The 142949-nt window shown below is 48.6% G+C and overlaps 3 protein-coding genes, 1 long non-coding RNA gene and 1 pseudogene across 7 annotated transcripts in view; 2 read left to right on the top strand and 3 right to left on the bottom strand.

The window, feature by feature from the left end:
- The window catches only part of RGS9 (regulator of G protein signaling 9), a 66309-nt gene extending 25303 nt beyond the window's left edge, over positions 1-41006 (bottom strand). The window contains exons 1-11 of one of the 2 annotated variants that reach the window (XM_060133798.1): positions 40950-41006; positions 29460-29556; positions 25921-25971; positions 24472-24578; positions 24224-24275; positions 23911-23969; positions 22543-22619; positions 16618-16699; positions 9812-9883; positions 1304-1333; positions 513-574 (exon numbers count right to left, since the gene is read on the bottom strand). In XM_060133798.1, the coding sequence (XP_059989781.1) occupies positions 513-574; positions 1304-1333; positions 9812-9883; positions 16618-16699; positions 22543-22619; positions 23911-23969; positions 24224-24275; positions 24472-24578; positions 25921-25971; positions 29460-29556; positions 40950-41006 (746 nt within the window). The remainder of the gene's footprint in view (positions 1-512; positions 575-1303; positions 1334-9811; positions 9884-16617; positions 16700-22542; positions 22620-23910; positions 23970-24223; positions 24276-24471; positions 24579-25920; positions 25972-29459; positions 29557-40949) is intronic. The other variant, XM_060133799.1, reaches the window with a different exon arrangement.
- Positions 41007-46447: 5441 nt separating this feature from the next.
- LOC132512392 (small nucleolar RNA U3) lies at positions 46448-46533 on the top strand (annotated as a pseudogene).
- A 25232-nt stretch (positions 46534-71765) lies between these two features.
- Positions 71766-72611, bottom strand: LOC132510808 (large ribosomal subunit protein uL16-like). The gene has a single exon (XM_060133204.1). The coding sequence runs from the start codon at positions 72480-72482 to the stop codon at positions 71838-71840; it is 645 nt and encodes a 214-aa protein (XP_059989187.1). The 5' UTR covers positions 72483-72611; the 3' UTR covers positions 71766-71837.
- A 6246-nt stretch (positions 72612-78857) lies between these two features.
- On the bottom strand, positions 78858-92344 carry LOC132511174 (uncharacterized). The gene is made up of 3 exons (XR_009537541.1): positions 90358-92344; positions 86183-86296; positions 78858-79104 (listed from the first exon to the last, which is right to left on the bottom strand). It is a non-coding gene; the product is annotated as an uncharacterized LOC132511174 (long non-coding RNA).
- A 328-nt stretch (positions 92345-92672) lies between these two features.
- Positions 92673-132402, top strand: GNA13 (G protein subunit alpha 13). Of its 3 annotated transcripts, none has more exons than XM_060133445.1 (4): positions 92673-93045; positions 95333-95559; positions 123145-123195; positions 128288-132402. In XM_060133445.1, the coding sequence occupies exons 1-4, from the start codon at positions 92763-92765 to the stop codon at positions 128858-128860; spliced, it is 1134 nt and encodes a 377-aa protein (XP_059989428.1). In that variant the 5' UTR covers positions 92673-92762; the 3' UTR covers positions 128861-132402. The 3 variants fall into 3 exon arrangements, with proteins under 3 accessions (XP_059989428.1, XP_059989429.1, XP_059989430.1); XM_060133446.1 differs by lacking the exon at positions 92673-93045 and adding an exon at positions 94412-94476; XM_060133447.1 differs by lacking the exon at positions 92673-93045 and adding an exon at positions 94543-94664.
- The last annotated feature ends 10547 nt before the right edge of the window (positions 132403-142949 follow it).

Here is a 142949-nt window from a genome sequence, read left to right as displayed (position 1 = left end):
AGTGTGCAGAAAAATTGCAGAGCTAGAAAGGTGAGCCTCCAAGGGATTCCACATTTTGAAAGGGTAATTGCTTACATTTGGGGGGCACTAAACCTTTTCATGTCTTCCAGACAATGCCCTCTGGGAGACTGGATCCAAGTAGCCTGGACGTTCAAGAATCCAACATAAACTTCCAGTTTCTCCCAACGGGATTTTAACTCAAACATTAACAACAGATACTTCTCAGTACATTGAACACAGAATCCAGCCGGTGAACTTCTGACTCTTCCCACTTTCCCATCCACACAGACAGGCTGGTCTAGGGCCTCAGCCAGCCCTGATTTTGCCTAGCCCGAGACCTGAAGACTGGCGCTGAGCGAGGAACCAGGAGCTAAACCCCCAAGAGACTGCTTGTGTCCCCGTGAGTCCTTCAGGCTCTTACGTCAACCTATGACTCGCCAAGTTCGCCTTGAAGCAGTCCCCCTCCTAACTATTGTGCAAACCCCACCAAGACCAGCAAAGCAGGGACATACCCGCCAAGGGACACGGAAGACTTCACCGTGGACCTCAGTAAGGCCTGTCGGTAATACATGATCTGGAAGAGAAACAGTTGTTAGATGTCCAACTGCCCCACGGGGGTGTCGCCAACGCCGACACGTACGTATGGCTCCAGACCAGGAGCCATGTCCCCATCAAAGCACCCCATTCCGTTCCCTCAAGCCGGCCACCCCAGGACCAGCAGGGCTCAGGTCTGCAGCAGACGGGCGGCCCCCAACTCCAAATGAGGAGCCTCCTTCACTCATCTCATCGTGTGTTAGTCTCGGAAAAGGCACCAACTGGGAAAAAAAAAAGTTCTAAGGTGCGTTAAAGTGAGACATGGGATAGACACAGAAGCTTAGCTTTTCCCCCAAATGCCTCTGACTCACAGAAGCAGATCTAACTAACCTCACGGCCAACCCTTCCCAGGACTCTCTGTCTTGCACCCCGGATACAAGATTTGCCAACACAGGTCGCTTGTCACCCTGGACACATGCTGAGCGGCCCTGTCACTGTAGCAGCAGGGACCAGGGTGGAGGCATCCGCTCCACGCCCCCCAGTTCTGTGCCGTCGGAGGGCATCTCGCACCCTGACCCTCAGCGTCAGCCCCAGCCAGATCTTACATGAGATGCTTTGGCTTCTGTGCCGTCCGTTAATTGGGAAACAGCTGTTTGAACGTTACACATGGTTTTCATTTCATCACTGAGTGCAGAGCATGAAGCCAAAGTACATATGATTTGTAAGAGGATTAAAAATCAGATTCCCTTGAAACTGGGAGACTAATTACCTCTTTTCTGACAGAAACCACTGTTTGTTTCTGTAAAAGAAAGAAGCAAAAACCATTAAACAGATGTCATGAAATCATTACAGTCCAATTACCCATTTGAAAAACAAAAACCCTTCCCCAAGAGGAAACTGCCCGTCTCTTTTGACTTCAAGGATAGAATTTCCCCATCACCAGCCCTTCCACCCTATTCTACACAACTTCTAGAGAATAAGACCGGCCAAGAGGTTTGCTGAGGGAAGGGGATGCTTTACCACTGTAACTTTATCCTACTCTCCTAAAAGCCAAGATGAGTTCAAGACTGAGCTCGGGATCGCTCCCAACCCAGCGTAGCGCCTACAGAACGTCTGGAATGGAACAGGGGGCGGGGGGGAGAAACTAGCCACTTGACCAATACCATATATTGCGGGGGGAAAGCCACGCTGTCAAAAACAAAGCACACAATTAAAAGACTCAAGAGAAGCCTCCGCTGCAAGCTGAGTCCAAGAGCTGAGCTGTGACATGGAAGAGCTCACACCGGGCCCTATCCTCTCTGAAGCCGCTGAAGCACGTTTGCGTCCCCTCTCTGGACTTTTCGAGTCATACCCGAGGAAGGATGGCTCCAAGAGGGGCGCCACGTTTAGGGTCTTGGAAGCGCCTGGAAACCATTCAGACCTGTCTCCTACTAAACTCTCCTACCATCTGACATGCTTCCCCGGTACCACTTGTCTGCCCCATGCAAATCTTGGAGGCTGGGCACAGTGGGTGATGCCAATTCAGTCTTCCTAGGTCTGGTCCAGGGGCTGCCTGGAGCTGACTCTTACACTTCAAGCTGAGCATCTAATGGCTGGCTGCTAAAACCCGTGCTGCTGAGTGCAGCCAGGTTTGTGCTTGAAATAGAGTCAGAAGTCCAAGGAGGACACGATCTCCCTTAGCCAGTTAGTAAAGTAAGTACTGGCCCAGAGCCCATTAACGAGGAATGAAGGAAGGTCTGAGCTGGAACGTCATGCGCAAGTCTCTCCTTTCTAATCCACGCTGGGTTTCATTTTGCATCGTTAGATTGTTTTTATGGGCTTGCTTTTCGCAGGAAATCCTTCTTCCTGGGTGGGGTAGGGAGAGTTAACTCAGAAAGGTAATGCTCAGGTAGGCCTCTCTAATCTGCCACCCCTTCCCAAACTTCCTTCTTCATAGCACTGATCACAAGTATAATTAGATATTTGTTTGTGTGACTCTTTGTTTAATCTATGTATCACCCATTAAGCACCATTAAGAGCAGGAAGACCATGTTTATCTTCCTGAGCATAATGTATGGCACAGAGTAGATGCTCATTAAATGTCACACAAATGATGACTGCAGTGTGCTTGGAGGCCTAGAAAAATGGAGATGTATTTTAAGGTTAACAGAATATTTTTCCACTTAAAAAATTGAGAACCCTCCCCAAATATTTTGGCTATCACACTGATTATCTGTTCCAATTCTCTAACAGCCCTAACATAGGGCTGTTTTAGAAGACACATGTTTCAGGTAGAAAAGAACCCTGGGGTCAGAGTAGGGGAGCTGGACTTTTGTGTAACAATAACCACCAAGCAATAGTACAAAGCAATTTACACCTCTCTGAGCCCTTACAGAGTTTGAGGGAGAAAGGTTTTATTTTTCTGATTTTCAGCTGAGGAAACCAAGGCCCTGAGATCTCCTGGCCAGTAACCGGCTGAGGCAGGATTCAAACCCAGATCTGCCCTTTGCAAAGCCAAGGAGTGATCCAGGAAAGACAGAAAATGGTCTGCTCTCTTCACCAATGCCTTCCTCCTTGCCCTGAAGCTGAGGATACGCCGAAGGAAATGTCTTCTCTGTCCGGCCATTTAGTTTAAAATTAAAACAAAACAGAGTGCCCCGGCCCCAATCACAAGAGGAAGCACACACACAGGAGACACTCTGCAATTAACACTAGTGATGGTAAAACACACTCCCAGCTAGAAGGGAAATAAGATCTGGGGACCTAAAGCACAGCACGGTGACTACAATTAACGATACTTGTGAGTTGGTCAGAAAGTAGAGCTTAACCGTTATCACCACAAAAATCGCAATTACGTCAGGGGGTGGAGGTGTTACCTCACCTTATTGGCGGTAACCATCCTGCAATATCTACATGCATCCAGTCACACACTGTACACCTGAAACCTACATGTGTTTTGTGCCAATGATACTTCCGTGAAGCTGGAGTCCGGAAACACGAGCGCTGGTATAAAGACGGCGACTGTACTATAAAGCAGGTACCACCATAAACACCCTCCTTTGAAGCGCCCAGGCCCCAGGATGAGCCGTCCCGTGGGCCACTGGCCTCTGGCCTCGGGGACCCTGCGTGGACGAACACAGACAAGACGGGCAGACTCTCGGCCTGTCCGATGGGCTCTGGGCTCCCCGGGGAGCTGTCCTTGCAAACCGGTCGCCAGCACACCCATTTCTAGTCTACTTAGCGTGGTCTGACTTCAGCTTAATACCTTTATTTCTGGGGTCATTATCTCAGGCTTCAGGGTTTTAAAATCTTTATATTTTAATTCCCTTCTGGACTTTGCTGTCCCTTTAGGGCTCTGTGTCGAAGGTGTGGTTTGCGTGGGTTTTCTTGAGTCCCCAAATTACCAGCTATCTCCTGGGAATCAGACTGCAGTGGATTTGATTGAGTCTAAGAGTTTGCCCACCTCCACCCTGGATTGTCCGTGTGGATTTCAGCATTTCTAAAAACAGCCGTCCAGGGACTTCCCTGGTAGTGTGGTGGTTAAGACTCCGCACTCCCAATGAAGGGGGCCTGGGTTCGATCCCTGGTCAGGGAACTAGATCCCACATGCATGCCTCAACTAAGAGTTCGCATGCTACAACTAAGGAGCCCGCGAGCCATGACTAAGGAGCCCACCTGCCACAACTAAAGACCCAATGCAACCAAATAAATACTAAAAAAAAAAAAAAAGCTGTACATAGGATCTGCCTCCTGTGGATTGACATATAGGGTATCTCTGTGCTTTTAGGAGTGCACGTGTATCCGGGAAGTGAGGGAGAGGGTTCCGGACTTTTCTGAAAGACGGAGAGAGAATTTGATGGGGTGGGAGTTGTTATAAGAAAGAGTATCGACTTTGGGGTCAGAGAGGTCAAAATCCCTGTTCTGTCACTAATTGGTGACCTGACTTTGGATGACATATTTGGCATCTCAAAGCCTCTGTTTTCTCATTCGTAAAAGGGAAGAGAAAAGGGGGGATCAAATGACAGAATCCTTAAGTGACTGGCATAAGGCGGGGACTCAATGTACCCTGGCTACTGATCAGGGTTCAGATACTGCTGCTGAGAAGATTCAGGGTATGGCATTAGCCCCAATTACGAGATAAAATACAGGATGCCCAGGCAATACTGGGGACATATTCACGCCAACAAAAGTTATTCGCTGCTTATGTGAAATTTAAATTTAACTGGGCATCCTGTATCTTACTTGCTAAACCTCACAACCTACTTTCAATATGATTATCACCTAGCCAAAGGCCATAAGAAACATTAACGTGCAGTTATTAAAAAATACACGGGCTTCCCTGGTGGCGCAGTGGTTGGGAGTCCGCCTGCCGATGCAGGGGACGCGGGTTCGTGCCCCGGTCCGGGAAGATCCCACATGCCGCGGAGGGGCTGGGCCCGTGAGCCATGGCCGCTGAGCCTGCGCGTCCGGAGCCTGTGCTCCGCAACGGGAGAGGTCACAGCAGTGGGAGGTCCACGTACCGCAAAAAAAAAAAAAAAAATACACACACACACACACACACACACATTGGTCGCGCCGTGGAAGGACGCACAACCCTGGCCTTCTCGGCAGCTGGTCCACCTGGGATGAACTCACTTCTTTATCCTTCATCCCAGTGACAGGTGTCGCTACAGCAGGAACACTCGCCTAAGGGACTGTCAAATACTCTGCAGTCTTGGGGTTCTGACTTCGGACTTTTCACTCGCAGAGCTGCCCTCATAGGGACGCATCCAGATCTTGTTTACACAGCTCTGCAGCCAGCTTGCCGGCCCTGAAACCCAGATGCAGGCTGCAGACGACTGTCACAGGGCAGGAGGGCTCAAGGCCGTGCCCTGGAAGACCCTGGGGTGACAGTGGACAGTGGCGCGGGAGCCCCAGACAGGGCTGGGCAGGGACCCTGGGGTCAGGCAGCCAGGCGGGAATCTGTGCAAACAGGGCTGAGAGCCCAGCAAGCCATGGAGTGAAACACAAGGCGGGGAGAACTACAGGGAACCGGGGAACACAGGCCTGGAGAGCAGAGAATGGGTCAAAGGCCAGAAACCAGGAAATCCGGGAACGGAGGCCGTTAACGCAAAGCAGACACAGGAAAGAGATGGGGGCAGCCGGCCGGCCAAGGAGCCGAGAATCCGAGGCTGTGAGCCTCCGAACGAGGTCTGTCCTGCCATGTCCTTCCCGATCAGGCTGGGGCGGGAGGGTGACCACACAGCTTCCAGGGCCCAAGGCAAGATGAAAGCGCCCGGCCCCTGGTCCGAAAAAGTAGTAAGAATTCTAAGACAGCAGAACATCAAGGCAGGTGCGGGGCTGCTGAGCGTGGAGCTGGGGGCCTGAGCACAGGCCGTCTGCTCCTGAAAGGGGCCCTGGGTGCAGGACCGAAGGGTGCGGTCGGGGAGCAGAGGTGGTACCCGGAGGACCTAAATGTCCCCGGGGCTGGCCCAGCCTGGGCAAACGGCTCAATCTGTCTGTTTCCGTTTTGTCCTCTGAAAAAGGGAACTTATATAAGCCTCACTTCCCAAGCTGCTGGGAGAAGGTAATAAAATCCAGCAAAGCTTCTAGAAGGCGCGTGACGGACATCAGGGCCCGTCAGCAGGACACGGAGTGGGCTCAGGGGCCCGTCCGCTGGGGCGCAAACCCCAGCCTCACCGTCTCCGAGACGTGTGACTCGGGTACGTTGCCGGGTCCCTCGGCCTGTCTCAACTGTGGAGCAGAGATGCTAAAGCTTCTACCTCGTGAGCTGCTGAACCTGCACAGAGCCCCGACCAGGGGTGAAGCGGCCGGCCCCGCGGCCGGCACACAGGGAGCTGTGGGCAAGCCTCAGCCCTGCCCCTGCCACCACCGGTCAGGCAGGAGCCCCAGGAAGACAGCCGTGTGTCCCCAGCTGGGGGAATACATGGCGGGAGGGGTTATTGCTCACGGAGGGCTCCAGGCGGGGGCTCTGCAGAGCACAGTACTTAATACTGGACGCACCAGGCAGGGGTGTGGACACTGGTGTGTGCCTGCCTCCCCCCACCCCCAGCCAGGGCAGCAGGATGAGAAGAGACAAGGACAAGAAGGAAACTGGCGAGGGACAGTCCCCCAAGCGGGGTCGAGGGCCTCCAGACCCCATAAACGCTCTCTGGCAGCAGGGAGACAGTTGTAATGACAGTGAAAGCTGCAGTGTACACGTCGGATCCCGTTCTAGACACTTCACATAAATGACCTCGCTGAGGCCCCTGAGGAAGGAACTACTCTTATTCCCATTTTATAGATGAGGAAACTGAGACCTTGAGCTCAAGAGCTTGTCCAAGGTCACAGCTCCAGGGGGTGGCGGAGCTGTAGTCACTCTGGTGTCAGAGCTCCCTCGAGCACACGGCACTGGCCCTCGTCACAAAACGACCCTGGTGACCCTGTCGGGGTCGGGGAGGGAGGGCCGGCCCCGGGCACTGCTGCCCACAGCAGGCTGGGGCCCGGCCACCACTCAGCCCCTCCCTGCAGGGCCAAATCCTCTGATAACGGGAAGGTGGCCCCCCACCTCCAGGCATCAGGACTGAGAGAGGACACGCTCCCTGTGTGTCACCCTGACTCTGGCTGGCTCCTCCCAGCGGCCAGTGGCCCTCAGCTTGAGGAAGCGGGTCACCCAGGGTCGTGGACACCTGCCAACCCCACAGCCTCCTTCCTGTGCTTGATGGTGTTTGTGGCTCTTGGATCATTTTCCCCTGTTTAAGGAAAAAGAGATCTTTTCAAGGATTTACGAATTCTCGGAAATGGGTCATCTCTTCAAAGCGGCACCGAGATCTTCTCTGAACGAGGCAGCATCCGACGCCTCTGCACCCCCAAGGCCTCCTGGACACACGCCCCGTCCTCTGGACCCTCTCCTCTCAGGCCAGATAAACAGGGGACACTGGGTCCCACTGTGGGGAGGGTCACACAGGTAAAGCCCAGCCCCTAACAGCTGGCTGTGACCCGCGCTGGCCGAGGGGAGGACGGAGGGGCCCCGTGCGCACGAGGATTACGGTTCTTCGTTCTTCTTCATGCACCAGAGCAGCCAGAGTGCAGACAGGAGAGAGAGAGCTGGTGGGAGAGAGACACAGAAGGCAGAGAGTAAACAGCAGTGACAGCGCCCCGGACACACAGTGCCGCGGCCGCAGCCTCACCCCCCGCCCCTGCGCAGACTCCGGGCTGAGAGCATCTCGGCCCCGAGCCTGCCCACCAGGGAGCCTGGATACACTTCCTCAGCGGCGGGGCCTGGCGCCCTCCTGCGAAGGCACCCCAGATAGTGCCCGAGAGGAAGCAGCTCACTCAGCATCTGCGCTGTCCTGCCAGGGCTGAAGCTAGAGATCCCGCCCCATGCACACATGCGTGCACACACGTGCACAGGCGCACACACAGACACATGCACACAACGCACAGACACACACAGACGCGCACACAACACATGCACACACGTACACAGACGCATACACATACATACATACACACACAGACGTGCACACACAGACACACATACACAGACACACAGACATACACACACAGACGCGCACAGACACATACACACATACACACACGTACACAGACACATACATACACACAGACACACACACAGACACACACATATACACACAGACACATACATACACACACATATACACACATACAAATACGTACACAGACACATACATATACACACATACGCATGCAGACACACAGACACATACAGAGACACAGACACACACATATACACACAGATACACATACACACACATATACACAGACACACACACACACACACACAGCAGCGCCTGGTCCGAGCGAGCGATGGGCCTTCCCCCTCCACCCTCCCCTCCACCACACCACAGAGGTTTCCACAGCTGCCTGATTCCTAATAACTGCAAATCTCCCAGCCGGGTTCAGTATTTTCCTTGATGACTCTGTTTCCTTGGTAACCAAGCCTGACAAGGCCCTGGCAATGATCTGTTATCTGACGAGAGGAACGTAGGAAAGGCCGCTGAAGGCTAACAGTGCCAAGCGTGCATCAAAGGAAGGGTGACTCTGAATTACGGATGAGGGTCCCAGCAACGGCCCCGGGGGATGCCCTCTGGGGACGCGACGTCCCCTCCAGGGGGACTCCAGCCGAAGCCTCCAGCCCACACACTGGGGGGGTCCCCAAAGCCATCCTGAGTTCCAGGTCCCGGTGGGCAGCACACACGAGTCAGAGCCTCCGGGCCAGCTTTGGCCTGCGCCCTCCTCTTGCCCCTCGACGTCCTTCCTCCTCCTTTCCGGGCTCACCCCCCCGGCTCCCGCCCAGGGCTTCAGGCAATGGCTCACGGATGACACACTAGGCTAACAAGGCCCCTGACCCCTCGCTGCCCAAAGACAACGGTAGACAGAAAGCAAGGAAACCACCTACCGCCAGTTTACGTGGGCTGAGGCTGGTTTACTGGCATCTGTGGTTCTCAGCCCCGCCGGGGGGCACCGGACAAAGTCTGGAGACAGTTTTGGTAGTTGGGACTGAGGGGCAGGCAGGGAAAGGCTCGGAGCTACTGGCATCCAGGGGGTTCAGGCCAGAGATGCTGCTGAACACTCCACAATGCACAGCACAGCCCCCAGAGCACGGTCTGGCCCCGAGTAACAGTGCTATGGGCGGGAAACCCTAACCGGGATGCCCACTCTTTCAGCAGCTTCTGCACCAGCTTTCTTTAAATAAAAACCCATCTTAGGAAATCTGCCATCCATCATCAATGGTGGCCTACTGGGGGGAAAGGGTCCTTTTAAAATAAAAAGCACAGGAGAATCTTTGCAAAGATCCCACCCAACGAGATGCAAAAAGAAGTGGGACAGTCCAGGTCCTGTCACGCGGATTAAGGTTTAAACCCAAAGTTGATTCAAGGGTTGTGAGCCTGGGGCCTATAGACTTCGGGGCGGGGGAGGGGGGACTGGCAGAAATTGTGTTTGAAATGCCTATCTGCACACCCCTGGGTGAAATGGGTTCATAACTTTCATCGGGTTTTCAAAGGGGGAAGTGACTCAGAAAAGTCTGAAAGCCAGCCATCTAGATCCCATTGGCTCTGACCTGCACACTGCCGACTCCAGTCTCTCTTGACCAGAACCCCTGCCATGGCCTCCCTGCTCTGACACCACACAGCCCATAGGCCTCCCCTCTCTGGCAGTCTCAAAGGGGAGGTACCAGTGCCCCACAGACACAAACAGACAACAGACATGTGGACACCCTCCCAGCCTGAGACCCTGACCTAGGCCCCGCCCAGCGTACGCAGCAGAGACCTACCTGTTTTACCTGAACTTCACTTGGATCGGTCACTCGGTCCAGGCCATAGTCCAGCACGTCGTTCATTCCCGGCTGAGTGGGGAAACAAAAAGAAAAACGACATAAGAACCGCTGCTGGGAGAGTCTCCGGTTTCTGATTAACTCTGGACCTTGGTCAAGCCGCCGATCGTGAGGCCAAGCTGAGGGGCGTGGCCCAGCCTGTGGGGAGCTACAGGGGTGTGCACGATTCTCCAGGTGAGCTGGTGAGTTTCATGGGGCTGTTCCACCACCACAGCATCCCCAGAACCTAAAACAGAGGGATGGAGAGAGGGATGGAGGGAGGGAGGATGGATGGATGGAGGGAGGGTGGGTAGGTGACGGATGGATGGATGGATGGATGGATGGAGGGAGGGAGGGTGGGTAGGTGGATGGATGGATGGATGGAGGGAGGGTGGGTAGGTGGACGGATGGATGGATGGATAAGTGATGGATGGATGGATGGATGGATGGATGGAGGGAGGAAGGGTGGGTAGGTGGACGGATGGATAGATGGATAAGTGATGGATGGATGGATGGAGGGTGGGTAGGTGGACGGATGGATAGATGGATAAGTGATGGATGGATGGAGGGTGGGTAGGTGGACGGATGGATAGATGGATAAGTGATGGATGGATGGATGGATGGAGGGAGGGAGGGAGGGAGGGAGGAAGGGTGGGTAGGTGGACGGATGGATAGATGGATAAGTGATGGATGGATGGAGGGTGGGTAGGTGGACGGATGGATGGATGGATGGAGGGAGGGAGGGAGGGTGGGTAGGTGGACGGATGGATGGATGGATAAGTGATGGATGGATGGATGGATGGATGGGTGGATGAGGGGTGGGTAGGTGATGGATGGATGGAGGGAGGGAGGGAGGAAGAGTGGGTAGGTGGACGGATGGATGGACGGATAAGTGATGGATGGATGGATGGATGGATGGGTGGATGGATGGATGGATGGAGGGTGGGTAGGTGGACGGATGGATGGATGGATAAGTGATGGATGGATGGATGGATGGAGAGTGGGTAGGTGATGGATGGATGGATGGATGGAGGGAGGGAGGGAGGGTGGGTAGGTGGACGGATGGATGGATGGATGGATGGATAAGTGATGGATGGATAGATGGGTGGATGAGGGGTGGGTAGGTGGATGGATGGATGGAGGGTGGGTGCACAGATGGATAAACAACCTGCAAACTCAATCAGAGTTCACTGGGATTGGCACGTGGGACTCCCGACTCCCTTCTCGCTCTACAGTTCATTGTGTTGGAGAGTCCAGGCTTCCGTCAGGCACCCAGAGGTTCCAATCCCGGTTCTGCCACTTCCCAGCTGTGAGGAAGATCTTGGAAACTATTCTCCTCTCTGCCCTTCCCACCCTGGGAACCGCAGACGACCCCTCCTGCCTGTCGGGTTCTTGTGAGGGTTTAGCGCACGATGGAGTACGAAGCTGTCAGCAGGGCGTCACCGTTACCAAGCAACGGCTGTGTGCATCGTAAGGGCGCGTGTGTGAACACCTGGCCCAAAGCTGGCCTCAGCGTGCCTGTCTCCATCAGGCCTCCCCAGCCAGCCCCGCTCGGTCTCTCAGCCCCTCGAGGCCAGCGATTCGGGTCTTCCACCTCCTCTGTTTGGTGCGGACACCCGTCTGGTACAAAGAAATCCCCCCAGGGTGACGGAAGACAGACATCACACACACACACTCGCATACTCCCACACTCCTCACATGTACACACTCACTCTCACACTCAAGGACTCGCTCACGTGCACACACGCCCTCCCACTCACAGCTCACATCATCGCTCTTTCGCACTCTCACAGGTATGCACTCACACCCGAACGCAGCCACATGTGCTCACATCTGCAGCTCACACACATACGTACCGGCACAGCCACACGCGCACACGCACACGCACACGCACACGCTGCCCCCCTCGGGGCCCCTGCCCCCCAGCAGGCCCTCCAGCCTCAGGGGCTTCCGTGCAGTCGTCTGCTCGCGTCTTGGACCCCTTCTCCAACTCTTGGCTCTGAACTTGATCCACACTGATGTGAATTCCGCTGCTCCACGGTGCACCTGTGTAACCGGCGCAGGACCCTGAGCTGGAGCCGCCCGCGGGCCTTGTCCTGCGGCCGGTCCCCGCCGGCCCTCCCCACCCCTCAGCTGCTCCCATCGAGCTGCGGTCCCACCCCGGGGCCCTGCCTTCAGAACTCTCCACAGGGCTGCCTTTCTCCTGCTGCTGTTTGGGGAGACTCCCAGGCTGCATTTGCTCACGCACTCATTCATTCATTCACTCCTTCCCTTATACACTCATTCATTCACTCACGCACTCATTCATTCATTCACTCATTCCCTTATCCACTCATTCATTCACTCATGTACTCACTCATTCATCATTCACTCATTCATTCATGCATGCATTCATTCACCCACTCACGCACTCATTCACTCACGCACTCATTCATTCATCCACTCATTCACCAGGTAGCATGGGGGTCTCTGTTCTCCACAACAGTCACCAGAGCCACCGCTGACACAGTTTCTGGGATGCAAGAGGCAGCTGGAACGCAGATACCGCAGAGCTGACCGTCGGCGCACAGGACACAAGGGCCACGGTGGCCTGGCGGTGGGCTGTCAGCAGACAGGGAGCCGCGCAGCCGCGTGCAGCCCGGGCCAAGTGCAGGAAGCCCCGCCTGCCCAGAGACGCCAAGCCCACCACCACCCCCTCCAGCTGGAGGAAGTGTGAATGCCAAGGCGTGGTGCCCGAGAACATCCCTGACGCAAAAGCCGGAGACAATTTGCTAACGGCTCCTTAACTCAGGTTAGGAAAGGACCCTCGTACCCCCAAGGGCTGCCCACGAGGAGGGGACAGTCCCAGAGCCGGCATCCGGAGCAGGGCCGGGGTGGGCGCCGGTGCCGCGTCCCGGTGCCACGTGGCTGTGCCGCATCCCTCCCGTCCCTTGTCTTGTTCTCTCCTCTTCTCACCATTACTCTCTCCCCTGACGTACAGTTTGGACCTTTTTGGTGCGCGGCACAGAAAACAAAGAATGAATAAAACACCAGATAGTTTTAAAAACAAAACAAAACAGGGGACAGAGAGAGAGACGAGGTTGACGCAGGGAGACACAGAATTCGAGGGAAGGGTTGGAGGAGCCTGATGTTGGCGTGAACGTTACTTCCGCGGACAGCTGGCCCCAGACCCCTGGCCTGAAGCAGGACCCCGGCCCTCACAGCTGTCCCCGCACCCATGCAGGGCACATTCATCTGTGTGTTCCAGTCTCAGCCCCTCCACCAGACTGTAAGCTCCCTGAGGGCCATGTCTGTCTCGGCTCCCAGTGGAAAGACCCCCATTGCCTCCTAGGCCCCTGGCACAGGGTGGAAATTCACAAAACGGATGTTTGGGGCTTTTTTTCTTAATCTGGATCAGAGTCGATGGACTCTCCCATCCTGTTTTAATGGTAAAACGTTGTATGTCAGACCCCTTTCCTAGGTTCATAAATGGCCTTCGAAAATATTATTTTCATAGTGTCACAGTGTTCAGTCACGGAGCTGTAACTTAATTTACTTTGCCCCTCTCTGGACATTCAGTCCACCCTCAGCAGGAAGTGGAGGACAGACAGCCTCTCGGGTGAGAGTTTGCACTTGTGGTTGAAACAAAGGCCGTTTAGCTCGACGCTCAGACCAGCAACCGCCTGACTTAGAGCGCACGTGCCACAGGCCGCCTCTGTCCCCGGACCACATCCTCCTTGTACCCATGGTCCACGTGTCAGCGGCCTGTATCCTGGGGAGACACGGATGCCACAGATGGCACAGCAACAATGCACGGGGGGCCCCGAGATGACTTTTCTAAAGGAACCGTTTCTCCTTCTGTCCGTTTACACAATGAACCTTCGTTTGCATCGTGCCCAGATCTGTACCCTGTTCCGCTGGGGAAAAGTGTGAGAGGAACATGGCTCTCCAGTGTCAGCAGTTTGCACTTGGAGCTGCCTGAGCTGAGAGAGGGGCCCGCCCGTGGGCGCACCTTCCATGGCAGCAGCATGCCAGACAGAGGTGTGTTCACGTCCCAGCGCTGCCCAGGCCGCTGCGGCTTCCTGAGGCTCGATCTCCCCACCTGAACGACAGGGCAATGACACCCCTATGTCACAGCATTTCCGTCAGGTCCCTGGGATCAGCCAGGCTCAGGGCTTAACCCGGGCGCGTGGCAGGTGCTCAGCGGCCTTCGGCTGTTACATCACGCCCGGCGCCCGGCTCCCCGGCTGGTGCAGACTCAGGGCCCCGGGAAGGTTTTGCGGATCCAGGGCCAGACAAACGAGCAGGGGATGAATGTGCTCGGTAAGTACGGCAGCTGGCTACAGTCACCCCACCCAGCCAAATGCTTTGTCTGCCCGGCTGGCTCCTTCCCACCCAGCTGACAGTGTGTCTGGGGCCCCTGGAGACGGTCTGACGGCCCCCAAGCGCCTGGGCTGCTGCGTTGTCGGTCAGATTGCTCAGTTTCCAGCCGAGACAGACTTCAAACCGGACGCTCTTCAAACGGGACGCATCCGTCATCCTGACGCCCTTGGGCCACCGAGAGGCTGAAGGCTTTACGAAAGTCAGGGAGAGAAGGAGCCAGGGCCACCCGGCCCGGCCCCGACTCCTGGTCCGGTTTTGGGCGAGGGGATCGGCAGTGAGGGGGCGGGGCGGGGAGAGAGGTGTTGTGTCCGGGGAGCTTCATGTCTGCTCCAAGCACAGCAGGCTTCCTCCTGCACGGGGCCCCCCAGTGCCGCCAGTGAGGGACAGGCACCTCTGAACCCGGCACCATGTGCGTGAGAGTGGCAGCAACCACGTGATGCTCTAGTGACCAAGGAGGTGACAAAAGGCCTTAAACGCACAACATCACGTGACACTGTCACCAGAGGCAAAGGAGCATGGAGACCAGGAGGGAAGGCTCTGCAGTCTGTGGGTCCAGGTGGCCCGGTGCTCACTCACTGGCTGTCACTGGCAAGTCAGCAGCAGCCCTGGGCCTCTGCTTCCTCATCAGCAAAACGGGACTCATCACGTAGCCTCTCAGGTAGGGCCGCAGAGGTGGAACGAGAAAGCGCGTGCAGGACGATGCTTGGCGCACAGCCCGGGGCACCGCAAGTTCTCCACTCAGGTCTGCAGTGACGGTGACCGTGACAACGCAGGCGATGGAGGTGGAGGAAGTGGGGACCGTGCGGGAGGTGGTGGTAGAAGCCACTGTCAGGGACACACTGTTGAACGTCTGTGCTTCTGTATCACGCAGGGAAGAGCCACTCGGCCACCTGCCCGGCGTCGGGGCCGAGAGCTGCCCCGGGAGGCCTGGGAACGACGCGGATAATCTGCTTCTCGTCGTGTCCCTGCAGACCTCCTGGCTGCAGGGACAGAGGCGAGGAGAGGGTCCCAGGGCAGCTCGCGTGCACAGACTCTGTCGCCCGGCAAGAGATGCAGGCGCACGGGCGTCCCACAGCGCGGAGGCTCCACACGTGATACAGAGGCCGTTTCCCACCCTACAAGGAGCAGGACCGCCTCGGTCACGGGTGCCACGGGGCACCAGCGCCTCTTACCACCTGAGAGGCTTATCCACCATTCGCCATTCTCCTCACCAAGGGTCCCCCCCGGCTTCAGGATCTGATGACAATACGGGCTGAGCACGGCCTGCCTCCCTCGCACACAAAGATCTCACTCCTGCGCTACCCGCGGGACGGCGGGTGTGGGCTCTGACCTCCAGGACCCTGTGCTCGGCCAAGCAGCCTTCCGCTCAGGCCCCCGGGGACCTGCGTCGGGCGTCGGCCACGTGGTCTAACTGGAGGAGGTGCCCTGAACCAAGCAAAAGCAAACACGCCTCAACCCCAGGGCCTTCACCTCGGCAACAAGGCATCGGAACCAACGTCCTCGCAGCTGGAACACCTTACGGCTGCCTGTCTTGGATGCAGAAAGAAAAGTAGCAAAACGGCCCAAGTCTGATGGGCTCCAAGTTCAAAACTCCAGAAGCTTTGGCCCCGTGAGGGACGCAGTTCGCTCTCCGGTTCTGAGAACTTGGTTCCCGGTCAGGCAAGAAAACTAAAGGAGGAAGACGAGGAACGTGTGTTCCGAATGCTCCACTTCGCAGAATTCCTTCCGCTTCTCCCACCTCCAGTGCCCGGCAGGCAGCACACGGGTCTGACGCGGGAGGGAACCGAGGCGGCAGAGGCGCCCGCGGTGGGTGGCGGTTACAGCCTGCTTCTCCGCGCTGGGGACGCGGCTTCCCTCCCAAGTAAGGAGCCGCTACAAGTCGCATCTCGCATGTCCAGCTTGTGCCTCTAGGCCACCTAACGTCCCAAAGCCAGAGACGCCATGTGTTCTAAGCCATGAGGCTGAGCACACATTTATCCCCGCCCCCATCTCTGCCGGGGACCGGATCCGGAGAGGAAAAGGACAGCAGCAAGAGACGCACGGCATGGCCGCGGCGAGGCGGCTTCCGGTTCCCTACACGTGTCCTACCTTTTCCTTCTTACACTCCTCTTCTAAGGCATCGAGTCCTAGCCCTCACGCGAGGCAGACTCATTCAGGTCCCTCCGCTACGGAAATGCGCTCAGTCCTAACAGCAACGGATGGGCCACGGGCGGACTCCATCCAGACGGTGAATTTCCTCTTGCAGCCAGAGGCCCATGGATGTTACTCCACAGCGAGCAACAGCTCCTGCAGATTCAATTCTAGCTCCAGGCAGAGATGAGCCACAAAAGGGGGATGGGGAGCAAGGTTGGGAGTGGTCGGGCGCAGGAAGAGACGGGTGAAACCAGGGGGGAGGTGGCACTCACGGGGCATCGGTGCACCAGCCAGTACGCCTTCTCCTGGCGATCCAGCGCGTACCTGTCCGCTTTATTCCTTTCCTTTCCAGCCCTGAAAAGCCAAAACCCACGTTAAAGGCCAGTAAGGTTTTGCATCTGTTGCTCACGGATGGACGCCCTTCCTGCTGAGCCCCATTCCGGACCACTCTCCCAATCTGCCCAAGTAATCTGTGCTTTTGCCATAATGAGAATAATGAAAATAGCGAACATTAATATTATCCTTATGTGCTAAGTACCCTGCAACATACTTTTATACGTATTAACTCGAACCCTCCCAGTGAGCAATTCTCAATTTGCAGTTCAGGGGCTGAAGCAAAGAGAGGTTGAATGTCCCACTGTGGGTCGTGCTGTCACCAGGGGGCAGAGGTGGGACCCGAACCAGGGATCTGGTCCCCGAGTCCAGCTCCCCCCGAGAGCACCAGCGTGTGATGCGATCGTGCCACCATGACCAGCCCGAGGATCAGACCGTCTCCCCCAGCGTCTCCACTGGAGTGAGCGTGGATGACATTCTCGGCCCACCTGGCTTCCGGATGTTTCCCTGCTCTGATAAACAACATAATCAACACCGGAGTCAGGAGGCAACAGCAATGCCAGAGTCTGGGATGGGGAAAACGCGGGCCCTGGGGAGTTCTGGTTTCTCTCTAGCCGTCAGTGCCACTCTGTCACTTCAAAGAGTTCACAGCAAGGCAGGGTTTCTCTGAGCCCAGCTGATTTCTGTGAAGGGCTATTCATGCTCCCTCTCATCTCTCAGTCTCCCTCTTTCCCATTACAGGTAGGAAATGACAGGGGTGAGGGCGTGTTCATTATCATACCCCATCCAGCGCCATTGCCACGGCGACGTGCGCTCCGCTAGGCGATGCTCGTTTGCCCAGGCAACGCAGGATGACGCACATGCCCTCCTCAAGACAGAGTCGGCGGATTCACATGCCAGCTCATGTATTGTGAGTAACATAATATCCAGAGAGCCAGGTGGGCGGAGAGTGCCCTTCCCGGGGGGGCTTGGCAACATTCTCTGGAAATTAACTATAAACACTGTCACTCCAACTTCCCCCTTGCCAACTGAAATGGATTTTCTACCGGGTTAACTACCCCGTGTCCTCAGGAAGGTGGGCTGCAGATGGCCTGAGGCACTGTGGACTTTCCATAATGCTGGACCACCTTGGCAGTAGAGTTGATCGCTAATTTACTGCAATGCCCTTTCTGGCTTTGCTCTTGTGTGACAGAGGTTATTGGAGGAGAGTGGTGATGAACGGCGTTCAAGAGAACCAGCAAACAAAGAATTATCTTAGTTTGTCATGTTGTGATCTTTATAGCAACAGTATCCCTTAGTTGATGACACTTTGACTCAATCATGTATTTACTGATCTCCACTATGTTCCAAACACTGGGAGAATTCGGGCGAACCAAATAGACTGTAATGGACTGAACGTTTGCATCCCCCAAAAACTCACACGTTGAAGCCCTAACTCCCAGTGCGACAGTATCTGGAGATGGGGCCTTTAAGAAGGAATTGGGGTTTAGAAGTAATTAGATGAGGTCATGAGAGTGGGGCCCTTATGACAGGATTAGTGCCCTGGTAATAGGAGATAACAGAAGAGTCGCTCTGTCCATCTCTCTCCCCCATGTGAGAGCACAACAAAAAGGCAGCTGTCTGCAAGCTGAGATGAGAGCCCTCATCAGAAACCAAACCCTGCCACAACCTTGATCTTGAACTTCCCCCGCTCCAGACCTCTGAGAAAATAAATGTCTGTTGTTTAAGACACCCAGTCTACGATGCTCTGATACAGCAGCCTGAGCAGACTGACACACAGACATATTTCCTGCCCTTCCTTGAGTACCTTTAGGTCTAAACATTCCACAAATGGTCAAGAAGTAGATATAAAATTACAAATTGTGTCGTGAGCTGTGAGGACACATTCAGTGCACTAGAGTGCAGAATCAGGGATGGCCAGTGTGGTACTTTTTAAATAGTATGTCTACAGTCCTGTGACCCTCCTTCCACTGCCAGGTGGGTCTATGTCTTCCCCCACTGAGACCAGGTGGGGTTTGTGGCTGTGCTGACCAACTGAGTATATCACAAATGACGCTGTGTGATTTCTGAGGTTGGGCCATCGAAGGTGGGGCAGCTGCCATCCCCTCAGTGAAGTATTTGCCCTTGGGGCTTCCAACCACCTGTAGGCAGTGTTATATCCCTGGTGCTGTGAGGAAGCCCAGGGCAGACCTTCCAGCCCTCTGGCTGCAAGCATTTGAGAGGCTCTGATCCACAACTGCCCAGCCCAGCCGTCCCAAACTCCAGACCCACGGAACCCTTGAGAGATAGTAAAATACTGTTGCCACCCTGAGCCATGGAGTTTCAGGATGGTTGTGTGCAGAATAACAGCTAATCAGAAAAGCTTATTTGATTGGGATTGATATACACACACTTCCGTACATAAACTAGCTAACTAATAAAGCCCTACTGTACAGCACAGGGAACTCTGCTCAGTACTCCGTAATGACCTAGATGGGAAAAGAACCTAAAAAAGATTGTATATATGCCTATGTCTAACTGATTCACTTTGCTATACACCTGAAACTAGCAAAACATTGTAAACCAACTATACCCCGATAAAAATTAAACAAGAAAAAAGAAATAAAAGCTTCTTTGAGCACATGACATTTGAACTGAGGGTTCTCTCTCGAAAGGGTGGGACTGGATCCTGTTTGTGTTTCAAAACTGGGGGCATATGGGAGCAGAGGATGCTGCCGTGGCCCAGCTGACAGTGAGGTTGGCTCCAGGGTGATGGAAGTAGACAGAAGTGGACAGGTGTGGCAGAAGGGATTCTGCCAGCAGTACCAGCGGGACTGGATGACTGAACACAGGACACAGGTCAGGGAGAGGTGAATGGGGGCTCATTGTACTGATATGTGTAACGCTAGAGGGAGAGAAGGCTTGGGGAGCGAGGGGAAAACATTCAAGTATGGACAAAGTTAGGCTGAGGTGTGATGTCAACGTGAGATGTTGAGTTTGTAGCTGAGATGCTGACTCTGGGATTCAGGAGAGAGGTCTGTGCGCAGAGACTCAGGGGAACGAAATGGGTGCCTCGTGAGCCAGACTACATGGCCACCTGATTTTGTGGTGAGACCTTGTACTTGTATTAGTTAGGCTTCTCCAGAGAGACAGAAGCAGTAGGAGGATAAATAGAGAGAGACAGAGACAGAATTTATCTATTCCAAGGAATTCGCTCACACGATTGGGGAGGTTAGCAGGTCCAAATTCTGCAGGACGCACCAGCAGCCTGGAGGACTAGGGAGGAGCTGATGCGACAGCTCAAGTCCAAGCCCGTCTAGAGGCAGAATTGCTTCTTCCTCTGGGAACCTCAGTCTCGTAACGCTTTCAACTGTTTGGATGAGGCCCACCCACATTGGGGGGAGTCATCCGCTTTACTTAGAGTCTATTGATTCAATACTAATCTCACCTAAAAAACACCTTCACAGTGACATCTGAGACGGGTACTGGACCAACTCTCTAGGCACTGTGGCCCAGCCAAGCAGACACACAAAATTAACCATCACAGATCCTAAACCTGAAATCTGAGGCTGCCTTTGAGGGAAGCAACAGGATCAGTGGGGAAGAGCCAGCATCTCAGGAGGAGAATGGCTTTCAGGAAGTGCTCAGCCCAAGGCGTCTAGAAGCGAATGGCCAAGGGGCTGCCCCGTGATGTGGGCAGCTCAGAGCTCTACCCAGGCTGAGGCCAAGGCCTGAGTGGTGGGGCTTGCGGGGGCCACTGGGGGTACCTCTGTGCTGCAAGGCAGCTCAGGGGTCCACAGTCCTCTGGGTCATGGGCTCATCCTGCTTGGAGCAGAGAGGCAGAGGAAGATGGAGAGGGGTCAGGGGTGGGGCGGGGGCACATCCCAGTCAACTCTGTGTCCCTGGGGCCCGGCCCAGTGCTGGAACCCAGTAGGCGCTAAAAACCGCCCACTGAATGGAAGTAGCACTAGGCCAGGCTGGACCACGACCCCACCAAGTGACCTTGGCCAAGTATTCTGACCCCTCTAAGCCTCCGTTTCCCCAGTTGCAGATGTGAGAGGCGACAAGAATTACTGCTCCCGGCATTTCCTCTCCCCAGCGTGGGATGAGACAGTGCACGGAACCCACCCAGTGGAGTCTCACACACAAGTGCACGTGACAAAAGGTTAGCAAACTGCCCCCTCCCCCCCGCCGCTCTGCCTGAAAAACACCCAGGCAGAGGCACGTTCACCGTGAAAGGGCAGAGCCAGCTCTCCCCATAATGCGCCTCCGCGTGAATTCAGGCCTGAGAACAAATCCCCCCCCCCCCCCCCACCGTGAGCAATAAAGCCATCCTGCCTTCCAGATTCCGGTCTGCCCGGACGGCAGTCCTGTGTAACGGTGCTCACTGCTTGGTATGGTTAATTTTATGGGCCCAGGGGTGCCCAGGTGATAGGTCAGCATTATTCTGGGGGTGTCTGTGAGGATGTCCTCGGATGAGGGTGCTTTCGTTGAAGACCTGAATAGAACAAAAAGGTTGATCCTCCTGCAAATAAGGGGACGTGCCCTCTGCCTGGTGGCCTCGAGCTGGGACATTGGTCTCTTCCTGCCCTCAGGCTCCAGCTGAAACATCAGCTCTCCTGGGGGTCCAGCTGGCCGACTGCAGGTACTGGGACGGCTCAGCCTCCATAACTGTGTGACCTAATTCCTTGTAACAAATCTCACTCTCAATCTCTCTACTCTCTCTCCCCCCTCCTTCCCCTCCCCCACCTCCTCTCTAGCTAGATCAATACACAGAGATTCTGTTTCTCTGGAGAACCGTGACTCACCCACCACTACACTTCTTCCAGGGCTGCTTCAGGAGGACGGGGTCTCCACCATCCAGCCCAACCATGTACCAGCCGCTCTAGACCTCCTGGGGTCTGGACCTGCCAGGGTGAGCGAGGCCGGGCCAGCTGGGCTCACTGCTCTGGTGATCACGGGTATTGGTCCCCAGGTATTCCTGACCCTCCTGCATCTCGGACACACAGGAGGACTGCACGCCCCGTGCACCCTCCTTTGAAGCAGGCATAACCACGTGAGCTGCCTTGGCTAGTGAACTGTGAGCAGAAGTGACGTGGGTCCTGGAGTGGCTGCAGGCATGTCAGGGCCCCAGCTGACCGACGGTGGACACGTGACACGAGCAAGAAATGAGCCTCGTGGTTGCATGCCTCTGATTGCTGGGTGACGTTTGTTAGGACAGCCTAACCTCGTCCTGACTGATACGCGCTCCCCAACATGTACCGCTGGCCCTTACAGACAAGGCAGGGCCCCCAGGGGGACTTCAGGCCCAGTTTTGAACCGGCAAATGAGGGCGAGCAGTGAGTGGGCTCTCACAGGTGACTCTGATGACAGCTCTCCCATGTTTAAGGTCCTTCCACGGCTCCCCACGGCCCTGAGCACAAAACCTTCTCCCGACCCGCTCCTGCTAACACATCCAGCCTCACTTCCGCCAGTTTGGGGCTTTGCACTCTCTGTACCAGCTCCAAGGGACGGCATCAGGCGGGCACTCCCATGCCCCCAGACTCTGGTTGTCTGCTTAGAGCACCCTCCCTCCCACCTCTCCTCTCCTCTCCTCTCCATCCACCACCACCACCCCTCACCTGGATACACCCTCTGCAGCCTCCAGATTCAATGCTGTTTCTGCAGCTCCTTCTCCAAACCCCGACGTGGGGCTCTCGACTCACTGAGGCACCATGGCCTGTCTGCTTGTCTGCTGGGCTCGCTAGACGATGCCTCTACCTTCCCTATGCCTCACCCACTGTTTAACACATAAACACTCCATAAAAGTTTATTTTATTAAAAAGAAACAAAGAAGGAAGGGAGGAGGAAAGACAGCCAGGGGACCAACAAGATCTTTGACTCACCGGTACTGCTCTTTGGCCTGCATGATGACAAAGTCCCACTTGTAGTTAATTTTTTTGTTCAAGAAATTATAATTTTCCTAGAGGAGGAAAACAAAATGAGAACACTGAGCCCCACAACCTATGCTGTGTGCAGAGGGCAGGAAGCCTTAAGTCAACAACGAGACCCAGCCAGACGGTCTCCCAGCCCAGCTGTGCAGGGGCAGTCATTCAAAGGGCAGCACCGAACTCTCCACAAGCCTTCACCACAGAAGCCACAAGTTGGCTTGGTTTTTTTTTTTAATAAATGTATCCCAAATCTGATAAGGAAGAGGGGGGCAGTGTGCAGGAGAATATGGGAACTTAATATTCAACCACAGAGCACAACAAATCCACAAAGCTAAGCCCTAACGTTGGTGTGATGCTGGCTTTCTGCAAACATGTTTGTAAAAGGCAAAACAACAGCAAGATTGTTGCTGCCTGCCCAGAAGTCTAGCCTTGGGAGGGTTAGGGTGTGCTCCTTGAGAAGTATGACTCATGCTGCCTAAAACAAGTCTGCACTCGTGTCTCCCCATCTCAAACTCAAGTTCAAATGTGTCCATCCTGTAATATGCATTATCACACATATTAATGAAGTCCTGTTATTGCGGGACAGCAAGAGGAAAGTGGTAGCTACTGTGTACCTAGTAGTTACTGAGGCAAGGGCTTAAGTTACAGCAGGAGAAGCTGAACCTCAACATGGAGGAGAATTTACTTCAGCCAGCTGCTTCTAAATATGTGGATGGATGGATGGATGAGGGATGGATGGATGGATGGATGGATGAGGGATGGATGGATGGATGGATGGATGAGGGATGGATAGATGGATGTATGAGGGATGGATGGATGGATGAGGGATGGATGGATGGATGAGGGATGGATAGATGGATGGATGAGGGATGGATGGATGGATGGATGGATGAGGGATGGATGGATGGATGGAGGGATGGATGGATGAGGGATGGAGGGATGAGGGATGGAGGGATGGATGGATGGATGAGGGATGGAGGGATGGATGGATGGATGGATGAGGGATGGATGGATGGATGAGACATGGATGGATGAGGGATGGAGGGATGGATGAGGGATCAACAGACAGACGACAGATGGATGGATGAGGGATGGATGGATGGATGGATGGATGGATGAGGGATGGAGGGATGGATGGACGAGGGATGGATGAGGGATGGAGGGATGGATGAGGGATCAACAGACAGACAACAGATGGATGGATGAGGGATGGATGGATGATGAGGGTACCTATGAATCGATTAATGGGGGGAACAGGGGAAAACAGCTCAGGACTATATTCCACTCAATTATAAGAACCTATACTTGAAAGCATCTCTGTACCTTTTCATATTCTTCTAAAATCCCTCTCTTCTTGATATTTCTCTTGGCCAGATAGATGGCTGGAAAAGAAAACAATGACATTTCCCATCATCCTCATATTTCAAAACCCCTCTAGGCGTGAGACTGTCGTGCTCAGCTTAGTGAAGAGAACACTCAGCTGACCCAGTCCCTCCCCTGGGAATCACTCCCAATACAGATGAGAACTGACATAAAGGTCGTGATGACAGCAAGACAAGTGTCACCAAAACGCAGCAAGTAAGTAAGCGGCAAGGCAAGCCCTCCCCAGGGCATAGGAGGAGGGGGGGAGCTTTACCATAGTCTGTGTCTTCAGCCGGCCACTGCTGGGTGGGCCAGAAGTACGGTGTCTACAAGAGAAACCAGGGAACCAGGCTTACACACGGGGCTGTGAACCCCCGGCCCCCAGCCCTCTAGCTTAAAACATAAAGCTGCCTTAGCCCCCTCGACTGTTTCTAACGATCTGTGAGGATGTGAAGCCAACCAGTTATCTTTTCAGATGACACTAACCCCCTGTTAACACCCAAGGTCAAGGCCAAGGCTCACCTGAAATCGATAGAGGCTGTTGTCAGGCTTGAGAACGAGGTTCTTGGGGTCCTGCAGGGGGTAGATGTAGCCGTACTTGACAATAAAGTTGCCCAAGTTCTGTGCCTCTGGGGAGAAGGGGTTGAGACAAGGCAGTTAAGAGCAGGGGCCAAGCGCAGACGCTCACGGCCCCCCCCCCGCAGAGCACCCCAAACTCAGGGCAGGTACCCCCATCCTAACAGCACTTCAGCCGAGAAGTGGGGACAGTGATTCCTGAACTTAGTTGCGGACAGGTATCAGCTGGGTAGCCACGGCTAAAAGGAGGGTCCCCCAGCCCAGCCCCCGAATGACAACTCAGTAAGTCTGGAGGGCAGTCAGTGACCCCAGTGTTGACGGTGCCACAGGTCATCCACTGCAGGCGTTTGGGGTGACAGGTGGGGAAATCCTGGAGGAGCATCACTGGGCCCTTTGGGTCTGGAGAAGCCCAGAGGAGCAGGGAGAGAACGTCTCTGCTTGACCAACAGACACCTCTTCATCCCGAGGGGCAGGAAGGTGAGGCTGTGTTTATGGTCAACTTCTACCCCAAGCTCCGCTCTGCCTGCACCCTGGGTCCAGATCCCAGGCTCCTCCCCACGTCCCTTCAACTCCCACCCCCTCCAGTCTGCTCAGAAACACAGTCTTGGTTCTGGATTTGCATCGATTAAAGGATAACTGTCCTGGTTCATTCTCAGAGGCACCAGCGAGAGCAGGTGTCTTTCTACCATCAAGACAGAATCCCAGCCCTCCCATCCTGCAGGCCCAACGACCCAACCCACATCCTATCCCACAGCTCAGCCTCCCAGGAGCGGGGAGGCTTCCTCCCCACCCTCCCTCCTCATATCTCCCTCCCTCTATCAGAGACCAGACCCTCGTTGTACCAACAGCCTTTTCGCTAGTGGCAAGTCAGGTCCCTGAGGCTTTCTGCTCCAATCCATCCTTCAGACTGCTGCCTAACATCCCAGCTTAAATCTGATTACTGTACACACCGCCATGCCGCAAAACCCTGCGTGGGTTACACTGCCTCTCTCCCAGATAAAATTCGGAATCCAAGAATGTACCAGGTGCACCCCACCCGTCCACTGCCCTCCACACCCAGCTGAAGTCACTACTCCCCATTTCCCCTGTTACCGCTCCATTCCTGGTTCATTCCATGTTTACGTCTTTGCTAATTTCCCCGCTGGGAAGACAGACCCTCTGAGCTTCCCTCCAGGATTCACAGACATCGCTTGTTTCGGGACCAAGGGTATGTATGCATCACCCCCTCCAGGAAGTCTTTCTTGATTACCCATGAAGTTCTCATCTCTCCAATTAAAATGTCAATTTCTCAGAGACGCGGGCTGAGCCCCCGTTTAGCTTCTACCCTCCAGAGATGCCCCCAGGGTGACGCACATACAGCAGCCCTTGGTCTCAGAGGAAAAGACGAGCTCTCACCCAGACTGGAGACCCACAGCCGCTGGGTGATCCACTGCAGAACATCACTCCCTGCAAAGCAGAAGCATTTGGCCACCGTCAGAGCCTCCCCGACCTCCACGCCCCCCTCCACACAGTCGCCCAGCCGGCCTCCTCCCCGTTCAGCTGTGATCTCGTCCTTCTTCTGCTCAAAAGCTTCAGGGATGCCCCTCCTCCCCTCCCCCCAGCAAAGTTCAGTCCGAACCCTGCAGCCCATAATTCAGGGCCGTCCATGATCCGACTCTGGCCAGGTTTCCAGCCTAACGTCCCCTACACCCTTCAGGCTTCACCTCTCTTGTGATACTTATTCTCTTTCCTTACAATAGTTGGTGCCTGGACTGTCATTCACCGAGTAGGAAGTAAACAGACTAAGACTTAACAATGAAAAAAAAAAAACAACAGACCCAAAGCAAGCTGTCCGTGGAACTCTGAATGGAGCCCGCACCCAGGGGAGTAAATCAGAGCCAGGGACGGGAGGGGAAAGGGGTGCGCCAAGGGCAGGGCTGGTTCTCCCACACCCCCAAGTTCCCAGGCAGAACTCTGAGGGGTCCGAGAATTCTAAAGCGAAACCTGGCTTTCCAGGTCGTTGTAAGGACGCTTTTGTCGAAGCGGTTAAGATGAGCCGCTTTTTTAGGAACACTTTGTGGGGTGATGTACAACTTCAGACCGTGGAATGCGGGCTCCGTGCGCCCTTTCGCCCTGGGCCCTGCGAGGCCGAGGGGCTGGCCTGGGAGCGACGCAGACTGCAGGCCGGCGTGGAAGAAACCAGGGGAGGCACACGGGGACAAGAGCAGGAGGGAATGTGCACCCCTCCGCCCCCAGCAAGTGTTCAGATTGATCTAAGGGCCAAGGCAAGCCAGGTCCCACCAAGTCCAGAGCTGATGCAGGACCCCAGGGAAGCCGCGGCCTCCCACTCGGCCCGGGCCCTCTGGCCCCATCAGCAGAACACACTCCTTGCAGGAGGCGGGCGGGATCATCTCGGGAGAAAGATGCACCCCAACTCCGACGTCATCTTGCAAATGCCAACAACCATATTTTCCAGCCACCCCGGCCTGCTTTCCAGAGGCCGAGCTGGGTCCCCTACCTGTGTGGAAACCGGCCCACGAAACACACCAAGGAGGAGGGTCAGGGTCTGAAACCCCGCTGCCTGTGTCCTTATAGCTGGACTGTCGCAAAGGACACTTCCTTACTTGCTTGGGGGTGGCCAAGGGGCGTTTCTTCTGACACCCGCAGGGGGGTGGGAAGGCTTAGGGCCCCTCCCCCACTCTCTGGGCTGAAGGAGCTGCCCGCAGTGTGGCTGAGGGTGGACCCCTGTAACTGCCCTTCCTGCGCACGCCCCGGGCCACAGATATCCAGCTATCAGCTCTCCGCGCCCACGTGCCCACCGCGACGGCTTTCAGAGGCTCCCCTGTGGCTCCTGGCTTTAGTCAGCGCTTTGCTTATTCAAAAGCAAAATTCTTCACCTAAACCCCTACTTAAAAATCCCAGGACTGGGTGTTTTAGACTTTCCACCCCAAGTCTCTACACGGTGGTGTGCAGACCAGGAAAGAGAGCCCCCGGCAGAGAGCAGACAGGTTAGCGCTCCCCAAGGGGCTGAAGGTTTTCTCATCCACTTGACCGCTTCCTGAAACAGGTCGAATGAGGTTACGGGGGCCCCGGTGTGTCCACCACGTGATCTGTGCCGACAGCACCACAGGCTGCTCAGAGCCCACGTCGGCCACCGTCGTCCCCTTAAGTCCTGAGTCGCCTGCCCTCTGAGGAGTCGGGTGGCACTGATCCCGTTTGCTTTGATTAGGGCCGATACTGCAGGACAGGGCTCCTCCTGGGCTCCGACCGCAGCTGGGACTCACCCGAGTAGGATGAACAAGGCAGAACGTGGCTGGGTGGGCGGGGGATGAGAGCATGGACACTGGAGCCGTGTAGCCGGGCTCAAGCCCACGCTCAGCCCTGGATGCGTTTAGTGACCTGGGGACAAGATGCTGGAACTCTGCGTCTCCGTGTCCCCGGCTGCAAGAAAGGGCTGGGGGGGTCACATCTCTCCCTACGCTTATCGTGGGTGACACAGTGCGGGACACAGTCGGCTATGGGCCCCATGGGGCGTCACTGAGCACCGGCCAGTGCACACTAGAGCCTTGTCTGGTTCCTGCAGGCATCCCCTGGGGCAGGGATCACTACTTCTGCGTGTCAAATGAGGAAATGGAGACTAGGGCTACACGGAAAAAAAAAAAAAAAAAGGCACCCAAAGGATCCAACCCCAGGGTGCCTGAGTCAACGTCCAGCGCCCTTTGGACAGTTCGAGACCAGGATGGATTCATGCGCTCGATAAACTTTTGTTAAACTTCCACCCTGACCCCCAGCTGCACTAAGCGCAGGGGTTACTCAGATGAGCTAGACGAGATCTCTCCCCTCGAGGGTTGCCCAATCCCATGGAGAATTCAACCAGAACTCATGACAACCAGGAGCCCGGAGGGGGTGGGGTCAGGGGTCAGAGGCAGCCTGCAACGTCCTGGGGCGCCCAGGCTGCTCTGGGTCCTAGTCTTTCCCAAGTCTAGACCATTGGAGTTTTCTTTTCTTCTGTGAGCTAGCCTGTCGCATGCCAATCATTCCGCCGTCTGTCACTCACACTCTGGGAGCCCCAGAGACGCTGTGCTGGCTGGGACACGCCTCCTTCCGGCCGGCTTGCCTCTGCAGAGACCCCAGTGCCTTGAGTGACAAATACTCAGGTCATGGATGGGGTCAAGAGCGAGGGCTCACAGGGGACTCAGCACAGCGGCGAGTCCCAGGCTCGCACTCTGAGAAGCTGCCCCCCTCTGCCAACAACACGACTCGGTGGGAAAGGGACTCCTTACTGCAAAAATCACAAAACAAACGCAACGCACGGATTTTACCAAAATCACAAAACCATCGCAACGCACGGATCAAAATGCATTCTTATTTGGGGGTCCAGCCCCTTCTGCCGATATCCTGAAATGACGCCCTTTATCCTGCCCCCAGAGAAAGGAGACTGAGGTGCCCTGCCCTTGGGGGAGTCAAGAAGGGTCTGAATGTTAATTAGAAGACAGGGAAGGATGGAGAAAACAAAGGCCAATTCTTTTTTTTTTTTTTTTGCCAAATAGTACTTTTTCTGCTACTTGATTTTATTAAAACAAATCAAACAAGACAATCAAATAAAAAACAACAGTAAAGGTTTTTAAAATGACGTCCTGGGGAGGAGGAATGGCTTCACAAGGGGACCTACTGGATTCCTTTCTCTTTCCTTTCTGACTCCTTGCCCAGAAGGAGCCTGCGTGAATGGGCAAGTAAGCAGTAAGTATACGCGGCTTTGTGGGCCACGTCACGGTCTCTGCACAGCTACTTAACTCTGCCATTGCAGACAATACATAAATGAGGACGTGTATCTGTTCCAATAAACCTTTATTCACAGATACGGAACACGGGGCGCATCTGGCCCACGAGCTATAGTCTGCCAACCTCTGTGTACGGTCTGTTCCAGGCCAAGACCAAATCACAAGATACATTACCCGTCATGGCGTGAGGGACGCTGATGACCGCGACCTTCTGGTTCTGCACTCTGACCCCCATCTCTGGGTCCTGCATGTCCTTGACGAGGGCTTCAATCTGCAAGACAGAACCGCCAAAGCTGGCTAAGCAGAACCATCTCGAAGGCTGAGTGAGGCCCTTCTGGCAGCACCGAGGGAGCAAAAGATGCAAAGAGGAACACGGGGCCCTTATAACCAGGAGCCCACCGCCTAGGTGGGCAGCGCGCAGCTGAGAACTAAACGCGCGCATCAGAGGCACAAACACCTCCCCAGATGTGAGAGCTCGGACGGATTCATTCTGCCAAGGAGACGCTGCAGAGGCTTTTAGGAGAAGATGGGACTTGGCCAAAAAAAGGGTTTTGTTGGCTAGAAAGTGAGAGAGCTACAAGGCACGGGAGAACGACAGCGCCCAGGGTGGGAGTGGGACGGGGATAGGGGAGGGGCCGGGTCTCAGGGGGGCCACAGAGGGTGGGCTCTGTCCCAGCAGCTCTGGCTGGGGAGCGGTGTCATCGGGCCCGCACCTGAGAGAGGAGCATCGAAGCACGAAGAAACCCGCCCCAACAGAGAAAAGCAGGGGCCTGTTCACCACCATTGCGACCGTCCGGGCACAGGATGATGGCGCTTCCACCCCTCCCACTTCCGCCCCTCGGTCTGTCCTCAGCAGGGCAGCCCGTGCGAGACTTGCAATTATTTTAGGCTGTATCTCTCCTCCGCTTGAAACTCCGCAAGGGCCATTCCACTCAGTCAGTGGCCAAGCTCTCCTACTGGTCTACGTGGCTGGGATCACTTCCCCCCGACTCTCCCCCTCATAGGCTCGGGGGCCACGCCCAGCTGCATCCTCCCTCGTGCTGCAAGCTTGAACTTCCCCCCCCATTCCTATAGCACTCACCTTCCAACGTCCGAAATAATCTACCTGCTGATCATAACGTTTGCCATGTGTCTCCCTCACTCCTAGAAAGTAAGGTCTTCAAGAGCAAATCTTCCTTTTTTTTTTTTAATTTTTTGGCCGCGCTGCACAGCATGTGAGTTCTTAGTTCCCCGACCAGGGATCAAACCCGCGTCCCGTGCAGCGGAAGCACAGAATCTTGACCACTGGGCCGCCAGGGAAGTCCCGAGGGCAAATCTTTTGTCTGTTGCTGTCTGCTGCTGTATTCTGACTGCCTGGAACAGCGCCCAGCACGTGGACAGTACCCAGTAAACAGCCGGCGCATGAATTAATAAATAAATAAAGGCAGGGGCAGAGAAGATAACAAGAATGCATGGCTTTTAGAGCCCTCGTTCTGACTCTAATTACCTAGGATTAACTGTACGTGCAAGTGACTGGTGCAGTGAGGGTGGCAAAGAATAACGGCAAAGTTTATAACTTAGACGATCGGAGTTGCCAGTTACAAAAATAGAAATTTCAAAAGGAGGAGCGCTTTGCGAGAGCAGACACTTCTGCTTTTGGAATGCTGACTGCGAAGGGCTGCTGAGATAGCCACGACATCTGGAAGGGGATTGGAAACGAGATGTCCCAACTTCAAAGGACACGACAGTCAGAGATAAGAACTCGATTCACGAACATCGACGAGAGAGTTGACACCAGAGAGAATCCACGAACCATCGGAGGAAGCTGGAACTGCAGGAAGACACCCACAAGGACAGCCCTGATTGTCTTTAGAGTATTTTTTTTTAACATTGATGAATACAAAACATTTTTCCACTTGAAAAAATTAATAGGAGTAAAATTAACTGAAGGATATTTTAAAACAAACTGGATGGGTTGACACAATTGAAAAAAGACACCAAGCACTTCTCTGGTCAACGCTGATGACAGGCATCGACAAAGCCTCACGTGCAGACGCTTCAAAGTTCATGCTCCAGGAAACTCCTCGCGAGGGGAAAACCGTGCACACCCCCAGCCCCCCCAGGTGCCTGCAAACAATCAGTCCGTCATTCAACAACCAGGCAGCCATGGTGGACTCAGGGAACCAAAGATAAAGAGCTCTGGTCCCTGAGCTTAAGGAGTTCACCGTCTAGTGCAAGGATATTACAGGACGATACGGGAAGTACAGTGACCAGGGTGAGGCCACGGTGTCCTGACAACACACCTGTGCCAGGGAGGAGGTGGCCGGGAGAGGCACTCCTGGAGTGGTCATAAAATGACGAATAGGAATGAGGAGGCAGAAAGGGCAAAGGATGGCAGGTGAGGACCCTAAGGCTCAGTGAGCAGCAAAAGCAGAAACACAGAATACGAACGAGTAAGTGGAAACAAAGACCTCTCCTGTCCTCCTCCGGCTGGAAGCCCTCTCCTGAGGTCAGGGCAGCTGCGCATGGCTGGACAGATGCTCATGGAGGGTCTCCCCTCAAACCCAACCTGTCCACGTCCCAACCACAACCCAAAGCAAAATGGCTCACTGTGCCACTCTTCCCCCAGTTTAACTAGCTTGGTTACATGATCCTTTCTCTCCTGCTGCTTCATAAAATAACTCATCCTCACACTGTACAGCCCTTTACAATTTCCAAAGTCCTTTTAGAGTTTGCGTGTGCTTGTGGCCCAAAGAAAAGGAACCCAAGATTCTCATGTCCTCAAGGTTCTCTCTTAACTGCAGGAGTCCACTCAACCTCTCTGAATTCCCTTCCTCTACCATAAAATGACAGTATATTCACAATTGATAGCATTTTGTTACCTCTCAGAATCTAAGTAATTGTGTAAAAATGCTTTGTAAGGACAGATATATAAAGATATATAAGCAGAAAGATATATACTTGGGCTTTCCTGGTGGCGCAGTGGTTGAGAATCTGTCTGCTAATGCAGGGGACACAGGTTCGAGCCCTGGTCTGGGAAGATTCCACATGCCGCGGAGCAACTGGGCCCAGGAGTCACAACTACTGAGCCTGCACGTCTGGAGCCTATGCTCCACAACGTGAGAGGCCGCGATAGTGAGAGGCCTGCGCACCGCGATGAAGAGTGGCCCCCGCTCGCCGCAACTAGAGAAAGCCCTCACACAGAAACGAAGACCCAACACAGCCAAAAAAATAAATAAATAAACAAATGTGGGGTTTAAAAAAAGAAAAAAGGAAAAGAATTTAAAATTAATCAATACAATCATAAATAACATGTAGGTCAAATAATACAGCATAATAATAAAAAAAGATACATACTTTATAAAGAGAGAGATTTGTTAGTGTTTGTGGGTTGGAATCATTAACATCAGTAGTGTTCGTATCATCAGTGCATCTTTAAAATTGTGCATGCAGAGCTGTCTTTAGATGCCTGGGAATAAAAACCCTGCTCTACCAATCAACCAAATATAGATGTTTACTGAGCGTGTATTAGGTGCCCAGCCCTGGCAGGGGGGTTGGTACAGGAAGATAAAAGACAGCCTCCCGGGCCTCAGAGAGTTGGGAAGATATTGGTATGAAGATAAACAAATGAACTAAGATAAACACTAGGGATCTGGGTGCGAATAAAGTTCAGTTCAAATCATCCTCCAATGAGCAGGTGAGGTGAATCACTAAACTTCACTAAGGCTCATCCTCTGTAAAGCAGAGATGAGCACAGTACCTACGTCGTCAGACGGATGTTGTGAAGATCAAAGGAGATGAAGCAGCGAAAGCACCTAATACCACGCTATGCACAAAGAATCTATCAGACAGCAACTGCAGACTGAATTATGCACCAAAAAATAGGGAAAGCAGGGATGGGAGTAATAGCCGGGAGGAGGAGAGGATGGCTGAGATGATCCCCAAACATCACACAGAGCGAGAAGGATTTTCCCAGCCGGCCGCCGTACTGCAAGGGAGGGACGGTGCGAGGGGCCCCGCGCTGGCTGACGCAGGAAAGTGAAAGGCTGAATTTGGAACCCTCGGGCACGGTTGGTGGGAATGCAAAATGTATGCAGGTTCCTCCCAAAATGAAAAATAGAACTGAGACAGGCTGGGACCTGGGGCCCTTTGCTGCAGTGCCCACACCTGGACACACGTCGCCTCAAGCAACAAAATACAAAGAAACTATAAGGGACGAAAAAAGACTGCACGCATGCCCAGTTGGGGCAAATTCTGGACGACAGGATACAAAAAGGCCCAAAGAACCCAACTGCCACTTCCGAGGAGCCGGGAGCGACAGCAGGGTGCTGCGCAGGCCCCCTGCACTCGACACCACCAAGGGGTGGGCAGAACGCCTGAGCCACCACTCCCGCCCGACCCCCGGACGCACCCCTACCCTCACCCCACGTAAGGAGCCAGCTGCCCCCCCCCCGGGCAAGGGGACCTGTTGTTTGTTCTCAGTCCCCCTGCTGCAGCCGCGGCCCCAGTAAAGCCTTGCCTGAATCTCTTGTCGGGTCTCTGATCAATTTCTGTTGCTCAAGGAGGCCAAGAACCCTAGTCAGTGACAGAACTACCAGATGATCCAACAATCCTATTTCTGGGTATTTATCGAAAAGAATCAAAATCAGGATGGCGAAGAGATATGGACCCTCCCCGGTTCACAGCAGCACCGTGGTCAACAGCCAAGATGTGGAACCACCTAAGTGTCCACTGGTGGATGAACAGGTAAAGAAAATGTGGCACATCCAGGGATTATGACTTAGCCCTAAAGAAAGGAAGGAAATTCTGGAATCTCCGACAGCCTGGATGAACCTGAAGGACGTTATGCTAAGTGCGTAAGCCGGTCTCGGAAGGACCGCACGATTCCACTACCTAAAATCGACTAATTCACGGAACCAGTGGAAGGGCAGTTGCCAGGGCCTGGGGGAGGGGGAGACGGGGAGATGCAATCACTGGGCATGAGGTTACAGTCAAGAAGATGAAGTAAGTTCTAGAAACATGCCCTGCAATATTGTTTCTATAATTAACAACACTGTGAATTATACACTTAGAAAAATGTAGGAGGGTAGTTTCTTGTGTGATGTGTTCTCACCACAATAAAACAGAATTTTTTTTTAAAAGAGAGAGAGTGCGCAAGAGTGAGAAAGAGAGATGGCCAGGCTGCGCTGGAGGGGAAAGGTCAGGCGGGGAGCCCCGAAATGGAGACACGCCACCCGCCACCCCGGAGGCTGGCAGCCCCCCACGTCCCCAGGGCGGGAGGAGGGGGGACACACGACGTCCTAGGTCAGCGCCGAGGGCTGGGCTGTCCTATTTCCACCTGCTGCTAAACCGGCACCTGCAGCAGAACCACAATCCCGAGAAGCGGCCGAGATCAGGGGCAAAGGTCACGGCCGCTCCGGGCCCAGCACCGGCCCCTCAGCTGCCCGCGAGACCGGCCGGGGCCCAGGGCCGCCCGGGGCTCCTCGTGCAAGACCCAGCGCGAGCCCGTCCGCACAGACGCGCTCTCGGCTCGCGGGATCCTTCTGGAACGGAAATGACGCGTTTCCGCTCCACTCGGAGCTGCAGTGCTTGGCCTCCTGCAAGGTCGGGGCCTGGGGGCGTCTCGGGCCACGGGGGCACCGAGCGGCTCCCAGCGGAGAAGGGGGCGCGGGACACCCCAGGAGGCGGCCGGAGGGCGGCTGCTTCCCCTGGACGCGGGCGGGGACCGAGGGGCCACGGGCGGCAGGGGTCACCTTTTCTGGAGTTGTTTTTTCTAACTGAATCACAGTGGATTTGCAGTGTTGTGCCGGTCTCTGCTGTGCAGCAAAGTGACTCAGTTACACACACACAGACATTCTTTTTTATGCACATCCTCTCCCGTTATGCTTTTCTGGAATTCTTGGCTGGCCGTGAGCCTCGGATTCACCTGCTCCTCCCAGAAGTGCCCGCCATTCTGACGTGGGAGCCCGGGCCTCCCCCTTCCCAGGGTAACTGCCGGAGGAAAGTCCACATTTGCTCCAAAACTTTTATCAGCTGAAACAGCAGCATTTCATGGCGTCAGGGCGCCCATATATTGGAGAAGAAAGAGAAACCCCCGCTCTGAGTTAGAAACCTGAGCTTCTCCAATAGAAAGTCAGGGGGTTTGATTCCTTCTCTCTGCATTAGAAAAAAAAAAATCTAGTTATAAAGAGTTTGAAAATAACCTTCAGAGGAGGAATAATGAGAGCTATTTTAGGAACACAATGAGGGGAGTCAGATTTCTTTCTGGCGGGTGTGTCACCTTCACAGAAGAGAAGGGCTGGGGGCAGCAGGGAACACCACAGGGACCTCGAGAACATTCTGAGGGCGTTCGGCCCACTGGGGTTTGGATCCAGTTTCCTCAGAACTTTCCTTGTGTCAATTCCTCTGAGGGGTCTCCCCAGGCACCCAACAAGGAAACCGTAGGACTCGGGCTGCTGGTCCCATCTCTGTTATGGGCTGGACGGCGCCCACCCCTCAAATTCATAGGTTGGGGTCCTACCTAAGCCCCAGGACCTCAGAATGTGACTGGACTGGGAGAGAGGGCCCTTGACAAGGTAACTGAGTTAAAAGGAGGGCACTAGGGTGGCCCTGTGACAGTGTGACTGGTGTCCTTTGAAGAAGAGGAGATGAGGACACGGACACCACGGGGGGCGAGCACGTGGGGACACGCGGAGAAGACGGCGTCTGCAGGCCCCGGACAGAGGCCGCCGGAAAGCACGCTGCGCACACCGTGCCCGGGCTGGCGGTGCTCTGCCGTGGCGGCCCCAGCCCAGTCATACAGGCTCTGGGCTCTAGCCCTGCTTCCAGCAGAAGAGCCCCTCTGCCCACCACAGACAGGGGACAACCCGAGTTGTGTCCCCAGGTCCCCAGAGGGTGAGGAGCCCTTGCCTTTCTGCTCCCAACTGCTGCCAACTCTCGCGCCCTCCTCCTCGCGCCTTGTGGGCATCCCCCCGGAGACAGGGAGGCACGGCCACCCCCGCCCCAAACGTCAGGCGCCCTCCCGTCTCCCACACTCAGCTCCCCGCGATCCTGGGCCACACGAGGACGGCGGGGTAACCAGGCAGTGCTGAACCCCGGGTGACGCCGAGCTGGGGGCGGGATGGGGGCGTCAGATGCCACGTGCCTCTGCGTGACTGCAGGCGTGTCACCAAGGAACAGGAACGACGGCTCCGAAGGCCTCGACATCCCACCTTCCACGCCCACGCTGCCCCTCGCTGTCACTCCCTGTGCAAGATCTCGGGCTGGGATTTTCCTCTGAGCGGGAGAAGGTTCCCGGGGGGATGGTAATAATCAGTACTTTCCTGTACAGAGAGGGAGCAAGTGACCTGCAACCACGGGGCTGTCTGGCAAACAGAAGGGGCTCCCACTAAGGAGCCTGTCCGCCCACAGGCCAGCGGACCCCTGGGCCATCTCACCCCGAAGCCTCTCGGACCCTCAGGGGCACCACACACGCTCGATCGGCGCTTAGGCCACCCCAGCCAGAAGCCCAGGAAGCATCCTCCACGGCCCCGGTCAGCTTCTGCGGACTCTGCTTTTGTTTCTGACCTGTCTCCTAACAGGCCTCTGTGGCACGTCTCACCTCCCTCCTGGACCGTCCGGCTCGGCCCACCCGGCCTCTGCCTTGGGCCTGGCAGGTCCCCAGCCTCCAGGGCGCCCTCCAGTGGTGATGCTGTTGACATTTGGGGCCGGCTGTCCTGTGCACCGTAGGTGTCTAGCAGCTTTCCTGCCTCTTCCCTCCAGCTGCCAGGGGCAGCCCCCTCCCTAGCTGGGACAACCCCAAATGTCTCTAGATGTCACCAAATGTCCTGGGGCTTTCCTCTGGGCTGTGCATTCAAATCACCTGGGAAGCTTTTCTGTATTTGATTTTATACATATACATATATATATATTGTTTTTTGGTCGCACCGCACAGCATGTGGGATCTTAGTTCACTGATCAGGGACGGAAACTTTGCCCCCTGCAGTGGAAGTGCAGAGTCTTAACTACTGGACCGCCAGGGAGGTCCGTGGGAAGCTTTTCTTTGAAAACACCAACGTTTTGGGACTTCCCTGGTGGCCCAATGGTTAAGACTCCACACTCCCAATGCAGGGGGTTCGATCCCTGGTCAGGGAACCAGAGCCCACATGCCGCAGCTAAGACCCGGTGTGGCCAAATAAATAAATGAATTTTTTTTAAAAAAAAAACCAATGTTTGGACTCCATCTGACTTGACTACTTAATTATCTCCTAAGTAAATGAGAAACTCTAAGGAAGGTGACCTGATAACAATGTTCTTTAAAGTGCAGCCCGGGTAGAGAAGCACTCCTACCCTCTAATCAGAATCATCTTTCTAACATGGGAACCAACTCGTTTTATTCGTACCCGATTTTAAAACGTCAAATGGCTTCTCAGCAAACACAGAAAGCGTCAGACCCCCGGCTGGATGTGCGAAGCCCCCAGTTCCAGAGCCTCCTTCACTACCAGCCTTTCCATCACCAACTTCCTGCCCACCCCTGCCCCCCGGCCAGCTACCCCAACCCCTGAAGACTCTCCCACGGCACAACGCTATTCCACACTTCCAAGCTCTGCATTCCCCCAAATGCCACTCATCTTCCCGTCCTCCTGGCAAAAAAAAAAACACCTACTAATTTTTCACACCTTCACTCAGTTACAAGCCCTCCTGTGAAGGCTGTTGGTCCCCAACCCAGATGGCACTGACCATTCCCTGCTCTGCGTTTTATATACGTGCATCTCCTCTAATGACGTCTCCCACGACTTACAGAACATTCTTCTTACTTATACAGCGGTCCTTCTCTATTAGACCCTAAGCTCCAGGAGGAAGGGGCCACGTCCTAATCCCACAGTGTCCCCAGCATCAGGCACAGCGCCCAGCACAGACGCGCACGACTCTGTGCACGTGCTGAATGAAAGAATGGTACAAGCGAAAGCTCCCGTGCTCTGCCCGGGTCTCCTCCCTTTTGTTTCCGCACCCCCTTGCCCCGCGGCAGAAGGAGATGCCGGACGCCACACAGGAAAGCAAAGCAGTCGAGGCTTCTCCACGAGGCACCAGGACAGTCAGACCTGAGGCGCATCCCAAGGGCAGCAACAGCTGTTCCTGGCTGGCGTGGAGATCGGGACGTCACGGGGGAGGGGCGGATGGAGGGGGGACGGGCCAGCACTAGGACAGGCGCTCACAGGGGCCGCGGGAGGCGGTCCACTGTGCGGCATCCCACACACACGCACTTAGCACACGCACTTAGCACACGCCGTTCCTCTGCCTGGAACAGCCTTCTTTCTCTCTGCCTAGAACCCCCATTTATCCTTCAGTTCTCAGCTCCGCGTCCCCCAGGCACCTTCGGGCAGGCCTTCCCATGGCCTCTCCTGCCCCCAACATCACAGGAAAGCTTACAGCACTGGATCACATTTGGCGACAATCTGTATTTTTCCTGGTTCCACCACTTAGCGGCTACGACTGGGGCGAGTGACTTCACCTCTCTGAGCTTCCCGCTCTGTAAAATGGTGATGGTAACTCTGTCTCATGGAATAGATGAGAACACGCATGTAAGGGCCCCACTGGGACACAGCCTACTTCAAAAATATCCATTGAGTGGTGGGTGAGAGTTGCACCCAAGTCCACATTCCTTAGGCCTGGGTCCCTCTCCAAAGGCTGGGCACCTCGTTCAGCTGCTTCACGGTTGAGGGCCCCCTGGCACAGGCTCTTGGGACCTGCTCTGTGATCTGACCGAGGACCTCAGAAGACACAGACAGACGGGGGTCTCCCCCCATCCAACAAGGCAAAGGGAGAGAGCAGCGCTGTGGTGCGGGCAGGGTCTGCAGGGCGGGGGGGTGGGTGGGGAGAGCCAGCCGTCACAGCGGAGGGGCCCCCGAGCTGGGCCCGGGAGTGGGGGGGACGGGGGCTCGGCCGGTGAGAAGGGGAAGAAGGGCTTTCCCAGTGGAGGGATCTGAGGCTTGAAGGGCACAGGGTTCCTGGAAAGACGAGGAGGTCGCTGAGGCCAGAGCCCCCCTGAGTGAGGGGGGCTGCTCTCTTCTGTGTCCCTGCAGGACAGGTGTGGGAGGCCGGCGGGAGGTCAAGTCAGAGGGGTGAGTGGGAGCAGGGTCCTCAGTGGCCAGGCTGGGAAGGCTGGACGTCACCCTGTGCACGGGGGAAACCAGCGGAGGGTTTCAGGGCGAGGGGATCCATGTCGGTTTGCGAAAGAAACCCAACATGCCGATGAATGGTATTGTGGAGGCCGGCAGGTGGGGTGGAAGACAGGAGGCTGGGGTGGAAGAGAGGAGGCAGGGGTGGAGGACCGGAGGCTGGGGTGGAAAAGAGGAGGCAGCGGTGGAGGAGGATGGGCTGGAGACCAACACACCAGTCAGAAGGCCCAGGTAAAGACAGGAATGTCTACCACATAACAGTCCTGATGAAACACAATGTCTGAGGCTCAAAAACAAACAGAATGTCTCCAGACAATTGCTCTCAGAGCCTCAGCGCCCGAGCTGCCCTGTCTGGGAGAAGACGGCAGTCCTGGGAACTCCTGGAAGATGACGGATGGCTCTCAGAGATCCAGTCTGGGCAGTTTTCTCTGATTTTAGGAGGTGGTGTCTGCAGTAGAGGCTCTCCGGGCTCTTTCCCAGCGAGACAACACTCCCCCTCTGTTTAATATCCTCACACCTCTACCATCTGGAATACGCGCAAGCTTATTCAAGTAGCTGGACCGAGGGTGACCAGCTGTCCCAGTGTGCCCGGGACTGTCCAGGTTTTAGCGTTGAAAGTCTTAGACAAATCAGGACAGTTTTGACTACGCCAATTTGCTGAGCTCCAAGGGCTCAGGGCAGGGCTCTTACTGTCACAAAGCATTCAGCTAATTCTACTCAAGACAAGCCTAAGACGGTGGACACCACACTGTGAAAAGTGGCTGCAAGTGGGAGGAAGGGCGGGCAAGTGACCCAGGACCTAATCCTCTGCTGACCCCTTCTGATACCGGTCATCTCAAAAGCCTAGAACAAAATGAGCCATTTCATCCCCAAATACATCACCACACAAGGTGCGTTCCACCCCGCACAAGTCCCCAGTATGGACACCCCCTGTGCCCAGCCGCTTGCTCTGAGAAAGCCTTTGCATGGGGAGGGTCCTGACTTCCACTGCGCACAGAGAGACCTGAGATCCACAAACACACACACTTGAATAAGGAATCTAGGAGCGCTGCAAGTGGGGTGTCCCTTTAGCCTGCAAATCACACCGTTTTCACGGTCTATGTGTACACACTCACCACACACACACGCTTTCAAATACTGCAGTGTTGAATCAGAAAAACAGCAAACATGTTAATTTAACATCTGGGAGCCTCTAATAGTATCAGGAGACTGTCTCAAATCTGACCCACCCTCGCTGAACTGCCTTCCTGCGCCTGCTCTCCCAAGTAACAGGTTGTTTTCAGCCTCCAGCCGGCAGTCGCCCTCGGCTGTAGATTCTCCACTATAAACGGGTAACAAGGAAACCTAATCATTAGAGTCTTTAAAAGACGGACAGACAGAAACACAAGGCAAATAAGTCACTTAATGACATCAAGCGGCACTAACCGACCACAAGGGCTGCCCCCCGCCCCTGCCCACATCGCCGCCGGCACTTCCCGGAGTTGGTCCCCGCGCCCCTCCCGGGCCCAGGTGATGGGGCCGCGCTCACCTTCCGCAGAAATGCCATCCTCGGCCTGTACTGCTGACCTTGGTGTCGGATTGTCATCCTGGACCCTGGCGGACGCAGAACCTGGACACAACCGGAGGGAAGAGGAAGCCCTCGGAGAGCGAGCCGGCGTCCCCGTGCCCGGGCTGGGTTGTGCTGCTCGCGGCGTCCCCGACCCGCGCGCCCGCGCCCTCGGGAAGCTGCCCGAATCCGCGCCGGCCAATCAGCGCGCCGCGCCGCGGGCCGGGCGTGCTCTGCGCCGGCGCCCACCCGCCGCCAGGAGGCGCTGTCAGGCTCCGCCGGGGACCGCGGAGCCGCAGGTGAGCCCCGCGCGACTGGGACCCGCGTGGGAGGGTCTGTGGCCGAAGGCGAGCCCTTAAGGAGGATGGGACTTCGGTTAGGAAGGGCGACAGGCACGGGAAAGGGAGGGAAGGGATAGTTTCGGCGTTTGGGATTAACATATATACACCACTATATTTAAAATAGATAAAACGACTATACTCCAGTAAAAATTATTTTTTAGAAAAAGGACATTTATGGCAAAAATAAAATAAAATAGATAATCCTGAAAGACCTACTGTACAGCACAGGGAACTTTGCTTAATATTCTGTAATAACCTAAATGGGAAGAGAATTTGAAAAAGAATAGGTAGTACATGTATATGTATAACTGAATCACTTTGCTATACGCCTGAAACTAACACAACATTGTAACTCAACTATACTCCAATAAAAAAATTAAAAATTTTAAAAATGTTTAGAAGTGTTTAGGGGAAAAGCAAATTCTACGTGGAATTGGTAAGATGTTGGTTAACAAAAGAAAGGACGTGAAGAATAAAGAAGGAAAGTTGAAGTCCCTGCTGGGCCAGCTGCCTGGTCTATTTTTTCTGTTATACGTTATTACAAGAGATCGAATATAGTTCCCTGTGCTATACAGTAAATCCTTGTTGTTTAAGATGATCTGTATCTGGATGGGAGTGATGGTTATACACAGGTAATCATGTCTGTCAAAACTCATCCAACTGTACTCTTAAAATTGGAGCGTGACATTGTCTGTAAACTATACCCCAATAAAAAGACTGACCCAAAAAAGCAAGTATTATCTTGCAAGACGGCAGAGGGACATCGTGCTAAAATGAAATTCTCCTGTGACTCGGTCAGGTAAGTGGACATCTAATCATCATCACCACCATCACCATCGTCATCACTATAGTCATCTGCAGCCTCCTCTTCATCAACACACAGGTGTGATTCAGGACCTATATGGGGGTCCTGCTGCCCTGGATACCATACAATGGGATCTCCATGAGCCTGGCCCCTGTAGGAGAAACCTCACCCAAGCACAATGATATGGTCATTTACACAGCAGTGCCCTTTAAACCCCAGTTCCAAGGTCACCTCCCAGGAAAATGTCCCAACACCTCTGGTCAACTCAACAACTAAGTTCAGTCCACTGAGCTTAGTGCTCAGGAGATAAAACTTAAAACATCCTGCTCTCAGCCCTTGTGCCCTCCTCCCAGACTGGGAGGAGGGGCAGAATCCTCAACAGTTCATCTCTGCATGATGGATGCCTCAGACTGCCTGCAGGCGGAGACTTTCTTAGCGGGGTCAGGGTTAGAGCAGCCGTGGGACACCACTGCCCTCACCCAGGCCCGAGGGATGGTGAGCCGGAGCCCTGGTGGGGGGCTGTCATGCAGGGGCTGTCATCCTGGAGGGACACAGCCATGGCTAGAAAGGGTGCTGGCGGAATAAATACCCCGACTCTCTCTCCTCTGAGTGCTTCCCATTTGTCGGTCCTGACCGGAAGCCAGAGGGTGATAGAGGCCCGGGGATGCAGCCTGTCCGGATCAGCCTCCCAGGGCACACAGCCAGGCAGAGAAGGGCAAAGGGTTGGGGGTGGGAAGGACTTAGGGGAGGCAAATCGTGAAGCAGCAGCACCATGGGTTAAATGTCTTCGGTAGCGTGGAAGCCCAGAGCACAGACCTTGGAGTTCATTCTGTGTCCCCAGGCACTCGGGACAGCGCAGTGACAGCGCCGCCCAGCCCACACAGACGTCTCCCTGACTCAGACAGAAGTCATGTTGAGTTCACCTGACTCCCTGGGCCACTGCCCGTGCTCTGGGCCATGTTTGCATTTCGTATAATTCTGTCTCGTTTGCATTTTGTCATAAGTGTGTATTACGCTGGCGATTCTAAAAAGTCATATATATATAAAAAAATCTTAGATGCATGAATGTTTCTTCCTAGCTCCGCTGAGAGAGGCAATAGCTCGTGAAAACATATTCTGGGAGGGAACTCAGAGGCCCTAAATTTCCACGCAGTGAGCACACTGGGCCCGCAGACAGACCCTCTCTGCACACCCACTGGTCAGCGCCAGTTCAGCAATAAAGGGAAGGAAGTGTAGGTGGAGCCCTCCGTGGCCCACACCTACGCTTCTCCCTGCCTTTCACCTTCTCCAGAAGAAGCTACTTGAGACCTTCAGAAGCTGACCACACCTGGTGTGGCTCTGAGTGCTTGACCTGGGAGAGAGGGAGAAAAAGAGGAACTTCGGGGAACTTTTCTGGAAGGTTTCCAGCTTCTTCATCAACTGGGGATTGTTCGGAAACTATTTTGGCCCAGCAGGGGCTACCAGGTACCACCACCAAGTACAGTCCTAGAATAAAAATCCCATCCTTATCTTTTTTCTCCTAAATTAAATGAATTGGATGCATCCAGAGGTGATACTTGTCACAAGCATGGCTAGAGATAAACACAGGAAAACAGAACAAGATCACGCCTCCCTCTGGCCCCACCCTCTTCCCAACTCCGTGGGGTGCACTTCTGTCTACCTGTGGAGCAGGTCAGGCTGGAACTGGTTTTTGTTAAGGGCAGCACTGTTTCTCATTATAGAAGATTTGGAGCTATGGGTCTTTTAAAAATGACAATTATGTAAATTGGTACAGCTACCATGGAAAATAGTATAGAGGTTTCTCAGGAAACTAAAAACAGAACTACCATAGGACCCAGCAATTCTACTCCTGGGTATTTATCCAAAAAAGAAAAGCAAAAAAACCCCCAAAAAACCCTAATTCTAAAAGATACATGCACCCTATGTTCATAGCAGCACTATTTACAATAACCAAGACATGTGGTTTATATATTCAATGGAATACTACTAAGCCATAAAAAAGAATGAAATGCCATTTGTAGCAACGTGGATGGACCTAAAGATTATCATACTAAGGCAGAAAGAAAAAGACAAATACCATATGATATCACTTACATGTGGAATCTAAAATATGACACAAATGAACCTATCTACAAAACAGAAACAAACTCACAGACAGAGAGAACAGACTTGTGGTTGCCAAGGTCGGGGGGAGGGAGAGGGATGGACTGGGAGTTTGGGGTTGGTAGATGCAAACTATTATATTCAGAATGGAGAACAAGGTCCTACTATATAACACAGAGAACTACATCCAATCTCCTGGGATAAACCATAATGGGAAAGAATATTTAAAAAACGAATGTAGGTATGTGTGTAACTGAGTCACTTTACTGTACAGCAGAGATTGCTGCAACTTTGTAAATCAACTCTACTTCAATTAAAAAAAAACTAAAAACAGAACTACCATATGACCCAACAATTCCACTCCTGGGTATTTATCCAAAAGAAAAAAAACCCACTAATTCGAAAAGATACAAGCACCACTATGTTCAGAACAGCTCTATTTGCAATAGCCAAGATATGGAAGCAACCTAAATGTCCATCGACAGAGGAATGGATAGAGAAGATGTGGTCCATATGTACAATGGAATATTACTCAGCCATTAAAAACGAATGAAATTTTGCCATTGGCAGCGACATGGATGGGCATGGAGGGCATTATGCTTAGTGAAATAAGTCAGACAAAGAAAGAAAAATACTGTGTGATATCACTTATATGTGGAATCTGAAAACTACAAGAAACTAGTAAATGTAACAAAAAAGAAGCAGATGCACAGATACCGAGAACAAACTAGTGATTACTAGTGGGGAGGGGTATGAGGGGAGGGGCAATATGGGTAGGGGATTAAGAGGTACAAACTATTAGGTATCAAACAAACTATAAGGATACATTGTACAATATGGGGAACACTTTATAATAGCCAAAATGTTATAGTAACTACCAATGGTGTATAACCTTTAAAAATTGGGAATCACTACATTGTGCACCTGTAACTTACATAATATTGTACATCAACTATACTTCAATTTTTTAAAAAAAATTTTAATTCAAAAAAGGAAAAAATGGCATTATGGGAAAAGGCGTTTTCACAGCTTGCAATAGGCTTTCGTTTTAAGACAGCTGAGGGCTTCAGGGGACGTGTGAAGGCCTCCAGGCTGTGCTCTGGTCCCTGCTCTGCCTCTCACCGGATGTGAGACTTTTTTCTAACAGCTTTGTTGAGGGATAACTGACATACACTAAACTGCATGGATCTGAAGTGCACACTTTGATGAGTTTCGATACATGTATACCCCCGTGAAACTACACCCACGGTCAAGACGGGGAGCACATCTGTTACCCCCTGAAGTTTCCTTATGCCCTTTGTGATCCCTCCCCCGCGCTGTCCCCAGGCAACCCCCGACCTGCTTTCTGTCGCCCTGAATTAGTGGGAGGGGTGAATCTGATCAAGTTACCTAATCTCTCCAAGTCTCTACTTTCTCAGTAGTAATAAGAAAGAGCCCGACTTGATGAATTCAAAATTCCCCTCCAATTTGAAAGTCACATTACTTTAATAAGTGAACGTAAAAGCGCAGGCTCAGCGACCATGGCTCACGGGCCCAGCGGGATCCTCCCGGACCGGGACACGAACCCGTGTCCCCCACATCATCAAGCAGACTCAGAACCGCTGCGCCACCAGGGAAGCCCTAACAAAGTGGGATTTAGCGCTCCCTACAAAGCGAGGCCTCTCTGGACTTAGACCAGCCACCCCAAAACGGGATTCCACGTGGCAGACATTCAAAAGAGCCGAAGAGCTGGGTGCCACCATGGACGTGCCCCCAACCATTCCTGCCACACGTGATCGGGGAGGGTTGGGGGAGAGAGGCGAGAGGGACCCACCTTAGGAGAAGAGACCCCAAGAAAATGTATTACTTGGTGCACCCCATCTGTATCAATCGTACTGAAATCCTTCTCTTCTGTCAAACATGCCCATCCCGCGAAGGATTTTTAAACCCAAAGCTTGCCAGCGAGGGTCCTCTACTGATGCTCAGGTGCGCCCCCTGCCGGTGGGGTGGCTCAGCCTCCAAAACCCTGGGTTCCCAGCCCCTCGTCCTGCCCCCAGCAGCCACCTCTGTCCACGGAGAGCAAGTGTCTTTCTTAGGGCTTTCCAAAGCAAGGGATTTCCCAAAGTTCCTGCACATTCTGCTCTTTCCCTTGGTTTCCCCAGAACAGCAATGTCCGGAAGGGTACACGAAGATGAATGCTACAGGAGATGCCAGGGAAATAAAAATATTAGCCCATGCAAGGATTTTCTTCTAAGACTATACTTTCAGGGATCATTTTTATAGTTCGTTACTACAGAAGTTTCTCTGAAAGAGATATGGGAACATATGTATACGTATAACTGATTTCACTTTGTTATAAAGCAGAAACTAACACACCATTGTAAAGCAATTATACTCCAATAAAGATGTTTAAAAAAAAAGAATTTTCTTCTGACATCCATTGCTTCCACATCACCCAGATGCTGCATTTGAAGATCAACTTCACCCATGCTCTTGGCTCCTATGTGTGGGTCTAATACTGCTCTCTCTTCTCTCTCTCTCCTCTTTCCAGGTAGGTAGGTAGATAGATGATAGATAGATAGATAGATAGATAGATAGATAGATAGATAGATAGAGAGAGAGAGAGATAATGTCTGGTTACATCACCTGAACCTTAGAAAAGCCAGTCCTGCTCCTTCCCTTTCCCTCTTTATGTTTGGTACACAGCCCTCCTGGGGTCAAACTCAAGTCACTTTACAGACAACCAAATTTGGTGTTTTGTAAAAAATGCAAACCTTTAGGGGAGGAAGGAGTGACTGCTAATGAGTATGGACTTGCTTCTTGGGGATAATCAAAATGTTCTGGAATTAGACCGTGGTGATGGTTGCACGACCTTGTGAATAGACTAAAAGGACTGAACTGTACACTTGAAAACGGTGAACTGTAATGGTATGGGAATTATACCTCAATTTTTTAAAGCGCAAGCTCAGAGAAATAATTTTCCCCAGGTTTTGCTATTATGAGGCCCCCTCTCTTTCTCAAAAATCTTCAGCGGCTCCCTATCGCCTCCCTAATAAAATTAATTCTCTCCCAGTCTGGCCCGATCTAAACTGTCACCTGCAGTGTCACTGCCCCTCAACATGGAGTTTCTTTCTCTCGCCAGCCTTGAAGTCTGCTTTTTCACCAACCTGTGGTGGATTTTCTCCCCCCAGGTCTTTCCCACCAGGTGTTCTGCTGACACCTCCCTCCTCCCCATTCCTTCACCACTGAGTTGGTGCCATTCCTGTGGCACTTTTTCACGCACAAATTTGGGTGGGACATCATTGGTGAACATCTTACATCCCCTGCCAATCGATGAGTTTCACCAAGAATAAGGTCAGCCAGCAGCTTGTGAGCAGCGGTCTCTGGGTTTGGGTTTTGGTTCTGGCGGGGGTAGACCTGACTGTGGCACTGCCAATTTCTGAGGTGTAAATACTCCTGTTAATGTGACATCAGTGACCACAGAATCACTGGACGGGAGGTGAAGATGCTTCTGTATCTGTTGGATTCATTTTGCAGCACCAAAAACTGCTAAGGATTAGCAAAACCTGAACTGGAGCATCGTTACATAAAGACTGAGCAGAAAACTTTATGGCAACCAGGGGCTTCCCTGGTGGCGCAGTGGTTGAGAGTCCGCCTGCCGGTGCAGGGGACACGGGTTTGTGCCCTGGTCCGGGAAGACCCCACATGCTGCGGAGCGGCTGGGCCCATGAGCCATGGCCACTGAGCCTGCGCATCCGGAACCTGGGCTCTGCAGCAGGAGAGGCCACAACAGTGAGAGGCCCGCCTACCGAAAAAAGAAAAAAAAAAAAAAAAACCACCACCACCAACAAAAAAACTTTATAGCAACTAGAACTGTTCCAGAAACTTCAGAGGTGATCTCATGGACCAGGGAACGGGGAGTCATTGGAATATTCGCAGCTTAAGAGGCCATGGTCTAGGATGTTGTAGACAAGACCTACACTACACTCAATGGTTGCATCTCTTCCGACTCTGAGAATTATTGAGTCTCAGATGGGTGTGGTTCCAAGGGAGTCTTGTATGGCTGGTATCACTCCACCAATATCACCTTCAGAGCTGGGCAATCACCCCTTAGAAAGGGTTTTCTGGCTGCCCCGATCCACCGCTTCCATGCACCTCAGGAAGCCTGCCCTTTTAAGCACACTCTTCACTCTGCATCATATGTGTGAAGTTTTGCACACGAACGTTGGGCTTGCAGGGTGGTATCTGATATCTTGCGGGTAGATTTGATTTCCTTGAAGGCGGTGGTTATTTCGCCTGCCAGTCGCCAAGGGAAGAAATAGGTTCTAAGGCAGAAAAAAAGAAGCAGGAATTCAGAAAGTCAGTCTTGGGTACCAGTCTATTGCTGGAACTCACCTGCCCACCATAAGAGAGCAAGTCCAGGGCCAGGAAGAAATGGAGTCTGCAATCTCCAGCGATCACACCTCTTTTGTTAAGAAAACTGTTCTAGTTTCATGTGGTTTTTGCCATTTCCCTTTTGTTTCTCCTCTAGGGTTCATGACATTTTCACTCATTGTTCCAGCATTCTCTGCTCTGTGTCAGGGAGTATTCAGTTTTGTTCAACCAACCTTGACTGAGCACCGTTTCTGGGCTGGGAACCATGTCAAGCACCCATGGTATAAAGGTGAATAAGACACGGTCCTGCCTTGAAGATGTCTCCGGTAGAAAAGAAAGACATAAAATATAATTCTGGGATAGTGCAGTGGATGGTGTGGGAGGATGTGGAAGGCAAAAAAGAAAAGAACAGAAAGGTGGTAAGAGCCTGCTCAGATAAATCATAATGGTTTCGCGTAACAGGCCTTCGTGTACCTGCCCATTCACTGAGGGCTCACAACAACCTAGGAGTAGCTGTCTATTATTAAGACCCCCAGGCAACAAATGGGTAAAGAGAGGGGAAAGGCGGGGAGGGAGATAAATTAAGAGATTGGGATTAACATGCACACACTACTGTATATAAAATAGATAAGCAACAAGGACCTACATGCATAGCACAGGGAACACTACTCAATACTCTGTAATAACCTATATGGGAAAAGAATCTGAAAAAGAATAGAGGTACATATATGACTCACTTGTAAGTCAACTCTACTCCAATATAAAATTTAAAAAAATTTTTTTAAATGAGTAAAGAGAAAAAATAACAAGCTGAAGTTTTTGCCCCTATTAAGGGCAGAGCCAGGACTGGGACCCAGGCAGCCCGGCCTCTGACTTCACACCTCACCTCCATGTGATGCCAGGGTCCTCGGATCGGCCAGGAACTGCGTCCTGTGCCCACCTCAGTCGTGCACTGAGAGCTAGCTGGTTTCCCACAGAAAAGTCATGGTGTTAAAACCAGAAACAGAGAAAACTGGGTGCTGGGCAAGCAAAATCAACAGCTGTCCATGGTAGAGTCACTTCAGAAACGCAGCTTTTCCTCTCTCTCGGATTGTTGGCCTGGGATGAGTTTTCCACAGACGGTTATCTCATGTGTCAGAGTCTGAACTTACTTCTTCAATGGCTTCTGACACAGAGCACCAAGCAGTTTTTCAGCAGGATTGCATATTTACATTCTGTTTGCCCAGAATGAACTAATTTCACCACGCCCTTGTTTGTGTTGGGTGCTATTACGTTTCTTATACCTAGACAATTCTAATTTTTCCTAGATTCTGTATTTGTATGTGCATAGTTTTCCCTTTTTAGACCAGAAAATCCAAATAAAAGGGTACTATCTCAAAGTTGTTAAGGTGACCCTCTGAATCCACAGGTGAGCCAGAAGGGGCCCCGGTGGGAGGGAAGGACAGGTGTGCCCGTTCATCCCTGCCGTTTTAGAGGTGAAGAGGGCTGCGTTTGGGAGAAGAAAACAAGAGCCGCAGGTCCAGCACCCAGGCTGGGGTTCACGTTCAAAAGGCACTTCAGTGTAAAACCTTTTTTTAAAACAATTATTTAGCGTCATTTCAGCTGTGTGATTGCATAAAAGCTAGACTTCACGTCATTAAAAAACGGATGTGCGCCTGCACTGGTAAAAAAAAAACGGCTAGAGGGGGCTTCCCTGGTGGCGCAGTGGTTGAGAGACTGCCTGCTGATGCAGGGGACACAGGTTCGTGCCCCGGTCCGGGAAGATCCCACATGCCGCAGAGCGGCTGGGCCCGTGAGCCATGGACGCTGGGCCAGCGCGTCCGGAGCCTGTGCTCCACAACGGGAGAGTCCACGGTGGTGAGAGGCCCGCGTACCGCAAAAAAAAAAAAAAAAAAAAACCGTCTAGAAAACTGATGGGGAGTTTGGGGGTACCCTACTGTGTTCCTGCATCTCCATTTTTAAACATCGTGATAAGGGGAATTTCCGCCGCTCTGCTAGCAGTGCTTCCAGGTGCGCACAGACACGAAAGGGCAGGCAAGGGTTCCGCGGTCCCCAGCGCCACCTCCCTTCCCGCAGAGGGGCCGGGCCCGGCCCAGACCATAGAGGCGCGAATACCTCCAAAGTCCTAGGGAGGAAGCGCAGGCTCCCGGAGGCGGACTTCCGCCGGCGGCCATTCCCGGCCCCGCCCCTCCGGGCCCGGCTGCCAGCTGGGGGTGGGCTTCCTACGGGGAGCTGGTGGGGGGCGCGGACCCCGGAAGTTTGGGGCCCCTTCCCCGAAGTGGGGGATCGGGGTCGGCCCTTCGAACCCCCAGCGATGTGGACTTGTTTCCTTGTTATAACTCCTCGAGCCGTGGTGAAACCCGCCCTAAAAATACGTGATTTAGGCTTGTCTTGGGGTATCTGAGAGAACGACCGGCTGCCTGTGTGAAAAACAGTCCAGTAGCTAAAACAAAGAAGTGTGTCTTCGTGTTTCGTCGTGTGCAGATGCGGGGGGAGGACTTGGGGCGCACGACTTGGCCCTGCGCCCTGGAAGGAGCGGGGCGCCGGGGGACAAGGCGGCCCGGAAGGTCGGCACGGCCTCCCCCGGGCGGGGGGCGGGGTGGGTGAGGCTCCGAACCGAGCTCTCGCCCGGAAGTGGGCCTGGCGATTAGACCCCTGCGGAGCACTGGCCGCGGTTCTTCCTCTTCGGGACCGCGCTCTTTACAGGTGCTGACTGCCTAGACTTTTGGACTTCAGTGTCCTCGATTTTAAAGTGAGGATGGTATCGGCCATCCTGTTCTACTGTGGGATCCTGTCCTGCAGGGGGGGATCCTGTCCTACTGGGTGGGATCCCATCCTACTGTGTGATCCTGTCCTACCATATGTGATCCTGTCCTACTGTGTGTAATCCTGTCCTACTGTGACTGTACTGTGGCATATGTTCGTTAGTGAACCGGATTTACCTTCTCTGACACTATAGATTGTGTTGGGGGAATGTTTCATAGAAAGAAACTTTCACCGCAGTGTGTTCCTCAGGGGAAAATAAAAGATGGACAAGTTTGGGATTTGAACTGCGGTCTCTTAACACAGTTACTGATAGAATATTAAATTGTTCTGAGAAGCTTTGCAGTAATGGAACTCACCTAACTCTGTTTAGGCGGGCGTTTCTCCAGCATTTGACCACAGAAACTTGAGTAACACCCTATTAATATCTCCCCAACGCGGTTTTGACCAGAACACATTTTTGGGAGACGCTGACATAAATCATTCGCGTGAGCACAGACCTGTGCAACAGTCACTCTCACTTCTCAAAAGACATTTCAGAACTTTCTGAAAATCACCTGACTGGACTTCAGTAAGGATAGTTTCAGTTTTACAGACATTGGAGAAATTGGTCCATAAATAATGAAGTACTACAAACTGTTAACATTTGGAAAAGGAAGTGAACCTTCCTCACCCTTCCTCCTTCGTACATCATGGACAGTAAATAACATCTTATCTTCACTGCGCCAGTATTATCCGCGTACTGTCAGCATATTATTCATAAAGCAATAGGAATAATTACTTTGAAAAACACAGATCGTTCCAAGTGGAAATTCTACAATTCAGGGCTTCTGAATGACAAACCTTGGACATTTGTTGAAGGACCTACTTTAGTAAAACATGATTAACATTTCCTGCTATAAATAGAATGTAGCTAAGAAACGCTTAAGTATGTTGTATGTATATATGAAGTGACGTTCACGCGAAACTTGCCCTAACATTATAGAATAAAATTGAGTACAGGGACTGTCTTCAGCTTTATTCATGATGACTGAGCTGCTGATTCATGTGTTTGGTGCAAACCTCTATCAAGGGGAGCTTTGAAGTGACTTGGAAGTTTAGTATGTTACTAAACCTGCAGTTTCAAGCAGGACCTGCCTAAGGGTGACAGTAACAAGACATTACAGTGTCCTTGTTCCAGTGTCTGGTCCTCCATCCTGTTGGGCCAGAAACCTACACGGTTCGCACAGAGATAACCAGGCTCCAGAGGACACACTAATGCTAACCAGACTCAAAAGGGACCAATGTATAAACCCGGAGTGTAAGGTAATTCCTTTCTAGTGAAAAATGTAACTATCAGGCAGCTGGCAAACTTTATTCACCAACAGTGTGTTCCTTCTTGAAAGAAGATCTACATGGGAGTCCAGATTCATATACTATGGGTATATCACACAGGAGACACACGGCATGGAATCAGAACAAGAATGATACCCAAGTTTAATGGCATTGGGTGTCTTCACCCTACAGATGTACCTGTCAGGTTAGCTAGATCTTCCTTTTCCTGGGTAAAAGCACTCTCATCCATGGTGCTAGAGACAAGATAAACCATTTTATCTCTTTGAACATCTCTTTTCAGAGATGCTCGCCCCATATTCTTTCTCGAGCTGGAGTACAATGCAACTGACTTGGTTCAATCTTTTCTGTTTACAGCCGCCATCCAGCCGGACCTCCGTGAAGTTGCACCTGGGGCAGAAAGATAGGCTACTGAGTGGTCACACAGAGACTTTCCTCCCTGGGGGCAGAGGAAGCCAGAAGTTTGCTTGGGAGACCCTGTCTCTGTCTGCCTGAAGCACAGGTGAACTGGATTGTGGAGGGCACCTTGACAAGAAGCAAGGTCACAGCTGGGGCAGTCAGGGAGGTCTGGTGGAGAGGGCCACATAGTGCAAAGTCACACAGGTTTCTTCAGGAAGCCATCTGCTTGAACAGTGAGTAACGTGTGCCTGCGATGCAAAATTCTGCTTCTTTAAACAGAATTTAATGATTTAAAGTATATGCACCACATTCTGTCCGTGAAAATCATGGTTGTGAAAACATGTTCGAAAGATCTGTATACGTTGTCTTTTCTAAGTGAATATTATATTTCGATTAAAATATACGTACATATAACATGCTAATCAAAATGCGTTTTACTGAGATCTCCCTCACCTTCAATCTGTTGATATATTCTCAATTGATGTTTTTCAGGCCCTTGACCTTCACCCCATAAGAGGCATTACAGTGTTCCCCAATTTTATGATTGAGAACGGTCTGAATAGGGAAGGGGCATACGAGAAAGGCCAAATATAATTTTTCTGCTAATTAATTTCATAGAACAACCAGCAAAGATTTTAAAAATAATTTCCTGGTCACAACAGGCAAGAGAGAATTCATTGTCAATAGGTATGCAGAATGAAAATGAATCATCCTGGGGACTTCCCTGCTGGCTGGCACAGTGGTTAAGAATCTGCCTACCGACGCAGGGGACACAGGTTCGATCCCTGGTCCGGGAAGATCCCACATGCTGTGGAGCAACTAAGCCCATGCGCCACAACTATTGAGCCTGCGTGCTGCAACTACTGAGCCTGTGCGCCTAGAGCCCCTGCTCCGCAACAAGAGAAGCCACCATAATGAGAAGCCCGTGCACCACAACGAAGAGTAGCCCCCGTTCACCGCAACTAGAGAAAGTCCGCGCGTAGCAACGAAGGCCCAACACAGCCAAAAATAAATAAAATCATTAAAAAAAAAAAAAAAAAAAGAATCGTCCTAGTCAGAAACATGGAAATGCAGGAAGGAATGAAAAATACCAGAAAGGATAAAAATATGGGGAATTAGTAATAAATATTAAATGTCAACCCAACAATTATCATGTCTTGTGGAGTTCAATTTATGTGTAGAACTAAAAATGTATGAAACAACACAAAAAGAGGAAAGGGAGAAACTTTTAGGAAAGGTAAAGTTGTCTAAGGTTCTAGCAGTACTGGGAAACTGGTAAAAGTAATAAATTGTATTAGACAGAAATAAGACAAGATTACATATTGTCTAATCTCTAGGATAACAACTAAAAGAAAATAATATATAATAACAGAACATATAACCTACAAGTTTGGGGTGGGGAATAGAGTAAGAGATAATATTGTATTAATCCACAAGAAGGCAAGAAAAAAGAAAAATGGAACATAAAACAGATTAGCCAAATAGAAAAAAAAATAGAAAGTAGGAATAAATCCAACTATATCAGCAGTTACTTTATATGTAAACGGACTAAATAATACAAGAAAAAGACTAAGATTGTCAGATGGGATAAAGAAAAAGAAAACATGTAACTTCTAAGAGAGACACTTTAAATATACAGAGACAGAATGATTAAAGTAGAAGGACGGGAAAAGATAGATTACACAAACCCTAGCAAAAAGAAATCAAGTGTATCTATACCAGTATCAAATAAGACTTTAAGGCAAGAGGCATTACTAGAACTAAAGAAATATCATAATGGGTCAATCCAACAAGAAGATAACAAGTCACAAATCTGTACATATTCAATGACATAACTTCAAAATACATACAGCAAAAATTAAACAAAGAAGAGACAAATCCACAACCATAGCGAAAAACTAACACACTTTCCTCAATAGCGTATACAACCAGCAGATAAAAGACCAATCAGGATATAGAAGATAAAACACACAATTAACAAACTTGACCTGGTGGCTATATGTAGAATTCTGTACTCAACAATGACAGAATTTACATTTTTAAGTGTAAGTGAAACATATACCAGAATTGACCATATAGTGAATTATAAAGAAAGCCTCAACCAATTGCAAAACATTGAAATCATTCAGAGAATGTTATTTGACCACAGTGGAATTAAGCTTAGAAATCAGTAATAAAAAGATTATATGCATTGTCTGGAAATTTTAAAATATATTCCTAAATAATTCATGAACTAAAGAAAACCCCCAGATATTAGAAAATATTTTTAATTGAATGATAATAAAGACATAACATATAAAAACTCACAGGATTCAGCTAATGCAGGGCACAGAGAGAAACTTATAACCTTAAAAATGTACACATTAGAGGGACTTCCCTGGTGGCGCAGTGGATAAGACTCCACACTCTCAATGTAGGGGGCCCAGGTTCCACCCCTGGTCAGGAAACTAGATCTCACATGCATGCCACAACTAAGAGTTCACATGGCACGACTAAGGAGCCCAAGAGCCGCAACTAAGACCTGGTGCGACCAAATAAATATTAAAAAAAAAAAAAAAAGAATTCATTGGAAGAAAGACATCAAAAAAAATGTACACGTTAGAAAAATGGTAGGCTGGAAATCAGTGATTTATTCTTCTATTTCAAGAATGTATTAAAAGAACAGCAAATTAAATATAAGGAAAATAGAAGGAAGTAAATGAGAAAGATGATAAACAGTGAAATAGAACACAAATATACAACGGAGAAAATCAACAAAATCAAAAGCTGGCTCTTTGAAAATATCGTTAAATGGTAAACTAACAATACTGTCCTACAAAAACAAAACAAATTCCCAATATTAGAAATGAAAAAGAATGTCCCTACAGAGCCTACAGACATCAAAAGGATTAATAAACATATTATTTTTTAAACTTCACACTAAAATTTTGAAATTTCAGACGAAATGGAAAATTTTCTTGAAAAATGCAGCTTTCCAAAGCCCACTGAAGAAAACGAACATTTTAATGTCTAATATCTAATAAATAAATTGAAGTTATTCAAGAACTTCCCACAAAGAAAACTCCAAGCGTACATGGCTTCACCAGTTAGTTCTCACAAATATTTCAATAACACGAATCTTGCACAAACTCTTCCCAAGAACAGAATAACAGAGTATACTTCCCAACTCTTTATGTGGCCAACGTAACCTTGACAGAAAATTGCACTAGAATCTTACAAGAAGGAAAAATCACTGGCCAGTCACTCACGTTGTGATATAATAAAAATAAATATTTGGCCTTTGCCCAGGTTCCTGGCACACAGCTCTGAGCCCCTTGGAATCTCAGGGTAACACGAGTGTCTCTTGTATGCTGATGAGGTGGCTGGTGCCTGGAAGCCCTTGGTGGTCACCAGAAAGAAAGAGGCCTGATTAGAGGATTGAAACTTCCAGCCCAGCCCCCTAAACCGTAGGGAGGGAAGAGGGATGGAGATTGAGCTAATCACCGACGGCCAATGATCCAATCGATCGTGTCTACATAATGAAACCTCCATAAAAACTCCTAAACGACAGGGTTCAGAGTGCTTCTGGGTTGGTGAGCACATCAAGGTACCAGCAGGGTGACTTGCCCGGAGACAGCATGGAGGCCCCAAGCATTACCTCACCCCCATATCTTGCTCTATGCCTCTCTTCCATTTGCCTATTACAGAACCCTGTCATTTACAATAAACCGGCAGCAGTAAGTAAAGCACTTCGCTGAGTTCCGTGAGTCGTTTGACGAAATATCTAAACTTGGTGGGTGGGGTGGGGGGCGGGTATGTGGAAGCCCCCAGTTTACGGCCAGTTGATCAGATGTACTTGCGACCTGAGCCTGGGACTGGTGTCTGAAGTGGGGGTGGTCTTGTGGGACTGAGCCCCCTACACCTAACTCCAGGTAATTAGTATTTCAGACAAAAAAAAGTGGCCGGCCATTTCAGCAAGCAAAGAATGGTGCCCGCAGCCAAGTCGTCAGCCACTGCGGCACTGCGGCCACCCTGGTGGTTTGCTCTGAGGGGAACACCGGATACAGAAAAACAGGCTACTGGCCCCAGAGGGTTAAGATGCAGATCTACGGAATTTCAATGAGCCCAGACCCTCGCATCTTCCCATACACAGAAAAGGACTAAAATCATTTACTTGACGCGTCTGTTTTTTGTGATTAGCAGTAATCTTTTGACATTCGACTACACAATTTTTTTTTCAGCAAAAACTCCTCTATATCCTGACTCCTTCCTTGCCTCTTTGCAATGTTCTCCAGAGCTATGTGAGAGGCTGTCTCCCAGGCCATAGTCCTCAGTAAGGTCCCGGAATAAAACATAACTCCCAACTTTTAGGTTGTGCGTTTTTTCCTTTCAGTCGACAGTGTCAAAATTGAGTTGAATTGTTAGACACCCAGTTGGTGTCAGAGAATTAGAGAACTGGTTGGTGTCAGGAGGGGGAAAAAACCTCACTTGTGAATATTAGATGCAAAATCCTAAATAAATTACTAGCAAATAAAATCAAGCATCCAGCTAGGGTTTATTTCAGGAATGCAAGTGATGCGATATACTAAAGTCAGTCAAGGTAAGTCATCACATTAGTAGAAAAAAAAATCCTAAACCATGTTGGTGCACACCTAAAAGTGATGACCTCAGGGAAAGTGGTTTCAAGAAGTAAGATCAGATGCATCTTTCCTTCCTCCCTCTGAGTCCTACCCCTCCAGTCTGAGTTAATTTGTAGGAGAAAACTGCAGTCTGTTCCAGGCCTGGCCTGGCCTGAGCTACAGGCTGTATCACCTGTTAAGTCACAAGAACCCCTGATTACAGGACCCTCTGGCTTTGCATTTTGAGCCCCATCTCTGGTTCTGCATGTCTTTTACTGATGCTTCAATCTGCAAGACAAAACAGAAGGAGGCTAGCAAGCTGGTACTATTGAACAATTAATTATTGTACCAGGTGCTCTGGCAGGTCCTAGAAAAACAAATATCAATCAAGGTCCTGGAAGATTAAGTAACTCATCAAAAGTCCCACTGCTGATACATGGCAGGGCTGAGATATGAACGCAGTCAGTCTGGTTCCCGAATTCATAGTCTTATTTATTCTGTGTCACTAACTCTATGTGTGGATCACTAAGCATAATACTAAGCTTTAAGTGTCAAATTGACATAAGTTACACATGCTGTGAAAGTGTAAAGGAAAGAGATTAATTTGACTGGGGGTAGGTTGGTTTAGAAGAGCTTTAAAGAAAGAAGCAGCATTTAAACTGGAACTTAGAAGACGACAATTTTAACCAGCAGTGAATGAAGGTGTGTTAGTCAGGACAGACGGGGTTATGCTGCAGTAACAAAGGTTTAACACAACAAAGATTTGTTTCTCTTATGCAAATGCTAATTCATTGTCCTGGCAATGTCCAGGGCACTCCCTCAATGCCATGACTCAGGGATGCAGGCTGCTACCATCCATGGTCCACATGCCTTCAGGAGCACGGTGCAGGGAAGACACCAAAAGTGTAGAATTTGCACCTGCCTTTCAATGCTTTTAGCCTGGAAACCACACGTATCATTACTGCTTGTAGCCTGTTGGCTCTAAGACAGCACATGGGATATTGGGTGAGAATTTTTTGCCTCTGCCACTGAGAAACGGGGCGTTCCAGACTGAGGAGCAAACATGTGCAAAGGCGTGAGAGGATAAAAATGCATGGTATGCAACGTAAGAGCAAAGAGACCTAGGACCCAATAGGCCTGGACCATCATTTCATAGGTGTATTAGTTTGCTCGGGCTGCCGTAACAAAATACCACAGACCGTGGGGCTTAAACTTCGGAAACGTATGTTCTCACAGTTCTGGAGGTCGGAAAGTCTGAGTTCGGGGTACCAGCAATGTTGTTTTCTCCTGAGGCCTCTCTCCTTGGCTTGCAGATGGACATCCCTCTGCCCACGTGCCCCTGGTGTCTCTCTGTCTGTCTTAATCTCCTCTCATTAGGACACCAGACAAATTGGATTAGGGCCCAAATGAATGGCATCATTTGACCTTAATCACCTCTTTAAAGGTTTTACCTCTGTTACAGATTGAATGTTGGCATCTTCCCCAAATTCATATATTGAAGCCCTAACACCTGACGTGACTGTATTTGGAGGTGGTGCCTCTCGGAAGTTATTAGCGTGAAATGAGGTCATAAGGGTGGGGCCTGGATCTGATAGGATTAGAGCTCAGGAGGAGAGAGACCAGAGAGCTTGCTCTCTCCCTCTCTCTCCCTGGGAACTCACAGAGAGATGGCAGCTGCCTATAAGCCAGAGAGAGATGCCTCAGAATGAGACCCACCTTGCCGGCCCCCGATCTCGAAGTTCCAGAACGGCGAGAAAATAGATTTCTGTTGTTTAAGCCGCCCAGCACGTAGCTATCCCGAACGGACTAAGACAGTCTCCAAACACAGTCACAGTCTGAGAAGCTGGGGGTTAGGGCTTCGACATATGAAGCTGGGGGACACAAGTCAGCCCATGACAACGGCACGTGGAAGCTGTCGGGGAGGAACGTCAGAGTTTGCCTTGATTCACAAGATCACAGAAGGCAACAAAAAGGGGGGCACGCAGAGGTGGGAGCCCGGAGAGCAGGTGAGCGCAACAGTTCAGGCGGCAGCCCAAGGACTGGGAGGATGGAGACATGCTGGTCCCTGGAGACTGGATTCGCCTTGGAGAGGGGAGGAGAACATGACTGCAAGGCATCCAGGCTCCAACGCAGGAAGCACAAAAGCAGCGGCCTGTCTTGGAAGAGGAAGATTTCAGTTTAGTTTGCGCCCTGCTGCTGGAACGGCATCACAATGGCTAGGGGACGACTGGAAACAGCAGGGGGAGGGCAGAGCAGAAGCAGAGGGACGGGGCTGCAGGTGTCAGCATGTGTGCAGACGACCGCCCTCGGAACTCGGGTCTCCCTTCCCACCCCCCCCTCACACCACTACCTCCTGCTGCTACACGTCCACCGGGGGCCCCCCAAATGCGGCCAACGCCCTGACTCCTGCCCACCTAGTCCAAAGCCGTCCAGACCGATTGCTCCCTCCTTATCTCACTGTCTCACTCTAGCGATTTTCCTGCAGTTCATCCAATTCCATGTAACCTTGTATAAACCCTCAGTTCACAAGGCCCTTTCACAGGCATGAAGGTACCCATGGTCTGAACGGGGCAGTGGTCTTCCCAGCCTCGCGGACGCTGTCTATGTCAGCTCTGTGACCCTGGGCCAGTCATCTAACTTCTCTGAACCTCAGGGTTTTCATCCACTGCAGAAATATGCAATACCCGCTTCATCTACTTAAACAAGCAGTTGTGAAGATCAAATGAAAACACCGAATGTGAAACAGCGTTATCATCTCTAAGGCAATCCAGGAACAGTGACATCTGGGGTGGGAGTGGCACTGATAGAAGTTATTGTCACATGATGCCCTTTAGGGGTCAACCAATAAGGTTACATGAGAAAAGCTCAGCCAGACAACCGAATCCAAAGAGAGCGACTGAACTGAGTGCTTCCTCTGGAGCCAACTGTATGATCGCTACAAATAAACAACATAATCTCTGTCCTCTGGGAGCCGGGGCAGCAAAATACGGAGACAGGTAGAGATGCCACGGCACAGGATAAAGCGTGTCGCAGCTGGGCGTACGGGGGTGCTGCAGGAGCTCAGAGGGAGCAGAGATCTTCTGCATGGTCAACGGGTGCTTCCTGGAGGGACTGGACTTTGAAGGGAGCCCACGATGTGGCCAGGCCGGGGTGGGTGCACACTGACCTGGCTGCGCTGGAGGGGAAAGGTCAGGCGGGGAGCCCCGAAATGGAGACACGCCACCCGCCACCCCGGAGGCTGGCAGGTCCCCCACGTCCCCAGGGCAGGAGGAGGGGGACACACGACGTCCTAGGTCAGCGCCAAGGGCTGGGCTGTCCTATTTCCACCTGCTGCTAAACCGGCACCTGCAGCAGAACCACAATCCCGAGAAGCGGCCGAGATCAGGGGCAAAGGTCACGGCCGCTCCGGGCCCAGCGCCGGCCCCTCAGCTGCCCGCTGGACCGGCCGGGGCCCAGGGCCGCCCGGGGCTCCTCGTGCAAGACCCAGCGCGAGCCCGTCCGCACAGACGCGCTCTCGGCTCGCGGGATCCTTCTGGAACGGAAATGACGCGTTTCCGCTCCACTCGGAGCTGCAGTGCTTGGCCTCCTGCAAGGTCGGGGCCTGGGGGCGTCTCGGGCCACGGGGGCACCGAGCGGCTCCCAGAGGAGAAGGGGGCGCAGGACACCCCAGGAGGCGGGCGGAGGGCGGCTGCTTCCCCCGGACGCGGGCGGGGACCGAGGGGCGGCAGGGGTCACTCCTTCCCCAACACACACACACACACACACACACACACACACACACACACACACACACACACACACACACACACACACACACACACACACACACACACACACACACACACACACACACACACACACACACACACACACACACACACCCCCTCTGTTACGCTCATTTCTGATGACAGGGCTTAGAGCTCCATCCTCTCCCTCACAGCTTTGCAAGTTATACACAGCTCTTCCTGAAAATACTGTACTTCGCTGGGTGAAGCCACCAGCTTCTTAGTAGAGACTCAGGGGGAGCTAGTTAGGCGTTTTACCTGCTTTGCCAGTTAGAAATGTAAACTCCTCTGATGAAAAAACAAAAAATCAGCAGACTCATTCCTTTCCCTTTGTGTTAAAAAAAATCAATCTACAAAGAATTTGAAACCCTTCAAAGGGGATTAACAAGAGCTATTTTCAAAAACGTAACAGAGACAAATTTCTTTCCAGCAGGGAGGGCCCACTTTGCACAAAGGGTTTGCCAGGAAGAGGGGAACGTGTGCACCGTGTATGTTCTTAGGGAGTTACCGTGGTCTGAATGTTTGTGTCCCCCCCAGATGCAACCTAACCCCCAAAGCAATCATCTCCCACAGTAGGTGGGGTGACGAGGGTGGAATCCTCATGTGTGGGATCAGTGCCCGTATAAAGGAGACCCGGAAGCTCCCTCGCCCCTTCTACCATGTGAGAACACGGCCAGAAGTCTGCGACCAGGAAGAGGGTCCTCACCAGAGCCCAACCCTGCTTGCTGGTACCCTGATCTCAGACCTCCAGCCTCCAGAAGAGGGAGAAGTAAATGTCTGTTGTTTGGAAGCTACCCAGGCTGTGGTATTTTGTTACAGCAGTCCCAATGGACTCAGACAGGAGTCTTCCCATTAGGGCACAGAATAATTTTCCTCGGTAAATTCACTTAAGTGGTTCCCTTTTAAAAAGTTATAATAAACGTAAAGTGCAAAAACAATATGACTGCCCCCAGGCTCTCAGAGAGGCAACCGCAGCCATCTCGTTTTCTGAAGCAGAAACTCTGTCCACCAACAACAGAAAACTGCCTTGATTTTAAAGCTCTTCAGAAAGGATGATGCTGTGGCCTTTCTCCGAGCTCCCCATCATCTCTGTGTTCTGTGTGCATCCCTCCTGTGGGTCTCCTTTCATCAGACACAGGGAAGACCCCCCGGCCCTTTCCCAACACACAGACACACAGACACACACACACACACACACACACACACACACACACACAGTTGACCAGACCACAGCCTCAGCTTCCCAGCTGTAACAAGAGGTCATCGTTGGCCTGTCAGACCCCACAGTAGGCCTAGCGTCTCCACTCACAGATTCCAGCTCACTGAGGTATGACATCAAGCATTTCAAGGAACCCAGTCACTCAAAGTACCAGAAGCCATGGCTTCAACATCCATCTGCCCACAGTCATGGTTTCTCCTCACATTACGTGGCTGTCGCTCTCCACGAGATCTCAGCGAGCGGAGCTCCCATAAACCAGAGAGGGCTCCCCGCCGACAAGACTCATCACGTCCTTTGCTGTGCAAAGCTGTAAGCAGTGATCTTTCTTTCCTCATAAGGGCTCGTGTCCCAACTACAGCGCTGCCGTCCACAGCCCAAATGCCCAAGCCCCCCACCATGTGGCCTCTTCGCTGCATCCAGACTCGATATAACTTTTGTTACGTCCCCAATAACCACTGAGAACCACTGTCAAGTCTTCCAGAGCCTCCCTCTAGAAACAGAACTGCCTGTTGGCCATCGCCATTGGGCCCCAGTCAACAACACACAGGCCACAGATCCACGGTGCTGTGCACGTCCCTCCTCCTGTGTCCTGGTCCTCTTCCGGCCTCAAGAACATCCTCCAAGCTCCAGCTAAGCCACCACCAAATCTTCCAGAACCCTTCTGTGACACTCCACCCAGGATAAGGTGAATGCCTGCAAGGGCGCTTCCTCTACCCGCCAGGCATTTGCCACTGCACCTGTGATGTGCCACAGGCTTGGTGTACGTGACCGCCTCCCACTACTAGACTAGAAGCCACTTGAGGACAGGGACCACGGCCCCACTGTCTCTGTTATCCAGCATCTAACGATGTCTGACACACGGTAGGTGCTTAATAAATGCTTGTTGTGGGAGGATTGTATGAATGATACCAGCAATTCTAAATCAGCCCAACCCTACACTATAATTTGAAAAGATACATGCACACCAATGTGCAAGCAGCGCTATTCACAACGGCCAAGACATGGACGCAGCCTAAATGCTCATCGACATAGGAACAGATAAAGACCATGTGGTACATGTACACATATGTGTATGTATATACTAGGGACTATTACTCAGCCATAAAAACGAATGAAATCGTGCCATTTGCAGCAACATGGATGGACCTAGAGATGATCATACTAAGTGAAGTAAGTCAGACAGAGAAAGACAAGTATCATACGATATCGCTTATACGCGGAATCTTAAAAAAAGAAAAAGATACAAATGAACTTATTTACAAAACAGAAATAGACCCACAGACATAGAAAACAAACCTGTGGTCACCAAAGGGGAAAGGGGGGGAAGGATAAATTAGGAGTCTAGGATTAACATATACACACTACTGTATATAAAAGAGCTAACCAACAAGGACCTACTGCACAGCATAGGAAACTCTACTCAGTATTTTATAGAGTAAGGGAAAAGAATCTGAAAAAGAATCTGAAAAAGCAGGGTTAGTTCGGGGTGTGTGTGTGTGCGTGTGTGTGTGTGTGTGTCTGTGTGTTAGGAAAGGGCCAGGGGGTCTTCCCTGTGTCTGATGAAAGGAGACCCGCAGGAGGGATGCACACAGAACACAGAGATGATGGGGGGCTCGGAGAAAGGCCACATGTGTGTATATATACACATATATATTATATGTATGTATCACTGTTCTGTACACCTGAAACTAACACAACATTATAAATCACCTGCACTTCAATAAGTAAATAAATAAATCAGCCCAAAAGCCTCATTATGACCCCTATTCCTTGCAGTCCTCGCCGAGGACCACCTGTTTCCCTAAATCAAGAGGAAAGCTTTTTGGAGGGCTGCAGCAAGTTTTTTCCCACCTCCCACTAGATGGTCAGGGCTGCCGGGACACAGGAAATGACAGCCTGGGCCGGGAACAGAGCCCTGAAGGTGCCGGAGGCCACATTCTTCGGACACTGTGTGTCATCAGGTACTCCACCAGGTGAAGCTCCTGGCTTTGGATGCCCCACCTCTTTCTGCCACATCTTAATCAAGCCCAGGACACTCCGTGGTGGGCGCCCATCACCAGGCTGTGCAAAAAGAAATCAGACGTGGGGCTGGTGGTCACGACCACGTACGGGTGGCACTGGGCCCGAGAGGGCAGCCTGGGAGCCACAGGAGAAAGAAGGGCCCTTCTGACCAGCACCATTCCCCCCAGCCCTGTCACAAGCCTGTCATTTCCTAAGCAGCTGGACTTGGAGTGGACACCGGAGGACCCTGAGTAAACTCTCTAAGCTCAGGGAAAAGTGACCCCATCCATTCCTCTGGCTCACAGCCGAGTGGTCCTTTGAACTTGAACATTGCTTGCCTGCTTCAAATTCCTCCGTGGCTTCTTTTGGGAAAAATCAGACCACCTTTGAAAGGCACAGGAGATTTTTACCATGTATCTTTGCCTGCCTGTCTGACCTCACACTCCCCGTGTATAAAAATCTCAGCAACAAGGAACAACTTGCGTTAAACACACCAGACTCACACACAGCTCTGCTCTGACGCACGCTGCTCCCGCGGCCTGGGTCTCCTTCCGCCTCTTCTGGGCCCAGCAGAAGCCCCGATGCAGCATCCTTCAGTCTTAGATTCAAGGGTCTGCTGGGCCTACCCGGCTCCTGGAGTAGAATCCGAAGCCCCTGCCCACTAGACTCTGTACTTTATGTTCCTAGCATTGTAGCGAGACCAGCTTCACTGTATCACACCGACCATTCTTCCAGTGCTGGTCCTTACTCGCCTCAGTTTCCTTACCTGTAAAATGGGGATAATTGTCAAATCTATCGCTGTAGTGTCAGTGGGAGGACTGACACCCGGAAATGGCCGTAGGGGCTGGAAAGGGAGCCGGGGAAAGAAAGAAGGGCAATACCCCGTGCATTCCTGTGCAGGTGTGCAGGCTCCCCCCCCCTCCGTGGGTCACTGGGGTTACGGGGAGCCTCTGGGAACAAGAGCGTGGAGGGCAGAACACCCCCAGGACAGTGCGGCCCCAGTGGGGAGGAAGCTTCTGGTAACGGGCTCCTCACCGCCCTACATGGACCAAGAGGCAGCCTGGAAACTGAGATCCTGTGGTTATTAAGACCACAAGGGCTGCCCCCCGCCCCTGCCCACATCGCCGCCGGCACTTCCCGGAGTTGGTCCCCGCGCCCCTCCCGGGCCCAGGTGATGGGGCCAAGCTCATCTTCCGCAGAAATGCCATCCTCGGCCTGTACTGCTGACCTTGGTGTCGGATTGTCATCCTGGACCCCGGCGGACGCAGAACCTGGACACCACCGGAGGGAAAAGGAAGCCCCCGGAGAGCGCGCCGGCGTCCCCGTGCGAGGGCCGGGTGGTGCGGCCTGCGGCGCCCCCGGGAAGCTGCCCGAATCCGCGCCGGCCAATCAGCGCGCCGCGCCGCGGGCCGGGCGTGCTCTGCGCCGGCGCCCACCCGCCGCCAGGGGGCGGTGTCAGGCTCCGCCGGGGCCCGCGGAGCCGCAGGTGAGCCCCGCGCGCCCGGGACCCGCGTGGGAGGCTCTGCGGCAGGGGGTGAGCTTGGACCGCAGCACCAAAGCCCGGGGAGCGAAAACAGTGCATCACGGGCCTTGGCCCCCTGGCTGGGCTGCCACCAGCTCCCTGCATGGGCCTTAGCAAACTGCGTAAGAGCATCGGTCTCCTCTTCTCACGGGAGAAAAGCAAGTGAGTGGGTTGGAAGGGACACCTGTGTGTCAGGTACTATGAGGACGGAATGAGTAACCGGGCTAACCGGCAGTGGAGTGTGGTTGGCGGGGAGGAATGCTGCCCCGGCTTCTCAGAGGGGCTGGCTCCGAACCCGGAATTTCCACTGGCTGTGTGGTTTCAAGCCAGTTACGGAACCTTTTCCCCATCTTGTCAATGAGGATGGTGCACACTCCCTGTGCTTTTTCTTTGTGTGTGTGTGGCGGGTTGATGTTGGGTTTAACATTACTGAGCTAATACATATAAAAAGCACTTAGACAATATCATATGATCTCACTTATAGGTGGAATCTAAAAAAAAATGATACAAATGAACTTATTTACAAAACAGAAACAGACTCACAGACACAGAAAACAAACTTACGGTTACCAAAGGGAAAGGGGTGGGGATAAATTAGGAGGTTGGGATTAACATATACACACTGCTATACATATTAACAAAAGAGATGATCAACAAGGACCCACTGGATAGCACAGGGAACTGTACTCAATATTCTGTAATAACCTATATGGGAAAAGAACCTGAAAAAGAATGGATATACGTATCTGTATAACGGAATCACTTTGTTGTACACCTGAAACTAACCCAACGTTGTAAATCAACTATACTCCAATATAAAATAAAAATTAAATTAAAAAAAAACAGAACCGTGACTGACACACGGTGAATGTCAAATAAACCATAGTTTCTCTCATGTCTCTTGGGATTCTTAAAAATTACCATTCCTAGCGTCTTCTTTATACCCATAGTCCGAGACCTATATCATCTCAGAATAATACAAGAAGTCTTGGAGTAGTCAATGGAGGTAAGAGTACAGACTCTGGAGTCAGATTACGTGGGATCAAATCTCAACTCTGCTATTTAGTAATGAACAAACTGTGTGACTTTGGGCAAGTTACTTAATCCCTCTGTGCTTCAGTTTCTGTAAAATGGGAATGGCACAATGACCGCCTACATAACAGGGTTGTTAAGGGGAGGTAAAGGAGTACACAAATCAATGGATATCAGTTGTTAATATTATTAATATTAGAATCATTAAAGATAGTGTAATAGAAAGAGCACAAAATGAATGAAAATAGTCTCAACTTGACAACTACATCATTCCCCTGTCCTCAATTTATTCATCTATAAAGGAGGGACTAGAGCTAACCAGTCTCCGACAGGGTGAGACCTCCCAGGTCTAACAGGCAGGATTCTCAGGGCCAGGGACTTGACTGTTTTTCGTTGTAGAGCTGGGCGCCCGAGCGTGGCAGATAACGCTGACGTCAGAAGAGGGCAGGTGCGCAGTTGCCGTCAGAGGGGCAGTCAGCAAACAAGTCTTCTGATAATCTGGTTCCCATCTCAGCGGAAGAGCCGAGTTCCTGCCACGCCACTCTGACATCTTAGCTCTGGGTTAAAGCGGTAGTATAAGCGTTTCAGAAACCAGACTCTGAGGTCTGGTTGATTCACAGGGAAATGACTTGCCAGAAAGCAATGAGATGCAGCGCCCTCCCTGGCGAGGCCGCCGCGATGGTGCGTGACAGAGGGCAAGAAACCGCCCATTTTGTCCAGGTTCCCAAATTCATCAGGACGGGCAAAGTAATTTCAGAATCATTTTAAATTGATGTGTGTCTGTAATTGTTTCCCCATTCTCTTGTTGATTTGGGCTTTCTCTCTTTTTTCTCAATTAGGTTAGATGGTGATTTGTCTATTATGAGATTTTGTGTGTGTGTGTGTGTGTGTGTGTGTGTGTGTGTGTGTTTACTGGAGAATCGGATTTTATTGAAAAGCTAGAACTTTAAGATCATCTAGTCATTGGATATTTATGCTGTGTAAGTTACTTAACAGATGTGAGAGGGCTCTGTAAACTAGAAAAGAACTTTAGATATCTAGAGTGGCTGCCTGTATCACTTTGTGTCACCTGTGCCTTGCCTGACGTCCCCCAGTGGATCAGCAATGGATTTGGGATCAGAATCCAGGTGTCCCGAGTCCCAGTCATATTCGTGTCCCCCACCCTACAATGTCTCCCTCATCTAGGACACTTGTCAGTCCTGGTTCTAAGTGCTTTTTTAAAATTTTTTATTTTATGTTGGCGTATAGTTGATTTACAATGTTGTGTTAGTTTCAGGTGTACGGCAAAGTGATTCAGTTATACGTATACATATAGCCATTCTTTTTCAGATTCTTTTCCCATATAGGTTATTACAGAATATCAAGTAGAGTTCCCTGTGCTATCCAGTAGGTCCTGGTTGATTGTCTATTTTATATATAGTCTTGTGTATCTGTTAATCCCAACCTCCTAATTTATCCCCACCCCTTTCCCCTTTGGTAACCACAAGTTTGTTTTCTGTGTCTGTGAGTCTGTTTCTGTTCTCTAAATAAGTTCATTTGTGTCACTTTTTTAGATTCCACCTATAAGTGAGATCATACGTAGTAGCTCAGTAATCTCAAAACCAAGCCCCCCCCCCAAAGAAGAAGCACAAGGAGGGTGCAGTATCCTCACTGATAAGATGGGGAAAAGGTTCCACAACTGGCTGGAGATGCAAGAGGGAGTGGCGAATCCGAGTTCAGAGCCAGCCCACCTGGCGGGTCTTTGACTGCCTGCAGGACTTGAACGTCACCGCGAGGAAAATGGTTTCACCTACAGGTCCCTCCACGTCCCTTCCCCCCACTCCCTGGCTCATATTTTCGATCATGTGACTTGACCCATGGCTAACTGGACCGGGGGCACTGGAGCACCTGACCCAGGCCACCAGTCCATAGAAAGGCCAACAACCTGTAACATGGCCAAGTGTCAAATGATGAACTGGACCAACCAGATCGTCACTCTTGGAGGAACCACGTGAGCCAGTAGTAGGGGTGGCCAGATCTGAAAAGAAGCCCTGAGGTGGAATCAGGCCCATAGTGGGGCAAAGCCATAGGTGAGCTAAAGTCGGGGGGGGGGGGACAAAGTCTGAGCAGTGAAAGGAAGCCTGGGGTGGAAGTGAGAACGGAACAGCTGCACAGAGCAAGACAGAGAGACCCCAAGAGCTCTCACAAACGTAAGTGAAGGCCCCGGGGGCCCTTGTTGGCAAGGAGCAAATCGCACTGTCTCTAGTTAGTTTTTCGTGGAGGTAACGGGCTACAGATCAGGAGAATGATGGAGATACAGTATAGTTGTGTTTCAGCAAGATGTCTGTGGTCCACAGGGGAAAAGTGAACTTTATCACTGCCCGACCCCCAAAGCCCAAAACAAATTTGCAACCAGTCTGTAGCAACAGTAGGATTGTATTGCCATCGTATCTGCACTCTGTCCAACCTCACCCTATACCCACCCTGGTCTTGACTCCATAGTTAATGTTTCCCTTGCCTTGATTTTTAATTTATAGCTGACCATTTTATATTACACATCTCCTGTATGCCCCATTGGCCCAACTGTGAAAAGAGACATGGTATAAATGAATACATCGTTCAGATGAGAATTAGCTTAAGTGGACTCGTGTCTGAATGATCAAATCCCCAGTTCTTCCTTAATCATGGAGATAGGTCTATAGTTGCATGTCATAGGATTTACCCAAAATTGCATCCTATTAAAAATCATAATGATTTGGAGGACAACACTGGTGACATAATGTTTCCATTTTCAAAGATGCAAAATAAAAGAATGGCTAATACATTAGAAAATAGCCTTTGCCTCCAAAAGTTCTTGGCAGTCTGAGCTTCCTCCAGTGTGCTTTCAAATGCCCACACCGAATCAGCATCTCTGGGTAAATCTGCAGTGTCAGGGATTTTGACTATTACCAAAAGTCATTATTGGAATAAGTCATATGAATTTCTTTTAGAAAAAAATTCTGACTTGACCCCCAACGGTTGTCAAGATAGTGTCCATTCTGTCTCTCTACCAGGTACTGTAGGAGAAATTTCTTTCCAAGTTTAGCACCAAGAAAAGCTAAGTCTTCCCTGAAAAAGAAAATCACAATGTATCCTTTTCTCTGATCAAGAGAGATGTGTATCCAGTTTCCTTTTTCACCCTGATCAGCAAAACACTTCAAATCTGGCATTAGGGTCCCTTGGAGTAACTGGAATGAACTTTTGGTTTTTAATGTTTTTCTCCAATCTGTTTTCCTATTTGAGTTCGTATATCATCGGTTTTATTATCTGGGTTTTGTCATTTGGTAAGCCACAACAACTCCTTTTTGGAATGACTTGGGATATAAATTAATTACATAAATTATATGAGTAATGAGTGGGAGAGACAAGGTGGGGGAGAAAGGAAAGAAGTGTACAATCTCAAGGGTCTTCAAGATAAGTGACTGTATTTATCCAAATATTTGTCCAATCTACACTGTTTAATTTGAGCCCAAGATAACGTGTGAGAGGGAGAACAGTGTGGTGAAAATGTATTCGAATTTGATGAACACCTTGCTTTCCTTACAAGACAATTGATTAGATCACGCCTGTCCATCTAAATTGATCAGCTCGGCTGGGAAGTAAAAGGATGTCTCATTCCTGCAACTTGAGATCTCCTCTCTCCCCCCTGCATCCACATAACTTCCAGGTGAGATGCTTGAGCAAGTGAGGGAAGGAGGAAGCGGGGAGGAATGGAGGGAGGTGGCTGGCTGCCAGGACTGCAGGAATTTCACACAGAATCATCTGAGCTAAGTGAGACCTCCTATTCACCCCCAGTTCATCCCCCCCAATAAGGAATGTTTCCCTCCATCCCCACCATCCTAAGGAGTAGAGTCCCTGCAGTGAGTCCAGGGCGGAAATTTCCCGGAAACACTTGCTAGACGCTAACAAAGACAAATAGGGCCATACTGTCCCAGCCTCTGTCCCCCATAAGAAATCACATTCTACCTCCCTTAAACAGGAGTCAGGTGGATTCTGCTTCATAATATTGACGCCTTTGCTTTTACAAGTCTCTTTCTCCCACTATAAATATATGCTCACTACTGAAAATCTGGAAATAGAGAGAAGTGAATTTTTTAAATTTTGATAATAGCTAATCTGGGAAAAGAAGTGTGAGTGACTGGGGAGGTAGGACGGAAAAGGGCGGACTGGGGCCACCAGCGCTGCTTGCCTGGGCAACTATGACGCTGTCTAAGGGGGTGGTGCTCTCTCCTGACCCCTTACCTGGCCAAACTCCAATTCACTCCTCCCACTGCGACAGGAGCCATTTTTTGTTTTAACTCCATATCTGGACATTTTACTCTTCTGCTTCGAGGGCTTCTGTTGTCCACCAGGCTCTTAGGAAAAAGCCCGTCTGTAATGAGTGCTGCGAGACCCCTCAGGTGCACCCTGCCCGTCGCCCCCTTCTTCACTATGCCCCTGCCACACCGGCCCCCTTTCCATTCCTAGAACAACCCAAGCCTCCTTCTGTCCCAGGGCTGTCACGTGTGGCCAAAACTCTTCTTCATTTACTTTTTTTTTTTTTTTTGAAGAAAGTAGAGTTTATTAGTGGCCATAGGTGGGGAGGGGGCGCCAAGGCTCTCACGAGTGCAGGGCCCGCCATTTGTCCAGGGGGCCACGATTAGGGATGTACTTGACCCCACAGCCATCCGGAATGAGCCGCTTTTCTGCCACCATGTTTTCAAACTCATCTGCATTAAACTTAGTAAATCCCCACTTCTTGGAGATGTGGATCTTCTGGCGGCCAGGGAACTTGAACTTGGCCCTGCGGAGGGCCTCAATCACATGCTCCTCGTTCTGCAGCTTGGTGCGGATGGACATTATGACCTGGCCAATGTGGACCCTGGCCACTGTGCCCTGGGGCTTTCCAAAGGCACCACGCATACCCGTCTGGAGCCTATCAGCTCCAGCACAGGACAACATCTTGTTGATGCGGATGACGTGGAAGGGGTGGAGCCGCACTCGGATGTGAAAACCATCTTTGCCGCAGCTTTTCACCATGTACTTGCTGGCACAGATACGGGCAGCCTCCAGGGCTTCAGAGGAGAGCTGCTCACATTCATCCGACACCACGTGGCCACAGAGTGGGAGCGCATCCACTCCTGCCTTCTTCCGCCCCAGGTCAAAGATGCGGATCTCAGCATCAGGGACACCTCGGCAGAAGCGAGACTTGGGGTATGGCTTGTTCCTGCGATACCGGTAACAGCGGGCGGGGCGGCGGCCCATGGCGACAGCAAGATCTTCAGCGGCTGCAACAAAACATACAAGATCGAAAGAGCAGTCGAAGACAGGCCTTGGACTAGAGGAGAGAAACGGCAAGGGCACCGCACGAGCCACGACCGCCGACTACTCACCGCGCCGAAGGGAAAGAGCTCCATTTACTTTTGCACCTGGCTCACTTCTCATGTTTGGGGTTCCAGCCAAAACGTCACTTCCTCAGCCGAAAACCTTCCCTGACTCCCTCCCCAGACTGGGTTAGGTCCTTCAACTCTGCCTCTTCTTGGTCAACTTTCCACAACTATAATTCTTTTCACTTGTAAAAGGAAAAGGTTGGATTTGCACACCCAACTTTCTTTTTTTCTTTTTTTAAGGGAATTTCTTTATTTTTATTATTTATTTATTTATGGCTGCGTTGGGTCTTCGTTTCTGTGCGAGGGCTTTCTCTAGTTGCGGCGAGCGGGGGCCACTCTTCAGCGCAATGCGCGGGCCTCTCACTATCGCGGCCTCTCTTGTTGCGGAGCACAGGCTCCAGACGCGCAGGCTCAGTAGTTGTGGCTCACAGGCCCAGTTACTCCGCGGCATGTGGGATCTTCCCAGACCAGGGCTCGAACCCGTGTCCCCTGCATTGGCAGGCAGACTCTCAACCACTGCGCCACCAGGCAAGGCCCCCACACCCAACTTTCATAGTAGTGTCAGTCACAGTAGCCCAAAGGTGGAAACAACCCAAACGTCCACCAATGGATGAATGGGTCAATTAAACGTAATACATGCATATAATGGAATATTATTCAGCCTTCAAAAGGAAGAAAATCTGGCAAGTGCTCCAACATGGTTGATCATTACGTGAGTCTCTCGGTACCGTCTGTCTGTCTTCCTAACCGGACCCTCAGCCCCATGAGGGCAGGGACCTGGTTCTCTTATCCACATTGCTATTTCCAGCACTTGGGGTAGAGGAGGCTTTTCGTCAATATGTGAGAGAAGGAGATGCAGAAAGACTCACAGAGAACAGAAATGAGGGACCCCGGGGCCCAGGAGTCTCCGTTTCTGTCTCTTCAGCTCTCATAGGCCCTGCTGTCCATTGATTTTGCTGCCTGTCCTTGGATGCACGGACATGTCATTGCAATCACTTTACATGAGGTGGCACAGGGCCTTTCTGTTCCTGGAGTGCCGGAACCCCCCCCCCCGGAAACCTTCCAGATGATGATAATGATAATGACAACAAAACTCATAGGGCCAAGCTATCGTGAGCCCGGCGCTGGTGTGTTTTTTAAAGACAATCTTCATGTCAACTGGATACCCTGCCCACCGTTCAGGGGAGAACCTAGAGGCCCCGTGAGGCCTGGCACAGAACTAGGAAGTAGCAGAGGTAGGATTCCGGCCTAGCAGTGCAGCACCAAAGTCCACAGCGTAACTGCTATACTGCATTGCAACGCCCCCCCCACCCCACCCCCACCCCCGCCCCGTGAAGTGTGGCGTAAATGTCTGTGGAATAAAGATGCAGGAGGCGAGGCGTAGCTGAACGGAGAAGGCTCCTCTCCCCTCCGGGCTGCTGCTCCCCGGCCCCGCCCCCCCCGCGCCTTCCCATCCAGGCGGCATCTCTTTTGCGTTGCCCACCCCGAGGAGCCCTGCCCTGGACCAGGTGGGAGATCCTGTCTCGCTGTGGCTTCCGCGGGCCCGTTTGACCCTCAGACGAAGCTCAGGTCTCCAACTTAGCCCCTATCAGAAAGAAAAGTGTTATTTCCACGTCCTTCCAACTGTGACTTTCCCAAGTCAGGGATTTTCCAGTTCCCACCCGGCTGCCTTCGGGCTCTGACTTTCCTGGGAAGAGCCCCTCTGGAAGGGCTCAGGAAGCTGACTGATGCAGGAAGGCGAAGGAAATGAAAGCAGAGGCACCTGCGAGGATTCCGTTCCACATCCACCAGTTTCACTTTCTTTCTTTAGACGCGGAGTTCCAGCCCCCGCCTCCCTCGCCCTTACTTCTCTTTGCTCCCCGTGTGGATCTCAGCACGGCTTCTCTCTCTCCTCCCGTTCCTGCCCTCTTCTCCCCGCCTCTCCACCTCTTCTCTCTCTTTCCCCAGTGACAGTAGTGAGCACCTTGACCTTGGAAGCAGCAGTCCTACCCTTTGGTCTCCTTTCTCTTCTTGGGTAGGCAGCTTTTCCAGGATCAACGCCAAGGCTGCCCTGCAGACACCAAACTTTTTTCTCTTTTTCGATCCAAACTCAGAAGTTATCTTCCGCGGTGACTGCTAGCATCCCGTACCTCCGGGAGGAAGCCGGCGCCCCCTCGTGGCCGGCCCGGGATCTGCGCTAGTTTTCCAGCCATTGGTGCTCCCTCACCCTCCCGAACACACTGTTCTTTGGTCATTTCAGGCGGCCGGCTCTGTCCTGGGCACTCGTCGAACCAGTTGCCTAGCTGAACTGGTTTGCTCCTCCTCGGCCTGAATCCCCGCCCGCACGTCCACATCTTTGACCGTTGCTGCGGGCCCGAAGCCCCCTGCGCCCCGGTCGGAGCCACGCTTCCTTCCTCTTCGCTGGGGCTGGCTCGTGCCTGCATGTGACACACAGCTTCCGGGGAACCCTGGCCCCTCTGGGACAGCTTCCCGAGACCCCTCATCCTGCCTCGGCATCGCACACTCTCCACCCGCGCCCCCATGGGACCCCCTTCCTAAACAAACTGCCTTCCGCCCCCCAGAACTCCACACTGAAAGGCAGCAGCCCTCGAGGGGCCACTTCCTAGGGGCTCCCCACCTGCCCGGCCCAGCCCGGCCCAGAGGCCCCTCCTAGCTCCGCCGGACACGCCCGCGCTCAGACGTACAGGCCCCTCTCCTCGGGGGCGCGCGCCACCCAGCTCCGCCTCTTTCCAGCCACGCAGGTACCAGGCATGGCCGCCAGGTGTCTTCCCTGTGTCCAGCCTCTTGTGCTCAGGCCCCTGGGTGACCCATCGCACTTCTCCACCTCACAGACCCCCAAGGACCCCTGCTGCCCCTTCGTTCCGGCCACCCCCCACCCCCCAGAGCCACACCCTGGACCTTGTCCTCACCCAGAAATGTGCAGCCTCCAAATACTGGATTCCAGCTTCTGGCCCTGCGAGCCGGCTTCCGGGCCCTCCGGCTCTCCCTCCCTCGCTCCCCTCTCCAGGCCCGGAAAGGCCAGGGCACGCCCCGCCCAGCCCCTCGGGACACCGGGCCCCGGCGGCCACGCTTCCCACCTCCTTCACAGGGCCCCAGGTCAGCAGGTGAACTGACTTCTCAGAGCCTCGTGGGCCCTGCCGCCCACAGACGTGCCCGCACATCCCCCAGGCGAGCGGAAACCTACATGCAAGAGCATAAGGGAAGCTGAGGAAAGCCCGGCTGTGACACCCGTCAGCCTTGTCACCGAGGCTGCCAGCTCACTTGAGTCCTCAAACTACACGTCCCCCCTTGAACTTGGCGGATCCCTCTGCCACCCTTCCCCACGCTAGCGCTCTTCCCCAGTGCCCGACCAGACCTCCACCCCTGTTTCTGTAGGCAACGCGGCTGGAGGATTCTGCCAGAGGGTAAGGGATCATTTCTCCTGTTGAAGGCCACCACCTCCAGCTGTGTGTGCTCTTTTTCTTTTAAATTAATTTTTATTGGAGTAGAGTTGATTTACAATGTTGCGTCAGTTTCTGCTCTACAGCACAGTGAATCAGCTATGCCTGTACATACATACCCACTCTCTTTTAGATTCTATTCCCATATAGGTCATGTGTGTGCACTTGAGTCTGTTTCCTGCTATCTCCTTCTTGACCCTGCTCCATCCTGTCTGTCTCTGTCCCTGTCTCCCTGTCCCCTTCTCCCTTGGCTACTGGGCTTGCCAAGAATAGCCTGGTGAGACCAGTGATATGAGTCCAATTGTGTCCCCAAAGAAGTTATGCCCAAGGGCTTCCCTGGTGGCACAGTGGTTAAGAATCCGCCTGCCAACGCAGGGGACACGGGTTCAAGCGCTGGTCCAGGAAGATCCCACATGCCGTGGAGCAACTAAGCCCGTGCGCCACAACTACTGAGCCCGCGTGCCACAACTACTGAAGCCTGCGCGCCTAGAGCCCGTGCTCCCAACGAGAGAAGTCACTGCAGTGAGAAGCCTGTGCGCTGCAACGAAGAGTAGCTAGCCCCTGCTCACCACAACTAGAGAAGAAAAAAAAAGCTCGTGCGCAGCAACGAACACCTAACACAGCCAAAAATAAATAAAATTAATTAATTTTTTAAAAAAGAATCACATTGAGCATATTAAAAAAAAAAAAAAGATATGCCCAAGTCCTGACACCCACTACTTGAGAATGTGACCTTATTAGGAAACACGGTCTGTACAGAGAAAATCAAATTAAAATGAGGTCAGATGGACCCTAACCCAATATGACTGGCGTCTTTATAAAAAGGGGAAATTTGGACAGAAGGAAGACGATGGCCATGGGAGCGGAGTGATGCGTGTACAAGCAAGGGGTGCCCAGAGTGCTGGCAAACACCAGATGCTGGAAGAAGCAAAGAAGGATCCTCCCCTAGAGCCGTCAGAGAGAGCGTGGCCCTGGCCACACTTGAATTAGGACGCGTAGCCCCCAGAATGGAGACAGTGCATTTCCATTGTTTGAAGTCACCCAGTGTTGGTACTTTGTTACAGCAGCAGCCCTGGGAAGGTCAGACAGCTGGGGAGGCCATGCCACGGTCAAGACCATCAGGTGAAATTTCGGGATGCTCTGGTGGGCTCTTCACACTATTTCCCAAGGGTGACTCACAGCTCCCTGGAGAGAAGCAGGCTGGGACTCAAGGGCCTGGGCTTTCTTTTCCGTTCTTCTGTGTTTCCAGGAAGCCCTTGGAACAGATGTAGAAACAGCTCTTTCCATCCAGCCTGGCATCTTGCTTCCAGAGGCAAGAGGCTGGGCAGGCCAGCAGGTTAACATTTAAGCAGGCCTGAGCATCATGCTCTCATGTGAAAACTGGGGCCTGGCAACTGGCCTCCTCCCAACCCCAATTCCCCATCCCCCTATCCCCCCACCATCTCGCCATTGCCCCTCCCCCCCCGGGCCTTGAAAGAGGTCTGAATTATATATTCAGTCAGTATTCATCGCTCGCTGTTAGCACTCGGGAAGCAGGGACCCTGTTGTATTCATCTTTCTGGTCTGGGGCTCTGCTCCTAGGAGGAGCTCCCCAGGTGTTTGGTAAAATGAATTTGTAAAGCAGTTGTTGAGTCATCCGTCAGGTCCACACTGGAGCAACAGGACACAAAGGACCTTTACTCTGGGGAGGGTTTCCTGTTCTATCAGGCTCCTGCCAGCAGCCCCTGGCAGGATCCCACAGTTTTGCAGGAGACCCACAGCCTCTTTTCTCCCAAGCTCTCACCTCCCGGACTCCCAGACCCAAGGTGGGGCCGGAGGGGGCGGATGTTGATGTGGGACATGAGCAACTGCGCTTTCAAGTGACCTGTTGGCTGTCAGAGCTTCTCCAAGCCAGCGTCTGACAGGTAAATGCAAGATGCTTTCCATGTTCCCAGGGCCACAGTCGGGGCAAAGTACCCCGATGGGTGGAACAGAAGCGTGGAGGGTCGAGGAACATGAGTGGCCTCAGGTCACATCCCCACACGGGCTATACAGAGCCCTCGTCTTGGTCTCTCGGTGTGACAGCAGTTGTGCTCCCGCCTGGAAAAAGCTTTACCGTATTTACATGTGATAAGGACGTTACCGTATTTACATGTGATAAGGACGTTACCGTATTTACATGTGATAAGTTCGTTGCCGTATTTACAAGTGGTAAGTGCCACCCCGACTGGTTGAATGACTGAGCGCTGAGTGGGGATCCCATAGATCCTTAAGCATTTATTGAGCCTTATTATCTTCACACTGTGGTGGGGAATCAAAGGCAAAAGGCACAGTCACGAAAAAAAGAGTCAGCTTGTATCAGAGAACCAAGACTCACACAGACCAGCACAAACGGTGTAGGGAAGAGGGGTTGGGGGCGCAGGCTTTAGAGCCAGACTGGGTTCCAGTCCCAGCTCTGCCACATCCAAGCTGTGTGCGCCCTGGACACGTGACTCAACCTCTCTGTGTCTCAAGTTCTTTAAAAGTAAGATGGGAATGATACTAATCACCGTACCCACTTCATTGACTGAATAGAATATGCGTGCAGCACTTAACCCGTGTTAACTGTGGTGGTGATGATTATGATTGACTATACTGTTAAGTGAGGTATTATATATAAAGTGCTAAGCAGTGCCTGGCATTTTTGAAACACTCAGTAATATTAATTGCTACTACTATTATGATTACTATCATTTTTATTTTTACGTCCTGAATTAGTTTTCTATGTCTGTATAACTAATCACTCCAGAACTTAGCAGCTTAATACAACAAGAAACATTTATTATCTCACTTATTATTAGTCTCTGTGGGTCAGGAGTTCGGCAGCCACTTACAGCTGCCTGGTCCTAACTCAGGATCTCTCAAGAGGCTGCAGACAAGCCATTACCTGGGGCTTGACTAGGATCTGCTTCCCGGATGGCTCACTCACGAGGCTGGCAAGTTGGTGCTGGCCGTTGGCAGTGGCCTCAGTTCTTTCCCACGTGGACCCCTGCGTGGGGCTGCTTGAGGGTCCTCACAATATGGCAGCTGGATCCTTGCCTGCAAAATAATCCAAGAGAGGCAGAAGCCACAGTGTCTCTTATTGTTTTTTATTGAGCCACAATAACCTACTAGCTATGCGGGTTGACCCTGTTCATTTGGGGAGGGGCTACACAAGCGTGTGAACACCTGGAGTAGAGACGCATTGGAGGCTGACCACCACCACGTCCTAAATTGTGTGGCAGAGACTATAACTTCCATAGGAGTTCAGATGAGAGGGAGAAAAATGAAGGTAAGAGGGCTTAGGCAATGCGTGTTGTTTTTACAGCTAGATCTTGAGGGGTGTCCGCCGCCACTTCTTTTTCCTCAAATTCCTTGTTTCTCTGGCACTTGGACAGAGAGGAGGGTAGGACTTTGATAATCAGAAGGGCAAAGGGGAGACAGGGGAAGTAGGAGGAAAATTTTAAAAGAGGTGAACGGGATTTATTTAAGGGATAGTAAAAAGGAGACTAACACTGGTAAGGAAAAAACTCCAGAAATAGGGTGAGAGAGGCAGCCTGGGCTGCCTTTTGCCAAGGAGAGTCGCAAAAGCCAAGTAAATAGGCATAAACTAGCTGGAGTAGAAAGTAAACGTTAAGGGCATAAGGCTTTGGAGAAACATTTTCAAAATGCTTGCAGGCTTGTTTGATGTGGGACATTTGAGGCTAAAGAATTCTCAAAGGTGAAGAATGTTCTCCTCTAAGGGGGCATTCACTTCAATGCAAGCATGGCCTGGGGGGTCAAGGCAATACCAGGAACCAGACTTTAATAGCTTCCTTATATCAGGGTAGGAAGCGCAAGTTGATAAGAAAGTTGGAATCGAGCATCCCAGCTGGAGAGGGAGCCTCCCCAAAGGAAACGTTGGAGTGGGAGATAGTCTATGTTTACACAGTGCTCGGGCCATGCCTGCAGTTTATACAAACTGCATCCTCGAGCCGCCTGACCTAGAAGAACCCACAGCTGGTGCCCAGCCAGTGCCTGGAGGAACTGCCTGCCCAGCCCCAACCAGCCCGTGAGTGCAAAGCTGCTTGGATGCGGCTGGGGAAGAGGACCGCTCTGCACACACTGGGGCCATGACGGTCACGTACGTGTCCCCTTTGTGTCCTGCACAGAACTACCTGCAACCCCTCCAGTTAGGTTCATTCATCAGGACAATAAGAAAAGCTCAGAACGCCCACCTTCCCGTTCTCCCTCTTCCCTTTCCCTTCTTTCAAAACAATTCAGATCCCATTCACCTGCTTTCCGAGGCCCCAGCCGAGCTCCCAGGCTGGTAGATGTGCTCTAACACATCAGCTGTCCCTGTTCCCCACTTAGCACTGTGATGGCTAGTTGGCCACTTGGCCTCGCCCACTGCAACCTTCCCGTAAACGCCCTCCCCTTCGTACCCCACAACACGCGGCACAGTGCCCGGCCCATGCAGACACTCCCCACGTGTCCAGACCAGGCAGTGCTGGGCTGGCTTCACCCTCTATAGGTCAGTCCCTCCCCACGTGCCAGCAACCACAGGCTTGCTTTCGACCTGGGCCATCGCCGGAGGAGACTGGACATCACGGTGACTCAGGCCACAGGAGGATTGGGGGGCCCGGGGGGGCGTGGAGGAGGGCTTGGAGGGGGCGTGGAGGGGGCGTGGTTAGGTCGGGGAGCTGTCCTTTCCCTTACAACATAGCAAAGCCTCAAGTCACGTTAGAAGTCATGCTTTCAAAGATAAGGTGTCCATAGGTGCGTGGGTGTATCTCTGGGCTTTCTATCCTGTTCCACTGACCTATCTTTCGTTTTTGTGCCAGTACCATACCGTCTTGATGACTGTAGCTTTGTAGTGTAGTCTTAAGTCAGGGAGCCTGATTCCTCCAGCTCCATTTTTCGTTCTCAAGATTGCTTTGGCTATTTGGGGTCTTTTGCGTTTCCGTACAAATTGTGAAATTTTTTGTTCTAGTTCTGTGAAAAACGCCAGTGGTAGTTTGATAGGGGTTGCATTGAATCTGTAGATTGCTTTGGGTAGTAGAGTCATTTTCACGATGTTGATTCTTCCAATCCAAGAACATGGTATATCTCTCCATCTATTTGTATCATCTTTAATTTCTTTCATCAATGTCTTATAATTTTCTGCATACTAACACCATACACAAAAATAAGCTCAAAATGGATTAAAGACCTAAATGTAAGGCCAGGAACTATCAAACTCTTAGAGGAAAACATAGGCAGAACACTCTATGACATAAATCACAGCAAGATCCTTTTTGACCCACCTCCTAGAGAAATGGAAATAAAAACAAAAATAAACAAATGGGACCTAATGAAACTTCAAAGCTTTGGCACAGCAAAGGAAATCATAAACAAGACCAAAAGACAACCCTCAGAATGGGAGAAAATATTTGCAAATGAAGCAACTGACAAAGGGTTAATCTCCAAAATTTATAAGCAGCTCATGCAGCTCAGTAACAAAAAACCAAACAACCCAATCCAAAAATGGGCAGAAGACCTAAATAGACATTTCTCCAAAGAAGATATACAGACTGCCAACAAACACATGAAAGAATGCTCAACATCATTGATCATTAGAGAAATGCAAATCAAAACTACAATGAGATATCATCTCACACCAGTCAGAATGGCCATCATCAAAAAATCTAGAAACAATAAATGCTGGAGAGGGTGTGGAGAAAAGGGAACACTCTTGCACTGCTGGTGTGAATGTGAATTGGTACAGCCACTATGGAGAACAGTATGGAGGTTCCTTAAAAAACTACAAATAGGGCTTCCCTGGTGGCGCAGTGGTTGAGAGTCCGCCTGCCGATGCAGGGGACGCGGGTTCGTGCCCCGGTCCGGGAAGATCCCACATGCCGCGGAATGGCTGGGCCCGTGAGCCATGGCCGCTGAGCCTGCGCGTCCGGAGCCTGTGCTCCGCAACGGGAGAGGCACAACAGTGAGAGGCCCGCGTACCGTAAAAACAAAAACAAACAAACAAAAAACTACAAATAGAACTACCACATGACCCAGCAATCCCACTACTGGGCATATACCCTGAGAAAACCATAATTCAAAAAGAGTCATGTACCAAAATGTTCATTGCAGCTCTATTTACAATAGCTCGGAGATGGAAACAACCTAAGTGTCCATCATCGGATGAATGGATAAAGAAGATGTGGCACATATATACAATGGAATATTACTCAGCCATAAAAAGAAACGAAATTGAGCTATTTGTAATGAGGTGGATGGACCTAGAGTCTGTCATACAGAGTGAAGTAAGTCAGAAAGAGAAAGACAAATACCGTATGCTAACACATATATATGGAATCTAAGAAAAAAATAAAGGTCATGAAGAACCTAGGGGTAAGACAGGAATAAAGACACAGACCTACTAGAGAATGGACTTGAGGATATGGGGAGGGGGAAGGGTAAGCTGTGACAAAGTGAGAGAGTGGCATGTACATATATACACTACCAAACGTAAGGTAGATAGCTAGTGGGAAGCAGCCGCATAGCACAGGGAGATCAGCTCGGTGCTTTGTGACCACCTAGAGGGGTGGGAGGGAGACGCAAGAGGGAGGGGATATGGGAACATATGTATATGTATAACTGATTCACTTTGTTATAAAGCAGAAACTAACACACCATTGTAAAGCAATTATACTCCAGTAAAGATGTAAAAAAACCCAAAAAAACAAGTCATGCTTTCCCAGGGAGGGTGTGAGGGGGGTGAAAAACTAGCCAGGGAGCCATTGCAGCCTTGACTTTTCCTCCAACTTCTGAAGTCTTTAATTCAGCTCCAGCCTGGACCCAGCACCTCAAGGAGTTCCCTAGAATTAAGGAGTGTCTTTCACAATCTCAGAGACTCTGGGCAAAGTCCAGGGTCACCGTGTGATTCAGAGGGTGGAGTGGATGCTATAAATTATATATTTGCTTAAAAAAAAACAAACCATAAAAAAAAAAAAACAACAGTCTCCTGGGCCTGGGCTCAGGCATCTGTCTCGGGCAGTCGCTTTCTGACGGGCAGAAGCACCCTGGTTCCTTAAACCTCTCAGGGTCAAGCCAGTCTCCCAAGCGGGCACACGGTCCCCAAGCCTCCTAGCATGTCTGCCTCTGTCCTTGCCCTCACACTACAGAGGCTCGTGGCTTTCCAAGTCCTGTGGAGGCTGCCTCTGAGGAGTCTCCGGACGGTTCTGTTCACTCTCACGCCAGCCAGGTACTGTCACTACACACCTGAATTACCGCAGCCACCTCCAAGCTGCTCTTCCTGGCTTGGGCCCCCTCTCTCTCGTCCCCTCACGGGCACCAGCACCAGGTGCATCAGACTAAAACTGCACGTGGCGCCCGCCCCCTGCTCAAGAGTGTTACTGTGCTTTCTACTCAGCGACGGAATAAAATCTCAGCATTGTGACCTGACACCACCATGCCTCGTCCACCTAACCTGGCTGATTCTGATCAAACCGACGGCTCCCACGGTGTCCTGGGCACATGCCGGGCACCTGCCTGCAATGCCCTTCCTTTCTCTGCAAACAATCATTCCGGGCTTCCGTGCACCTCCCATGGTTTGGCCCAGGAAACAGCCACTAGCTCCAAGTAGCTTTTGAGCACTTCAAATGTGGCTCGTGACACCGAGGAACTTAATTTTAAATTTTATTTAAATTTTAATTAATTTAAATGTAAAGACTGAAAAAAAATTCGACTCAGGTACTGGGAAATGTTTACGTCTGTTGGGAACAATTTGGTTTTGTGACTCTATTTTTTCAACTGTAAATTGTATGAAGTCTAAATACAGGCCAGATGTCCTCAATGAAAAATTAGCATCTGAGTTGAGATCGCTGCAAGTGTAAAAACATACACTGGATTTTGAAGACTTGGTCCAATATATTAGAATGTAAGATATGTCTGTAATAATCCGTATGTTGATTACGTGTTGAAATATTTTGGATATAGTGGGTTCAATAAACTCTATCGTGAAAATCAATTTCACTTTTTTTTTCGAATGTGGCTACTAGAAAGTTTAAAATTACGTCTGTGGCTTGCATTATATTTTTATTAAACAGCCATGTTCAAAACTCTAGATTCCTGAAGCAGTGAGTACATTTAAAACTTAGCATACACAACTTTGTATTTTTTTTAAATCTCCATATTTATATAACAAAATCATTGACCACCTTCAATCCCCAACACCTAGCAGCAAACGCTACATTATCTGACACCTATGTGGTGTCAGAGGCAAGGCACTCTGTCAGGCACTTTACATGTTACCATCATACTGAGCCCCCTCAGCAACTCCGTGAGGTATGGGCATAATTAGCTCCATCTTTCAGATAACAGAAATGAAGCTCTGAGAGTTCAGGTGGGTTTTGCCAGGATTCTCATGGTAGATGAGTGAAGCAGCAAAGCTGGGATTTGATCCCACCCCTGCCTGCCTCTCGCTGCTGCTCTTTGCAGCCCCAGCTCATGTCTGATAGGCGTGGGCAGCCACGAAGGATCTGCTGCTGAGAAGGGCGAGGGCTCAAGTTCTAGTTTCTCCTGGCCCACACAGGCAAACCCTGCCATCCTGCTTGCCGGCTGCGAGCAGGCCACTTGATCGATGTGCAGAGTGTGACGGTGTGTCCCAATCACCCCACCCCGTGCACACCCTTCAGCTAGTTCAAGTCACTTAACAACTCGTAATGTGGTAGTGTTTGGCAGTGCCAAGTTAGAGCACGTAGCGCGATCTGGGACCCTGCTTCTGACAAGCGGGGCTGAGCCATGAGTCCCTCTAGTCACCGCACACGACCCTCCAGTCCTGGAGGGCTGCAAGTCCAGCTGGCAGCCCTCAGAAATGCAGGAAAACAATCTGGGAGCAGCAGGTGGTGCCTCTACTGATTTAAATCACCTGCTTCGATGCTGAAGGTACCAGGGAAGTTGGCTGTGTCCCTTGTCTCGGGGCCACATTCTGGTGCAGTGGGTGAGGGAGGGGACAGTTACAGTTCACTGGGACCAAGACTGGGATGGGGGATGGTGGGTGAGGTTTTGCTTGAAGGGCCTCACATCCTGCCTGAGGTGGTCCCACGGAACCCCATGTCCCCTTGGAGCTGGGTTTAACTTGGGGTCACTTCCTTTGCTTCCCCTCAGGCCCTGAGCAGAAATCCAGGGTAAGGGAAGAACTGAGGTTGGGCCAAAGCGCGCGGTGTGTCTGCTGTCGCACAGAGCACTCTTTGATCTCTTGCCCAGGGTGGCCTTGGGAAGGATGGCGATGCCCCTGCCAGAGGAGCGGAAGTCCCCGGCCAGGGCCTGGCTAAGGGATGACTTCTACGCAGTGTTTCGGCCGAGCATTCATAGGTTTCCCCGGGGGGACCCAGTTCAAGGGCCTGGGGAGTTGGAGGTTTTTGAGGTCTAGTTTAGGCCCCATGTCTGTAAAATGGGGCAATTTAGATGGTATCTCATTATACGCTCCCAGCCAGTACTGCCCTAGCTCCAGGCAAGAGAAGCCCCCTTGCCCCCGACCTGTGCTTTAGAAGGTCCTGCTCTGACGCTCTTCTGCTGCAGTCCCTACTCACAGGGTGAGGCCAAGGGACCCACCCATAGCCTGTGCTCCCCCCCACCTAAATGCACCCACCCCTCCAATGGAGGCTGTAGGGAGGGGTGTGCACAGAGCATGGTGTGTGGGCTGAGGCATCTCCTCATCCCCATGACCTTGATGACGCAGCTGTTGCTTTATCAGTTGGACAAGCAAATACTTTTTTTTTTTTTTTTTTGTGGTATGCAGGCCTCTCACTGTTGTGGCCTCTCCCGTTGCGGAGCACTGGCTCCAGACGCGCAGGTCAGCGGCCATGGCTCACGGGCCCAGCCGCTCCGCGGCACGTGGGATCTTCCCGGACCGGGGCACGAACCCGCGTCCCCTGCATCGGCAGGCGGACTCTCAACCACTGCGCCACCAGGGAAGCCCAAGCAAATACTTTTGACTGAAGGAAACATGGTGACACAGACTAAAAGCCTGCTCTGTCATTTTATATAACTCCCCCCAAATACGCTGAGATTATTGCACCCACTTTACAGATTAGAAGACAGAGCCCATGCTCTGAATGCACTGTGCTGACATCTCCACTGGAACCTCTGCCCTCTGGTTGAGGTGATTCCTTACCTGACACCTCCGGTGCTGTTGAAAATGAATAAACCCCGCCCTACTTCAGAGTTCAGATTTGGGGGACAACATCCAATATGCGTGTATTTTTCTCACTGTTGTTATCAACAGACCCTGTTGGGGAAGAGAGACATCAGCGTCTGTGAGTGAATCTGAGCACAGGAAAGAGAAGAGATTTTTTTTTTGTTCTCTTCTTTCTTTCTTTCTTTTTTCCTTTTATTGAAGGCAGTTGATTTACAATGTTGTGTTAGTTACTGCTATACAGCAAAGTGATTCAGTTATACATATATACACATTTTTTTACATATATTCTTTTCTATTATGGTTTATCATAGGATATTGAATATGGTTCTCTAGAAGAGAGATGTTTCAACCATAGAAGGGAGAGCTCAGGAAATACCTGGGACGACGTTCTGACCAGCACAATATTGCTAAACCTTCAGAAGGTTTTTAAAGAAGTTTGGTAGCTTCGTCCTCAAATAATCTAAAACTGAATCTCTCCTGTATGGGCTGAGATGGAGTGCATTTGTTCTATACTTTAATCCTCAGGACATATCTTTAGGTATCGATACTCCCATTTTACAGATAGGGAGGCAAGGCTCGGATACGTTAACTGAGTTCTCCCCAAGTTCCCGTACTCTGCACCCTCTCTGGGAAACGAAACGACTAGCAAACAATCTGATGTGCTTCGTGTGGTTTAACCGGAAAAGCAGATGACCTCAACTCGCTGCTTGAGGGACTTTTTCCTATTACCATTCTGTGTATTAGCAGAAAAAGGGAAAGGAATCACAGTACAAAACCGCTTGCCACACACAGAGATGCTCCCTCTTGCTTTTATCTCCTCTCCATTTTCTCGTGTGTGGGTCTGGCATGACCCTCCCACGGCCAGGGTACAGGCAGCAGCTGAAGCGAGAGAAGGACCTCTGGGGCCGGCGCTCATTTTCCAGACCTCTGACTGTGATTCTGATTCAGCAGTGGGTTCCTTTCCCTGAGTCCTGCCCTGAGCTAGCCCTCCTTTTCCTTAGCACCTGACACAGGAGTTTGGAGACAGATACGTCGATGACATTATTTGCTCCAGGGATAGCCAGGCTGTCATAGTCTGACAAAGGCAACGTGGACTGTTTCTCAGTGCCCCTGGGTGAGCCCTTACTGCACGATGGTCAACACGTCCTGGCATTTATACTGAGGCAAATGCTAGGTCTATAGGCCATGACGTGTGATGATGCCCGGCTAGCCAGCTAGCCAGGATCGTGGTTCCTGCTACTCCATGTTCCGAGGGGAAAAAAAAAAAAAAATGCAGCAGCTGGACTGGGGGCAGAGGATGTTAATTTAGAGGAATCAGCTGAGATTTTGCACACTTAAACTTCTTTGGAGAAACAGAGCTTATGTTAGAGGACCTTTACCTGTTACTGGCAAGGGGCAGCCCATTTACAGGCAATAAAACATATAAAGTCATCCTCACCTTGAAAAGCTGTAAGGGAAAAGAAAGGTGAGAGATTGAGCTAGGATGTTTTGAGTTTCCCAGAAAGAGCTTCAGATTTCCAACCAAAGCCTTGTGTTGAGTGTTATATAAATAGACTGCCCATAAATGCGTCCGATGTAGTAAGCAAGGTGTAAGGGTTTCTACGAGAGCTGGTGTGTGTCTTTCAGACACAGGCTTTTGACTTTGGAGAAGCTGAGTGAGGTCACAGCTTGTCAACACCAGCTCACGGATCTTTCTCGGAGGCTGAGAAAAACACGACCAGTAATTAAAATCATGTTCTCCTTTAATAACAACAGCAACAAAACCCACTGACAATGCAATTCCACATGCTGCATTTCATACAAAACTTTCCCCATGAGAGGCTTATTCTGGTAGGGGCACCACTGCATTTCATAACAAAAGAAGTTGCCTTTTCATATGGAACGCACGTTAAGGGAACATCTGGGGCTTCCGCCACCATGTAAATATTGCCAGCAGCGTGGGTTCTCTTTTCTTATTTCTACATCAACCACCTGGAACATTTTACAAACCAGAGCCTGAACTCCATCAGAGAACATCTTAGTAGAATCAGCCTAAAAGCGGGTAAACTTTGAGGTGGCAGTTAGCCCGAAAGGGGCTGGAAAAACAGACCAAGCAACCACCCAACAAATAAACAAACAAACTTAACTGTTTGTTCCTTAAATGTGATCTTCATACACTTGGGCACTCGGGGAACTACCGCTTTTCGGCATATCAGAAAGAGCCCTGAGTTCAGAGTCAAAAGGGGGGATTTCTTAGTTCTGGCTCTGCAAGTAGCCAGGCTGAGGGAGGCTGTGCGTAGTACATCACTCAGACCTTTCTTCCCTCAGTTTCCTCCTGCTCTGGGAGTGACCTTAATGCTGGGTGTTCCTGTCAGGCTATTGTGAGCAGAGAATGAGATCAAGTAGGTCAAAGTGCTTTGCGGCAGTTAAAACATTACACACACACACACACACACACACACACACACACACAACTGTAAGGGATTTGTATTATGGGAGGACTAGAGAATTCCCTTCCTTTCCTGGGACAGAAAGGAAGATATGAAAAACCCATGCCTGTTTTACCTGTAAGAAAGAATTAGAACCCACCTATTTGTAACACTGATGATGAGACAGAAGACAGTACAGTAACGAGAACCGTGGATATGTCGTCATCCTTATTAGAAAATTAACACATGGTTTCACCATCCAGTAATGTGACTGATTTTTAAATAAACATATTTAAATGGGTGGGGTCCTGTCCTGAGTAGTGAGTAGTCACCTTGGCAGGTGATACACTTATTTAAATTATATGTCCCATCATTCCAAAAAAAACATTTTTGTTTTTAACTCTTCTTTTGGAATTGTTCCTAGAGCCTCTGGCGCATTCTTTCGAACATGTCTGAGGGTGACAAATTTTTGTCCTTTGTGGAAAATACTGATTTTTGTAAACAGCCCGAAGTTATTTGGCATGGAGTTTGGTAAACGGGCTAAGTAATGCCACTTTTTTAAAAACTGTGACTATAAGATAGGAAAACTTTCTTTCAGTTCCCACAGCAAGTTACAAATGGTTGGAGTTCCCTGGTGGTCCAGTGGTTAGGACTCCGTGCTTCCACTCTAGGGGGCACGGCTCAACCCCCGGTTGGGGAGCTGAGATCTGCAAGCCAAGCAGCACAGCCAAAAAAAAAAAAAAAAAAAACAAATAGTAGATTTCAGAAATCGACAGTATTGCTAGAAAGGATCCTTCATAAGGTGCCCACATTAGAGTAGAAAAGCCATCTGGAAATGCATTTCTACAATTTTAGTCACACCTTCATTATTTATCTAGCAAGACTGTTTGCCACTAGACTTAGAGTTTCCAGAAAGAAAAGAGCACTGCCACTAATTAACTGTTTAATCATTTTATCACAGCTCCTCTGGGCATCTGAACCCCTCATTTGCATATGGATTAACTGGCTAATACAGATGTTTCCAATGAATTCACATCTGGGTCTATTGAAAATGGAGTAGCCAGCCAATCCAATTCCAACCAAAAAACTCTATATTCCCTTAAAAAGTTCAGAATTTATTTTTGGTTATGAAACTATCTGAAAATTAGAATATCACTAATATCATTACAACGTAACCTGAAGCAACAGCTAGAGTGGATTTGCTTCTGGTGCAAATAATTTAAACTGTTAGCACTACTTTAAAATAATCATCATCAGGGAATTCACTGGCCGTCCAGTGGTTAGGACTCTGTGCTTTCACTGCCAAGGGCCCAGGTTCAATCCCTGGTCAGGGAACTAAGATTCCACAAGCTGCACGGCCAAAAAAAAAACCCCAAAAACCATAATCACACTTCTATTCACTGAATATTGCACAATGTTAAATGAATCCAAAGACTTTTATGGAAACTATTGTTTTCCCTACTTCATTTTTTTTTATTGTGGTGAAATTTACATAACATTAAATTCATCATTTGACCATTTCAAAGTGTATAATTTGGGGGCATTTAGTTCATTCCCAATGTTCTGTGAATGAACCATCACCGCTATCTAGTTCCTAAACATCTTCATCACCCCAAAAGGAAAGCCCATATACCCATTAAGCAGTCACTCCCTGTTCCCCCCTCCCCCTGCCCCTGGCAACTACTAATCTGCTGTTTCTATGGATTTGTCTATTCTGGGCATTTCATATCAATGGAGCCTTACCTGTGTGGCCTTTTGTGACCGGCTTTTTCATGTAGCATTAATGTTTTCAGGGTTCATCCACATTGTAGCACGTGTTAGTACTTCATTTGCTTTTATGGCTGAATAATTGCGTTGCATGGGTACACTACATTTTGTTTATCCATCCATCCATTGATGGATCTATGAGTTGTTCACCCCTTTGGGCTCTTCTGAATAGTGCTGCCATGAACACAGGTGTACATTTTTTTCTTTGAACGCCTCTTTTCATTTCTTTTGGGTATATACCTGGGAGTGGAATTGCTGGGTCATAGGGCAATTGTTATGTTTAACTTTCCGAGGAGTCACCAAACCTCTAGCTCATTTTAATGCTCATGTTTTCAAGGTGGCTTGATGACCAGACAGTTAGAAGCAGTTGGACAACTGCAGCCAGACTCCAGGCTGGGCCCAAAGAGGTCTCTTTTTTTCAGAAACACTGATTAGAGCAGCTGGGCTTGATCTGAGCCAAGCTCGTTCCAACAGAAGGTTACAGGCAGGGCTTGGAACAACTTTCTCTGCTGGTCTACATGTCACAACATGAACTGGCAGGGCGGGAATACCTTCCTGCCTCCTAGAGATCCTTGGTTCTCCAATTATGTTGCACACACTACTGGAAAAAGAAAAAAAGATGTTAACTAACTAACTGATAGGCTTCTCTCTTCCTGCTTTTGTAGAATTCAAATTAGCATCTGAAGTCCACATAGAAATGGGTGTTTGGGGGCCAATGCTATATCCCTGTCCTGGGCAGAGGTCTGTCCTCTCATGGTTGGAGAACAGAACTTCCCAAACACTAGCTGAGGCTACAGAGATATCTTGCATCCCGGGTGGACTTTTACCATCGATTCTGCCTGAAGGCATGGCCTAGTGCTTCTGACCCTATCAATCCACAGATACTGGAGTTGAACTGACCCTACTTTGTATATTGTAGCTTATCCACCCCTGTGGGCTCGGCCAGGACAACAGGAGGTAATCCTACTGTAGGTATTGTTTACTGCAGCCAATTTACCGAGTCATGAGGCTCCTCAGCCATTAACCCAACCCGGCCAGTAAACTGATTAGCACTGATTTTTAAATTTAAACGTGTTCATGAGCCGCTCAGACTGCTGACCTCCTTCTCACCTCAGTGCCTGACACAGAAGTTTCTGAGCCCCAGAAGCCCCAATCAAGGAGCATTAGGGCTGCCCTGCCATAAACAGAGACCGACCCAAATGCCTTTTTCCACTTTAAACTAGAATACTAAGAGAGAAGAAGTCGGCTTCCGGGGTCCTTGCGATGCAGTCTCTCTGCCAAGCCAGCTGTCACTTGTCGCTTGTCTCCTGGCAGCCCTTCAGGTGTCCTGGCCTGAATCCGCTACTAAGATAGAAAAAAAGTCCCTCGGCTGGTCATATCCTCTGCAATCTGGCAGGAAACCTAAAATTTGCCGGCTCTTGTCCTCGGTCTGTTTGCTTATCTGCTTCCTTCTAGGGAAGAGCCTGCATCACAGTGTCCGGTGAAGGGGGATTTTCACCATGACCTCACCCTCCGGCAGCTACTGTCCAGATTTCAGCGCGGCAGCTCGGGTGGAAACCCACATCAACGAAACATCGACAATCGCTCCTGGCACATCTCAGAGGAACGGCAAGGTCTGAGAATGACAAAGGGAGCTGCGGGTGGGGCTGGAGGAGGATGGATGACGTCTGGTCACAGTTCTGGGATGTCAAGGAACCCACTTTAAGAAAATGCACCAAAAACTTTCCAAGCTCGCGCTCGCTGTTTGTATAACTTCGAACCAAAGACTTCGAAATTACGTGACAGCCGGCGGCGGGGAGTAACCAGGAGTAAGAACGGCGGGAACGGCTGGGGAGCCCAAAGGGCACCGCCCGCGACCTGGTCTCCGGCCGCCCGGGCCATCGGAAGTAGCCCTTCTGCACCTAAGTGGGTGCAGCCAATTCAAGGGCAACCGAAAGTCCGGCTCCCCAGGTGCCTGCCCCGGGCGGAGGCGCCCGGCCCCGATGGAGGTCACGTGACCACAAGACTCCGCCCAGCCGACACCTCCCCGCGCGCGCCCGGCGGCGGTCGCGGGCTCGCGAGAGAACGTGAGTCTCCGGCCCGGGGCGCGAGTCGGGGGAGCGGCCGCGGCGTGCGCGCGCGCCCCCGGGAGGCTGCGGGCGCGCGCACGCCCCGGGGCCACCGCCCCTCCCGGGCCCGCCCTCCTTCCCTCCCTCCCCGGCCAGCCTGGCCCGCCCTGCCCGGCCCGCCCTGCGAGTCAGTCCGCTGGCTCCCTCCCTCCCCCAGCGCGCTCGGGCCGCCGCAGCGCTCCGCGCCCTCGAGCCGCCGAGCCGGAGCCGTCCGCCGCCCGCGGAGGAGGCGGAGGAGCCGGAGGGGCCCGCCGAGGCGGCGGCGGCGGCAAGATGGCGGACTTCCTGCCGTCGCGGTCCGTGCTGTCCGTGTGCTTCCCGGGCTGCGTGCTGACGAGCGGCGAGGCCGAGCAGCAGCGCAAGTCCAAGGAGATCGACAAATGCCTGTCGCGGGAGAAGACCTACGTGAAGCGGCTCGTGAAGATCCTGCTGCTGGGCGCGGGCGAGAGCGGCAAGTCCACCTTCCTCAAGCAGATGCGCATCATCCACGGGCAGGACTTCGACCAGCGCGCGCGCGAGGAGTTCCGCCCCACCATCTACAGCAACGTGATCAAAGGTGCCGGGGGTCCCGGGCCCGGGGGCCGGGGGCCGGTGGGTCGCTGGGCCCGGACTCGGGCCGCGGCGCGGGGCCGGGCACCGCCCTCGTTCGCTCTGTCCCTGACGGAGGACCGGGCCCGGCGGGCGGGAAGGGGGCGCGGCCCGGGGGAGAGGATGCCCGGGGGCGACCCGTTCTCCCCCTTGCCGCCCGGCCAGGGGGCGCGGCGGGTCCCCCACCCCCAACCCCGCCGCTGGCCTCGCCCCCTGCGAGAGGGAAGTGAGGCGAGCCGGGTGCTCCGGAGCGTGGGGTGACCTCTCCTGTCCTCCCTCCGGACGAGCCAAACCCAGACCGTCCATCCTCACCCCACGCCGGGGCGCTGCCCGCCCAGCCTCGCCGCCCCGGTTGGTGGGTGACCCGAGTCACATGGGGTCGGGGCTGCTCCCAACTCCTGAGCCGGGGAGTTCTGGAACCGCCGCAGTCAGGAAACTTGTGCCCGAGACCCTGCTCAAGGGCGAAGTGTGACAGCTCTTTGGGGCAAGGATATGAAACTTCAGGGTGTCCTATTTACTGTGCTGCTATCAGGAAAGAGTGCACCATACAGTCAGCCTAAAAAAGTTAGCGGTGGTTTTTCGCCCCAGTGTCACGGTCGGGCAGGATGTTTGCCTGTAATCACCATGCAGCACGTTCCACTCTTCTTTTGCTTAATAATTGGGGGCGGGAGGGAGGGGGTACCACACTTGTTTCTACTACTTAAATGAAATCGTGTGTTGATACAAAGAATCTTCGGCCTAAATGTGATGCGGAGCCTGTACAGGTTGAGTCAATGAATTAGTGTTGGCTTAGACCATAGGCTCTGCTGCTGTTTGTGGGTATTTTTAAAATTGAGAGTAAGCTTTGTTCTCAGGTGAAAAACACACAAGAATTTTAGTTCTGGGCTTTCAAAGAATTACACAAGAGGGGATTTTATTTTTGTCATTGGAGCGATATAATCAATATTATAGTTATTGAGTTATAATCAATATTCAGTTATATAGGAGCTGGTTATAGATTTCAGGCCTATCCCAGCATCGTTTTTTTTAAGGGTTTTTTTTTTTTTTTTCAGGAAGTACCTAAGTCACTCTTTGGTGACACTTTTTTTCTCCCGGGATTGAGTAGAGGAAAACTGCTTGGGGGTGGGGGGGGGTAAGGATGGGGGAAGGGCACTAGGCCAGGAGCTCACAGACCACAGCCAGCCCTAGTACCTCTGACGTTAAGCTGTAAAAAGTGGTTGTATTTATCCTCTCTTCAAGTTTAGAACCAAACTAATTAAGGTCTCTTTCAAGGCCGAAGACTGCCTAGCCAGTCCTTAACCGAAGGTACCTTTGTATCCCCATGCAGCTGAACGGTGCAGCTGAACGGAAGGGATTCTGTCAATGAATAGAGCCAGCATGTTAACTGATAGTCAGCCAGGTAAACACCTGGTTCTTCATGTGCACGGGCTCCTACGCATGACCTACTTCGAGCTTTGATGATGAGATGCAGTCACTAGCCATCTGCATTTTTTGAGTTGGCGTGATCAGAAAATTAACAGCAAAACGGTTTTTCAGTTAACCAAACAGATGACCTAATAGTCCTGTGATTGTTAAGAGGGACTAAAGGTAACAGTCTAGTGTTAGAAATAATGGGTTTGATTTAATCTCTGTGAGTTGAAATCTCAGCTTCTACGTCTTTTTTGCAGTTGGTCTTCCTCCTTCTAGGGAGGTCTGACTCCATTCTCTGCGTTACACTGATTTGAAGCTTGAGATGGGAGAAGTTTCTGAGCTTTGAATGTGATCCTGGAAGACTCAGGGTTAAGCAGGGTGCTCAGGGACCAAGCAGATCACAGGGTGATAAGTTTGGTTCTTGACGTCTCATAAATAAACGTCTCTTTGAGAGACTCATAAAATCTTGCTTGCAGATCTTTCTTCAGAGCCTGGACATCAGGCTATGCAGCATAATTTCTTTTTCCTTTGCTAGTTTTTGTTCTCTTGTGACTGCGTTCTACCCAGGAGTTAGTTTATAAATTAGAACATGTTAAAATCCTTTAGGAGGAGCACTTGTGTTAATTGTATTTGCTTTGCAAGGCTCTAATTTTATGATTGTGAACAACTGTTAGTTTTTTTTTTTACACTCTGAGAAGTTGCTCCTGTTTGTCTTGATGTTGGTCTCCAGTTTTGGAGGCAGCAGGCCTGGAGTACTTAAGAAGTTTAAGGAAATAATACTAGAACCAAATCTCTGAGAATATCTAATGACTCCCATCACACTTTTTTTTTTTTTTTAAACAAAGGTATGAGGGTGCTGGTAGATGCTCGAGAGAAGCTTCACATTCCTTGGGGGGATACCTCAAACCACCTCAATGGAGACAAGCTGATGGCGTTTGATACACGGACCCCCTTGACGGCCCAGGGAATCGTGGAAACTCGAGTTTTTTTACAGTATCTTCCTGCTATAAGAGCATTATGGGCAGACAGTGGTATACAGAATGCCTATGACCGGCGTCGAGAATTTCAATTGGTAAGAGATTTGGTTTTTTTTTTAATGTTGTGATTTTATTTTAACGGCATTTATTAACATCTGATTCTAACACACCTTTTTCACTGACTTCCACAATATAATGTATCTATCCAGAATTTTAGCCTCAGAAACTTGGATTGCTCTATAGATGAGCTTTTTAAACTGAGGAAGATAAAAGTAAGGTAAACCCCATAGGTTTGGTGAAGTTGTTATAATTAGTTGGTCATTTTTCCTTTTTGAAAGTAAGATCATCATGATTTTCTCAGGCACTTTCAAATTATTAGTTTTTTTCTCCTTTTAGAAGTAATCTCTCAATTCCAGCAACAATATTGATCTTTCTAGAAACTGACCTTTTACTCTTGGATTAAGAGTTCAGTAACCTGATTGTTCAGATGTGCTCTTTATCCTTAGTCTTCAGAGGTATTTATTTCATGATTCAGATTAATTTAATCTGTAAAGAGGTTAAAGTCCTTAATACTGTTTAACAGTCATGCTTTTTGTATATTTGCATGCTGTGTTTTTTTAAGGCTTCTAAGCACGTTTCACAAAATGTTCCTTCTTAAAAAACAAAAATAATCTGTTATTTTTTATACCTCTGTTTCACATGGGAAGCACCTAGAATTTATTTTATATTTATCATATCTACTTTATCTTAAACGAGACTCCCGTAAGACTTTGTAGCTATTATACAACATTGAAGAGAGAGTGGAAAAGGATCTGATCTAGGTTAAAGATACAAAAATAATGATTGAAATAGATTTTTTTAATCAAGTGTTTTGTAATTTAATTGTGAATGCTTTGATTGTATTCGGGGTTTTATTTGCCAAAGACCGGAAAGGTCCCAGGAATGATAGCCATCTAGACTGTATGCAATTTGGAGGGAGTTCAGATCTGAAGTGTTTTACTGTAATGTGATCAAAATAAAGTGACAGTTAAAAGTAAAACTGCTTAGAAAGTTGTTTGATGATGTCACTGGCATTAAAGCAATTCACATTTCTGGGTGTGGCTGCAAGATGATGTGCAGCCAGCAGTCCTTGCTGTTACAGTTTGTACTCAGCAGCAGTCTTGGCAATTAAGAGTTCTAGAAGAGCGTTCACGTTTGCTCTTGATAAAACTGAGACCTGAATCTTTACTTTCTCTGAATTATGGTCCTGGTGTGTAACATACAGCCTAGCACTTGATTATGTATTGTCTGGTATAGTTCTCTTCTTTAGTGTGTGTATCTTGTCTGTTAATTTATCCATTAATGAGAGACAAGGGCAATCTCACATAATTGTTAAAATTGAGTAGCTGGCAGCATTATATGTTGAATATTATGAATTAACTTGACAAGTGACCTCCATCTAATTCTCAGACTTAGGGTTAGTTTTTGTCTTCCACACACCCCTTCTCATCTCCCTTTACCCTCCCCCCTGTTTTTTTTGGGGTTCTTTTTGCGGTACGCGGGCCTCTCACTGCTGTGGCCTCTCCCGTTGCGGAGCACAGGCTCCGGACGTGCAGGCTCAGCGGCCATGGCTCACGGGCCCAGCTGCTCCGCGGCATGTGGGATCCTCCCGGACCGGGGCACGAACCCGTGTCCCCTGCATCGGCAGGTGGACTCTCAACCACTGTGCCACCAGGGAAGCCCCTCCGTCCTGTTTTTAAGTGCTGCTTATTCTCTTCTAAATTCATTTTCTCAACAAACCACACTTTTCACTATGAATTTTCTCAGGATGTTATTCGTCCTTCCAGGTCAGGGAAAAAGCATCCATCTGTAATAGCACACACTACATATTGATTCAGTGAATAAACAAACGGCTGTACTGTAAAGTTCTCTGTGGGAAAGTTCCATAAGTCCATTTAATTGAAGTTGGACCTCGGTGACACTTATTGAATTTGAACGTTCACATCTTACAGTCTCGTGGCCATCGTTGTGGAGAAGGCATTCCTGAGGATTTATTCGCCATTAAGAACGAATGGGTAAAACCACTCAGGCTGAGGACCTGCAGGTTCTTGACTTGAGCCAGCTGATGCTTTCAGAGCAGAGAAGGCCTCACAGACAAGGAGAGACGAGTTCCAGAAATACTTCTTTTCTGATGAAAGGTAGAGACACAGGGAAAGAGGAGCAGGGAGAGATCTAGTGTTAACTCCTGGAGGACAGGGATTTTTTTTCCCGTGTGTCTCCTCGGCATTGTTAATGGTATACCTGGCACAGGTAGTAGGTGCTCAGTGAGTGCGCTGGATCAGTGGCTCTCAGACTTCAGGATGCTCCGTGGTGCTTGGCGTGCTGTTGACCCTGGGGAGGCACTTTGCCTACTTCAACTTTTCCTCGGGGTCCTCTTTGGTTCCTTCTCCCGCCCACACACACAAAGCCCCGAGTCCTGTCTTTTCTGCCTCCAAAAGTCTCTTGCATCAGTCCCTCCTTTCCACCTTTCCATGTCCTGGTACCTCCTGCTTGGACTCCCAGGTGATCTTGTCCAGACACGGCCAGGTCTGCTCAGAAGGCTCTGCTTGTTCTCCACAGCTTCTGGAACAGAGTGCAACCTCTCCGTGTGAGTCCGGACTCTCACTGGCTTGCCTAGGATTCCACTGTCATTAGACCACATCACATACCCTATGACCTCTCAAATCCCACGTGCCCTGGGCTTCTGCATCCGTGGCTGTCTTCACAGAGTCCCTCTGCCTGGGTTCTTCAGGCCCGTAGCTGGTTACTAGGTCTCCCCCTTCACTTAGAACAACGCCAACCAGATTTTAATGTGACTGCATGTGGTCCATGGGCCCCTTGAAGCAGATTCAGCCGGAATCATTGCTTAACCAGAACAGAACAGTTTCCTCAACTCCCTTCCTTGCCTGGGGAGCCTGGGAGGAGCCCCGTGGTCTGTATCTGTGGCAGGCCGTAGGCCGTGGGGTGGGTTTGCTCCGGGGCCACCGTTCTGCCGGGCCCAACCTCTCCTGCGGGGAGCCTTCCCTGGGCCTCGCGCTGGACGGGGATGCCTTTCCTTAGCCTGCCTGCCTGCCTGCCTGCGTGCCGACCCCCATCTGGTGCCTCACCTGGTGTTCCAGCTCTTTGATTTGTGTTTTCATCTCCCTCTAAAGCAGAATCTCCTTTGGTCTGCCTTTTTTTGGTCTTTTTCTCTCATTAACATAGGGCCTGACACATTTTATTTCCTCATTTTTTTTAGACGATCTGAATTATAATATTCTTCTAGAAAAAAAAAGCAGTCCTCATTTTTTTCCTGGGAAACATGAGTGTTTCTGTATGCTAGTTTGTTAATTTTCCAGGAGATGGGAAGTTCTTGTATTACAGAATCAATTTTTCTTTTTTGTTATGTTTAACAATGTAGTATATTCTTGAATCTTGGATAGAAAAAGTAGTCATGGGGGAAATGAGAGGAGTTAGCAGATAAAATAAGAAAAAGTAGCCTTTTTGGTTTCAACTAACCCTTGATTATTAAATTTATTAATGCAAATTTAAATGCAAAAAAATGGGGGCAGTTTTTAAGCCTCCCTACGGCTTTTTTGCTTAAGATGAATGACCGCCCTTTAATCAGTTTTTGGGACGAGGGTAAGGTAGTGATATCACAGCTTTGGTTTTTAGTTTTTAGCAGGCCGTTCGTTTGTTAGTAATAACTTTGGGTGCAAACATGAATGTTTTCTTTCCCTAGTTCCCAAAGGCAAACATTTCCTTTTCTGGTTAGTCTCATTGTGGGTAAGCTAAATAGCTTACTGTGGAAAAAGAAAAGTCTAAAGATTCAAGTTGTTGTTACAGCTTATGGTGCCTTTCTCGTTCGTATAAGCTAGCACACTGAGGACAGTATATCCTAAGAAGTGGTCTCTTCTAGGTCTCAATTAAATGTCTGTAATGCTCTGCCTTGGCTGTACATTCACCATAGCCTGCCACTGTACTGAGGAGATACCCTCTCTTTAGAAAAACTCACGTGACTGTAACTAGGGAATTTGCTAACTTAGAGGACTAAAGAGATGGCTGGGAACCGATGCAACTGGGGACATGTAGCAGGAGTCACTGCCAGTTAGATTGTTCTGGACTGTGTAACACAGTTACTTATTCAGGAATGTAAGCAGAACGCATAGACCTGGTTACACAGGACAAGAAGGTGTGTGACTCTGGAAGGAGCACTGCTGCGTCTGTACATACTGTGACGGTGTCAGCGTTAATACAGCTTCCTGTGATGACCGGGCTTTTCTTTGCAATTCCTGCCCTGAAACCATTTTCTTTGTTATCGTGGTACCTTGGGTTAGACTTAATTTTTCTTACTCAAGTAGTACAGTTTGTGCTTGAGGATAGTTACACTTCTCCAAGCTGAGGAGCTAGTTTTTTCATTAAGACAGCTCTTCCCTCAGTCTGTGTAACAAAGTACCTATTTAGCCTCACGCAGCGGCCTGCAAAAAGGAGCTGAGTTCTCAGTAGAATAGGAACTTCCCTTTGGGCCGAGGGATTCGTTTCTTTGTTTGCACTGCAGTATGGATTTGAAATACTATAGAGTTAGAGGCATTTGTTTGTTCTTTAACGCTAGATAGGATTTGCTTTAAAGGGTGAATTACTACTTTCAGTTGTAAACTATTTTCAGTTTTCTGTTGGAGAAGGGTTTTGTCCATTTTCTTTATGAATAAAATCAAAGAAGGACTTTGACTTCAAGTTGCTAAAAACCTCCTGATTCTAGGCTTAGGATGAAATATTTCAGCCTATATAACAAGGATTATATGTTACGTTAGGAATTGTAGAGATTTTTAAAGTTAGGTCTATAGAATTTGGTTTTGGTAAACTTGATCCAATGTCACAGTGGTTATGTGTTATCCAAGCCTTGGAAACCCAGAGCTGTACTGCTGTTTACGTTGAAAACAAAGAGGTTGTTTTGGCACGTGCTTATAGTTTTAATATAACTTGGTTAGATTTTGTGTGTGTGTGCACGTGTGTAACACATATACATGCACACCTAAGTAGATGTCTTGATTTGTTATATCAAGTTGATGTGTTCATGTTTACGTGATTTTATTTTTGGTAGAAACTTGACTAGCTGTGGGATATCCGAACCCTGGGTGCTGCAGAGGGATTGTAAAATACTGTGCTGCCTTTTTTTTTTTTTTAATTAATTAATTTATTTATTTATGGCTGCATCAGGTCTTCTTCATTGCTGCGCACGGGCTTTCTCTAGTTGCGGTGAGCAGGGGCTGCTCTTCATTGCTGTGCACAGGCTTCCGACTACGGTGGCTTCTCTTGTTGCGGAGCACAGGCTCTAGGCACGTGGGCTTTAGTAGGTGTGGCTCGTGGACTGTAGAGCACAGGCTCAGTAGTTGTGGCGCACAGGCTTAGTTGCTCTGTGGCATGTGGGATCTTCCCAGACCAGGGCTCGAACCTGTGTCCCCTGCATTGGCAGGGGGACTCCTAACCACTGCGCCACCAGGGAAGCCCTTGTGCTGCTTTTTATATTACCTTTTATTGCTCTTCTTTACTAGAGTGTGGACCTAACTCAGGAGAGAGACTTGTGAGCTTGCTTTTAAGAAAAGCATAACGGCCCAAGGACTTCGTGCGTTGCACAGTCCCTGTTCATCTGTCACAGAGAAGCAGCAGCCCATCCGATCTGCCGGATCTTGTCCTATTAACCCCAACAGGTGCCAGCTTCTTTCTCCAGAAAATACTTCAAGTGCCGATAATTGACTACATCACTTTTTAACACCTTATGTTTTACAAAAATTGCTTTGTACTTTTCAGAGTACATTAATTATTTCTACCACATACACTATCATTTAATCCTTAAGTAAAAGAAAGCAAAGGGAATGTGGGCCGTTGTCCTCATTTCACAGGTTAAAAAATTCAGAGACAGAGAGGTTCCTTCGGCTCACAGAGGTAGTCAACGATGACAGGATAGACCCTGGAGCCTCAGCCTGCTGACTGCCTGTGCACAGAGCCCCATTTTGCAAGCCCTCCAGGGCTCTTTCCTCTTCTGAGCAACACCCTGCACTGATAGTTAACACTCCCCTAGTTCAGTTCTAGCATGTTATTTTAAATATATGTGAGGTTTTCTTACAGATACATAGCAGTGCACCGGTACGCACACAGTTGTTTTTAGTATTCCGAACTTTCCATCATTTCCTTGTGCCATTCCTTTTTTACTTTATGAACTTAGATTATAGTTACAATGGGAATGGTAATAAACTTAAATGTAATGGTAAATTTACTAAGTTAGAGAGGTACAGTTTTTCCTAACCACCATGCATTAGGGTGAAGGCTGTTTGAATGTTCACCTCCTTGAAAACTAACTACTAGTGACCCTCAACTGATGTTTCATCAGTCAACATGGTTTTTAACGTACCCTGAAACATAGAAGTTTAATGGCAACCAGTTATCTGAAAAGCAGCCATATATTTTTTGTAAGAAAGTGACGTTCTGAAATGGGCACGTATCTGGTATACAGTTGCGCAGATTTGCTCTTGGTTTGGAGGAGATAATCAGAGCAGTCTTAGTTATTTTTATGAATTCCTTTGCAGTGTTTCTCATGTAGTTGTCACATATTTCATTCTGCTTATGAGCATTCCAGATTGTAGTTTGTTGCAAGTTTTTGTTCCAGTTAGAAAGTACCTATTTCTGGAAATTAGCAGTGATTTTTATTTCCTTTTTTGAAAGTTTTTTTTTTTTTTTCTAGCTGTATGATACAATTCACTTCAGTCTTTGTTGTGAACGTTTTTTTTTTTTACGAGATGCCTTTTTTTAAGAGACTTTGTTACATCCACATTAGCAGAGCATTATTAGAATGAGCTGATACGGATCAAGGAAATAGTTTTGTTTTGAAAACTGGACTTTAGTGGCCTTGGCTACATTTACCAGTCTCTTTCAGCGATGGTACTTGTTTGTCTTAATCTTTCAAATTTAATCTCTCTTCTTTTGGCAAAACGAATAAAAAAGATTTTTAAATCACTGCAGTGGGTGAACTTTTTCATACACAACTAGTCTACAATAGAAGCAGAATACTTTAGTAGAATTACCCTTCTCTGATTTATTTTGGTTTTTGATCTAAGTCATAAGACTTGTATACTTGGTTTTGCTACATGGAACTTTACTTTGTATCTTCCAAACAAATTAGAAAATAACCATGTTCAAATCTATTCGTTTATTTTCCATATTGTAAAACATTATTACAAATGGTTTTAACGTGGGGACCTTAAAATGTGATGTGGTTTTCTGCTGTGCTGTGCAATAAAGTGGAACTAGGTGGCCAGACGGAACTCGTGTGGGTTCTGCCTCTCACTGTGTGAGATTGAGCGAGTCCCCCAGGCTCTCTTTCTCTTTCTGCGACTGTGAAATGGGGATGATTCAACTACCTTTGTTAGTCGTCGTAGGGATTACATGAGGTAATCCATGTAAAGCCTTTGACACAGTGCCTGACACACATTAATCATTTTATTATCGTTAGCCATTAACAGCCCTAGTATGTGCCATATCCACAAGCCATAAGTAGTTTCCTACGAGATAAGAGTGCTGTAAACTTTGATTTGATTAACTCTGTGAACTTGATTTCCCATATAAAAATCCTGAATTGTAAACAGTGCAGAATATGACTTACAGTCTCATTAGACCATTTGGCATCTCTAATGAAGGCAGCACCAGGGAGAGGTTTGAGGTTTTCGTTGTTACGTCAGTTCTTGTTTCCTTTCCAACGTCACTGTGCTTTGTTTCCAGATCGAAAATTCATGATGTGGCTCTTCATTTCTTCATAGTACCTTTTTAACATTTTGTGAAAATGGGGATGATATGTTCTCAACTTTTAACGTTAGAAACATTAACCCCAAGTATCCCACCCAGCGCGACGTCCGTTTGAAAGTCTTCTCTCTACTTATTTTATTTTGACTGTTTTTCTCGTACATAAATTACCATACTGACCCAGATTAGCTAATTTTACCTTACCTTTCACTGTATTGATTGTATAGTTTCCATTTCCTTGACAAATATACAAACTTTTAAAAAATGTTGCTTAATCTGTCTTCCTGACAGCTATAGCAATGTCAGTTCGGAAAGCCCTTTGCTTATGTATTTATTTTAAACAAAAAACATTTTATAAATGACAGGTCTATATCTTTATGGTTAGTTCTTGTATATATTTGTAAATGATTTTTAAAACACAATTCTAAGGAATCAAATGTAATAATGATAATTAAAATGCTTTGAAAATAAGGCAGTGTATAGATGTATGGTAAAACTCACCAGTACTGATCTTTCCCATTTGCACCGTGAGATTTCTAGCCAGAAGTATTTAATTTGGAGAACGTGCTCCTGAGACGCTTCAGATGTGTGGTCTGAATTAGCCAAAGTTGTCTTCCTGCCAGCGGTGTCGTGAGGTCACCGCAGCATGGGCGCAGGTGCTCCGTGACTCTCGCCAAATGTGCCGCTTTCTGTCTTTCCCTCTCCCTGCTCGGTTGTTTCTGGCGCCCTTCCCCCTGCACACATGTATCCTCTTTCCCTTTTTGCCGTTTCCTGTGCCTGTGGCCTGGCAGAGGTGTTGTGAGGACTCACGTTGAGGAGGGTATTTGGGCTTCTTTTCCAACCTAAAAAATTCCTTATATTCATAAAATACTGAATCATTTTTTTTTTAAGATTTCATGTTACTTTTTGTGAGATTTTGGAACTACTGACCACTTTGTTAAAAAAAAAAACACCAACTTTCATTAGCCTAAAAGAATAATGGAGCAAAATAAACAAATTTCAATTTTGCTCCCCTAAAGAAAATGAAATTTTAATTTTTTTTTTTTTTTTGCGGTACGTGGCCTCTCACTGCTGTGGCCTCTCCCGTCGCGGAGCACAGGCTCCAGACGCGCAGGCTCAGCAGCCATGGCTCACAGGCCCAGCCGCTGCGCAGCCTGTGGGATCTTCCCAGACCGGGGCACGAACCCGTGTCCCCTGCATTGGCAGGCGGACTCTCAACCACTGCGCCACCAGGGAAGCCTCGAAATTTTAATTTTGCCATTTAAAAACAATGTTAGCCAGCAAACAAAACTCTTGTATTGTCACCCCCGTCCCCCAAAATAACCCAGTGTGTTTGGGTTCTTCCAACCAGTGCAGCTACATTTAGCCTGTTAATAGGACATCTCTTTTCTCCCTTCTAGAGAGGTTAAACAAGAAGTGCTGGGATAATGAGTACTGTCATGGGGGTGAGAGACTTTCGCTTTCCTTTTCAATATCCTGGTTACCATTTTTTGATCCCTGGGTAATCTTTTAAAAATTATTTTCCTGTTAGATAGAATGAACTTCCTCAATAGAAATTGTATAGAGAGTCTGTCCTCTTATATCATGTGACTTGCATTTAGGCTTCACGCTGTGTAGTGTGGTGGTTTCCATTTATTGATATTAAGTAAAAGAAACACTCACAGAAGCTGCTGGCAGTGAGCAGTGGCTCTAGCTTCTCCAGGTTGCTAGCGAGTTGCTCACAAGGGGTTTCCTGGCCAGCTTGGCTCCGCGAGGCCTCAAAGATGAGAGGATGCACACACCTGTGCTTCAGACAGGTAAACTTGTCTGCTGTTCAAATGTCCGATGGTCTCTTAAATTCATTTTTAGTAATTTTTTTTAAATCTAAATAATTAAATGCTTCATATTCACAAAGCTGCAAATACCATATATCCTAGTTGAAATATTTTTAAAAGAGTGATGTGATTTAGCCTACTGAGTTAAATATTGCAGTACAAATGATTTCCCATTTTTAACTGATACTGACTTGCCACGTTTGCAGTAAAACTGCCTTTGTTAGCTACAGCTTCAAAAATGCTGGGGACATTGAATCATCGTATAGATTATATACACTTCAGCTCTAGGCTAGGGTAAGGAGAATTATACTTAACTTTTTTCTTGACTTTTTAAACTGTTATGTTATGATCAAATGCTACAATCAATTTTAAGATGGCGTTACAATCTAGTAAGAAACCAAGGTTCCCATCTCTTGTATTTTGCACATTTGGCCTTAATGTAAGATAGCTTTCTTTTGAAAAAGGTGCTTTATTTAAAAAAAAAATCATTCTGTAGAACTTTGTTCTTTTGATAGGAATATATATACATATCCATTTGATATTTTTATATGTAACTATTTTATACTGTGTGCAGATATTAAGGTTTAGGGCATTACTTCAGAAGTATCCGTTTTTCATCATGATAATCTGAATTCTTTTCTTCTCAAATGTGAAAACTGAAGAGCAAGTGTAAAAGAACAAGAAGGCCTTGGGTAGCACATTTCAGGAGACGTATTCCTCTTTAACAAGAGTTAAGCCTTAGTGAAATCATGGTACCTGGCAGCTTTCAGCAGCTGTTCAGGGACATGTTACCTGCCACCTGTTAGTGAGTCAGGTGCCTTTCTGCAGGCTGGGTACTTGCTGGCAAACCACATGAGAGTAATCTTTGTTCCCGTTGATCTTGGATGCAAACAAGTAAATAATCCCACCTGTGATAAATGCTCTGGAGGAGAAGAGAAAGCAACGAGAGGGCAGTCAGAGGAGGTGATACTGAAGTTGAGACCCCAGGGGTGGGAAAGGGTCGGCCAGGCCAGGAGAGGGGAGAGTTGGACAGGCAGAAGGAGCATCACGTGTGCAGGGCCTGCCGCGGGCCAGGGCTCGCCTGAGTGCGGGAATCCGAGGAGAGGGAGGAGAGCCTTTGGGCTGTCCTGGGGGCCCGAGCAGCCCCAGAGCTGGGAGGCTTCTGCAGAAGGAGCTCTCCTTGTCAGGTGGTCGCCATGGGATGCATCAGGGACACTTGGTAGGGGAGTCATGGGGCTGCCGATGGATTGACTGAGGGGAGGGAGAAAAGCATGAGTAAAGAGGGGCTTGGATTTCTGGTTTGACAACCAGGTGGGCAGTGATGCTTTTTGCTGAAATGAAAAGACCCTGTGAGAAGGAAATTTGAGGGGGAAGAGTACGGCTTTAGTTTGGGTTTATTGGGTTTTGAGCTTTCTGAGACATACAGGAGGAATCAGGTAGACAGTTGGGTATATATGTCTGGAATCTAGAACAGAGCTTCGTGCTAGAGGGAGAAATTTCAGAGCTGTTTGTGTTCAGATGATATTTAAAGTCTTTAGAACGCGTACAGTTACTCAGGGAAAGGGCGTAAAATCAGTTAGGGCTCAGGAAAGAGTCTTAAGGAACCTTCAGACTGTTTGAGACTGTTCAGAGGAGGAGATGCTAGCGGAGATGGCCAGAAAGGTAGAAGACGTTCAGGAACGTGTAATGCCATGGGGGCCGGGAGAGGGTTTTAAAGAGGAATAAATGGTCAGGAGCGCCACGTGCCCCTGAGAGGTCTCGTGAGGTGAAGACGGACGTGTCCATTGATGCCGGACAGCAGGAAGGTTACTGCTGGCTGGCAGGTGATGCGAGGAAGTGGAGAAGTTCTCTTGAAGTCCAGCTGACTCTTCTCATTGCCCTTTTGCAGCGCGTTCAGCCCACCTGACGTACTAGGTTGGGTTTTTTCAAGCCTTTTTAAAGTCTAAGAGTATATTGTATTTATATTAACCAATTTCTTTGAATCTCACTCTCAGAAGAAGAGTTAATATCAGTTAATGATAGTGTTAATCTGTTGGGCCAGGCAAACACAAATAATGTTTACTTGAGACCATTGCTTATGCAGTGAGGGCGGTAACTTAGCAGCGATGCTCCTTCCCTCCTTCAGCAGGCGTGTGCTGAGTATCTGCCCGCACCATGTTCTGGGATGAGCAGGCCCTGGGACTCAGGAGCTGCCTGGCTGGCCTGCCTTCACGGAGGCTCTCGATCCAGTGAGGAGGGCATAAGTCACCCAGCGGTGGCTGCAAATGATACAGTAAACGGTGTAGAGTGCTGCATTGGCAACCTCTCTTCCGAGAGTTTGCAGAATCAGCAAGTGTTCACTGACTGAGAAGAGGCCTAGGAGGGCAGGTAGGCCAGTTCGCTTCGCTTTGTACATAAAACCCAGATCCATCAGGGTTAAGGTCGTAGCTAGTTTGGGTGTGACAGTCATAATTACTGCTGTGCTTCCCTGTGCCCCTTAATAACACATTAGCCCCGTAGTGACTTAGAAACAGGAATTGATACTCCAGCACACGTTATGAGCTGTTACCCACATTCATCAACATGTAAAACATTCCAGGCTGCATGTGTCTTTGCTGTCTGACCTGATTGATCGGAGGTGAGGGGTGGCGTGCGGAGCTTCTCTGCCGCCGAGAGTTTGGGGTGATGGCTTGAATGTGAAATCCATCGAAGTCTGGGTTTTCCTGTCACCTGCTGTGATCTTAGGCATAGAATTACTTTGTTAATTAACGTGGATTATTGCGTAATGTTTGAGTTGTGGGGATTTCAAGATGCATTGCAGCACATCGGCCCAGAGCAGAGCTTTCCATCTGGTGTCCGTTCACAAGGACTTCTGGGTGTTAAAAAGTGCTTGTATGAGCCCCTCTATTTAGATAGCAGGGGAATTGAAACTATATTTGGGAAGTTATGTCTTATGTTGGAAAACTGCACATTCTTTTTTTTTTTAACAACTGAGGTCATTTCTTTTAGAATTCGAGACATTTCTTTATATGCTGTTGGGATTGTGTATGATTGACCCTTTTCAAAAAAGTATTTTAACTTTGAGGAATTTTTAAGGGTTCAAAACTCTAAGCTTTTTAGTGTTATCATTATGCGAAAACTGAAAAACAGGGAAGCTGTTTTTGTTTTTTGATTTGAAATGGGCTCCAGGATCTAAATTAGCTTTTTTTTAAAATTTAGATTTTAAAACGTGTGTGCGCCCACTGTAGGGTGTCGCCTAGCTGGCCACCACCCTCCACCCCGAGCCATCTGCGTTGACAGTTGGGTGTATTTTCCTCCAGCATTTGAATACACTGTTGGCTGTTGAGTTAAACTTTTCTGTAGTTTTGTACAGTTTTCTCTCCTGTTCATTTAATGTTGTGCCATTAGCATTTCTTGGAGGAGGTGATTTTTCTCAGAGGACTGGTAAGGCATTCTTCTAGAAATGGATGTGCGTTTTTGACTTACATGGAAAATTCTTTCATATATACGTATTTATGAGTAGTAGGGTGGTAAATAGTAACCTGGAATAAATATTCGGTAAATCGTGCCACGTTGCTGCCGTAGTGAGCAGCACCGTACACCGTGTCAGAGCTAGCCCGCCTCTGCGGTGTTCAGCTCCTTCCTCACACTTAAAATGTGTGTCTGATTTTTCAGGGAATAAGATTTTATAAAGAAATGCTGGCTGCCACTCTGAAACCTGTATTTTAAAGAAGCGGCTGTAATTCTTATATAGGGTTTTGAAAATAATTGATACTTTAAGATAACAAAGTTGAGCAGCATATAAGTGTAAGACATAAGCACCTATAAATGCTTATTAGACATATGGCCAAACTCTTTTTTCTGTCTCTTCAGGATGAAGCATTTTAATAAAATAAAGGCCTTCTTTTTTGTGACATCTGTAGTAGAATTATTAAACTGCATTTACCTTTTGTGTTATATGTCAACTGGAATTTGGTGGGGCGACAGGAGTACTCTTAGAAAACTAAGATCATTGGCTTTAAATCATTTTGGTGATAAGTCTAATTAGAAAACTTGATATAAAAAAGAATTTATTAATTTGTGAGCAGTGGCAAGAAAACGGCAATTTACAAAATAAAGTGTTAACTTCTTTCCAAAAATTTCTTATTACTAATATCGTGCACTAGTTTGTTTTTATAGCTTATATGCAAGAAAAATCTGAAACTAACTGTTTAGAGGTATTCTTTCTGAAATTCTGTTTAGGCTATTATAAACTATCTTAGTTTGGAGAGCTATTTAATTTGAAAAATATTTTCAAATGTTTGGATGGTTTTTAACGTAACTGACTAGTTTTGGCTCTTTTGGGAGTTTTGAGTGACGTACATAGAAAATGCCAGCAAGAAATTTGGAAGTGCATTCAGTTGGAGGCTACTTAATTTTGACCTGTCTACAGAGCAAAAGAAAATAGCTTGTATTTCTTTGAATATAAGTAAATACTGTCTTTCTCCTTGTGAACCAAAGAACAGGCATGAGTGGTAGTACTTTATGCTTCAGTGATAAAGATGACAGTATCCCCTTATTAAACATGTGCTGTGTGTCACTTCAATACCTTACAATGTTTTTGTCCAGAGAAAAATGAATAGAGAAAGTCATTAAAAAAGAAAAAAAGGTAGGTCATCTCAAAGATAAGAAATAGTAAAATGGGTCCTTTGTGAGGACCAGGCAAAACAAGAATGTTGGAAGGGCAGGCGGATGAACGCAGAAGTGAGGCTGTTCGTGGCGAGGGCCTGAGCACCAGGAGCGTCTCATGCCTACCCTGTGTGTGGGCTCGCCAGCCGCTCCATTGTAGTTTATTTTGAAATAAAAACTAAGGAAAAAAGACCCAGAACCCATCCAGTAAGAAGTATTGCCTTCTGTCTTTATTACTAGCCACGTCCTTATTGAAAGGAGGAGTCTGGATTCATTAGCCAGCTTTGACCTCAAATATTTCCATTTTGTACCTTACTTATTTGGCATTTAATTTTTGCTGTAAACCTTATATATAAGTAAATGCTAGATGGAAAGGCTTACACTACACAGAGTCTATTCATAGAATATTTAAAGCCTCCTTATTTAGATGTGGCTTCACCAGGATATTTGCAGGGCTGAAATTACAAGTGTATACAAAATATGAATTATTGATTAAAAAAAAAACAACCGTACTTCTAGGTCACTTTTAAAGGCAAGTTAATTAGTTTCCTATTGAATAGATGTTCTCCAAATATATGCATAGTGAAGCCTGCCTAATGAATATTCAGAGAACATTTCTACCTGGCTTAGTTTTGGGATTATAAGACTGATGAAAATTAAAGGCATGTTATAGGTATACAGAAACCTTGCTACGGCAATCAGGGCAGCACCATACGGCAGTTGAGTTCACAGTTGTAACCAGTTTAAAGAGTAAACAGATTTGTAATTTTATGTCTTGATTCCTTTTCCTCTTTGAATATTCCAAATTTGCAAATGGAAGGACTTAAAGTGCATGGCAAGGGTGTGAACCACTTTAAACGGTTGCATTTAGCTATTTTAGAACACAGACCTCTGTTCTGTAGTTTACTAGTACTTCAGGAAGTGTTTGTTGTTTGTAGTACTTGGCTAGTGGTTGCTTCTCTATATAAAGAGAAACTGGATATTAACTTCGAGTTATGCCATCATTTTCAGAATCACATGTATACTTAGATTTCAAAAGAAAATTTCTCACTGCTTAATTGTCTTGGTAATATAGATTTTCTTTGAATTTTAATATTTCTTGTACTCTCAAGAAATATGTTTACTCTTAAAAAACTATTTTAGGTAATGCTAATCTCATAACTAAAAGGACCTCCACACATAAAAATGGGATGCTTTTTTTCCTTTTTTTGGCTGCGTTGGGTCTTCCTTGCTGCGCGCGGGCTTTCTCTAGTTGCGGCGAGTGGGGTCTACTCTTCGTTGTGCTGCGCAGGTTTCTCATTGCGGTGGCTTCTCTTGTTGCAGAGCACGGGCTCTAGGTGTGTAGGCTTCTGTAGTTGTGACTAGCGGGCTCTAGAGCGCAGGCTCAGTAGTTGTGGCGCACGGGCTTAGTTGCTCCGCGGCACATGGGATCTTCCTGGACCAGGGCTCGAACCCGTGTCCCCTGCATTGGCAGGTGGATTCTTAACCACTGTGCCACCAGGGAAGCCCGGGATGCTTTTTAATTCACTTCTTTCTTTCTAATTGACTTACTTCTTCACAGTGGATTTTCTGCCATTTATAGTCATACCTAATAAGCCTGCAGTTAAATTCCAGACATTTTACAAGATTAAGCAACAGTAGTTCATTTTAGTAGCAAACTGAAATCCACTGCATTACTTATAGTTTGCATTTGATGGAATTCTGTTACCTCTTTTTTCATTCCACAGTGTAATTTTCACCTGTTTACCAGGTAAAAAGATAGTGCTCCTTATGTGCTCCTTATTAAACACTTTGCATTGCTTTATTTACCTGTCATGCAAAGTTTCAGTGTCTGTTGCAGAAGCAAAATAATTTTATAAGTTTGATTGAGGTTTTAAGTTCATTAGGGTCCTATTGCTAAAATATAAGTAGCAGTTCTAATACTTGTTCTCATTTATGCTTTTTTTAGCTGCTTAACAGTGTTACAGCTAGAGTACCAGGTGCATTAATTTTTAACCACAAAAATCTCTGGGAGTTAAGTTTTGAAGGCTGTTGGACATTTGAAAATGGGCTCTAGGAATATGGAGAGGAAGGCTGCTAGCACTGTAGTAACACAGGAAATAAAGTGTGTCTGAATCACCAAATCAGTTTTTAAAAAAGAGAAAGAGGGCTTCCCTGGTGGCGCAGTGGTTGAGAGTCTGCCTGCCGATGCAGGGGACGTGGGTTCGTGCCCCGGTCCGGGAAGATCCCACATGCCGCTGAGCGGCTGGGCCTGTGAGCCATGGCCGCTGAGCCTGCGCATCCGGAGCCTCTGCTCCGCAACGGGAGAGGCCACGACGGTGAGAGGCCCGTGTACCACAAAAAAAAAAAGAGAGAGAGAGAAAGAAAGCTATTAGCATAAACAGCTAATTCTGCTGTTTATGTCACAATTCAAATATGTCAAATGGAGGCCTGATGCTTTTCATGTGAGACCTAGTTGAACTCAAGTAAATATTGCTTGAAACCTACTTTTGTAATAAGATGAAGAAGCTAAATAAGTTTCTGATCTGGATTCTTAATATTCTTGGCATTTTTACAAAGCTTTTAATAAAAACCCTAGCTGATTTGATATAATCAGTATCAAAAGGTAAAATTAATATAAAATCCAGTTTTGAATAAAATCTGCTGTCTGTGCAGATCTGAGCTGATGCTAGAGCCGGCCCCTCAGAACCATGTCTCGTGGGCCTTCGGAAAAGTTTGGTTTGGTGGAGTTGTGGTGGGCCTGGGGATCTTTGTCTCTAAGGAGCGCGTTAGGTGGTTCTGAGGCACTGCCAAGATGAAGAAGCGCTTGGCTAGCACAGGAGTCAGAGGCTTTCTGTAAAGGGCCAGGTGGTGTGACACTTTAGACGTCACGTGCCAGGAGACAAAATCAGTGTAACAGGAGAGAGTTCAGGTTTGCACAGATTTTTTTATTGACGCAATTCAGAACATAATAAAGTTGCCTACGTTTTTTTGTAGTATAGGTTTACTAATGAGAAGAATTGGATTCTTTTGGAAGGGGATAACATTTTGCTTAAGTAGGGTTCAGGGTTTTGGTGTTCCCTGTTATCACAGTCAGGTGCAAATGTTCATCCATTAACGATTTTACACGTTCCGCCCTTGGAAGTGTCTTTGCACACAGATGGGTACTGCCTAGTGAGCATTTGGGGGAGTTTTTTTGTTTTGTTTTGTTTTTAATTTTTATTTTATTTATTTATTTATTTTTGGCTGTGTTGGGTCTTCATTGCTGCGCGCAGGCTTTCTCTAGTTGCGGCGAGCGGGGGCTACTCTTCGTTGCAGTGCGCGGGCTTCTCATTGCAGTGGCTTCTCCTGTTGCGGAGCACAGGCTCTAGGCGTGCAGGCTTCAGTAGTTGTGGCACATGGGCCCAGTAGTTGTGGCTCGAGGGCTCTAGAGCGCAGGCTCAGTAGTTGTGGCGCACGGGGCTTCATTGCTCCGTGGCATATGGGATCTTCCCGGACCAGGGCTCAAACCCGTGCCTCCTACATTGGCAGGTGGATTCTTAGCCACTGTGCCACCAGGGAAACCCAAGCATCTGGTTTTAATTGAGCATAGACTTTGCTTGGAAGACATTTAGAGAATTCTGTTAGCTTGTTCCTGGTGTTTGCCTCTGGGCATGTCATTTACATTGCAGGTTTACCATTTCCAGTCGTTGCACAGTTAAATGGATTTTGAAGTATGGATTTTTTTTTACACTTGTATTATGGTCTGAAAGATGTTACTGGAACTGTAGTTTGACTTTAGAAATGTATATCTGCTGCACATTTGCATGAGAATGGAGGCCTACTGTTTTAACTTGACAGCAAAGAAAGGGTATAAAGCAGTTGGACATTGCTTATGATTCCAGTAACACTAATTGTCAACATGATTTTACCACAGTATAAAGTTTGCAAAAAACCGTTTTGCCTTTTAGTTTTGTATTGAATTCATTATGAAATGTAATCAAGTCTTCCCTAAAGCTGATTTTGAAAAGCCATTCAGTGTTCTGCATTAGTGGTTGAAGGTGGTTCTTGTTCAGAAAAAAATTCGATTTCATCCATTAGTTCAGAAAATCTCAGTAAAAACTTACCTCTGCCAAGACATCGAACTGGTGTAATAGGGCAAATCAGCATATTCAGCTTCTGTTTCTGACAGAAATTCACGGAGCTGGTGATGGTCAAGTCCATGAGAGTGAATTAAATTCGTTGTTAACAATACTGGTTCAGTAACAATATAGATTTAATGTATTTCCTACAGAGTCCCTGCTGGTGAAGAATACATGATGTAACCATCTTCACAGTCTTTGTAAATGTGTCCTTTTTCTTCTCCCCACATTTTTACCACCGTCAGTTGTAGTACACGTCCCAATTCAGGTTGTGCTGATGTAGTGTTTGCTCAGCTTCCTTGAAAATATCCTCATCTGTAGTTCTTCCACACAGCCTGTTTATACAGGCTTATTCTTCAGTCACTTCACCCTTGGCATTGATCCCTTGAGTACACAACCGCTGAGCAGTCCGTGGCAGTCCTTGCTTGGCTAACAAATGCGAACTCCTTGGAAACTTGTCAGCTATCAGCTGCCGTCTCATTTTCGTTTTTTCCCTCTTGTGAAGAAATTCTGTGATGAGCTATTCCATATAAAGTTTTGTAATTTTTCTGACTATTGCTTTTCTGTAGGAGTTGGGATTATTTTGCAGAGTGTTTGTCTGGTAGTGTTGATGTCCGTGTGTACTTTTAGCGCAGTTGTAGGGTCATTGCGTAATAAACACGGGGCTTTGCCATCTCATTTGATATCAAAATGATCCATATTCCATTGTGCCTTGAAAGCGCGACACAAAGTCCTCTTCTTTTCTGCTTGTTTTGCTGGACGTGCACTAGTAATAATAAAAAAACAAAAAGTCGTGGTATTGCACTACTGATGACACTTGAAACATTTTCACGTTATAACTGCGTCCGTGCAGTTCGTGGTGCAGAGTGAAGAGCACCACGCGTGGCCTGTCACGACTGCTCTCCTGGCGGCGGCCAGGAAGCAGCTGTAGACAGTAAGGACATAAACCGATGAGCACGGCTGTGCTCCGATGCGGTGTTATTTATGGACACTGAAATTTGAATTTCATATCATTTTCAGATATCATGAAGTAGTCTTTTAATTTTATTTTTTTCCAAACTCCTTAGATGGGCCACACAAACACAGACAGTGGGCTGGGTCTGGCCTACAGGTCATGGTTGGAGGACCCTGGGCTAGAATATATGAAACACAAGAAGGGAGCGCCCCAGTGGCTCCCCCTCTGCCGCAGTGGCATCCGCTCCGCTCCTGTGCTACTCCTGCAGCTCTAGGGCCTGGGCCGTTTCTACAGCCCCTGTTACAGATTACCAAACTGCTTTCTAGAATATGTATGCCTTGCTTTTAAAATATCTGAAGTTGATCCTTATCTCTATAGACCTTAGAAATTTAAATAAGACTTTGAAGTTAAAATCTCCTCTAGATTGTACCTATATTGTTTAAGTAGAGTTGTCCCCTTCCTGTTGCTATAAAGCTGCCAGTAAATGAGTATATTCTTCTTAAAAAGCAGATAATTTCTTCTTGTGTATTCTTTGGCTATCTAGCTGAAATTCCACATCCTTTTTTTTTTTAAATTAATTTATTTATTTTTGGCTGCTTTGGGTCTTTGTTGCTGCGCACGGGCTTTCTCTAGTTGCGGCGAGTGCGGGCTACCCTTCGTTGTGGTGCGCAGGCTTCTCATTGCGGTGGCTTCTCTTGTTGCGGAGCACAGGCTCTAGGCGCAAGGGCTTCAGTAGTTGTGGCACGCAGGCTCAGTAGTTGTGGCTCGCAGGCTTTAGAGCACAGGCTCAGTAGTTGTGGCGCACGGGCTTAGTTGCTCCGTGGCATGTGGGATCTTCTCGGTCCAGGGCTCGAACCCGTGTCCCCTGCGCTGGCAGGCGGATTCTTAACCACTGCGCCACCAGGGCAGCCCCTCCACATCCTTTTAAAGTAGTACATTCTAAATCCTGTCCTGTATATATTTTAGCCGTGCACAAGAGGGTGCTGAATAAATCTGTCACTTGTTTGATAACTGGGCCAATAAACTGCCAGGTATCCCTATAATTACACATTTGTTTAATAGAAGTTATTTTCTAATTTGTGTTCTCAGCTCTTCTGTTACCTTCAAACTCAGGGTCCCTGACCCGTTTTGTCTCTGCAAGCAAAGACAGTCTTTCTAACACATGACTCTTGTAAATGGGGACGACATTGAAGCCATTCCTAGTTTAGGCTCAGCTCTGCAAAGCTGACACAAATTAATATCATGTCATTTTATTTTGTCCTTGAGTTAACTTCACCAGGGTTCCCTGGCTTTGTCAGTAGCAGAGCCTGTCTTGCGAGTAGAACCCAGGCCCACTGGCTGCTCTGCCCTTGTTTAGGCAGAACCCAAACATCCACAGGTTAAGGAAGTACGGAAACTTCAGGAGTGCCGCGCCACTGCGGACGCTTCAGCCTTGCTTCGGTAACTAGAAAGTTATCTCAGCATTTCAAACAGAGAAAAAGAACTAAGGGATGACCTAAAACATCTGAAACTTAAAAAGTCGTAAGTGCGAAATGGCTTTTCTTTGGAATTTTATTAAAAATTCCCTTCCGTAACATAAATCATACTGTGGAGAGTTACAATAGCTCTCAAGTCATAACCAACAAAGAGTGAGTCTTAAACCCATGGTCTTTCTTGCCTGATACATGAAATTGTTTACTTCTGTGTTAGCCAGGAGACTAAGCAACACAACCTGAATAATGAGTCACAACAAAAGTGACTTTAAGGGTAACAGGCACGTAGATAAAGGAAAGAAGAACTTAAATTTAAATCAATTGTACAAACTGAAATTGTTGCCTAGGGCAGACAGAGCTCTGGTGATTATGCATTGAACCACGCGACTTCCTCGTTTTACTGACGGTTAAATTGAGGCCCAGACAAGTCTAGAGACTTGCAGATGGCTCAGTGTTAGGGAAAGGACTAGATTTAGTGTTAATATTAGACAACCAGAAGACTTCCGATCACCTCTGAACCGGTTAGGGAAAAGGATTTGAGGGGAATCACCCCCTGGTTAGTCACACTTCATTCACCGGACACTTGGGGAGGAGGGAGCCAGGCCGCCAGGTGCCAGGCACTGAGCGAGGTATCCGATTTGCATGAGGGCCTAACGCTCAGACAAAAGGCCAGGGCAGAAGCTCTCGGTTACTGAGAACAGAGATGCCGTTATTCACTTTCTATGTCCTTCATGGTTCAGTTGCAAATAACACACATTTTATATTTTTTAGTTTGGTGGGGTTTTTTTGTTTTTTGAGGTTGTGAAAGATTTCTCTCTCTCTCTCTCTCTTTTTTTTTTTTCCCCAGTAAAAGGTCTTTAAAGCTACTGTAAGAAATTTCCCTTAGGGCTTCCCTGGTGGCGCAGTGGTTGAGAGTCCACCTGCCGATGCAGGGGACACGGGTTTGTGCCCCGGTCCGGGAAGATCCCACATGCCGCAGAGCAGCTGGGCCCGTGAGCCATGGCCGCTGAGCCTGCGCGTCCGGAGCCTGTGCTCCGCAACGGGAGAGGCCACGACAGTGAGAGGCCCGCGTACAGCAAAAAAAAAAAAAAAAAGAAATTTCCCTTAAATTACCTAATTCAGAAAAGTATTCATCCTTTTATAGCATGTGTGTGTTCGCATATGCACGTGTGCGTTTGCATGTGTGTGTTTAAAACTGTTTTGTTTCAGAATAGGTTCATTTGGCTAAACTTCATCTCTTAACAGTAAGAGTTACCACCACGTGCATTAAAAGATGATTAAGATTATTCTTATGTCTCCCACTTTCAGTTTTCTCACTAATGCAAGGATTAGTAGTATCACCTATGATGTAAATAGCTTTTTTTTGAGGAGTTATTTTAAACCAAAATGTGTTTTTCTTAGGAATAATATTTTAGAGCATTTATAATCCTTGAGTCCTGGCCGGGTGATGGGGGAGAAGGCAAAGGGGACTTTATTTAGGACTTAAAATATTAGGGATAATCCACGCATTTAAATGTGTGAAATGTATTAAAATGTTTTTATTTAGATTTTATACAGTCTCAAGTGCACAAAGGACTTTGTAAATTACACTGATGAAACTTTCTTCAGTAGAAGCTGAAACTTAATAACAGGAGCACGTGCATATTTGTGTTTTATTATTTGATTTTGGTGAGATGATGAATTCCTAATAAACAAAGGTATGTAATAATTTGAACCCCAAAGATCTAAGATTCCCTCTTAGGGAATGCAGTTAAATCAGGAAGCTTCAGTGAAAAGAACTTTCTAAATACTTTTTTATATTTGTATTGTAATACCAAGAGAAGAACAAATAGGGATGATTTTTCCTTTTTTCCTTTTTTGAAAAGAGAATATAGTCACTCACAGAAGTGCAAAGTTACCTTGTCCATATTTTAAATAGCGAAAATCAAAGCATATGTAATGCAGAACTATTCTTATCATAAATCCCCGAGTCCACATTTATTAATGGCATTAAGAATTTTTTGGATTACAGATAGATAATATAATGCATGTACTGTTTATTACGTAATCTCCACACTTCTTTTGTTTTTCTATTTATTTACTTATTATTACTTTCTATTATAATTTTTTGGCTGCGTCGGGTCTTAGTCGCGGCATGTGGGATCTTTCATTGCGGTGCGTGGGCTCTTCGTTGTGGTGCGCGGGCTTCTCTCTAGCTGTGCTGCGCAGACTCCATGGCGCCTGGGCTCTGTATCTGTGGCGTGTGGGCTCCAGGGCGCGTGGGATCTTAGTTCCCGACTAGGGATCGAACCCGCGTCCCCTGCATTCATTGCAAGGCGGATTCTTTACCACTGGACCAGCAGGGAAGTCCCTCCACACTTCTTTTGCAGCAAAACATTTGAACAGTTTCACTAAGTAGGAGAAATAAAGACTATACAAGGAGCCTCAGCCGCTTGAGGTCAGGTTTTGCTGCCAGGTGGGTGTAGGGGTGAGCATACGAGCAGCGTGTGGGTCGGGTAAGGGGTTGCGGAGCTTAGCTGTGTCAGCCCCTGCTTTAATTGAGCTCTTAACAGCATACATATTTCATATGTAGCGATTGTATCGAAATAATTGTTACCTGATGACTTATACTATGTTGTTACGTTAGTGTGCCAAAATTTATTAACTCATTCCCGTAATAAGTGGGAAAATAAACTTCCAAATCTTGCTATTATAGGTAGCATCAAGTAAAATATCGTTTTGTTTGTGTCGTTTTATGTTCAGTAAATTCCTTAGAATATGCAAAAGTTCATGAAAAGCTTTATACTACTCGTACTCTCTAAACAGTTTGTGTGAACTTGCAAGGTCGCTAGAATGAGTATACCAGTTTCCCAACACCCTCAGAAATGGTGGGTTCGGTGTAAGCGTTTAGCTCTTAAAGGGGGAAAGGCTTGCTGCTTTTGATAATATGTTCATCTTAGGGTTACTTTAACCTTCGTTTATTTGACCATTAGTTAAACAGCAATATTAATTGAAGTAAATTTTTGTGTAGTTGAACCTTCATTGTCAGTTTGGATATGGAACGTGTTATTTTCTCTTTCACACAGAGCTCCTTTGCTCTGGGGTCCCAAAGTGATGAGCAGCAGCCCGCACAGTGTGGGGCCGCTGCGAGTCCGCATTCTAGCTTATTACAGAAGCATCTGTAAGACACTCTCCTGTGATCTTGGCTTATTTTTCGTCCTCATAGTTTCACTATTCATATACTCAGTGTTGTAGCTGTTGTGTAGGAGAGAATCAATAGGACCTGTGTGTCAGTGAGTAGTAGGCGTATTAAAAACGTTGGATCTCTTTGCCTTAGTAATTCTTCTGAGATCACTAAGAATGTAATTCAAGAGCGCATAAAGCTGTTTACACAACATTATTTATTTTTAAAATATTAAAACCTTATTTAAAAGGTGGAAATAACTCAAATATCCAACATTAGATTAGCGGTTTTAGTTAACTTTTTAGCATATAAATACTGGGAATTATTTTGACCATTAAAATGTACTTACAGTTACGTAAGTGAAAAATAAGGATGCAGAGTTGTCTATATTATTTCAGCAGTGTTAAATATACAAAAAGTGATTGGAAGGCAATCTCTTCAAGCGTTAACTGTAGTTGTTTCTGAACGATGGAATTAATGATTATTGCCTCTTTCCTTCTTTGTTCCTTTTTCTAATTTTCAAGTTTTCTACAGTGAATTTTACTAATTCTAAAATCAAGGAAAGTCAATTAATGCAACATATAACACCAGTCAAAAAACACCTTTTTGGGGCTTCCCTGGTGGCGCAGTGGTTGGGAGTCCGCCTGCCGATGCAGGGGACACGGGTTCGTGCCCCGGTCCGGGAGGATCCTACGTGCTGCGGAGCAGCTGGGCCCGTGAGCCATGGCCGCTGAGCCTGTGCGTCCGTAGCCTGTGCTCCGCAACGGGAGAGGCCACAGCAGTGAGAGGCCCGCGTACCGCAAAAAAAAACCAAAACAAAAACAAAAAAACACCTTTCTGAAATGTTCTGAATTTCATTTAAGGTATTTAACATTATGTAAGTATTCAATATGCACATTACTGAAAGGGTAACAGTTCTGTAAGTCTTACTCATACAGAAACAGAGTGACTACTTTTTATCACATTTGTCCAAGAGACTCTACCGTGTATACTTCAGTGTAACAGGATTGGTAATATTCGTTTGAATTTTACTTTTTAAAGTACTTTAAATATATAGCCTCATTTGGGTTGTACAGACAACTCAATAAGTAAATATTGATGTTATTTAAAGATTAAGCCCAAATTCCCTTTGGCCTATATATGTTGTCCATCATAAAACCAAAAATATTATGTTTTTCATTAAAATGGATGAAATAATGCAAAGTACCTGTACAGGCTTGACCAAATAATCTCTTCATTACCCCAGAATGAATTTTTTGGAAGCTTTTTCTTTTCCCTTCTCTTAAAAATCTTTAGGTGCTATAATCTTATATATTTTTATATAAGATTTTTATAGCACCTAAAATATATAAGATTTTTATATAAGATTTTTATAGCACCTAAAAATCTTTAGGTGCTATAAACACTGTACGAATGTTCCAGGTCCAGAAGAAGGCAGACTCATCTGCCGCTGCTCCTTCGCAGTCACCAGGAGATCGCAGCCAGGCCTCCCCACCCCCCCTTCCCCCCCGTGCCCACCACAAGCACATGCCCGTGTACGCGCTCGCCACCATGTGCTTTAAGGCAGCAGTTCTCAAGTGTGGTCCGTGGACCACTGGGGATCCCAGAAACCCTTTAAAAGGAGTCTTCATGTTCAGCACTCTTGAGGGTGTCACTTAAGATGTTCTTTCCCTTCATTAAGCTGACACTCGCACCGATAGAACAGAACAGCAGGGCTGCAGTTGCCAGCCAGTGCCTGAGCGCAGATGGGGTATCAGCCCCAAACACACTACTAGTTGGTGTATTCATCACCGCTCTACATCTGCAGTTTAAGACACACATACCAGGTTCACTGAAGAGATCCTTGATTAAGCAGTAAAAGTTGTTTTAAATCAGTTTCAGCAGCTCTGTACTACACCATATGCTGGCTTGGGCGGCACCCTGAAAACGCTCCTGCAGCAGGACTGTGGTCTCCAGGGAAAATACTTTTGTGACTGGTTGTGACGTGAGCTGAACTAACTGTATTTTTCGTGGAACACCATTTCTACTTGAAAGAAACAATCAACTTACTCAGACTTGGGCATTTGACAGGCATTGTTTTAGAAAATGAATGAAGTTTAGCCTGCCAGTTCAAGGAAAGTAACAGTATTTGTTGCCATTGATAAAATTTGAGCTTTCAAGTGAAAATCAGAATTTAGGAAAACTTGTATCTGCCCACCACTGTGAGGTTGTCAACTTTCCAAGCCTTAAGGCTTCTTATGAGATCATTATGATGTTAATGAATATGATTTTCTTAATATTATGTCATGAAACATGCCGACATTTGGAAGAGCTGTATACTTAATTGCCCACCATGTTCCATGTGATCAGCGCTTGGTGTTACAAAATTGTGGGTGGGTGAAAGACCCACTCAAAGTACAAGATAGACCAGTGAATTTTAGTGTCTGTAACAAAAGTGCAGAAAGTTCATCCGTAGGCTTTCCCTTCCACAGGGACGTCACTTTCAAGAAACTACCATTTGTCAAATTCTGGTGTAGAAACAAAAATATCTACAGTTACAAAGGTTATCAAAATGCTCCCTTTTCCAATCAGCATTCTTTGTGAGGCCAGATCTTCATATGCTACAGCGGAAACGACCTGTAGTAGCAGTTCAGATGCAGAAGCAGAAGTGTCTCACTGGCTTTTATGAAGCTACACTAAAATATGTTAACGTGAATGGGTTTATTATTGATATTTTTAAATGAATTAATAAATATTTGTTACAGTGTCTCAGTTTTACTTTCTAACGTGGTAAGTACTGGTAACCATAACCCACTTAAACAACGTCTTTTCGGGATCCTGAAGAATTTTAAGACGTGTGAAGGGATCCAGAGACTAAAATCTTGAGAACTGCCGCTTTAAGGCCTCGTGACTCAAAACTGTGGTCCCAGAAATCACCTGAATTGCAGGAATTACGTGCCCGCCCCTGTCCCCTCAGATGCCCCCTCAGAACCTGCAGTCAGACAAGGTCTTCAGGGAATTCTCTTCTGTGTGAAAGAAGCACTGCCTTCTGGAGCTCGGGCAGGACAAGTGCTGCGCTGGTAGAAACCCAGCAGGACAGGGAGGACCCTGGGAGACTCCAAGACACAGCCCTGCCGGTCCTTTGTTCGAGTATTTCCTCTTAGGAATGTGTTCTCATGCACTTTAGATGTTGGAAATTGCCTGAGGTCTGATAGAAGTCTGGGCTCAGAGAGAGTAGACTGATCACTCAGGTAGGGAAGAGAGGTGAAGCCTGCAGCATTATTCAGGGTTCAGGAGCAAAAAGGCGTGTCCGTCTAGGCGCTTGCCTGTTAGGTGTTCTCACCTCATCCCTGCTTCGCTTTTGATATAAACGTGATTGAAAAATGTAGACAGAAATAATCCCACCTGACTTGTAGTTGTATGTGTATCGCAAAAGCAGTTTTCACCTTTTAATTACATCTTCCCTTTGGATACACAGATATATCGGAACACGTACATGTGATCCTGTCCGAATGGATGAGTGCTTGGGGTATCGCTTCTGTAAAGACTCTGTGAGCCTCACCAGGCTGCAGCACTTTGACAGAGACAGACATTTTATGTGTCTTTAGTGGGGTTAGCTGCTCAGTCTGAAATTGGTGACTAAACAGAGTATGTTTGGATTTGGATTAAGTGTACAACCAGACAGTTTAATATAAACTGTTGTAACAAAGTCTTCCATCTCTAAGCCCTAATAACTATTTATTTTCTTCTTGTTTTCAGGGTGAATCTGTAAAATATTTCCTGGATAACTTGGATAAACTTGGAGAACCAGTAAGTTTTCAGACTGAATGTTTGTGTTTATTGCCATTTGAAAGCAGTAGTTAGGATAAGGAAACTTAGAAAAATGATGTATTAAGCGGTATCCTTTTTCCTAGTAGCAGTATGCCGACTGTTCCTGCTTCATGTTTTCTCCCTCTCCTGTCCTGACCTCTGCCAGTTCCTTGAGGAATGCCCTGTCCACTATTTTGTGAAAGTAAAACTCTTTATGGAAAGAAGTTTATGCTTGAAAATGAGGTGGCACATTAACTAGCCTACGTCAGTGTCTTGCTTTTCTGTAAGTGGAAACCGAAAGAACGCGGTGGGCTGATTGATTTCAGAACTTTTCAGCAAACGTTATTTTCCAGTCTAGGACCCCCCGTGTGTTGGGGTGGAGCGTAGGAGGCTGGATTCTCAAGGCCGTGATGTGGGAGGAGTCGCCCTTGCAAAGGAGCTGGACCATCAGACTGTCCTGTAGTGCGTCCTTGAGGCCGTGGCCGACTGGCGAGGGCTGGTGCTGGCCGCTCTCTGTGTTGGACTTGTGCAGAGATTTCACTGGAAGGAAGCTTTGTGCTGCTTAGAAAATGCTCGAAAACCATTGCCCTAGCGTCAGTGGTGACCCATTCAATTGAGTATAGTTTCGTATGCCGCCTCTTAAACCAGATTTCTGTTGTAAAGTTTAATGTGGTTTTATGGGTTCTTTGAGATGTTTAACTTTAAAAATAAAACAGAAGGAAAGCACAAAATGAAACCTATTGCAAGTAGGAAAGTAGCATATGTGTGTCTAGAACGCTAAGTTTTGCATTTTCCCTTATTTTTTTGTATTTTGCTAAATTGCACTTGTCTGCCGTTCAGTCAGTATGTGTTTCTCCCACCTGTTTCGTAGACACAGGTGCTCTAGAAGTTAGGGTCTCTGTACTTGTCTGTTTTTGTTCACTCAATCCACATCAGTGAGACTTTGTATTAAGACTTATTTCATTGTCACTTTTCCGTGTGGTCAGATTGCAATAAGCCTTAAAAAAAAGTTCCGTATAAGCCCAATGGAGAGAAGCTTTAGTAGGTAAACTAATTCTTTAAGAGCTATTTCACGTTTTCTGATCCCAGTAGTGCGCATTCGCCCCGTTCTTCTCAGTCTGCCTTTTCGCACAGGCCTTCCTTGAGCAGCCATTCGAGGTGGGTCCCCTCCGCTGTCTTCAGCATCAGCACTGGCTCTTCTCAGGCTCGATTGTTCTTGTTACAGTTGGTCTCTTCACTTATAGGTTTTGCTGGTCTTTCCCCCACCTCTTTCCCTGAGGGCAAGGACCTCGGGTCTTGGTTGTGAAGGGCTGAGTCCTTGCTGCCCGGTGACAGTGCCTGGTGCCTCGTAGGCGCTCAACAAATAGCGTCGGAGCGAGTGACTCAGAGCCAGCCCCCGTCAGTTTGTACTGGCTGCTTAGAGGCTTACGCTGAGAACAGTTTTGAGGCCACATCTGGAATAAAAACAAAAAAGTGTTTTTGTGATCAGTAGGTAGTTGTAAAGGCGAGGAGAATAAATGTGGGTGTGCTGCAGACTGGCCGCCCACTCTGTGCACATCAGACAGGTCACGGGATTGCGTTTGCTTCGCCATCTCTGACTGAAGTTCTAGGACTGTTGAATCCCCGCTGTGTGCCAAGCCCCATGGCCCTCTGGGAGATGGAACCACAGGGGTCAAGAACAGGGCTCTGCAGCCAGACCACCAGAGTTCCAATCCCAGTTCCATTGCAGACTGGCTGTGTGACCTTAGGCATCTCTAGACGTTAGTTTCTTCATCCACATCATAGGCATAGTAAGAGAACCATCCCCGTCGGGCTCGGGGGCGATTACGTGAAATAAACCCCATGTCTCAAAAGTCTGCTCAGGCTGCCATAACGAAATACCACATGCTGGGTGGCTTAAATAACAGACCTTTATTTCTTGTAGTTTTTGAAGCTAGAAGTCCAAGGTCAAGTTGCTAGCATGGTCGGTTTCTCGTGAGGACTCTTCCTGACTTGTAGGCTGTGGCCTTCTCGCTGTGCCTTGACGTGCCCTTTGGTCAGCACACACACGTGCAAGAAGTGTATGGCCTCTTCTTTTTGAGGCCACCAACACTTACCTGATTAGGACACCACCCATATGACTTCATTTAACCTTGGTCGCCTCCTAAAAGCCCTGTCCCCAAAGACAGTCACACTGAGGGTTAGGGCTTCAGCACATGAACGCAGGCGGGGTGTGCGGGGACGGTGCCGGAACGCAGTTCAATCCGTGGCGCCCAGTGAGGTGTTCAGGTTGGTGCCTTGCAGTTGTAATATCTGCTCGTCATTAGCTGTTTGGTTCTTTGACCTCCATGTTTAAGGAACTCATTCTAGTCAGAGACAAAACTAACATACATAAAACAAGCAGAGGACGATTAAATGAGACTGATGGTGAAGATGGTGTTAGTGCATGGATGGAGAAGCTGGAGCTAGCCCTTGAGAGGACGTAAGCCTGGGCGGCTGGGGGGACGAGGGGACGCGCACAGCGGGCCATGCCTGGGGTCAGGAGGCACATCTGTCTGACAGAAGTGCTTGGCTCTAATGTACAAGAACAGATTTCAGGAAGGCAGTCACCAGGGCCTGGATGTGCCGTTCGTTGCACAGTCACGCATCACGCTGACGACATGCGGCGGTCTCAGGATGTGAGGCTCGTGCAGCTCTCCACCTTGGGCTCTGGGGAGCCTGACGAGGTGGGGCAGAGTCTGCCGGTTCCGGAAAACAAGGAATAAGGAGGGTCATGGAAGCCAGGTCAGCGAGGTCTGGTCTGCTGCAGGGAGGGGCCTCACTGCCAGCTCTGAGGGCATGGTGCAGGAGGGGTGGTCTCTGGGGGCTTAGAGGTGGACCCAGGAGGTGCGGAGGACCAAGGGGCAAGATGGTAATCCAGGCTGAGATGTTAAAAAACGGGGGCAATGAAAATAAAGAGGGGAAAGAAAAGGTGAGGAAGGTTCAGAGAAGGAGCAGCGGGATTTGATATAAAGTAGGAGGTGATGGAGAAGGTCCACCGTGAGGGGCAGGCTTGGGGTGCGGGCGGGGCAGGACGTGGGCAGGAGAGCGTCCTGGTGGACGGGGCTGGGGACGAAGACGGTGAGTGTTGGGACTGAAGAGGCTGCATCCGTGGAGGGCTGTCAGGTGCGCACAGGTAGGGGGGCCGTTGCTGCCTTGGTTTCCCTCTCTTGGCAGCAGTGGTGACAGTGGGAACCGCTAGACAGTAACACACGGGCTGTGTGCCGAACCCGGTTCCTAAGCGCTTCACCCACTTGCCGTGTTTAGTCCTCACAGCACCCCGTGGGTGCTGTTGTCTGTGTTTTTCACAGGTGAGAAAACTGAGACGCAGAGGTTAAGTGATGACTTGTCGCAGGTCACCCAGGTGGTCTGTGGGCAGCTGGCTGTAGCATCCACAGTCCTGATCCCCGTGGCTCTGCCAGACCCTTGAGCACTTGATTACCTCGTCCTGTGTTTGCGCTCTATGTGAATTAGCCCTGAGCGCCTAACTAAGGCAATAATAAAGGACTTTTTATTTTTATGAAATTAGAAAATTAAACATCGCCCCTCGGGGCTGGGCTGTTTCTGAGGCGGCTGGTGCGCACGAGTGCCGTGAGCCGGCCGCACCTTTCTGGAGAGCAGGTGGACATTAGGTCCCAGTCATGAAAATCTTCACAAGCCTTGACTGCATCACCATCTTATTCCTGGTTATTCAGTTTCAGGAAATAGCCCAAAAGGGGGGGAAAGAAGGATGTGCATGAGAATTTTAATTGCAGCATTTATATTAAGCAAAAAATTGGAACCAACCTAAATGACCACTAGTAGGGGAATATTTATGTAAATGATAGCACATTGATCCATTTGATGTATGTTATGCTCTTTTAAAATGAAATACAACCGTGTCAGCATGTGAAACAGTTCATGATTAAGTGTCAGCCGAAAGCCGGGGCCGGGCAGAGAATCGGGGTGGTGCTGCTTACAGACGAGGCAGGTGCGTGTGCGTCTGCGGGAGCTGGGGTACACGTGCGAGCCCCAGCGTGTCTCATTAGAGCCCTGTGGGCACTTTATACATCGCTGTGGGTTGCAGACAACTGAGAACTGCTGGGTTTTTTCTGTTTTTTTTTTTTTTTTTTTTTTTTTGATTCTTAGCTACACTATTTTAAGGAGATAAGTATTCACACTGTAATGAAATTTCAAAATCATAGTATTTGGAACGGTATAAAATGCAGCACTGTGAGTAACAGTTGGCATTGTTTTAAAACCTTGCCTTGATTTAAAAAAATTGTGACCTTGGTGATGAGCATTTAAAGCCTTCCTGTTCAGTATTGTCCAAAAGCTCCATCAAAGTTCTGGAAAAATACTAAGCTGAGAAGAAAGAACCAGTTTCACCGCCCAGGGGCACTCACTGTCGGCCACAGCCAGGGGCTCGGGAGGCCAGCAGCTTCCGTCCGTACGTCCATCCATCTGTCCAGGGTCTTGGTGTAGACCCTCCCTCCGAGGCACCGCTGTGTCCGGGCACGGGTGCCGGCAGAGGAGAAAAGCTGGGGCCCTGCCACGGAGACGGCCCCCCGCCAACAGCTGGGAAGCCCCGCAGAGTGAGCTCGGTCAAGGGTGCAGAGCAGAGGCCGCGTTGCAGCAGTGAGAACATAGGCGACCCGGGTAGAGCTGTCGGTCCTGCAGGCAGGGGCGCAGAGCAGGGGCCGCAGGGGGCGGAGAACCTTGACTTGGGGCCCCGCCGCTGTTGACGGAGGGGCGAGGAGCCATGACCGTGGCCGTGGACACGCAGCGGCAGGCGGCTGCTGGTACGGTGGGCGTCACGCGTGGACGGACACTCGGGTCGTCCGGCAGGCTGAAAAAATCATAGGCGCCTTCATTTGCGGCGAATTTCGAACCAGTGCGGACGCTAACATTGCAGCGTATCTTGCTGTTTTATGATGAGAATCAGAATAGCATTGATGCTTTAATGTTACCAGGGGATTGTCATTTAAAAGATACTTTTGTTTACGTATCCATTCGCTAGCCCAGTTAGTAGTACATTAAATATTCTCATTACTCCTGGATTACTGAGTAGGAAACGATTTTTTTTCTTTTCCAGGATTACATTCCATCACAGCAAGACATTCTGCTAGCCAGAAGGCCCACCAAAGGCATTCACGAGTACGACTTTGAAATTAAAAATGTTCCTTTCAAAATGGTTGATGTAGGTGGTCAGAGATCAGAAAGAAAACGTTGGTTTGAATGCTTCGACAGCGTGACATCAATACTTTTCCTTGTTTCCTCAAGTGAGTTTGACCAGGTGCTTATGGAAGATCGTCTGACCAATCGCCTGACAGAGTCTCTGAACATTTTTGAAACCATCGTCAATAACCGGGTTTTCAGCAACGTCTCCATAATTCTCTTCTTGAACAAGACAGATTTGCTTGAGGAGAAAGTGCAAATTGTGAGCATCAAAGACTATTTCTTAGAATTCGAAGGGGATCCCCACTGCTTAAGAGACGTCCAAAAATTCCTGGTGGAGTGTTTCCGGAACAAGCGGCGGGACCAGCAGCAGAAGCCCCTGTACCACCACTTCACCACAGCCATCAACACGGAGAACATCCGCCTCGTCTTCCGTGACGTGAAGGACACCATCCTTCACGACAACCTCAAGCAGCTCATGCTCCAGTGACGTACAGGAGACTCGCTGTCTTCGTACCTTTTTGTCTTTTTGATTGTTTTCGGTTTGTTTTGTTTCTTTAAAATAGAAGTTTACAACAGGAATTAGAAAAATCTTGATTCTGTGTTTAACTTCTTGGAAATCTTAGTCGTTCTTCTGCGGCCTTTGGTTGTGGCTGAGAGCCGCTGAGTAACACGGGGCCAATATCTGCTGAGGCTTGGCTTTGATCTCTTTCACTCCGGCTTCCATTGGAGTGGAGTCATTTCCTGCCAGACCTCAGACAAGGCATCCCTCAGGCTTTAAATTCTTCCACTTTTCAAACTGAATTCTCCTGTAGTGCCAAGTATAGAAGGTGTCCTTAATATTTGTAGGCCTGAGGTTGAGAATGTTCAGTTCTAGAACGAGTAAGATACCTTTTGTTCGCCCTGCAGGTAGCAGCCACACTTGTGCCCAGCTTTATGGTGACCTGTTTTGAAAGGGCCACTGGAAAATGTGTGATCTAAGGAATGGCGTTCTGTAGCTTCACCCAGGTTCAGCCTTCACGGTTTTCTGATTGCTTATATACACAGCAGTTGTTTTTTTTTTAAATTTCTGTGGTTTCTGAAGGCAATATTCTGGTGTGTTTAAAGTTTACATGAGGATCTCTGGTCTGATGGTAATGAACGCTCACAAATGGTCCAGGGGAGCACAAGGCAGGCGCATGCCATCCGTAGTGTTTTGATTAAAAGTCATGAGTGAAATGTTATTTGCCCTTTTCATATTTAAATATCATGTAATCAGTGTGCTATACGGGAAACCTTCTGGCCATAGCAGCAGCTAAAAACGTGCGAGAACCTGATAACAGAACGTCCTAAATAAATACACCCTTTCCCAAGAATATTATGTGTTTTACTCTCAGACTTTGAAACCCTGTCTCAGCTGATGTGGGTCCTTACGGTGGGATCACTGCTGCACCATCACAAACATTGTCCTTCCGCTCTCCTGTCTGTTCCCATCAACTCCAGACGGTGGCATTTATGGGCTGTTTTTTGGAGCTTTTGCCAAGGGCAGTATTTTCCTGCCACACTATTCACTTCTATTTGAGATTCTTACTCATTCTTGGTGTCTCTGAAAGAGTATGTGTGTGTTTGCAACATCATTGTTTACGAAATTCCAGCTTTCTTGAGGTACATTTTGAAGGTTTCAAGGATACTTTCAAGAATAAGTAGTAATTTTTTTAGTTCATACTGCAAGGTGATTACATTTGACCTCCTCCACCACTTACCAAATTAAAACGTACCCATGAAGTAGCTTTGCAATTACAGATACATTCATAGTGAACTCATCAGAGTGGCTGGTTTGCAGAACTAAAAATACTGCCCTGTAGGTTATGCGTAGTGTCAGAATTGGATTAGAGAAACAGATGTACAAGACTGGTGACAGTTTGGAAAGTCTGATGGCTTTTCTTCCTTTCCTGAAAATTGTGATTAAGACCGTGATATCTTTCACTTCACTGTATAGCTGACTGTGTTCTCAGGTATTTTATTGGCTAGAAAGTCCTTGAAAGATTGGTCAACATTCTGGATCACCCAGCCTTTCTAAGACAATGGCTCTGGGTCTGTCTTGCTGTCTAGTAAGAATAGGGCTTTGCAGTGAACTGACCAGGGATTGTCCTCAATGTACCTGACTTTTCTTGCATTTGAAACTCCACCATCATTACACCCATAACTGCCAGTGTTTTCGTGTCTTGGTTGACACCTGAGCTATTGACATGTAGCCCTACATCCTGATGCAGGCGTCCATAGTACAGCAGAGTTCACGCACGTCAGAATAGTTCTGTATCTATAGTGCTTCTTACCAAAAAGAGTGCATTGTTTAATCCACAGAGTTAGAACCATTTCAGGGCCGAGGAGTATCTGAGTATATGCACAGTAACGTGGAGACTTTGGGTGGAAGGTCTGTGTGTAAATTTAGCAAATGGTCCTATCGAATGGCCAAAGCATCATTTCACTCCAGTGTATGTATAAAGAGGAAGGTTACTCTCAGTTAAGTTATATTTCAGATCTGAAATATATGAACCATAAATACTGCCTGACAAGCACCATTTTGACTACCACAGAGAAATGTTAAAACACCAAATAGATAGGATATTACTTTGGGCATTTGAGATTTCCTTTCCTGACGTGTGTGAAGTCTCAAAGTCAGCTTTCTTTTAAAATAAAACCTAGCCTATATTTTGAGGCAGTAAATTACTTACATTTAATGGCAGGCTGGTTTAGACACTCAGTGGAACTTTAAGTTCCAATCTGAAGGCTTTAGTCCACATGTTTTATATACTGTACTTTTAAACCGTTTGAAGGAGTCCTATACCTACAGCATGAAAACCAGAGCCTTTTGAAACACCACTGTGTGAAGAGGGAGATGAGATTCAGTGACAAAGCTGAAAGGGAGCTCATAGTTTTGCCCTATGCCAGTGTCCCCCCAGTCTCTAAAAATGTAAGTTGGATTTAAAGCTGTTCAGTGTGTTTGATTTTCTAAGTCTTCATGGTTATGATTTGGAATAAAATGTGCCCAATTCTCTATTACATTCTCCTCTTAAGTCTGAGTGTCTTCTTGCTTATTAATTCTTAAGAAATGTCACACAAGTGTCTTCACTGATCTTGAAGAAATTTATAGTATACAGAGTTGCCTTATAAATCAAAGAACAGCACAGAGTTTTGCCTTGATTATCTTATAGGGAAGAGGTATTGTCAGACGTTTTTCTGAAGATCCAAATAATGTAATGCCTCTGTCAGATATTTTTAATAACCCGTATCATTGCTTGCTGCCAAATATATTGCATTGAAATCTTCTTCTCAATTGTATTGTCTGGAAAGGGCATTTGACAGCTAGATCACAGCAGCGACCAAAGAAGGCATCGTGGAGTGAACATGGTTTGGCTGTTTGGTTTGGTTTGAAGCTGCACTGGCGTGTATTTTACATGGTGAAGGTCCTCTGGTTAAACTCCCAAGGGAGGTTGTCGAGCGAGGTCCTTGTTCATTTGTTGGCAGTGGTCAGTATAAAGTAGAAGAAAGGAAGATTCCCTTAATACCAGAAGTGATTAGAAGTGTTGGTTCAGACTCACAAAAATCATATGCCCCAGAATTGTTTGTAAGCGGGAATGAGTAAATCTGAACTTCCAATGTATACCCCAATACTTGTATTTATGCTTTTGGTAAAATGTATTTTCAGCATTAGTACACATATCCGGTGTTATGCCTTATTTATGTGAAGAATAAAGTTACCAAGTTATGTTCTGTTATGTTCTGAAACTCAAATCACTATTTGAGAAACCCTCAAATTGGTGCTTTCATTATATAATGATACATTTAGACAAAACCCCAAACCAAGCCATTTGAAACAAGATTCTCTTCATTGCAATTTGTAGCAATGTTATTTCTGTATATGTAATGAGAAGGCTAAATACCAGTGTTAACTCTTAATTTCTTGTTTGAATCCGTGAAATCGTGCCTGTAAAGCTCAGTCAAACATTTGTAATAAACTCCCCAATAAATCTAGAGACAGTCACTCTGTTACCTTTTCTTTTCTTTTAGTTTTAATTGAGGGATCGAGAATAAATTTTGCATGTCTTTTTTCAGTTGGAAATCTGACTTTATCTCTCTTTCCCATCATTTCAGTACATAAAGTTACATTAATTACAGATGATCTGTCCATGTGTTTGTGCTGCTGGACAAAAAGTACTGTTTTTTTTTTCTTTTTTTTAGTGATAGGACACAGGTTGGCTCTTCAGTGTAGTAAACATGAGGAAGGGAGGGACTTGTACGTGAGTGGTGTGTACATGTCCCCCTGTTCCAAATAAAGCAAGTGATAGTACATACCCATTATTTTATGGTACGAGGTTAGGGCTTAATAAATTTATAGAGAGATTAAAGTATAAGTCTAAGCCAGACCATTTTAAACAAGTTGAACTTTATGGCCTTTTCAAGTACCATTGAGTTGATACTCACCTTAGGCTGATAAGTGATTATTAACATAATCTGAAGTACCAGTGTTTGTGCCACTAGCATTCTTATGTCTGTACTTGAATGTATAGTTAGCATTTAAATAACTCTGTTCATTCTTGTGACATCTAGGTCTAACCATCTGATTTCAAATGCCAGAGCTCGTAGGGAACAAAGTGTTAATGATAGGGCAGTCATTTCTGGGTTGATGAGAGATTCTGCGACCTTTCCAAAACCACATTACCTTTGATAATGAAAATGTCCAGAAGGATGGAAGTAGGGACCCAGTACGCATACATCATCAGTCAGTGACGGTCATGGTAGAAGTATGCTACTTACCTGTTCTCTGATTGGGGTTTGTCTTTGGAAAGCTCGTTTATAATATTTCTTGCCATAGTAAAAGGGCTGCATTTGTTCTCCAATCATGCCTATTTGATGGCTCTAGGGAAAAAAACAGAGGGGGCAGGTAGGGGTTAATTCTTGGAAAGTATATGTAACAGTGCAACAGACGATACCATTTACCCTTTCTTTACCTCTTACTTGAAAGCAGAATCGCAAAATGTTTAAATGGCTTTACTAGTCTAAAGGTGGAGCTCATTTACCACGGAAGCCTTATCAAAAAGTCTATTTCATAACAACCTCATAGATACTGTACCTAACAAAACATGATTTGTATTAGCTCTGTATGAAAGTATTTGTGGCTTAGGATTTTTTATACATATATCTTTTTATAACTTTCCCAGAACTGAGCACATTATCTGATACTGTTGTAAATTTTTTTTCTGTCAGTGCTTTAGTTCAGGATTGGCAATAAATTATTTCTACAGGAGGTCTGAAAGTGGAAAGAATGGTTTGATTTGATAAAATGAGTTGCTAGTCATCCAGGCTTTTTACTTTTGTACATATTTTGCAAAAATTTTGCCTCTTGCTATTAATATTTGCTTTGTAAAAATTACGGACGTTTAATAAACATTTATAAACTATTCCATACTATGATGTTATTTAAATCTGATTAAATGTCAAGTGTAAAGCAGACACTTAATATTTGAAAGCAGAGGTTTCACCCAGTGACTGAAAGCACAGAAATCGCTCTTTTGTCAGATCTCCAGCGATACTTTGACTTAATACTAGTCTGTAAACGTTTCCTCACTGAAGACAGAGATGCGGGCTTCAAGAACGCAAGAACACTTGTTTTGATGTGGGAATGGGGAACACCCCACTTTTCTCTCTGCTCCTCTTAAAATCGCTGAAATTGCGCTAGGGTGTCTGGGCTCACGGTTTGTCCACCTGCAGGAGTAATGCTGCTATGTCTTTTGTCATCAAAATAGCGTTTTAAAAACAAACCAACATGTTACACTCCTTGTTTCAAGAAGCTTTAAGATGATGATTTACAGAAAAATTGCAAAGATAGTAGTTTCCCTGTACTCCACACTGTTGGCAATAGTTTCCCCATTTACCATCTTGCATCGTACTAATTAACATCTTGCATTATACTAATTCACCATATTGGTTCAAAATTAATGAACCAGTATTGGTAATTTATCCTTAAGCCCATACTGTATTCAGGTTTCCTTAGTTTTTCCCTGTTGCCCCTTTCTGTTCCAGAATCCCTCCAGGACACCATCTTACACTGATTTGTCCTGTCTGTCTGAGCTCCTCTCAGCTATTACAGTTGCCCAGGCTTTCCTTGTTTTTGATGACCTCGGCTGTTTTGAGGAGGAGGAGTGCTGGTCAGGTATTTTGTAGGTTGTCCGTCCGTTGGGATCAGCCTGGTATCTCCCTTGTGATCAGACTGGATTCTGTGTGTGGGGACCACCGGGGTAAAATTACCACTCTCGTGAAATCACGTCACTCGTCTTTTCCCTTTGCAACTTCAGCCGAATTAGAAGTTGTTAAATAACTTTTGGTATGTTTATACCTTTTCTTTAAGTGGCGTTTATGGGAAGCTGAGCATGTACTTTTCTTCCCCAAAGCAGAATGAAGGGCCTTTTCCCACAATCAGAATTGCAAAGCAGGTGTGAATAAGTGTTCAGTGGTGATGGCTGTAATCCAGGACTGGTTGCTTCCAGGCCTTTCTGGCAAAATAAAAATTGTGTCCAAGTCCTGACCTTTACAGTGAGATTTCACTATTGGTCCCAAGAAAAACTGAGATAGAAAAATTGGGGCTTAGAGATATTTACAAATCTACAAATACCTACAAATTTCTAGATTGGAAACAGGTCATTAAATTAGCCTTCGTTAGAGACTTAAGATCTTTTAAAATGGAAACTAAACTCACTTGAGCATTTGAATCCCCCAAAGGAAACCAAGAAGTCTTTACCAAAAAAAAACCTTTTCTTAGGCCATTGTTAGAACAAGAGAATATTGATTTGTCGGCGGAAACAGCTAAAAAACTATTGTCCACTGAAGTGCTGGGCCCTATCACAGAGCCTTGGCATGAGATGCTCTCAAAATGACCTGTTCCGTTGCCCACAATGTGGGTTGTTGAAAGAGAAAAGAGCCTTTGGTCTCCTGAGAATGCAGGAAACCCGCAGTTCATCGGTTAAACCAGAGGTTTGTTTGGTGACGGGAAATTTGGCAAATCCTCAGAAAAGGAATGACTTGGGCATTGTTTTAAAAGACACATTGTAACTTTCCCTCAGAAGTGAGCGGGGCCCCTGGAATACAGCATCGCAGCTAGAGGAAGGGGTATCTGCCGAACACTGCCACCTACACTTCCCGAGCGTCCATTTTCCGAGGCCACCAAGATGACAAAGGGCTCAGACAAGGGTTCCATACAAAGTAACTCTTCAGGGCAGAGGGTTAAGCTTCTGTGCTGGCCCCAAGGATACAGAGGGAAGTTATGTCCAGAGTGAACATTTATACTGAGTGGAGGAGTGTGTTGATTTATCTTTTCCCCGTGAAGGTACATGATAGGAAAACAAGCAACAAAGTCTTTCTAAAAGTCGATCATTCTTGCCGCTTTAGACTTGGGGCTTGATTTTCCTCCCTCGTCAAACGTGGAAGAAGAGAGACTTAACTCTTAAGATGCCACGAGGTCCAACACCACTGACCTCGGGAGAGGAAAAGTAGAGTTGTTTTCTTTTTCTATTATTCTCCATGGAAAATCCCAGTGCTTGTCGACTTGGAGATTTAAATCACTGGTTTCATTTAAGGCCAGAATGAGTATATCGAAACTTTATCCCGAAAGGAAGAGCGTCACAGCACCCAGGGCTCAGCAGTACTGATGAAATTCCACATTCGAGCTAGCGTTGTCCAGGCTGCCCTCGCATTTCTGCAGCAGGTGATAGTTTGGGGGAAGATGCTATAAATCAATGTTAAGGAGGATGACATTCCAGACCAAGGGTGGATGCCCAACTTTATGGCAATAATGAGCGTCAGTGTAACACAGGTGCACTGGACAGCATAGCCCTCTCCAAAGTGCATGAAACAGAATCATGTTCAAACACCTGTCCAACATTCAAGGCGTCAACCTCCCTCTCCAGCCAGCCTGCCCTTCCAGTTTCCTTCACACCAGCTGAACTAGGTAGCTGTTTTCCCCACGTCTCGCCTCTCTGGTTCTCTTGGCCATGGGCCAAGTCCTGCTCACCCTTTAAGGCCTCACTCTGAGGAGGATGGTGGGATGACTACCACCCCGGGGCTGGAGCAGTTTCTTCCTCTGTGTGCGCCTCCCATCCTACCCCTCTCCCAGGGCACTTACTGTAGAGCGATTTACGTTCACGTCTTAATGCTTCTGCTCGACGGTGACACGAATCCGACATTGTTACACAGATGCTTTTGTTAAGCTCCCCGTGTGCCCGGCTGACACGTCTGACTGTTCCCAAGAGGCACCGACACAGGGTCTCCTCCTTAGGAGACTCACAGTCCAGTTGTGACGGGAGCCTGAGTGGAACCAGCCCGAGGAGGGGTGGAGAGAACGTGTCCCTACTGTGTGGACAAGTGGCCCTTGAGTGCACGGTCACTAACTTAAGGAGTTTAAGATTAGACCAATTATCTGGGAAATAAGGAGCTTGAGCTCAATGGTTTCCATGTTCTTTACTACTTTCAGATTCTTGAAAGCCTTCTAGAATATTCCCACTTGCAACAAAAATTGTTCATAGCGTAATATAGTATTATAGTCTATAATACAAAATTCCGGGAATTCCCTGGTGACCCAGTGGTTAGGACTCGGGGCTTTCACTGTCGAGGGCGCAGGTTCAATCCCTGGACGGGGAACTAAGATCCCGCAAGCCACTCGGTGAGGCCAAAAATAATAATGATAATACAAAATTCCTATGATAAGGTCTTCAAATTTTCCTGAAAAAAAAAAAGTAAAGAGAGGGACTTTATGGGGAAAATTTTAAGTATATGTCTTTGAGGACCCTAAGGGGAACTCAGTAGGTTTTTGGAAAAGTGACCCCCCACCCGCCACGTGTTTTGTTATTTTTTTCCTGCACTCTTTTCCTCATGGGGAATGTCCTTGTAACAGGCCATAGATATTCAAGAGTGTGCTGTTAGTCTTTCTGAGGTGTTGAAAGTCTGGATCTGATAGCCTCCAAAACTCACTGGAGTGTTCAGCTGTGTGAAGGTCAGATCCATTCATTTTATGGTCATTATCTTAGTTCAGCCTGCTATAAAAAGTACCATAGACTGGGTGGCTTACAAACCACAGAAATACATTTCTTAGAGCTTGGGAGGCTGGGGGTCAGAGACCAGGGTTTGAGCAGAATCAGGTTCCAGGGAGAGCCCTCTTCTGGTTTGCAGACTTATCCTCACTTAGCTGGCCTCTTGCAAGGGCACTAATCCATTCATCAGGGCTCCACCCTCATGACCTAATCGCCTCCCGAAGGTCTCACCTCCAAATACCATCACATGGGGATTAGGGCTCTGACAAATGAACTTGGAGGGGATGTAAATATTCAGTCCATAACAGTCATCATCAGGATTGGTTTCAATCCAGCTTGATTTCTGCCTTTTTTTCCCTCTAAGAAGGACCTGTTTTTTGTTTGTTTTCAGTGGATCAGTGCAGGGGTAAGAATCCAGCAGCTCCTGAGTATCTTCTGTCTAACACCTTTTTTTGGTATAAACTTGCTCCATATAATACCAAAAACTTTGGTAAAAAGAAAAAAAATCTCCCCAATCTTACTAGGCTATCACAGCCACTGTAAATAATTTTAATGGCTCTGTCTAGTCAGTTTTCCCTATATATGATTCATTAACATGTCATTAGCTTAAGTCTCAATGATAACTTTTATTTTTAAAAAATTTTATTTATTTATTTATTTTTGGCTGCGTTGGGTCTTTGTTGCTGGCGTGGGCTTTCTCTAGTTGCGGCGAGCGGAGGCTACTCTTCGTTGCGGTGCACGGGCTTCTCATCGCAGTGGCTTCTCTTGTTGTGGAGCATGGGCTATAGGCGCGCAGGCTTCAGTAGTTGTGGCACGCGGGCTTCAGCTGTTGTGGTGCACGGGCTTAGTTGCTCTGTGACACGTGGGATCTTCCCGGACCAGGGCTCGAACCCGTGTCCCCTGCATTGGTGGGGAAAGGTGGGGAGTTTGAGGTCTCAGAGCCCCCCAGCAGGAGAGCAGCCCAGAACAGATAAGGCAGATTGGGGAGGATGCTGTGATCCAGGAGATTAGGACACTGGGACCTGGATGCCTCAAAGGAGTTAGGAAGATGGAAAAGAAAGTTAACCTGTGTTTAAACTGTGCTCAGAGCCAGGGCTCTATGGGGAGAGCAGGAGCTGACTTGTTTTCTCTCTCCTGCACTGCAGACAACCTGCCCTCAAAAACTCACAGCCCAGGTACAGCGGGGGTTGGGCTGTGTAGTGACGCTGAGAACCCAGGCACTCTGGGAAGACAGTTTCTAGGGGAAACATATCCTGCATCCCAAACACCCAGCTTCTGGATCCTGTCCTACTTGCAAACCAAGGCTTGATTTGCCTGTGATGGGCCAGCTCCGGCAGTGCCAAGGGAGAGAGGCCATTAGCAGAAATGAGAAGCAAACTAAAATCTTTTAGTCCATTAGGTTAAAAGGGGATTTTTCTAACTTTTATTATTTATGATTTGTGACTTCGGTTACTGTTTCCCGGAACAAACAGAATGTTACAGTTCTACTTCAACTTGCTGGAGCAAATAGATGCTTATCATCAGTCTCACTGCAAATTGCGAAGCAGTCCGTCGCCACGGGCTTCGGCGCTGTGGCCTCTTTCTGTAGTTCTTTGATGTCTTGTCAGGCAAGTTATTTTCTGAGCCTCAGATAGTTTCCAAAAAGCTGCCACAATCTGTGTGTGTGTGTGTGTGTATGTGTGTGTGCATGTGCATGCACGCATATATATACACACAAATGTGTGTCTAGATCTATCTATCTTGCAAATGAACATAGTAAACTCAGTGAAATGAGCAAACGCAGACTTTGGTTTTTACTTTAAGAACGTCACTCCCTGAAAAATAGGAATTGGGGTCCCAAGGATCTCCTGTGGGTGGCATTGAGGACTCCGTGGGTGGGAGCTAAGAAAGTGAACAGGAGGGGAGGAAGAAAGGCCGGGTCCAGTGACCTCGGGACCCCTGGAGGATGCCGCCATCCCACTCCCACCCAGGCCACCCCACCCACTGCCCCGGCCTCTGCTGAAGGCGGTCACACAGTCTCCGTGCTGGAGCTGCGTCTGAAATTTACAGTTTTTCTTTCACGTTCCCCTTTTTCAGTCTCCAAGAAGGTGGGGGGGAGGGGATGAATGAGACACAAACGAAAGAGGAAGTGTCTCAGCACTAAGGAGACATCCAACACCTGACTCGACCAGTGACCTCGGTGGAAATACTGAGGACATCCTCTGTGTCCTCTTAGACCTTCTGGGAGCAAGGGCAGCTGCTACCCAGAAGCAACCAGCTTCCTCCTGGCCAGGTCATCGGCGTCACCTGCCTGGAGGTAGAAGAAACTCTGGGGGAGGGTGCGTGGGGCATTGGGGCCGGATGTGCCCGAGGCGGGGAGGCCTCCTGGCCCCCGTGTGACCCTCAAGGCTTCTTCCCTACGAGCTGCAATCCACTGAGCTCCCGACGTGGGGAAACCAGGCTGTGCCCATGGAGGTACCATCCGAGGGGGACCATGAGTCCAGCTCGTTCTCCAAGTCAGACAGCTGCCCCCCCCATGAGGGCAGCTGGTGCTAACTCAGGGACAGGGGAGGACTGACAGCCTCTGAGGGAGAGGACAGATGTGAAGATGGAGGGCAAAGGCTGGTGCAGAGGAAACAGGAAAGACGGCATCGCCAGGGTGATGCTTGAGTGGTGAGAAAGCACACATTTCTTATGCCACGTAAAAATACATTTCTACTGGAGTCCACGTCACGAAAGACAGTGGTGAGACGTGCTTAGAATAGAAACATTCGAAAGGACAGGAGAGTACACAAAGGAAGAAAATCACTCCTGGTTCTGCCCAGAAATAACCTGGGTGAACATTGGCTGAAGCTTCAGATGTTTTCGTGCTGTGCGTTTTTCGACATAATTGCCATCATCCGGGACCTCCAAACTGGTACAGACTGGCTTTTCAATCCATTTCTTTCTTTTTCCAGAAAGAATTCTCTGCCTCTGAGGATGTGTATCACAGCATTGTTTATAATCCGGAAAACCTGAAAAGCCCATGTTCATCGTTAGTGTTTCAGTCAAGCAGTTATAATCTCCCAGTAAAATAGAACGCAGTCATTAAAAAGATTGATCTCATGCTGTGATTCACATAGAAGGATGTTGCCAAGACCTGGCTGAATTTTTTTAAAAGTTTTCAAAACAGTATATATCACTTGAGCCCATTCATATAAAAACGTGGGTGTCTGTGTGTGTAAGGATGTTTGCCAAAATTTTAATAATGGTTCTCTCCAGAAGGAGGGCTATCTGGCTGTTTACTTTATATATTTTTTGTACCATTTACATATATTTTGCAAGGAACATTTACTAGTTTTATGTTTTTTAAAACTATTCATTTTGAGAAAAAAAATTAGGTAAATCTATACTTACTGATATCAAATATATCCACTATAAAGGGAGTGAGGGAATTCCCTGGTGGTCTAGTGGTCAGGACTCGGGGCTCTCACTGCCATGGGCCTAGGTTCAATCCCTGGTCAGGGAACAGAGATCCCACAAGCCATGTGGCACAGCCAATAAATAAATAAATAAATAAATAAATAAATAAATAAATAAATAAAAAGTGAGTGAAAGTGAGAGGAGATAGAAAACCTATACACAATACGGTACCATTTTGGTATTTAACATTTCTATACACAAGTTGGCATATTTTATATATATAATCTGCGAGTACAAAAATATATACATTACAAAGGTTAAGTATGAAATTTACATATCCACTTTACACGTATATAAAAGCAAGTTGTTGTTTTTTTTAAATAAATGTATTTATTTTTGGCTGCGTTGGGTCTTCGTTGCAGTGCGCAGGCTTCTCATTGCGGTGGCTTCTTCTTGCGGAGCACGGGTTCTAGGCGCACGGGCTCATTAGCTGTGGCTTGCGGGCTCTAGAGCACAGGCTCGGAGTTGTGGCGCACGGGCTTAGTTGTTCCGTGGCATGTGGGATCTTCCCAGACCAGGGCCCGAACCCGTGTCCCCTGCGTTGGCAGGCGGATTCTTAACCCCTGTGCCACCAGGGAAATCCCTAAAAGCAAGTTTAAAAACTTGTTATGGTGGGTGCTTTTTTATAAAATCATGACACTGTGTTATATCTTAAACAGTAACGATATTTCCGTTGTGAGGGTGGGCAGTATTTCAGGCTGAGTCTTGGAGGAGGACTGGCCAGTGCAGGACAGTCCGGAGTGAGGGAACAGCACGTCCCCAAGGAAGGCACAAAGTCACAACAAAGCGGGTGCGTTTGTCAGCCTATCACCCCTGGCATCTGAAACCACGGAGCGCTCCCTCCTTCTGAAATTTCCTCCTGGCTTTTCTGGGTCACTGTCTTCTCTGGACTGCAGTGGCTCCAGTCAATCATACAGGCACTTGGGGCCCTGAGGGAATGAGGCACTGGACAGTGACCTTGGTTGTGTCGGGCAGGGACTCTGTAGAGAGCACGAGGATTCAACCGACCTCATTCATAATATCCTGGAGGCTCAGGCCTGGGCACCACGGGAGAGAGAACCTAGAATCTGGGTCAGTGGACTTGGGCTCAAGGTGAGACATCCCCGCCTCCCCGCCATGGCCTGTCTCAGATGAAATACACTACTTCTCTGAACCTCAGTATCATTATCCATAAAATGGGACAATAAGAACCTTACCCCATAGGGTTGCTGAGAAGGTAGTATCCAAAAAAGCTGCTTCCAGGAAGGACAGACAGCCTAAAAAAACCCCAAAGGCCAAAATGCCAAGCCCTGACATTTCAACAGGTCAGGTTTTGCTAAAAAACCCATGCTCACGAAAAGTCCTTGTGATACATTCTCGTGGTCAGACGTGTCAGTCACAGGTTCTGATTACGGAAACTCTCTGACAAAACAGCCTGTTGACATGAGTCACCGGGTGGTTTAAGTCTCAAGGCCAAGGTCTCTCCTAAGAATGGGTTGCAGACATGTACATTCTTGGGAAAAGACAGCAGTGGTTTGGAATCATTTTTATCCAGGAGGATGAATTTACAGTCCAGAAAGTAACAGCCTTCTGAAACACCAGGTGGTGAATATAAAGTCCCAGGGTCTCCGTCCTCCGACTTTCCTGAATTTCCTTCTCTCGTATTTGCTTCCGTTTGGAGTCCTTTCTTTTACGTACACACCTCTGTTGATTCAGGATCCGGCCTGGTAACCTGGGTAAATTACTTCAAATGGCAGTTCAGATAACTTCAGTCCACTTGGAAAGCACAGATGGGAGAAGAGTCTACTTAAAGTCGGGGACTCCACGAAGGGACCTCAGAAAGGAATCGGCTTTGGTCGATGGGCCTAGGTGGGAAGGGGCGTGAGAACGTCACTTTCTCTCAAGGGCGAAAATTTCTTCTTCCTAAATGTTTGCGTCTCCTCTCTGGAAGCTTCTTGAGCTTGTTTTCCGAATGGTCATCATGTTGGATCGCACTGAAGGCTCTTCTCTGCAGGATTCTGTGGCCTGGCTGTTAGAAGCACAGACGTAGAAGATTCCCCAAGATCTGGCTACATTTTCTTTTAAAGTTTCAAACAG

The sequence above is a fragment of the Lagenorhynchus albirostris genome, chromosome 20, assembly GCF_949774975.1.
Source record: "Lagenorhynchus albirostris chromosome 20, mLagAlb1.1, whole genome shotgun sequence".
Classification (NCBI taxonomy): domain Eukaryota; kingdom Metazoa; phylum Chordata; class Mammalia; order Artiodactyla; family Delphinidae; genus Lagenorhynchus; species Lagenorhynchus albirostris.
This window is presented reverse-complemented; position numbering and strand designations above follow the sequence as displayed.

Bases quoted from the DNA above. Each gene is read 5' to 3' on its own strand.
- LOC132510808 (XM_060133204.1), bottom strand. From the start codon at position 72,482: ATGGGCCGCCGCCCCGCCCGCTGTTACCGGTATCGCAGGAACAAGCCA.
- GNA13 (XM_060133445.1), top strand. From the start codon at position 92,763: ATGGCGGACTTCCTGCCGTCGCGGTCCGTGCTGTCCGTGTGCTTCCCG. The intron at 93,046-95,332 runs GTGCCGGGGGTC...TTTTAAACAAAG, and splicing joins CTACAGCAACGTGATCAAAG to GTATGAGGGTGCTGGTAGAT. The intron at 123,196-128,287 runs GTAAGTTTTCAG...TTTCTTTTCCAG, and splicing joins TGGATAAACTTGGAGAACCA to GATTACATTCCATCACAGCA.